The 101,221-nt window shown below is 42.1% G+C and overlaps 3 protein-coding genes and 1 pseudogene across 6 annotated transcripts; 2 read left to right on the top strand and 2 right to left on the bottom strand.

Moving 5' to 3' along the window:
- Window positions 1-6,780: 6,780 nt before the first annotated feature.
- Window positions 6,781-37,873, bottom strand: ADPRH (ADP-ribosylarginine hydrolase). Of its 3 annotated transcripts, XM_054482005.2 has the most exons (5): window positions 37,674-37,873; window positions 35,807-36,218; window positions 14,234-14,567; window positions 10,056-10,416; window positions 6,781-9,236 (listed from the first exon to the last, which is right to left on the bottom strand). In XM_054482005.2, the coding sequence occupies exons 2-5, from the start codon at window positions 35,885-35,887 to the stop codon at window positions 8,822-8,824; spliced, it is 1,191 nt and encodes a 396-aa protein (XP_054337980.1). In that variant the 5' UTR covers window positions 35,888-36,218; window positions 37,674-37,873; the 3' UTR covers window positions 6,781-8,821. The 3 variants fall into 3 exon arrangements, with proteins under 3 accessions (XP_054337980.1, XP_054337981.1, XP_063518655.1); XM_054482006.2 differs by lacking the exons at window positions 35,807-36,218; window positions 37,674-37,873 and adding an exon at window positions 16,878-17,375; XM_063662585.1 differs by lacking the exons at window positions 14,234-14,567; window positions 35,807-36,218; window positions 37,674-37,873 and adding an exon at window positions 16,878-17,225.
- Window positions 37,874-38,593: 720 nt separating this feature from the next.
- CD80 (CD80 molecule) lies at window positions 38,594-74,562 on the top strand. Of its 2 annotated transcripts, XM_054481292.2 has the most exons (7): window positions 38,598-38,991; window positions 40,506-40,805; window positions 53,974-54,291; window positions 61,422-61,703; window positions 68,923-69,018; window positions 71,026-71,134; window positions 73,066-74,562. In XM_054481292.2, exons 2-6 carry the CDS (start codon window positions 40,706-40,708, stop codon window positions 71,094-71,096), a joined length of 867 nt encoding a protein of 288 aa, XP_054337267.1. In that variant the 5' UTR covers window positions 38,598-38,991; window positions 40,506-40,705; the 3' UTR covers window positions 71,097-71,134; window positions 73,066-74,562. The 2 variants fall into 2 exon arrangements, with proteins under 2 accessions (XP_054337268.1, XP_054337267.1); XM_054481293.2 differs by lacking the exons at window positions 68,923-69,018; window positions 71,026-71,134; window positions 73,066-74,562 and adding an exon at window positions 65,846-65,929 and having other exon boundaries at window positions 38,594-38,991.
- Window positions 67,330-67,791, top strand: LOC129033187 (cysteine and glycine-rich protein 2-like; annotated as a pseudogene).
- Window positions 74,563-74,748: 186 nt separating the features above from the next.
- TIMMDC1 (translocase of inner mitochondrial membrane domain containing 1) lies at window positions 74,749-100,320 on the bottom strand. Its single transcript, XM_054481291.2, has 7 exons — window positions 99,887-100,320; window positions 97,955-98,120; window positions 95,212-95,300; window positions 94,810-94,877; window positions 85,108-85,186; window positions 81,516-81,626; window positions 74,749-75,210 (listed from the first exon to the last, which is right to left on the bottom strand). Exons 1-7 carry the CDS (start codon window positions 100,174-100,176, stop codon window positions 75,060-75,062), a joined length of 954 nt encoding a protein of 317 aa, XP_054337266.1. The 5' UTR covers window positions 100,177-100,320; the 3' UTR covers window positions 74,749-75,059.
- Window positions 100,321-101,221: the final 901 nt, after the last annotated feature.

Genomic DNA, 101,221 nt, shown 5'->3' with positions numbered 1-101,221 from the left:
CATGCTCTGAGCAATGATACTCTACAGCAACAACTCCTGAAGAGGCTCTGGGACCATGTCATCATGGCTGAACATAGGATACAATTATTTTGGAGGGGCTAGCCCTTACATCCCCTTGCGCACATGATCTCACTGCTCAAGTGCTGCTGCAACGAGGAGGGGGTGTGGCAATAAGTAGTGCACAGCAGAGGTCACTACTGAAAGCTGTCTTGATATTAGAGACCAAGCCAAGTGTATGAGTTCAGGTCCTCGGAGAAGAAGATGCCAAGGTAAGACAAGATATGCAAGAGATTTATCGGGCTAACACCTATAAAGAATAAGAGGTACTAGAGAAGGCAGGAAGAGCCTTTAGATGGTGGTGAACATCTGATAACTGTGAAAGAGAACAGGCAGGAAAGAGAGGATTACATAGGAAGAGTCTCGGCCTGCAGCACAGTTTCTAGAATATTCTGACCAGGCCAATGGGGACTCCTCAGGCCAAAGTCTTTTGTGACAGTAGATCTGTGTTTTGTAGAAATGAGCCTTCATTAGTAGCCACATCCTCCTTAGTCATTAGCTGAGGTCAGCCTCAGCACAAAGACAGAGGTAGATTCAGAAGGCAGCAGCTGGAGCCATCAGTCAATCATTTTCCCTACAGCAGGAGACCTGAGGGCTGTTTTCCTGACCACCCACACTGTGGCCAGAGATAGTTAATCCAGGGTGCCCTTGTGCATGGCATGAATACAGCTGACATTGAGAGAGCACTTTCACTTTCTTTCACATCCAACATCTAGCACAGAGCTCTCCAAGTGGGGTCAGAGTGGTCCCTTCTAGAACCACCTGCCTCACAACCATGCAATTGACTTGGGACAGATTGCTGGACCCACCCCAGACACACAGAATGAGAATCTTTGGAACTGGGCCCAGGACTCTGCAGTTCCAGCAGGCTCCTCAGGTGATCGTATGCATGCTAGAACCGCTAGTCTTCTGTTAATACTTACAATAGCCATGTCCATTTCACCAGTGGAGAAACTGAAGCTCAGATAGGCCAGGGACCTAGGGACACTGCTTGAGAGGGCCAAGGCGAAACAAGATACGCAAGAGTTTTATTGGACTAAACCTCGTCCTTCTGAAAAGTGAGATGACATATTTTAGAAGGTGAGGATGAGAATCTTTTACCTGGAGACACTGAGAGAGCCACAATTCATACTCAGTGTATGCTGTCCATCTCCCCCAAGGAGAATGTCAGCCTCAGAAGGGCAGAGTCCTGGCCTGTTTTGCTCACTGAGATATCCCAGTATGTAACACAGTACTTGCTACACAGCCAGTGGTCAATAAGTATTTGCCAGGGGAAGGCATTGTTCAACTGGTAGGGTGTGCTGGTTAGTTCCCACCCCTCTTTTAGAGAGGGGGGTCCTACTCACCCATTTTAAGGTGGAGACAGATGGTTTTATTTGCCTGGGATCTGGGTACACAAGGAGTAAGGGAACAGGGCATCAATGTTCAAAATTCTGAAATGCAGTGGTGTGATAATGGCTCACCACAGCCCCACCTCTTGAGCTCAAGCAATCCTCCTGCCTCAACCTCCTGAGTAGCTGAGACTATAGGTGCACACTACCACACCCAGCTAATTTTATTTATTTATTTATTTTTGAGACAGGGTCTTGCTCTATCACCCAGGCTGGAGTGTAGTGGTGTAATCTTGGCTCACTGCAGCCTCGACCTCCTGGCCTCAAGTGATCCTCTCACCTCAGACTCTCAAATAGCTTGGAGTACAGGCACCTGCCACCATGCCTGGCTAATTTTTTTTAAATTATTTTGTAGAGATGGAGGTCTCGCTGTATTGCCCACGCTGATCTCAAACTTCTGGTCTCAAGCAATCTTCCCATCGCAACCTCAAAGCATTGAGATTAGAGGTATGAGCCACCATATCTGGCCTAACATGTATTTTGTAATAGGTCTACACAGATATGCTTTTTTAAAATACAAAAACATGGTTAAAAATAAATCTCCATCCCCTTCACCCAAGTTTCCCAATCCTACAGAAATCAGGCATTGTCATGGTTTTGTTGCTTATCCTCCTAAAGATATTCTATCTCATGCTTTTTAGATTTTTACACGCTTCTTTTGACCTACTACTTTTTTTTTTTTTTTTTTTTTTTGACAGTGTCTTGCTCTGTCATCCAGGCTGAGGTGCAGCGGTGCAATCATGGCTCACTGCAGCCTTGGCCTCCTGGGCTCAAGTGATTCTCCCACCTTGGCCTCCCAAGTGGCTGGTACAGGCACACACCACCATGGCCATCTAATTTCTTTCTTTCTTTCTTTTCTTTTCTTTTTTTAAGAGACAGGGTTTCGCCATGTTGCCCAGGCTGGTCTTGAACTCCTGGGCTGAAGTCATCTTCCCACTTTTGCCTCCCAAAGTGCTCAGATTCTGCATGTGAGCCACCACACCCAGGCTTACGCAAACTCTTTGGAACCTTGAGTTTCACACTAAACAAAATACTTTGGAGCTGCCTCATTCTTCTTTTAAGGTTGCATAGAATTCCGTCAGATAGAATGTGTCATGAAATTTTAGTGCTCAACCCAAAATAGCTTGAAGCCCTTATCCTACCTGATTTTCAGAAAGTCCAATCTTGCCAGATTCCAATTTGAGGTGAAGAGCACAATTATGGAGTCTCTCCACTCCTGCTGTCCTATATGTCCTGCATGTGAACACGGGTACATGCACGCGTGTGCACGCACACACACATGCACCCTCTCAGAACAAGTCATAAAATATAAGTGTAGTGCAGAACAGTTTTCAAGGTCTTGGACTGGGCCCGGTTCTTTCAGCTTTCTGGCTTACAGTTCTCAAGAATAACTGTAGAATGTGCTGGGAATCCAGCATCCTGGGATCTGTTCTAGTCCCCCCACTACCCCACACCCCCCAAAACACTATATCCTTCAATGCTTTAGCTCAGTGATTCTTGTTTCCCTTGAATATAAAACCCAGGGTGGGCTGCCTTCCTGGGGGTCCTCAGCTGTGGTACAAGTGGGCATGTGCAGATGAGGCTCCCTGTGCCCCAGGCAGCTTTCCTAAGCCTTGGGGACTGGCTCACATGAATTTCAGGCTTCTGTTTTCTGCTGCCTAGCTGTAAGTAATAAGCCAGATTCCTGTAACTTATTGCATGCATAGGTGTTCTGTCTCCCAAGACTCAGACAAATCACAGTGAACCTGCTTTTCACACAGTACAATCTAAAACCTTATGGAGAAAGAGAACATTTCACGCCTCTAATATGCCAAACCACATTATTTTAACTTTCATTTAAAAACATCTATATTCTATCTCTGTTTTTCCAGAAAGAATAAGTAGAGACCAGCTTTATATTAGCCCAGACAAAAAGGTCACTTGTGGTTTTGCCAGAAGAGAGAAGCTGTGTACCCCGCAGGTGATACCAAGCCTACAAGTGTTGAGAAGGCTGAAAATTATTTGTAGTTTTAAAATGACAGTTTGATACTAAAATTCAATGGTTTAGTGTTTACTCCCTGAGATCACCTAACCTCAAAGTAAAATTGTGAACCTTAAGGGCTTATCTTTGGATGTGCATTATGGCAAGGGGGTATTGTGAGAAGGTTGAAGAGAAAGAAAACCCTGTGAGCACCCGGGGTTGTGTCAAAAGTTTCCCAAATGACAGAAGAAACTGGCTGGAGGTGGTTGTCTGGGAATTTCCCTGGGTCTCTCATTTCATGACAGCTTGGTAAGAAGAAGACACTAGATACACTTTTTAAAAGCTATCAGTAATATATAGATAGTATATGTTAATATATCTTTTTCCATTTTTTGTTTAACTGCTTATTATATGCTAGATACTATGCTGTGTAAAATGTACAACAATCCCACAAGGTAGATACTATTATTAACCCCATTTTCCACGTGTAAAAACAGGCAATGCAAGGTTTAATAACTTGCCCAAGGCTACACAAAGTGGCAGAGCATGGATTTGAATTTGAAAAACTACCACCAGCAATAGGTCCTTATCCATTCCACTGAATTTATGCTACCTACTCTCATTCTCACCATTCTCCTCAAGGTGGGCATTATTAGCCTCAACTTACATTAGTCCTGAGCAACCTGAGGCTTGGAGGCATCTGGTGGCAGAGCCGGGTTTCAATGGCAGCTCTCTGGAAAAGATCACAGAGCATGCCTTTTCTTAGTCTTAATTACATAGCAATTACCATGTTCCTGCAACAAGGAAAAAATTCACACCTTCAGAGCACCCTCCTCCTAGGTCTCCTGGATTCAGGGCTGGTGGAATAAGGGACAGTAGAGAGTCCACCTCACCCCAGAATGTCACCTCCACTAGAGCAGTCTCCAATAGAAAGTGTATTTTAGAAGGAAGATACAGTAAGAAGACACAGCCAGCCCCTGAAGTGGGCCGACAGATGGACTGTCACTTCCACCTCCTGGCATTGACAATGGGGAGGAGTGTTGTCCATATACCAGCCAAAATGATGAGAAACACTGCTTTGAAGCATGGCTCTCTATTAGTAAATACATGTTTCTATCCACAGCTCTGTAGATTGGGAGACCAAAGGATTCTTTCTTTGCTCTTATCTCCAAGTCAGACAACCCCATTTTAGACTCATGTTCTTTGGGCATTAGTATTGAAAATTCAGGGGCTCCAAGCTCAAATACCCTGAGAGGGGTCACTTGCCTGAGGCCACCAGCTGGTAGAGACAATGACTTCAAGGCCCACAAAGGTGAAGGATCTTGGCAAGTGGGGACAGATACAACCAAACGCAGTGCGAACAGATAAGTCTAGATCATGTCCGAAGCATTGGGTAGGGTCTCTACAGTGACCAACGGGCAAAATGAGTGCAGAGGTGGGGGAGCTGCCTGAGAAGGGGAAGGAGTCTGAAGGGGAGTGAATATTCTCTGCCCACTTTGCAATTTTTCCTGGGCTCACTCTGTCCCTTCCCTTCCCCTGCTGCTAAATGTGGATCTCAAACGCACACCTAGCCTTTCCTCTTGACATCACCACTTAGTTGTAGGAAGGTGAAGAGAGCACAGGCTTACACTGTCACCATATTACACCATTTTGACTCTAAGGAATGATTTTCTAATACTTAAACAGCTAACAATTAGAGTGTAGTAGAGTGCGTACAAAGAAAATGGGCTTTAAAGACTGTGGTATGATGATATAATAAGAAATATGTATTTGGTCTCTACCCCTGAGTTTCTGATGCAGAGCTCCTAAAACCCTTGTAGATAGGAGTGCTAATCTTTTATTCAAATATTTGGTCTTTGACCCTGGTTCCTGACACAGAACTCCTAAATCCCTTGATATTTCCCGGGTGAGAGGAGCATCTTTTGTTCTAGTGAGGTGGCTTTTTGGTGGGCTCCTGGATAGCCTCTGGATGGGGGCTTGTTGCCAGGGGGATCAATCATGTGATTAGAGGGTTGCAACTTTTGTCCCCACCCACCTCATGACCCGCAGGGAGGGGTGGGGGCCTAAAGACTGAGTTGATTCCAAATGGCCAATGATTTAGTCAATCATGCCAGCACAATAAGCCTCTATAAAAACCTAAAAGAACTGGATTTAGACAGCTGAACCCATGGAGCTTCCTAAAGGGTGGTGTACCTGGAGAGGTCACCGAAGCTCCACACCCCTTCCCACATGCTTTGCCCTATGCATTTCTTCCAACTGGCTAGACATTTGTAGCCTTTGTAATATCCTTTAACAAACCAGTAAACTAAGTGTTTTCCTGAGTTCTGTGAGCCACTCCATCAAATTAATCAAACCTGAGGGGGGTTTTGTGGGAACCTGACTTACAGCTAGTTGGTCAGAAGCACAGGCCACAACCTGGGACTTGTGGTCAGCATCTGAAGCAGTGGTGGGGGGGAGGAGGGGGCAGTCTTGTGCCTTAACTTGTGGAATCTGATGCTATCATCCAGAAGATAGCATCGGAATTGAATTAGAGGACACCCACTTGGTGTCTGTTAGAAACTTGCTTGGTGCATGGAGAAACAACTCTCACACCTTTGGGTGTCAGAAGTGTGAGTGCTGCATGAGACTGGGAAAAGCACCTTGGTTTGGTTCTTTTCCATCCTTTGTAGGACAAACAGACCTGGTTTTAAACCCCAGTTCCATCTCATCCTGTGTGACTTCAGACAGATGGCAACCTCTCTGAGCCCAATTTCTTCATCTATTAATGGGTTGTTGTGAATGATCTGACACACAGCAATATTCTCTTCCTCTGTTCTTTATCCTTCCCCAAATGGAAAGAGCCTCACCTACTCCCTAGGAGTTACTCTTCTCAACCCCCAAGCCCAAAGAGTAAAACAAATGATGGTAGGCTGCTCCCCAGTCCCTATCTAAATGACCTGTGGGTCCTCAGCCTGACCCCAGGCAGCCATTGTTGAGAAGCTGGCCCGGGAGGCTGGTTGGATTGTGAAGTTAGTCCCCATTCCTTGCCCTCAATGTCCTAGTAGCTCAGTGGCTGTTTTAAAAAGATGCAAGTTTACTTGCTCCAGAGAGGTACAGAAAGAAGAATAAATGGAGAATGTGGTGGTTCGAGAATCTTGAAGAAGGGTTAATGAGGTCAATGCTAATTTTGTAGATCTAAAACAAACAAACAAATAGACAAAAAACAACTATTGCCAAGACTTCTAGACAACATGTAGCAATCTTGGCTAACAAAGAAAGCAAATGAAGCAGCATCACACAGCAGGTCCAAAAAGTATCATTTGAAATGTCACATATGACCTCTTCTGTTGTTCAATATGCATAGATTAACTTGATAAGAATGGCAAATTCATACAATGTGTCAGACCATCTTTATTGATTTTCCCTAACGTTATGCATAAAGTTTATCTCTTCCCCCCATTCATTCTCATCCTCCCTTCTCTCTCTTTCTCTGACACACATACACACACATAAGGAAGCAAAGTCACCAGCTGAGAGCGAAGTTTGGGGTGGAAGTTTTGAGGTCTGAGAAAAAAGAAGTCTGAAAGTCTAACCTCTTTTTGAAATGTGCCTGTGACGAAGAGTGACAATTGGCAAAGCAAATCTAATAGGATCTCTAAAGAGCCTTTTCCTGTTGTTTACAATTGTGGCTAAAGCCCTGCACTAGAAAACAACAAATGCTAAGATCCTCCCTGCATCCCCTACCCTCCTCCACCACATTCTAAAAAGACTGGAAGGACTTGGAAAAACATTCCTATGGGATGAACTAGAAGGTGGCAGGACTGCTATCATCAAACCTCATTTCCCCACCGCTCCCAGCAGAAAACCACGGATTTCACAAAGGAAAAGTCATGAGAGTCATAGTTCTGTGGTTTTCTCAAAAGGAGAAGGAAGGGACGCTCTTCCTTCCCACCCCTGAGAACAGGCCAAATGAGAGCAAGCCCACTGGCTGGACTGACGGTGACCAAATGAATGTGATGATGGCATCTCATTTCCCAGGTGGACATGTGCTGGGCAGCATGCGTCTAGGATTGACTCAGAAGACACACAGCACCACACAACAGGATTGATGTGATGACAAAGCCAGGACAGAAGGCTGTGGGAGGAGTGAGGAGAAGGTGGCCAAGTGCCTGAACAATCAAAGCAGGTTTCACTCAGGAAGCTCCATCTATTTGAGTTGGGTCCTGAAGGACAAGTAAGAATTTATTATCAGGTAGACAAGGATTGGGAAGAGCATCAAGAAATGAAGAAAGGGTGATGTATTTATTGGAACATGATTAGACTATGATTAGTTTAGCATGGTCAATTTGTTATTTGTAAACATAACTCTGGAGGGTAATGAGGGAAGCACGAGCTAGGAGGCTAGTTCATAACACTCAATAGATACTGATTAATGCCGATTGGCTGCCCAAGCACTGTGCTAGGTTCTGTCTAGAAATAATGCAAACAAGCAAATAGACAATAACAAAATTGGTAATGTGTTAACTGCCATGATGAGGAGAGTACTGAGAGCAGCTCAGAGCAGCATCTCCCAGACTTGAGTAGCTTGGATTGCAGAAATCCAGCTGAAAAATCCTCAGTGCAAGAAGGTAATAGAGGTGATAAATTCAGAGTATATTTAGGAGGTAGACCAGCCTAGCAGATATTATTAGGACCCCACATATATCCCTCACTGTTCCCATGCCCTTTACAGCTTGCCCCTGCAAGTATCTCTGAGTCTTTACCTGAAGACACTCAGGTTTGGTTTGTACAAAGGGCAAGCCAAGAATTACCAGGGAGTCAGCATCCCTGGCAGTGGTCCTCAACCAGTGTCAGACGGAAGTCAGTGGATAAATACCCCAGGTTTGCTTGCCCTTCAAATGGGACAGTTCTGAAGAATGCTTTAGGCAGAGGACTCAGATGGCAGAGTGTCAACTGCCCACAGTGGAAACCTGCTCATTAGCATACCCCATACTAGCTCCCTTCCCTTCCTGGTTTCATTTCTCCATTTTCATATCGGTATTTCCTGGAATCATCTCCCATATAAACTGCTTGCATTCAGATCTTTGTCTCAAAGTCCACTTTGTGGGAACCCAACTTGAGACAAACAGAAAAAACTTTTAGAACAAGTAGATGATGAAAATGAAGACTCAAATATGAGGTCATGAGATTTTTTGCTTGAGAGACGCTGACCCTATCAATTGAGCTAAAAGACTCTTCAGTGTAAGAAAAGGGATAGATTCTGGAAGAACAGGATGAGCCTGAAAAAACTGAGCTTAAGGTGCCCAAGGGACTTGTTATCTCAAAATTTCCTGAGTACAAGGTTAAGACTCTTGACTTTGGAAAAACTGAAAAGAAATAGCCGAAAAGGAAATACACAAAAGAAGAATCCATCAGAAGTGAACATCACATCTCCCTAAAGGGAAATTACAGTGTCTTCTTTTGACCCGAGAGAATATAAAGCCCTAGCTGTCTCTTCCAGCCGGTTTCTGTATTCTAGTTTCTCATAGTTGGAGGGACTCACTCCTTTAAAACCGTACATAACTCCCCACCAGCAGCCAGCAATGGCAGCTGTAGAGTCACTGTCTCCACCATGGAAAAAGGCTCGGTGGGCAAGCTCCTTCCAGGAGTCTCCTGCAGCAAGAACGGCATCGTAGGCAATCATGGGGGCATCGTGCCCACTGCTGCCACCCCAGCCAGAGTAGCTCAGGGAGGTGTAGAACTGATCCCTCTCCTTCACACCAAAAGGCTCAGGGAAGGTAGGGGCTGATTCTCCATCCAAAATCCCTCTAAGTTTTAGGTAATTTTCCCATTTGGTTTGGAAGTAGGACCTGTAGAAAGGAAAAAATCTAGAGTCAACTGAAAAAAATAAAGTGAAAAGTCATAACAAAGAGCACCAGATGGATGTGTGAACAGAGAAAAATCCAACATAACTTCGGCTTCTTGCAGTAATATCATAAACTATTTAAACATCAAAATTATTTCTATATAAGTACCATTCATTCAATACATTTTTCATAAGGATCTACATAAATAAGGCATTGATCCTGTTGCTAAATAAAGAGATACATATCAAGTTAAAGGGTAAGCAATACAGGTTTGTTTTCCCTGGGAGGGTCGAGAGTAATGACCTTTTAAAGGGGAACTTCAAGACATCACAACTGTGGGTGACTTCATCAGAAAGCCTCTTTTTATTCTAAGAAAGACAATGTGAAGTGAACTCACAAGAAGGGGAAGATGTGGCCTTACCACTTATTAGTTAGCTAGTGGAAAAACCTATCTCTGGCATTTTAACCAAGGATTTCAAAATACTATTTGTGTACCAAGACAACACTGAAAAAGCAAATTCCAGGAAAGTAGGAAATAGGCATGAAAATTCATGGCAGAATAGGATAGCCACAAAAATGACAGGATCCCTGTGTAAGAGGGAAACACCACAGCTGCCCTATTCATTGAGGTATCCACTTGGCTACTTTGTAGGATCATTAATGGAAGGGAACTTGAAATCCTTAGCAGATGGGTAGAAAGGGGGCTGGGCGATGAAAACCATGAGGGTTGCTGTGATCTCTGAATACAAGACATATATGTGCAGGTGGATGTACACGCACAGATTCAACCATGTTTGAGCAGGGCGTGACTTACAGACTTACCAGTGTTGAAGATTTTCCTCTACAAAGTAGCCTGATTGGACAATGTACTTTTTAGCTTCTGGTAGCAGCTCCATCAGTCCTTTTCCCCACTGCAAGGGTGGTCTGGCATTCACAGCATAGGCTGTAAAAAGAGCAGATGCAAGGGCCCCCAGGTAGCCTGTTGGGTGGTGGTGGGTCATCCGACCACTCTCGATGCTCACTTGGATCAGTGTGTCCAGTTGGCTATGGTGTGGGAACCTGAGACCAATGCACATGGCCCGCATGGCAGCCCCACAGCCACCCTCATGGCTGTTGAAGGGAATCCTCCAGCCATTGGGCTTGCCAGGCTTCAGCTGCATGGTGTTGTGCACCGAGGCACTACCTGGGGAAGAGTCGGATAAGGGATGGGGGTTAGCATAACCAAAGCAAAGGCCCCAGCAGGAATAAATAACTAAACTCTGTCTCCAAGTATTTTTGATGGAAACGGAGAGCCAAAAAATATGATGATGCATGCCCCAAAACTCCAAACCCCACCCAACAATGTGCCTTTCTTTATGTATAACCCTTAGCAAGATAATGCTAATAAAGGCAGCAGACTCATATAGGGACCCTTGGACTCTTTACGAGTCATTACTGAGACATCACAACAAATTTAAGAAGTAAGTATATTTTTTTTTTTTTAAGTAAATAAGCCTTTTAAGCTCAGAGCTTAAGAAACTTCCTCAAAATCACATAATCAGCTAGTTAGTAGCTGGGTAAAATCCATCAGACTCCAAAGCCCAATCCCTTATGGAGTCCAATAAGAACCTTACAATTAGGCCAGGCGCAGTGGCTCATGCCTGTAATCCCAGCACTTTGGGAGGTGGAGGCAGGCAGATCACGAGGTCAGGAGATGGAGACCATCCTGGCTAACACGGTGAAACTCCGTCTCTACTAAAAATACAAAAAACTAGCCGGGCGTGATGACACGTGCCTGTAGTCCCAGCTATTTGGAAGGCTGAGGCAGGGGAATCGTTTGAACCCGGGAGGCAGAGGTTGCAGTGAGTTGAGATTGCGCCACTGCACCCCAGCCTGGGTGACAGAGCAAGACTCCGTCTCAAAACAAAAAACCAAAAAACAAAAAACAAAAACCACACAACTGGAGTTCCTGAACATCAAAAAGAGAGAAAGAGGCCAAAAATTCTAGAATGAAGCCCTGGGCTCAGATGAAGAGCAGTGGATTCAGGGAAACAATGTGTCTTTGGTGAGTCACTGAACCTCTGGGCCTCGGCTATCCCCTCGTGACAGTGATGTAAGCAGGCTTGTCCCCCGACCTGTCCTACTGGGGACCTGTGAATACGCATGCAAGCCAAGCGATGGCAGCAACGTACGATGGAGTGTGGCACTGCTGTTCCTTTACCAGTCAGTGTTTTCACAAAAATGTTCATGGATGGCACAGGTGGACAAAAAAAGTTTCCACTTGATAAACTGATGAGCTATCAGATGCTGAGAAAGAATGAACAGAGATTGGCATCTAAAGCCAATCCTTGGGGTGACAGGGGCCCCTTGGTATGGTGATGGGAAGCTTTCATCAGGAGGTGTTATGTGCTGAATTGAGTCCCCCCAAATCAAATGCTGTAGCTCTAAGTACCTCGATTTGGAGATAGGGCCTTTAAAGAGGTGGTTAAGCTAAAATGTGGCCTTTAGGGTAGGCCCTAATCTAATCTGCCTGGTGTCCTTACATGAAGAAGAATGTGAACACACAGAAACACCAGGGATGCATGCACACAGAGGAAAGACCATGTGAGGACACAGTGAGGAGGCGGCCGTCTGCAAGCCAAGGAGAGAGGCCTCAGAAGAAACCAAGCCTGTCAATACCTTGACTTGGATTTCCAGTTTCCAGAGCTGTGAGAGATAAATTTCCATTGTTTCAGCCACTCAGTCTATGACATTTTGTTATGGCAGCCCTAGCAGCCTCAAATAGGAGAGGTAGGTCAGATGGGCCAGAGAAAATCACCTGGTGGCCCAAGTGGCTCTAACAAGTTGCTGAAGTGGGCAAGAACCACTTGTGAGCAAACCCGTGGCCAGAAGTCTCTACAAAACCGTTTGCATTTTTTTTTTTTTCTTGAGACGGGGTCTCACTCTGTCACCCAGGCTGGAGTCCAATGGCGCGATCTTGGCTCACTACAACCTCTGCCTCCGGGGTTCAAGCGATTCTTGTGCCTCAGCCTCCTGGGTAGCTGGGATTACAGGCGTGCACCATCATGCCCAGCTAATTTTTAAATTTTTAGTAGAGACAGGATTTCACCATGTTGGTCAGGCTAGTCTCAAACTCCTGACCTCAGATGATCTGCCTGCCTTGGCCTCGCAAAGTGCTTGGATTACAGGCATGAGCCACTGTGCCCAGCTGCATTTTTCTTTAAAAATAAAAACTATACATTTTTCTTTTTACTTATTCATCATAGAAAACTTAGAAATACAAATAAGTAAAAATAAAAAATCATAAATACTCCCAACACCCAAATATGATTAGTAACATCTTTGTACATGTTCTTCAAGACCTTTCTCAACACAGAAATACATATCTATTTAAAAAAAAAAAATTTTTTTTTGGCCGGGCATGGTGGCTCATGCCTTTAATCCCAGCACTTTGGGAGGCTGAGGCAGGTGGATCAACTGAGGTCAGGAGTTCGAGACCAGCCTGGCCAACATGGTGAAACCCCATCTCTACTAAAAATACAAAAATTAGCCAGGCGTGGTGGTGCGTGCCTGTAATCCCAGCTACTCGGGAGGCTGGGGCAGGAGAATCACTTGAACCTGGGAGGCAGAAGTTGCAGTGAGCCGAGATCATGCCACTGCACTCCAGCTTGGGCAACAGAGTGAGACTCCATTTCAAAAAAAAAAAAAATTTTTTTTAACTGGCCACTCAAAAAAATTTTTTTAAAAGACAGGCTTTTGCTATGTTACCCAGGCTGGTCTCAAACTCCTGGACTCAAGCAATCCTCTCTCCTTGGCCTTTCACAGTGTTGGGATTACAGGTGTAAGCCACAGCACTTGGCCCCACAGATCTATTTTTTAAAGGACAGTAGGTTCATAACATACATATTATTTTATAACCTATTAGTGTATAATAATACCTTTCAATATTAGTAAATATTATTTGCAAATTTTAAATTTTTATTAATATTTTAATTGACAAATCATAATTATATACATTTATTTGGTATAATGTGATGATTTGATATATGTAAACAATGTGGGATGATCAAGCTAATTAGCATATCTATTGCCTCACTTTTTTTTGTGGTGAGACATTTGAAATTTACTCTCTTGGTTATTTTGAAATATACAATACATTGTTATTGAGTACAGTCACCCTGAATAATTTTAAATGGTTGCAAATGTGTCAGCTTAATTAATTATGAGAGATTTAGGTTCTTTCTATTTATTTCTTTATTTTTTAGAGTCAGGGTCTGCTCTGTCACTCAGGCTGGAATGCAGTGGCACAATCCTAGCTCACTGCAGCCTCAACCTCCTGGGCTCAAGCAATCATCCTACCTCAGCCTCCCAAGTAGCTGGGACTACAGGTATGTGCCACGACACCTGGCTAATGTTTTAAAAATTTTTTCTGGAGTTGTAGTCCCCAACCTTTTTGGCACCAGTGACCGGTTTTACAGAAGGTAATATTTCCATGGACGGGGTTGTTTGGGGGAGGTTTTGGGAGGAAACTGTTCCACCACAGATCATCAGACATTAGATTCTCATAAGAAGCCCACAATCTAGATCCCTCGCATGTGCAGTTCCCAAGGGTTCAGGCTCGTATGAGAATCTAATGCACCACTGATCTGATGGAGGCAGAGCTCAGGTGATGATGCTCCTTCGCCCATCGCTCACTTCCTGCTGTGTGCCCCAGTTCCTAACAGGCCTCGGACCAGTACCTGTCTCTAGAACAGGGATTGGCTACCCCATTCTAGAGACAGGGTCTCAGTATATTGCTCAGGCTTGTCTTGAACTCCTGGGCTCAAATGATTCTCTTACTTTGGCCTCCCAAAGAGCTGGAATTACAGGTATGAGCCACCACCACAGCCGTTATTTCTATTTTTATCACATTTACAAACACTATTGTCTCTGTTATTTAAATCTCCATCAACATTCTTAATGATTTCCTCAAGGCTGTTTTATTCTTTGCCCTCCTTGCACCTCCCACTGGCTGTGCTCACCTGGTGCCCGCCCATCCATGTCTTCCATGCAGTCTTGGTAATGCTTAGCAAGGAGGTAATACAGTCGAGTCAACTTAGGGGCTTTCCCAGCTTCCACAAGAGCTTCTGCTGTGGCCAAGTGCATCACTGTGTCGTCACTAACTCTCCACCTTCCCACGTCTAGGGCATCCAAGCCGCCCAGCTGGGCCAACTGCCGGTGTATCTTCTCCCCATCCTGGAGGAACTCCCACTTCCCATTGTAGTACCCCAGGGCATCTCCAGCTGCACTCAGCACCATAGCAGCCACATACTTCTCCATCAGTCCCTCACACTTGCTGGGCTCTGGAGAGGGTGTCTTTGTGGAGAAATTAAGACAAAGGAAATAGGATGAGGAGCAAGAGGAATCAGAAAAAACAACAACTCCAGCTATGTTTTATTGAGCATTCACTACTTGCAGGCATTGTATCAGTGGCATCTCATGTAATCCTCATCACTGCTCTATGAGGAATATAAAGCCCATTTTATGTATGAGCAAATGGAGGATCATGGAGATAATGCAGTTTCAGAAATGTTCAGTGACTTGTCTCAGGTCACAGAGCTAATAAGTGGCAGGACTGGGATCCCAACATAGGTCCATCTGACTCCAAAGTCTATCATCATAACTACAACTGTATCTTTTGCCTCTTGGTGAGTAGTAAGCCCACTAAATTCTGCAAGACAAACACAGCTCATCATTTTCTCTTCTTAGCTTGGATTTGGCCTTAGAAGTGCAAGGCTTTACACTTCCTATTAGTGTCACAATGCGTAGTTCACAAAGCACCTGCACATTCATTGTCTCTCTAATAGGGAGGGATCACAGTATGCATTTCACAGGTAAGAAAATGAAGGCTCAGATAAGCTAAATTCACAAAACCAGAGGAGCGGAAGTACTAGAACCCAAATCTTCTGATTCCAGCCAAGCCAAGATGCTTGGTATCACACCACTCAGCCTCAGCCCAGATCGTCTTACCTTGGGCAACCTCTTGGTGCCTCAGCCTCCACATTTATAAAATGGCACTGATTTTAAAAAGTAACAACCTCCTGGATTTGTTGTTAGGAATAAAGAAATTAAATTTCATAAAGTTGGCTGGATGCGGTGGCTCACGCTTGTAATCCCAGCACTTTGGGAGGCCGAGGTGGGTGGATCATCTGAGGTCAGGAGATCGAGACCAGCCTGGCCAACAGGGCGAAACCCCATCTCTACTAAAAATACAAAAATTAGCCGGGTATGGTGGTGCGTGCCTGTAGTCCCAGCTACTCGGGAGGCTGAGGCAGGAGAATCGCTTGAACCCAGGAGGCGAAGGTTGCAGTGAGCCGAGATTGCACCACTGCACTCCAGCCTTGGCGACAGACCGAGACTCTGTCTCAAAAAAAAAAAAAAAAAAAAAAAAAAAGTTCTTAGAGTGCTTGGCACATAGCAAGCTTGATTTTTGACATATTTGTATTATTCATATACAACCAGGGAAAATGGGTGTTTTGTTTTAGAACTAGAACATTTTCTCCCCACAACCTTTCCTTTGACAGTAATGTTTAAATATTGTTTCTCTTAGAAATGATCAGCTTCTAGAGAATTAGAATCTCGATTAATAATACACCCACCATGAATGAAATCCCTAGTAAAGCGCTGGCTTCCCTGTTGGTGCATTTCCTAAGAACCCCCCTCTTTCAGCCAATTCCTCAGGGTTCCCTACTCCCTGTGGCTTTCAGGTCAAAGCCCTCCATCCCATCCAGGCCAATACTTTTATAAGGATCTGGCAGACTAGCTCATTCTCCCCTCAGGTGAAACTTTTCCCTCCCCTCCACTTATCTAAACCCTATTTACTCAAGGTCTAGTTCAAGTCAGGAGGCTTGCAGAAGTGCTTCTGCAGCTGCACTGCTGTTGGCCGTGGAATGCAGGCTGGAGAGCCCCTGGAGAAGGAGTAAACGACGAAGATGGATGCGTTCCACTACCCAGTTACTGGTAATGCTGAGTTTCTGAGCTCACAAAGGATATTTATAAATGTTATTTACATAGTTTATTATTTACAGTGAAGCCTAGGCACTGAGGTTCTGGGCTACTAGACCTGACTCTGCCGAGATAGAATTGTGGGAGGACAGACACCCGGGACCGCGGTTTGCCCATCTGTAAATTGGAGGGGGAAGTGGCGGGGTATTGGCTCCCGGAAGTTCCGTCCTGCGCTGCGATTTTCAGACACTAGCTCTGCTTCTTGGCCTGGGAGGACTAACTTTAACCCCCCATACCCTCCCTCTCACTGTCCTCATTGTCCTTTCCGTAATTCCTTCTGGCTCCACCCTAATGTGTGTTTCTGTGAGTTGCAAGCTAGGATGGGGGAAGAAGACCGGCATCTTTTTTCGGTTGTAAATTCCCTTTAACGTTCGCTTTCAGAACGCTATAATTACTTAACTCCTCTGAACTTTCACGGGTCACATTCTCGTACCCGAACTATACATTCAGAACTAAGATCTGATCAGCTGCTTCCGGGCCATGCCAGGCTTTGGAAAGAAACGGGGCGGTTGACACGCTCCCACGATTTGCAAGACCGGGAATCCTCACGGTCCTGCCACACTCGGAGCGCACCAGGGGCCAGGGAGGGGAGCGCGGGGCCGAGGGCCGGGATCGCGGTACCTGCTCGTAGCCTGGACTGGAACGCGCGAGCGAAGGGCGCGACACGGGCTCCCGGGGCCGGGGAAGAGGCCTCGCTGCTGCCTGTGGGCGAGGGCGCGGGCTGGGGCGGGGCCGGGGAAGAGGCCTCGCTGCTGCCTGTGGGCGAGGGCGCGGGCTGGGGCGGAGCCGGGTCCCCGGGTTCCGGGACTGTCCCCAGATAAGCAGGGCGGCGGCGAGCGCCCCCGCACCTGCGCTTGGCCGCGCTGAATTTGAGCTAATCTTGGAGCCTCCAAGGCGGCTTCCCCGCACCGCCGCGCCCTTCTGCACCCAAGCGAGAGTGGACGGGACCTCCGTCGCCCGCCCCAAATGCTCTGAAGAGCCCGGAGCCTGGTGCCCGGAATGTGGCGGCACCGGAAAGCCGGCTCTCGCCTGGCTGTGGTCAGTGACTCCCGTGTGGCCCCGGCTGACGCCTTCGCCCGTGCTCACGTCCGACTTTGTAGGACTATAGTGGACCGGGTATGCCCAGATGTTTGGAAGAGCGTACTGAGTGTGCCGCCCTTGCCAGGGTTCTGGGCCCTCACGCATAAAGTGGGATAATAATATCTGCCTCTTAGAATGGTTGTTAAGGATTCAGTTAGTTAATTTCAACTAGTCATTTATTTGGCAGCAGCGTAGAATTCTTTTATCCTGATCGTAAATAAAAGCAAAGAAAAACGAAGAGTATTTTTGTCTAAATACATTAATCATGTCACTTTTAAAGCAAATCAGAATCACCATATGCAAGTATTCTATATATTTCTCCAAAGTTTTAAATTTGCTATGCCTATTTTCTTGCTTTAATGACTAGCCTTGGTCTGAGAGCTTTTTAAAAAATTGATATATAATTTATATATAATGAAATGTCCTTACACCATAATCAAGATATGAAATATTTCCATCACTTTAAAACATTCTCTTGTGGCCTTCCCAGTGAATACCCATTTCCATCTCCAACTCTAGCCTAAGTGACTTTTGAGTGTTTACAAAAATCAAGTTCACCAGTAAGGGAGGCAGAGATCACCTCCAACCCCCCACACCCTTTAGCTCTTAGTGAGCTAATCAGCTGCATCTAGAAGCCAAATTGACACTAGGCAGATTAACAAGAGAAAAGTATACAAATTTTATTAATTTTACACGTACATGGGGATGTTAAGAGACTGAATCCCGAAGAAAGTGTCCAAAGCAAGATGCTTTTATACTTTTTAGAAAAAGAGTGATAAATTTAAGAAGAAATGACAGGACAAAGAAAATCCGGCTAGGGTGGTAAAAATTTCTAGGGGCCCCTAGGAGATATATGGGGGGTGGGGTGTAAAACAGGTGGAAGATAATGGTTACTTTGCAAGAATGTTTACTCCAGTCCAAATGCCACCTCCAGTTCCAAATCTCTGGTGATGAGGGCTATTTTCTCCCTCTGGCGTGGAGAACATACCTCTCCTAGAGGAATCTTTATTCCTGGCTGCATACAGGAAGAGACAGCTCAGCTCCTGTCAGGGAACCAGGCTCATTTGTCTTTCACACAGTATGCCAGTCACTGAGGCGCACAAGTTTTGCCGTAGAGAAAGGGTGTATTCACAAGGCAGCCAAGACAGGAGACTGGAGACAGGACTCAAATCTGCCTTTCCAAAGATGGAATTTTAGGAGTGCTTATGGGATAGGGGAGGAAGGTGGTCCAAGGTTCAGGGAAAGATGAGGTAAGGAAAAGTGAGGCAATCAGTAATCTGAGCAAGCATAGTCAAGCTTCATGGCTGTTCATAGAACACATGTTCACAAAATCGTGACCGTTAGCATGATCTGAGGGTGGAGTTTTGGGCCTTCTGATGTCAAAAGGTCACCTACTGGACACTCATGCAGGCCTAGATGAAGGGCTGGTGGCTTGAACTGGACAAGAACTGACTCTATAAGTTCCTGAAAAATAACTTAAGCAATCATTTCCATGGTGTCCTATCAGAGAAGTTATCTACAAGGAGGCAAGTGGAATTTAGTTATGTATTGTCCAGCTACGTGACTTTTAGCTATGCAGCTTTTAAAATCGACTAGAAGCAAGTGACCAAAAGCAAGTGAGGCAAATTAAGTGTCAGGCCTAATCAGTTCAGCCCTCAGTTTTACCCTTTCTGAAACTATAATTTCATTAATGTTTTCAACTCAAAGTAATCAATATATTATATGGCATATTTGGGGATGGCACATCCTTCATTCTTTCAACTATCAAAGATTTTCAGCCTCTGAGGATGCAGTCAAAGCAAGTTCTGTAGTAAGAGACATTTTGAATAATAAGCATCCCGATAAAACTCAACACAGTTTCAGCTTAAGATGTCTGCTGAGGATATTGTTCATATTATATAGTGATCTTTCTGTGAGAATCCATGGGAAAGGGTGATTTTTTGTTTTCGTTTTTGGCTTAAATGTAAAGAATAACTGGGGCTGGGCACAGTGGCTCATGCCTGTAATCCCAGTACTTTGGGAGGCCGAGGGGGACAGATTGCTTGAGACGAGGAGTTCGAGACCAGCCTGGGCAACATGGTGAAACCTGTTCTCTACAAAAAATACAAAACTTATCCAGGCATGTGCCTGTGGTCTGAGCTACTCAGGAGGCCGAGGTGGGAGGACTGCTTGAGCCCAGGAGGCAGAGGTTGCAGTGAGCTGAGATTGTGCCACAGCACTCCAGCCTGGACGACAGAGCAAGACCCTGTCTCAAAACACAAACAAACAAACAAACAAAAACAAAACAGAAAAACTGGGGTTGTTAGCAATTAGTTTGCTTTGAACTTTATGGTGCCTATGAACTTTGTGACCATTAGCATAGACTCCCGACACATCCATGCTATCTGGTTTCAAACCCTTGTAACAACACTTGGGGGCCAGGCGCGGTGGCTCATGCCTGTAATCCCAGCACTTTGGGAGGCCAAGGCGGGTGGATCACGAGGTCAGGAGTTTGAGACCAGCCTGACCAACATGGTGAAACTCTGTCTCTACTAAAAATAAAAAATTAGCCGGGCATGGTGGTGGGTGCCTGTAATCCCAGCTACTCGGGAGGCCGAGGCAGGAGAATTGCTTGAACCCAGCAAGCAGAGGTTGCAGTGAGCCGAGATTGTGCCCCTGCACTCCAACCTGGGAGACAGAGTGAGACTCCATCTCAAAACGAAACAAACAAACAAAAAACACTAGCTTGAGTAAGTGAATTTAGACAAGTCACTTCATCTTGCTAAGCTTCACTTTCTGTTATAAAGTAGGAAAAATAATAGTACATATTTCATAAAGTTGGTTTGAAGATTGCATGAAATAATTAATTGAAAAATTTTAGCACAGTGCTTATCAATGTAGTAGTCATGCAAGAACAAATTACTACCAGGTCAGATATTTCTCTGTATTCCCAGTTCTCATCTCCATCACACACATGAGCCATTCTACCTTCTTTTCATATTAGTTAACACCTACTGACATCCTTTCTCTTCTGTCAAAATTAGAAAATGTTTTTGGGCATCAAGGACATTGTCATGTAAACTAAAAGGATAATTTATCAGTTAGCAGGTTTCCAGCTCCAAATAATGGCAAATAACCATCACTCTTCCCCACCCCCAAAACACCGCATACTCACTGGGCTTAAATAATAATGACACTTATTATCTTATGTAACAAAATGTCTAAAGGTAAGAAGTCCCAGGGTTAATTTAGCAACTCTATACTATCATCAAAGGCCCTGTTCTTCTTATCTTTCTGACCTACTATCTTCAGTTATTTTTATCCCCAGACTGACGTTTTTAACTGGCACAAGATCATATTTTTCCCCATTTTAATTCATTTTATCAAATGTATATAGAGGTCCTATCCTTCAGTGTGTTTTTGTTTAAACCATTTTGCTATTTTGTGTCTGCTAGCAAGCCCAAGAGGCCTTGCCTATTAACCATTTACTGTTAATTCCTTCGAAAATTTTTGTTTAGCTCTGATTATTTAACTAGGCAGTCAAGATAATGTGTATGCATAATAACACATTGCAGTTACAGTTATAGACAGTGTCCAGTGGAAAAAGAGAGTGTTTCTTCTTTCAAGATGAAGAAACTATTCTCAAAGATCCTTCAGAAGTCTAAACCAATTCCTGGCAGGCAGGTTGGATTATGATGTTTCCCTTAGATCAAGGATAGACACATCTTCCCTGAGAGGTAGAGGTAGGTTCTTTTACAAAAATTAGGGTTTGTTTGCAAAGGAAACAGTGAATGTTGCTCTGCCAAGAAGAACAAATAGTTACTTGGCATCTTACTAGGTGCTAGGCATTAGTATAGGTCCTGGAAAGACAAATATATTGCATACTTGGTTCCTTGCTCTTAGTTTTATTGAGGAAGACACATCATAGGCATCTTCATTACTCACCAATACAGAATCAATTGCTATGCTGAGGCTCTTGCTGAGAAATAAACTTGTAGGCCTTGGACCTGATCTTAAGATATTTCAGACACTTCATCTGTAAGGTCGGAACAATGACACTGTTCTTAACAAACTGGTCACTTACAAGAATGATCTTTATACATTCTTCAGACACCTGCTGTCTAAGTATATGCTAGGCCCTGACAGCCCCTGCTCTTCTAGAGCACCCAAGTGATCTCATTTTTCGGCTGCTAATATATTTTTTAAATTACCAAAAAAAGTGTTTATATGTTTTCTTAAATCACGTTATTGAGATATGACTGACATACAAAAAGCTGTACATATTTCGTGTATACAACTTGATGAGTTTGAAGATAAGTATGGTAACTTTTTATGATAAAAGTAATGTGTAATTGTAGTCAAAATGTTCTAAAAGAAATACCCACGCACATTCACAAATATAAATGTTTCTGGATGTTCTGCACAAAATGTTCCCAATGGGAGAAAGTTGGAAATATCTTCAATATCCATCTACAGGGGAGTATTCATTTCCTTCCCCTAAATTGTGACATAACTATTTGTGGAAAAACTATGGAGCTGCTTAAAACCGTGAGATAGACATAGACATGCTCACATGGGAAAAGCTTAGAGACACTTAACTGAAAAAAACAAAATTTTAGGATGGGTGTGGTGGCTCACGCCTGTAATCCCAGCACTTTGGGAGACCAAGGTGGGTGAATCACTTGAGGTCAGAAGTTCAAGACCAGCCTGGCCAACATGGCAAAACCCTGCCTCTACTAAAAATACAAAAATTAGCTGGGCATGGTGGGGCAGGCCTGTAGTCCCAGCTATTCGGGAGGCTGAGGCAGGAGAATTGCTTGAACCCTGGAGGTGGAGGCTGCAGTGAGCCAAGATCACGCCACTGCACTCCAGCGTGGGCAACAGAGCAAGACTCCATCTCAAAACAAACAAACAAACAAAAAAAAATTAAAAAGATTTAAAAAGATGAATATATATGACCTTATTTATGTTCGTGAAAAAAGCTCTGTGTTTGTGCATGTGCAGATGCAGGTATATTTGTGTAAAATGGCTAGAAGGATAAATATCAAATTGTTAATAATGATTACAGTTATCTCTGACGATGCGGATGGGAGAGTTGTCAGGGAGTAGGAAGACAGATAAAGGGAAACCTAATGTTTGCAATAAGCATTTTTGTATATTATGTGTATAAAGAAATTTTAGAAAACATAGACAAAATAGAAACCATCCACAGTCCACAGTTCATGATTCAGGTTGTATATATTTACAGTCTTTATTTTATGTACATGTTTTTTGAACAAAAATGGAATAATTTTGTGTATGCAATTTTATATCCTTTAAATAAAACTACTTACTTTTACATTATAAGCGTGTCTGTCTCATTTGCAATAGTATTATGACCATAATTGATTCTAAATGTTCAGATAAGGTCATGCTTTTAGAATAAACTCCCTTCCAGTTTGATACAAAAAAGTTTAAGGCCCTGGTGGTCAGCTCCTCTCCTACCACACAGTGGCTAAGACTGCTTCAACAGACAGCAAATGGAAGCACAGAATCAAAAAACAGGAATTAACTCTTTGCCACTTTGTGGGGCTGAAAATGTGATTATACATGCATGACTGCCTAGTTAAATAATCAGAGCTTAAAAAAAAAAGGGAAAGAAAAGGGAGTTAACAGGAAATGGTTGATAGACAGGGCCACTTGGACTTACTAGCAGACACAAAATAGCAGGAAAGTTTTAAAAAAAACATACTACAGGATAGGACCTCCAGATACATTTGTTAAAATGAATTTAAATGAAGGAAAATGAAGAAAACAGAAGAAAGCTAGTACAGGAGAAATAAGAAACCAAAAGTAGCTGCTCACATATCCTGTGTTGTCAATTCAATTCAGGAAGATTTAGTGAGCATCTGTGATGGCTAATTTTGTCAGCCTGGCTAGGCCACAGTGCCCAGGTATTTGGTCAAACATTGTTCTAGATGTTTCTGTGCAGGTATTTTTTAAGATGAGATTCACATCTAAATCAGTAGCCTTTGAGTAAAGCAGATTACTCTCCCTAATGTGGATAAGCCTCATTCCAATCAGTTGAAGGCCTTAATAGAAAAAAGATTCGCCTCCCCCAAGGAAGAGGGAATTCTGCCAGACTGCCTTTAGACTCGAGCTGCAACTCTTTCCTGGGTCTTTAGCCTGCTGGCCTACCCTGTCGAACCTGCCAGCCTCCACAATTGTATAAGCCAATTCCTTAAAGTAAACTCTCTTTCTCTGCGTGTGTGTGTGTGTCCATCCTATTGGTTCTGTTTCTCAGAAGAACCTTGACTAATACAGTATCTAAAATGTGCCAGCCAGTCTGGCGCGGTGGTTCATGCCTGTAATCCCAGCACTTTGGGAGGCCGAGGCGGGTGGATCACTTGAGGTCAGAGTTCAAGACCAGCCTGGCCAACAGGGTGAAATCCCGTCTTTACTAAAAATACAAAAATTAGCTGGGCATGGTGGCAGGTGACTGTAATCCCAGCCACTTTGGAGGCTGAGGCAGGAGAATTGCTTGAACTTGGGAGGCGGAGGTTGCAGTGAGCCAAGATTGCACCATTGCACTCCAGCTTGGGCAACAAGAGCAAAACTCTGACTGAAAAATAATAAAAATAAATAAATAAATAAATAAAATGTGCCAGCCAAGCACATGCTTGGCGCTTCTTGCACCTACAGAGGTAGGGCAAAAATCACACGAGGAGAGAAGACACTGTACAGTATAATGGCACGAGGCCGTGAGGAGTATGGAAACAGAGAATGTTTAAGGTACATGGTTGGCAACTATGAGAGAGTTAATGGTATCAGCTCAGTCAGGGTGTTCAGAGACGGCATCCAGAAGATGAGCTCATCAAGGAAAACAGGCTCAGACTCCACCGCTGATTTCAACCAACCACATAACTGCTGTCCCTTCCTTTTGCAGTTTTGACACAACTGACCATCATTCTGCCCTGATAAGAGACCACCAATCACAGATTGGTTCTGGCCAGCCTACAGAGGACCTGCAGTGAGGGTTTTTGTGTCCTCTGCTTCACCTTTTGACATCAGAGGGCCGAGAACTCCACCCTCAGATCATGCTCATGCTGTCATTTTTTGTAAAAGGGACTCTTGAAGGGGCATGAAGCTCAATTGCACATGCACATGTTTCTCCTTTCACAAATATTCATGACTCCTCCTATAGTTTATTAAATACATGTATTTTTATAATCCTAGCTACTTGGGAGGCTGAGGCACGAGAATCGCTTGAACTCGGGAGGTGGAGGTTGAAGTGAGCTGAGATTGTGCCATTGCACTCCAGCCTGGGTGACAGAGTGAGACCTTGTCTCAATAAATAAATAAATAAATAAATAAATAAATAAATATGTGTATTTGGCCGCTCTGCTCAGCATACATTCCTGTTCCCTTTGCCTTTCCCTCAAGGTGCCTCTTTTTGGCTTCTGGCTGGAAGGCTACACTTCCCAGACTGAGAATGGCCACCCTGCCGTCTGCAACCCTATATGAAAAATAAAGCTCTCTTTTCCAGATTTATAAACCTTGTCAATTTTCAGTTGACAATAAGTTTCTTTTTTTTTTTTTTGAGATGGAGTCTGGCTCTGTCACTCAGGCCTGAGGGCAGTGGTGTGATCCCAGCTCGCTGCAACCTCCACTTCCCAGGTTCAAGCAATTATCCTGGCTCAGCCTCCCAAGTAGCTGGGATTATAGGCGCTTGCCACCACGTCCGACTAACTTTTCTATTTTTAGTAGAGAGGCGGTTTCACCATGTTGGCCAGGCTGGTCTTGAACTCCTGACCTCAAGTGATCCACCTGCCTCAGCCTCCCCAAAGTGCTGGGATTATAGGCATTAGGCACCGTGCCCAGCTGACAATAACTTTCTAGGGAGGAAGCTGAGGCCAGTGAAGACAGTTACTCAGAGTTTATATAACTCAGTTTCACACATGGAGAGAAGTAGGCCTGGAGCCCCTCTGAACTCCCAGCCAGGACTTCTTCCATTCCTTCTACTGTCACTTAGAAAAAAATTGAAATGACATGATAGACTAAACATCTATTAAAGATATGAACCTCCTGAGTCTGATTTTTTAAATATTTGCTGGGAGCAGTGGCTCATGCCTATAAACCCAGTACGTTGGGGGGCAGAGGTGGGAGGATCACTTGAGCCCAGGAGTTCAAGACCAGCCTGTGCAATAAAGTGAGACCCTGTCTCTACAAAATAAATAAATAAATAAAATTATCCAGGTGTGGTGGTGCACACCTGTAGTCCTAGCTACTGAGGAGGCTGGGGCAGGAGGATTGCTTGAGCCTGAGAGTTCAAGGTTACAATAAGCTAGGGTCACACAACTGCACAGTAGCCTGGGTGACAGAGTGAGACCCTGTCTCTAAATAAATAAATAAATAAATAAATAAATATTCTATACCCTGCCCCCAAAGAGCCTTAAGCCTCTTGTTGATGACAGTGTAAAAGTGGTATTTAAAGAAAAATCTAAGATACGCACTGTAATTCTAACAAGCAGGCAGTAATCAAATATAGCAAGATGTAGAGATGGGAGACTATATGGAGAGGAGCAAAAGAGATAAGTGGATACAAACTGGTGTTTTAAAACCTAGGAGTGGCCGGGTGTGATGGCTCACACCTGTAATCCCAGGACTTTGGGAGGCTGAGGCAGGCGGATCACGAGTTCAGGAGTTCAAGACCAGCCTGGCCAACATGGTGAAACCTCCTCTCTACTAAGAATACAAAATTAGCCGGGCGTGGTGGTGCGTGCCTGTAATCCTAGCTACTCGGGAGGCTGAGGCAGGAGAATCGCTTGAACCTGGGAGGCAGAGGTTGCAGTGAGCCAAGATCGTGCCACTACACTGTAGCCTGGGTGACAGACCCAGACTCCATCTTAAAAACAAAACAAAACAAAAACCCTAGGAGCAGCTTCCACCCTTCTCTGCAGAGCAGAAAGAGACCCGAGGGAAGTCCATGTGGATGTGAATCCTGCTCCTCCCAACAATGCAGTAGCCTGCTCCTGTAGGTCAGGGCTTTCCAGCCTTTGCTCTGGAGATCCATCAGTAATTTTCAAATCTTCTTTGGTACATTTCCTAGAAGATGACCTCTGTTGCTCCCTTTCTCCTGGTTTTGCTGGGATTTCCCACAGGAAGAGAAGCTCAGCTGGCCAGCTGAGTCCCAAGTTCCGCTTCCAGGGTTTGCAATGAAACATCAATGCTCTTGCCCACGGTCCCATCCTAAGGGGACTTCACTGCCTGCTAGACTCTCGGTAGGTGAAAATACAGCTTCTAGGAAGTAAAAAGTGACTGATCCCTAAACCAAAAGTTTGGGAGGCCTTACTGAAGTTATCTTTCTTTCATGTAGTCTCTGCCCCACAATCCCTCCACTGCGGTTAACCTGGGCAAACGTACATGAATCTACTCTCATTTCTATTTCTAGAAGAGTCCTTGAGACAAAAGGTAAAGAAAAATCTAGTCAGGGGACATTTTGTTCCTCTTGTTTTTCCAGCAAGCTCCTTCTCCCTCTGATGAGGCAACAGTCCCTCATCCCTTGGTCTCTGGCATTCATTCCTAAAATTACTCTCTGGAGAGAACTCCTGAAGTTTAGGGTGGGGCATCTAAACAAAGGACACCAAAAGGTTTCAAATGGCAGCCAGTTTAGGCACATTTCCTAGTTGTGTCTGGGGCCATTGGAGGAGTCACTCAACCCCAGTGGCCACTGGAGAAATCAGTTCAAGGCTCAGGAGAGTTTCAATCTGAGAGTGCTGTCAAGGATCTTCACTCCATAAAATCCTGTTCTTCATCATGTGGTACTTGTATAAATCAGGCCCTCAGGTGGTCAAATTCCTTCTCGTATTCAAATAATAGGTAAATATACACATAAGGTTAACTTTTTTTGTTTTGTTTTGTTTTGTTTTTTTGAGTCAGAGTCTCACTCTGTTGCCCAGGCTGGAGTGCAATTGTTCAATCTCAGCTCACTGCAAACTCCACTTCCCAGGTTCAAGTGATTCTCATGCTTCAACCTCCGGAGTAGCTGGGATTACAGGCACCCATCACCATGCCCAGCTAATTTTTAAATTTTTAGTAGAGATGGGGTTTTGCCATGTTGGCCAGGCTGGTCTCGAACTCCTGACCTCAAGTGATCCACCTTCCTTGGCCTCCCAAAGTGCTGGGATTACAGGCATGAGCCACCACACCCGGCCACACGTTAAGTTTTAAATGTTGACCCTTCTAGAAAGAGTTAGTGAAGGGGAACTTCCCCTTTCCATCCAAGCCTTGCAATTTCTCTTTAATTTTAGGAACAGAATCAGATTCCTCTTCCGAAATCTGGAAACCATGACCTTTGACGTTGTGGACCAACGTAATATAAAACAAATGGCAACTGTTTGATTCACTTTTCAGAATAATACAAAAAAAGGAAGAAGTGGGGGACAGAGCTGGGGAGGAGAGAGGGAGGAGGAACAGGCTGTCTCCATGACTCTTCAGCTCTAATTCATTCACGCCATGGTGACCCACTTTGAAAGCATAGATCATGTCTGGCTTCTCCTACTGCCTAGTCCTTGGTTCCTGTTTCTCAGGGGACAGGGAAAATGAAATAGAAAACTGAAAAGGGTGACTTTTGTAACTTCGTTAGTGGTTCTGGTGGACAGTGTGGCAGGGCGGGGGAGTGGCAGCCAGTGGCAGTGACATTTAATGCCTCAGGTCCTAGAATCGTGGACTGCCTGGGATTCCACCATAGTCCCTTACTCTCAGGCAGAGAAATCTCTGTTTTCCACAAACAGGATTTGTCTCTTCTCTTCTTAAAGCATCAGGCAATAAAAATTTGCAACCTTCTTTGAAAGTCACCTTTTCCAGCTTCAACACCAAAAAAATGCTTCCTTAAACACAATCAAAATTTATCCTGCTTACATGTAGATTATTTTCTCCAGTTTGGTCGCCTACAGATGTAGAAGGCATTTACGGCCATGACTAGCTCAAAACAAAGAAACAGACACACCTCAAAGCCACAGAGGATCATTATCAAAGGCCTCAAAACCACTTGGCCCGTCTAAAACATCTTGGCTCCCCATTCCTCTGTTCTCTGAGCTGCCTGGTTTAGCATCCTTTTTGTTATTGTTTGTTACTTTCTGCCGGATCCTCTCCATGTTTAGTTTGAAATTGGACGTAATATTTCAATAAGGATCTGGGTTCATGTGGAAAGAATCCAAAAAGATAATTTCTGGCCACGGTATGTCATATTGCCACTCATATCTCACAATATTTTGTTGGCATTTTCACCGCACTGCAGACTTAAATTCAGCTAGCTGCCCTGCTCTTTTTCTGCTACTGTTTGTTTTTCTTAGGATCGGTCCACGTTGTCCTTACCTCTCCTAGTCAAGCCATTTTGCTTCCCCAATATTTGAACCCTTCCAGGCACATAGTAGGCACTCAATAAATTTGGGGGGGGTGGGGAGGGATTGGACTGATGCCAAATGAGTGGCACAGACGTAGGACCTCAGAGAAGGGAAAGAGCAGATGGAGATTTAGAAGAGTCAGGAGAGCTTCTTGGGGAAGTGGCATTTGGCCTGGTCCTTTGAGAAAGAAAGATGTTTAGATGGGCAGAGAGAATGGGGAAAGGCAGCCAAGGAAGTTGGGGGACAGTGTGTCAAGAGTCACAGGCAAGGATTATGAGGCAAGGTGGCTGAATAGGAACAGCTCCAGTCTACAGCTCCCAGCGTGAGCGACGCAGAAGACAGGTGATTTCTGCATTTCCAGCTGAGGTACTGGGTTCATCTCACTGGGGTTTGTCGGACAGTGGGGGCAGGATAATGGGTGCAGCCCACCGAGCAAGAGCCGAAGCAGGGCAAGGCATCGCCTCACCCGAGAAGGGCAAGGGGTCAGGGAATTCCCTTTCCTAGCCAAGGGAAGTGGTGACGGATGGCACCTGGAAAATCGGGTCACTCCCACCCTAATACTGCACTTTTCCAATGGTTTTAGCAAATGTCACACCAGGAGATTATATGCTGTGCCTGGCTCGGAGGGTCCCACACCCACGGACCCTTGCTGATTGCTAGCACAGCAGTCTAAGATGGAACTGCAAGGCAGCAGCAAGGTTTGGGGAGGGGCGCCCGCCATTGCTGAGGCTTGAGTAGGTAAACAAAGCAGCCAGGAAGCTCGAACTGGGTGGAGCCCACCGCAGCTCAAGGAGGCCTGCCTGCCTCGGTAGACTCCACCTCTGGGGGTAGGGCATAGCCAAACAAAAGGCAGCAGAAACCTCTGCACACTTAAATGTCCCTGTCTGACAGCCTTGAAGAGAGTAGTGGTTCTCCCAGCGCGGAGTTTGAGACCTGAGAATGGACAGACTGCCTCCTCAAGTGGGTCCCTGACCCCCGAGTAGCCTAACTGGGAGGCACCCTCCAGTAGGGACTGACTGACACCTCACACAGCTGGGTAGCCCTCTGAGACAAAACTTCCAGAGGAACCATCAGGCAGCAACATTTGCTGTTCAGCAATAATCGCTGTTCTGCAGCCTTCGCTGCTGATACCCAGGCAAACAGGGTCTAGAGTGGACCTCCAGCAAACTGCAACAGACCTGCAGCTGAGGGTCCCGACTGTTAGAAGGAAAACTAACAAACAGAAAGGACATCCACACCAAAACTCCATCTGTATGTCACCATCATCAAAGACCAAAGGTAGATAAAACCACAAAGATGGGAAAAAAACAGAGCAGAAAAGCTGAAAATTCTAAAAATCAGAGCACCTCTCCCCCTCCAAAGGTATGCAGCTCCTCACCAGCAACAGAACAAAGCTGGACGGAGAATGACTTTGATGAGTTGAGAGAAAAAGGCTTCAGATGATCAGACTTCTCCAAGCTAAAGGAGGAAGTTTGAACCCATCTCAAAGAAGCTAAAAACCTTGAAAAAAGATTAGATGAATGGCTAACTAGAATAACCAGTGTAGAGAAGTCCTTAAATGACCTGTTGGAGCTGAAAACCATGGCATGAGAACTACATGACGAATGCACAAGCCTCAGTAGCCGATTAGATCAACTGGAAGAAAGAGTATCAGTGATGGAAGATCAAATGAATGAAATGAAGCCAGAAGAGAAGTTTAGAGAAAAAAGAGTAAAAAGAAATGAACAAAGCCTCCAAGAAATATGGGACTATGTGAAAAGACCAAATCTACGTCTGATTGGTGTACCTGAAAGTGACGGAGAGAAAGGAACCAAGTTGGAAAACACTCTGCAGGATATTACCCAGGAGAACTTCCCCAACCTAGCAAGGCAGGCCAACATTCAAATTCAGGAAATACAGAGAACACTACAAAGATACTCCTCGAGAAGAGCAACTCCAAGACACATAATTGTCAGATTCACCAAAGTTGAAATGAAGGAAAAACTGTTAAGGGCAGCCAGAGAGAAAGGTCGGGTTACCCACAAAGGGAAGCCCATCAGACTAACAGCGGATCTCTCAGCAGAAACTCTATAAGCCAGAAGAGAGTGGGGACCAATATTCAACATTCTTAAAGAAAAGAATTTTCAGCCCAGAATTTCATATCCAACCAAACTAAGCTTCATAAGTGAAGGACAAATAAAATCCTTTACAGACAAGCAAATGCTGAGAGATTTTGTCACCACCAAGCCTGCCCTGAAAGAGCTCCTGAAGGAAGCACTAAACATGGAAAGGAACAACCAGTACCAGCCACTGCAAAATCATGCCAAATTGTAAAGACCATTGATGGTAGGAAGAAACTGCATCAACTGATGAGCAAAATAACCAGCTAACATCATAATGACAGGATCAAATTCACACATAAAAATAATAACCTTAAATGTAAATGGGCTAAATGCTCCAATTAAAAGACACAGACGGGCAAATTGGATAAAGAGTCAAGACCCATCAGTGTGCTGTATTCAGCAGACCCATCTCACATGCAGAGACACACATAGGCTCAAAATAAAGGGATGGAGGAAGATCTACCAAGCAAATGGAAAACAAAAAAAGGCAGGGGTTGCAATCCTAGTCTCAGATAAAACAGACTTTAAACCAACAAAGATCAAAAGAGACAAAGAAGGCCATTACATAATGGTAAAGGGATCAATTCAACAAGAAGAGCTAACTATTCTAAACATATATGCACCCAATACAGGAGCACCCAGATTCATAAAGCAAGTCCTTAGAGACCTACAAAGAGATTCAGACTCCCACACAATAATAATGGGAGACTGTAACACCCCACTGTCAACATTAGACAGATCAATGAGACAGAAAGTTAACAAGGATATCCGGGAATTGAACTCAGCTCTGCACCAAGCAGACCTAATAGACATCTACAGAACTCTCCACCCCAAATCAACAGAATATACATTCTTCTCAGCACCACATAGCACTTATTCCAAAATTGACCACATAGTTGGAAGTAAAGCACTCCTCAGCAAATGTAAAAGAACAGAAATTATAACAAACTGTCTCTCAGACCACAGTGCAATCAAACTAGAACTCAGGATTAAGAAACTCACTCAAAACCGCTCAACTACATGGAAACTGAACAACCTGCTCCTGAGTGACTACTGGGTACATAACAAAATGAAGGCAGAAATAAAGATATTCTTTGAAACCAATGAGAACAAAGACACAACATACCAGAATCTCTGGGAAACATTTAAAGCAGTGTGTAGAGGGAAATTTATAGCACTAAATGCCCACAAGAGAAAGCAGGAAAGATCTAAAATTGACACCCTAACATCACAATTAAAAGAACTAGAGAAGCAAGAGCAAACACATTCAAAAGCTAGCAGAAGGCAAGAAATAACTAAGATCAGAGAAGAACTGAAGGAGACAGAGACACAAAAACCCTCAAAAAATCAATGAATCCAGGAGCTGGTTTTTTGAAAAGATCAACTAAATTGATAGACCACTAGCAAGACTAATAAAGAAGAAAACAGAGAAGAATCAAATGGATGCAATATAAAATGATAAAGGGGATATCACCACTGATCCCACAGAAATACAAACTACCATCAGAGAATACTGTAAACACCTCTATGCAAATAAACTAGAAAATCTAGAAGAAATGGATAAATTCCTCAACACATACACCCTCCCAAGACTAAACCAGGAAGAAATTAAATCCCTAAATCCCTAAATAACAGGCTCTGAAATTTAGGCAATAATTAATAGCTTACCAACCAAAAAAAATACAGGACCAGACGGATTCACAGCCGAATTCTACCAGAGGTACAAGGAGGAGCTGGTAACATTCCTTCTGAAACTATTCCAATCAATAGAAAAAGAGGAAATCCTCCCTAACTCATTTTTTGAGGCCAGCATCATCCTGACACCAAAGCCTGGCAGAGACACAACAAAAAAAGAGAATTTTAGACCAATATCCTTGATGAACATTGATGCAAAAATCCTCAATAAAATACTGGCAAACCGAATCCAGCAGCACATCAAAAAGTTTATCCACCATGATCAAGTGGGCTTCATCCCTGGGATGCAAGGCTGGTTCAACATACGCAAATCAATAAACATAATCCAGCATACAAACAGAACCAAAGACAAAAACCACATGATTATCTCAATAGATGCAGAAAAGGCCTTTGACAAAATTCAACAACCCTTCATGCTAACAACTCTCAATAAATTAGGTATTGATGGGACGTTTCTCAAAATAATAAGAGCTATTTATGACAAACCCACAGCCAATATCATACTGAATGGGCAAAAACTGGAAGCATTCCCTTTGAAAACTGGCACAAGACAGGGATGCCCTCTCTCACCACTCCTATTCAACATAGTGTTGGAAGTTCTGGCCAGGGCAATCAGGCAGGAGAAAGAAATAAAGGGTATTCAGTTAGGAAAAGAGGAAGTCAAATTGTCCCTGTTTTCAGATGACATGATTGTATATTTAGAAAACCCCATTGTCTCAGCCCAAAATCTCCTTAAGCTGATAAGCAACTTCAGCAAAGTCTCAGGATACAAAATCAATGTGCAAAAATCACAAGCATTCTTATACACCAATAACAGACAAACAGAGAGCCAAATCATGAGTGAACTCCCATTCACAATTGCTTCAAAGAGAATAAAATATCTAGGAATCCAACTTACAAGGGACGTGAAGGACCTCTTCAAGGAGAACTACAAACCACTGCTCAACGAAATAAAAGAGGACACAAACAAATGGAAGAACATTCCATGCTCATGGATAGGAAGAATCAGTATGGTGAAAATGGCCATACTGCCCAAGGTAATTTATAGATTCAATGCCATCCCCATCAAACTACCAATGACTTTCTTCACAGAATTGGAAAAAACTACTTTAAAGTTCATATGGAACAAAAAAGGGCCCACATTGCCAAGACAATCCTAAGCCAAAAGAACAAAGCTGGAGACATCATGCTACCTGACTTCAAACTATACTACAAGGCTACAGTAACCAAAACAGCATGGTATTGGTACCAAAACAGAGATATAGACCAATGGAACAGAACAGAACCCTAAGAAATAATACCACACATCTACAACCATCTGATCTTTGACAAACCTGACAAAAACAAGACATAGGGAAAGGATTCCCTGTTTAATAAATGGTGCTGGGAAAACTGGCCAGCCATATGTAGAAAGCTGAAACTGGATCCCTTCCTTACACCTTATACAAAAATTAATTCAAGATGGATTAAAGACTTAAATGTTAGACCTAAAACCATAAAAACTCTGGAAGAAAACCTAGGCAATACCACTCAGGACATAGGCATGGGCAAGGACTTCATGTCTAAAACACCAAAAGCAACGGCAACAAAAGCCAAAATTGACAAATGGGATCTAATTAAACTAAAGAGCTTCTGCACAGCAAAACAAACTACCATCAGAGTGAACAGGCATTTTCTCCCATTTCAGAATGGGAGAAAATGTTTGCAATCTACTCATCTGACAAAGGGCTAATATCCAGAATCTACAACGAACTCAAACAAATTTACAAGAAAAAACAACCCCATCAAAAAGTGGGCAAAGGATATGAACAGACACTTCTCAAAAGAAGACATTTATGCAGCCAACAGACACATGAAAAAATGCTCATCATCATTGGCCATCAGAGAAATGCAAATGAAAACCACAATAAGATACCATCTCACACCAGTTAGAATGGCAATCATTAAAAAGTCAGGAAACAACAGGTGCTGAAGACGATGTGGAGAAATAGGAACACTTTTACACTGTTGGCGGGACTGTAAACTAGTTCAACCATTGTGGAAGACAGTGTGGCGATTCCTCAAGGATCTAGAACTAGAAATACCATTTGACCCAGCCATCCCATTACTGGGTATATACCCAAAGGATTATAAATCATGCTGCTATAAAGACACATGCACACGTATGTTTATTGTGGCACTATTTACAATACCAAAGACTTGGAACCAATCCAAATGTCCATCAATGATAGACTAGATTAAGAAAATGTGGCACATATACACCATGGAATACTATGCAGCCAGAAAAAAAAGGATGAGTTCATGTCCTTTGTAGGGACATGGATGAAGCTGGAAACCATCATTCTCAGCAAACTATAACAAGGACAAAAAACCAAACACCACATGTTCTCACTCATAGGTGGGACTTGAACAATGAGAACACATGGACACAGGAAGGGGAACATCACACACTGGGGACTGTTGTGGGGGGGGAGGGGGGAGGGATAGCATTAGGAGATATACCTAATGTAAATGAGTTAATGGGTGCAGCACACCAACATGGAGCAAGTATACATATGTAACAAACCTGTACATTGTGCACATGTACCCTAGAACTTAAAGTAGAATAATAAAAAAAATTGATAATAAAAAAATTAATTAAAAAAAAAGAGTCACAGGCAGGAAGAGTAAGATGCCAAGTATAGGAGGAAGAGTGTGTGGTGGGTTAGTAAGAAGAGGGCCCTCACTCTGAACTAGGGCTAGCTCTGAAAGTCCACTTTTCTTTTCATTTTAAGCATTTTGGTGATTTCCATCTGAAAGAACCAGAAAGAATGTGACAGCATTTTAAGAGGAAGAGGTGAACTCTCCCACTTTGATGAGTTTGCTGCCAGCTTTAGCAGACTGTGGCACTCCTGGGGAGCACCATAGCCTTAAAGCCTAGATCAGCTGCCCTATGATGGGTGCAGGCCTTATAGACATGCTGCGTTAAAGTAGGGAAAGGAGCCAGGAGCATTTCAACCCTCCACGGAGAAGCTGAAGTTCACTGTCACCATATTCTGTGACAGAAACCAGCGTGAAGACTCTAGGGAATTGTCTTGAAATGGTCAGAAGGCTTCCTGCCATCCTTCACTGCAGCCACATCTAGAAATGAACTTCTAAACTTCACGGAAGGGTCATATTAGAACATGAAAAACTCCCCTGAAAATTTTTGTCAGTGCAACAGGTTTTGTTTACTTGGCAACAGTGAGCCCACTGTGGGAAAGGGGTTTTCCCAGCAGTCAGGCTAGCACCATGGGCCCTGAGTAGGCAACATGCACATGACAGCACTTACAGGAATTCTGAGGCCACTGCCAGGAGCCAGCCCAGCCCTCCTTGTGGATGCTGAATGGAAGGGAAGGAAGGTTGAGCTCATGCCGGCTTCATCAGCATGAGGAGGTGAAGCGGCTCCAAGGTCAAGAGCGGAAAGATGGAACCTTCATTTCCACAGAGATCATCTTGTTCAGGGGTAAAGCAAAGGGCCAGGCTTCCCCTACGGTGTCGCAACAGCCTCTGCACCAACCTCTGAGTGACAAAGCTGCATCTCCCTCTCGTCATCTCTTCCTGCCGGGTCCTCTACAGTCTGTGATTGTGTTTTCATTTCATTTATGGTGTCTTTCATTGTACAAATATTTTTAATTTTTATGAACTCAAATCTGTGTATCTTTTCTTTTTTCGTGGCTTCCAAGTTTTGTGTCTTGCTCACCCTAGAATTATAAAAATATACTTTCATAAATTTATCCTTTTAATTTTTCACATAAAAATTTTTGAAAGAATTTCTTTCACTTTTATTACAGTAAAGCCAAGGATAGATTAAAAAAATAAGTGGCACTGAAGAATTTACACTGAGGAGCAGTAATTCCTGCTCTATTCTTCTCCAACCCTGGGCCTGCTCCTCAGAACAAACTCATTTAAAGTTTTTCTGTTTTTTTGTTTTGTTTTGTTTTGGTTTTGAAACAGAATCTTGCTCTGTCACCCAGGCTGGAGTGCAACGGCACAATCTTAGCTCACTGCAACCTCTGCCTCCGAAGTTCAAGCAAGTCTCATGTCTCAGCCTTCCGAGTAGCTGGGATTACAAGTGTGCACCACCATGCCCAGCATTTTTTTTTTTTTTTTTTTTTTTTGGAGAGATGGGGTTTCACCATGTGGGCCAGCTAGCCTTGAACTCCTGGCCTCAAGTGATCCGCTCACCTCAGCCTCTCAAAGTGCCGGGATTACAGGCATGAGCCACTGCACCCGGCCTCCTTTTAAATCTTTTACTTGATTTTGTTTTGTTTTGTTTTCCAGTAATATAGGTATTCGGGTTCAGCTTCCTTTGCCCTTCTTCATCCATCTCACCTCCAGTGTCCAGAAATTTACCTTAGAAATCTGTGGTCCACAGGTAATGCTCCTAGACCCATTGTAGGAAGAGGAATTAGTACATAATCTTGGAAGAGAAGCCTTCTGAATTTTACAATCAGGACTGGGGAAACCCTGTAAAGTACCTGCCTGGTGTTCCTTTCTTCCAGCCTCTTTGATTAAGTCACATCAAGATGCTAATGGCAAAGTTGTTTAATGTGTGTTTCTCCAAGGCATGTTAGGATTTCACTGGGATTCTTAAAATTTGAGGGTGTCTGTGATCGTCAAAATTTTTATTCATATAGTCCCTCATGAAATTTCTAAAACTCGGCTGGGTGCGGTGGCTCACGCCTGTAATCCCAGCACTTTGGGAGGCCGAGGTGGGCGGATCACAAGGTCAGGAGTTTGAGACCAGTCTGGCCAATATGGTGAAACCCCATCTCTACTAAAATACAAAAATTAGCCTGGCGTGGTGGCACACGCCTGTAGTCCCAGCTACTCGGGAGGCTGAGGCAGAAGAATTGCTTGAACCCAGGAGGCGGAGGTTGCAGTGAGCCAAGATTGCACCACTGCACTCCAGCCTGGGCGGTGGAGCAAGACTCCATCTAAAAAAAATAATAATAATAATAAAAATAAATTTCTAAAACTCTGTATTTCTTTGCTCTTTTAAGTTGACATCTATAACTTTCTATTACTTTAAATACCTGGAAAAAAAATCACTTCCAGTGCATTGTAATAATGTATCAAGTAGAAGTGGCAAAAATCAGTGAAAACATTTCTTTGATCTGAATAAATGTTCAAGAAAATAGAAAACATGAACTTACCTCTAATCTATGTTCCCTTTACTTGAAAATGTAATGTTGATCTACTAGAGGTAAGGCAGGAATTGTCACGTCCATATTCCTTGCAATTATTCAAAATATGCATCTGAGACCAGAACAAGACACAGGTGAAGAAGGGTGCTCACTAGGCCCCTTCTGCCAATACAGAAGGTGACAGTGCAGTGGAGTCCTTTCATAGCAAGTTCTGCCTTCGTGATTTCCAAAGCTTCAGTATTCCAAATCTAAGGTGAATAGGGTGGTATCCACTAAGCCCTGCCACAAACTTGTTGCTGAGATGAAGGAAGCTGCCGCTGCAGTCAGTATTTCTCACCCACACGGTTTGCTCTGTTTCTGGATGGTATGGGAAGGATGGCGTCTTTTTTTTTTTTTTTTTTTTTTTGAGATGGAGTCTTGCTCTGTCACCCAGGCTGGATTGTAGTGGTGTGATCTCAGCTCACTGCAACCCATGCAAGGTGCTGTCGGGTTCCACCTGTGCAAACAAGTACACTGGTCCAGCATGGGTCAGCTGCTCACTCACAGGGGCTCCAGAATCCTACAAAGGGACACACAGGGGTGGGTGGCAAGCTAGTTGGAAATGGGAGTGATGGGCATGACTAAAGTCTTCCTCACCCCACCTGAGGTGCACTCAACTGTGGCTAGGGTGACCAGAATTCATTGTCCAGCGTGGCTGGCAGGAGCCCACTCTCTGAAGATGGTGGGATGCAGAGGTGGGAGTACGGTTGGGTGGTCTTGTGAGCTGAGCACTCTCCCAAAAGTGTCCCCTACATATGAGGTCGACAGCTTATTCCTGCAGGGACTCAGGAGTAACTCTGGGTGCTAAAACAAAACTTGAGACCAGCACAGAAACAGCCAGCCCATGAAGCTCGCCTCCCATCACACAGCAAGGCTAGCCAGATGCCCCTCCCTCTTCTTGTGCACCATTCTTCTCTTCCCCTAGGCCGCCTGGTGCTCGTGGTATTTCATGTTTGTTAGTCCGCGCACAGTGGTGAGGGAGGCTGCTGTGTGATTTGCCACAGCCACAGCCTCTACAAAAGCAACCGGGAGAAGACAGCAGCAGAGGGCTCTTCCTCAAACACCCTGTCCAACTCCTGGCACTGAAGAAGTACTTCTGAGGGAACTCAAACCGTCTATCAAGTAAAGGAAGTTAGAAGAGGAAATGTCACCTCTCTGAGAGATTATCCAAAGAAAAACGGAGTGACTTATCATTGCTTTACAGACTGTAAGAAGAGAACATCTCAGAAGTGGAGTCTTATCCTGAAATCAAAGGATTTAAAGAAAAAGTGGAATTTTTCTTCAGCAAGTAAGTACATTTACTAGTATCTTACTATGGGATAGCTTGGTAGAACTAGTTACTGGCAACCTCACTGCTTTTTAAACAAACAATACCTCCGCTACCACCTCCTGGATCCATGCTTGCCCTCAAAGGAACCCTCAGGATCTCATTCCCACAGGAGGCTGTGGCTTCCCGACATATTTGGAGCATCATAGTGAGAATTGTGGCCCATTATTTTAAAATGTCCTAGATGCTAGCAAATATTGTTTTTGTGGGCTGTATTTGAATTTCTCAAGCCAGTAAAATTCTAGTGAAAGTGGGAAAATCGCTTGAGCTCGGGAGGTTGAGACTGTGGTGAGCTATGGTCACGCCACTGCACTCTAGCCTGTGCGACTGAGCAAGATTCTATCTTAAGAAAAACAAATTCTGGTGAATAAATCTCTTTTAACTAATCCTGTTTAAAATGGATGATGGCTAATAAAACAATATGGCGTGGCTGGAACTCTAGCTCTAGGGTGGTCTCCAAAGAGGACACTCAAGCATTCTCTGAGCAGCACGGGGCTGTGTCCTGGTAGCAGCCTGAAGGGGTGACAGTGGAGCACAGTGTTCATTTTCATTTCTCAATTTTGACGTATTTACTGGAAAAATTAATCCCTAGCCACCTCACATGACAGTACATAACTTTTTTTTTTTTTTTTTTTTTTTGAGATGGAGTCTCACTCTGTTACCCAGGCTAGAGTGCAGTGTTGCAATCATCTTGGCTCACTGCAGCCTCCACCTCCTGGATTCAAGCAATTCTCGTGCCTCGGCCTCCCAAGTGGCTGGGATTACAGGCACCCACCACCACACCTGGCTAATTTTTGTATTTTTGGTAGAAATGGGGTTTTGCCATGTTGGCCAGGCTGGTCTGGAACTCCTGGCCTCAAGTGATCTGCCCACCTCAGCCTCCCAAAGTGCTGGGATTACAGGCATGAGCCACCACGCCTGGCCCTGGAGTACATAATTTTAATAAGTAACGTTTGCAGTTCTTTTTTTCCCTCCCTTTTTATGGATAGACTTTTCTGGTTCTTGAGATCTCATACCCCTTTATGATATATTATTTGAGTAGAGGGTTTAAAGAATTGAGATACTTGTTTTCTTGTGTTAATATGTCAAGAAAGAAGTTGTTTCATAACTTAGGTCCTGCCTTGGACAAAATACACCCTTACTGTCTGCTCTGTGTTTCTTGGTATGTTCAGAAGAGGATTTGAACTTTTGTAGGTTGGCTAACAGATATGGAAGGTCCTTAGAGCTCTCTTATTTCTAACCAAATCTTAACCCCACCTATTAAGTAGAAAGCCTTTTCATGGAAGGGCTGTGGTTGGTTCTTGGAACTGGTCCCCTCACAGAATTTCAATTGGCTTTTTCTCAGAGTCACGCCCTGCTTTAGAGGTTGCTTAGGTTAAGCTCTCCAACTAATTTTAGCAGGCAACTTGGGAGTTTTGCAACTCACAGTAGGCACACCTTCCTTCCTGAATGACTTTTATTTGTTCCTTTTTCAGTTTGTGAAACTAAATCCACAACCTTTGGAGACCCAGGAACACCCTCCAATCTCTGTGTGTTTTGTAAACATCACTGGAGGGTCCTCTGCGTGAGCAATTGGATTGTCATCAGCCCTGCCTGTTTTGTACCTGGGAAGTGCCCTGGTCTTACTTGGGTCCAAATTGTTGGCTTTCACTTTTGACCTTAAGCATCTGAAGCCATGGGCCATACACGGAGGCAGGGAACATCACCATCCAAGTGTCCATACCTCAATTTCTTTCAGCTCTTGGTGCTGGCTAGTCTTTCTCACTTCTGTTCAGGTAAGCAACTTTCAAGAACTTAACTGAGTCAACTGCTACAGGGTTGAGAGAAAGGACATGGGGTTCTCTGAGCTGCTCCCTTCTATTATCCTATAAGCCAGAAGGAACCTTCAGGGTGTTTTCAAAACATTTTAACGATTAGAAGACTGTGGTCCAAAGAGGTTAAAGGACCTGCCTATCATCACACAGCAAGTTAGCAACCAAGTTAACTCAAGAACCCAGGCCTTCAAGGAAGCGTGGAAGGGACAGTGTTATTTTAACAAAACCATACAGCCGATTCATAATGGTCTCTTCCATGAATATCAGATGCTCATTTACATTTTGTGATGTGCCAATACTGGCCTCGGAGTCTAGTCCCAAACTATGTTTTCATGATACAGCTCAGCGAAAGTGTCCTGCTTCTAAAATTGAACAATGGTGATCTTCTTTCCAATTTGAAGGTGGGAGAGTAGTTGAGGACAATTCCTCTTAATGACATTAATCTTCTTAACCTTCTTAAGTTCCTCTTAATACATTAATCTTATTTGTTCTGCTTTGGATGCTGAGCTCTTTTTTCAACATTGGCATCTGACTTTAAGTGGTATCAGATTTAACACAAAATTATATTTTTAGTTATTTTTAATCTGCCACATAGGTATTACATATACGTCCTGAAAGTAATAATTTGACTTCTGGAGGATTTTGTTCCTGCTCAGGTGATCTTAAGAGTGCTGAGCTTTTGGGACTGTCAAGAAGGGTGAGGCTTGTCCCTGTCGGCAGGATGGTTCTGATTTTTTTTTTTAAGTCAGAAAACAAAAGATCTGTTTTCTAGTGAGCAGCATACCTCCCGGTTTCCCAAAAATAAAGAAGTCTGGGCTCCAGCATGATTTGCCAGTCTGCAAAAACCCGACTATTAAGGGTCCTTGTCTTAAAAACTTCTCACGTAAAGTACTGCCTAGAATATCAGAGGTGTGAGAGAGAGGTAGAGGGAAGGGAAGAGGAGTTGGGGGCACACAGATTACTTGACTGCAATGGTGGTCATTTAAAATTTTCTGTCCAGAGCTATTTTACATTGTTTCAGAACCAAGAGAACCATGGCCTACATTTCACAATTTACACCTCAGGTTTTGTATATATTTGACAGTTACATTACATTTCCAACAGTTACAATTTCCTTCTGGGGAGTTTGGGAAGCATTCCCAAACTAGTCTTCTGGGGAGTACAGAGGAGTTTAAAATATTTAGAAGGAAATTTGTACAGGCTTCCCAGAAATAAGGGGGGCAGGGAGGGAGAGAGACAGAAAGAGGGAGAACAATAAAAAAAGTAAAAGAAGACATAAAATAAAAATTAAAACCCAGACTTTAGAAATTGTACCAGGAAAATTAGGGTCAGAGGTAAATGGAAAGAGATCTTTGAGCTAAAGAAAGATGTTTAGGAAAGCACCTTGTTCTCCAGCTACATCCTGGTTTTACTGCTGCTGTGACTGAGTCAATGAAGCACCTACTGTGCGCCAGGTGGGCCACGAAAGTTAAGGCTAGGATTCCTGCACTCAGAGAGGTCTGCATATGTTAGTTGGGGAAATGCAAAGCTAACCCATGTAGAACAAGCAAAGAGCAATGAAATGCTTTGCCCTGATTGTAGGAGCCCAAGATCTGGGAAAGTGGGTACCAGACTGGGCTGCAGCAAGGAGGGCAGGCTTTACAGAGGCAGATGGATGATGGAGAGAGAATTCTGGTCAGGGCAACAGCCTGGACAAAGGCACAAATGTAAGGATGAGGCTGGCACAGGTGTTCATTCTTTTGTTTAATCATTTATTAATTCAACAAACATGAGCATTTCCTAAAAGCAAGAGACTTTTCTTGGTCCTGGGGACATGGCTCTTGCGTTTGTGAAATTTACTATCATTGGAAAGAGGAAAAGTAATCCAATAGCCACTCAAATGAATGTGTTAAGGTGTGGCCAACAAAGCCAAGTACTTTGAAGGCAGGGCACAGGCACTGCCTGAGGAAGTGCTGTCTTCCCCTGCCAGCAAGGAGGGGCAGTGAGCTAGGGAAGTAGCAGAGGAGGGACTGGCCCAGTGAGCAAGAACCAGACCCTGCAGCACTTGTGGGCTATAATCATGAATCCACATGTTATTCAGGCAGCTGGAAGGGCTTTACCCAGAAGAGTGGTGTAGTCTACCCCAGCTCTGTTCACTCTTTACACATACCAATAGCCTGGGGGTTTTGCTAAACTGCTGTTTCTAGTACAGGGAATTTTTTAGAGAAGTGGATCTATTTTGCATAATACCGTAATGATAGATATAAGTCATTATAAGTTTGTCCAAATCCACAGAATATGCAATACCAGGAGTGACCCCTATCGTGAACTCTAGATTTTGGGTGGTAATGATGTGTTAATGTAGGTTCATTGATTGTAACAAGTGTACTGCCCTGGCGCAGGATGTAGACAGTGGCGGAAGCTGTGAATATGTGGGGAGGGGGTATATGGAAATCCTCTGTACTTTACACTCAATTTTTCGATGACTCTAAAGCAGCTCTAAAAAATAAAGTCTATATAGTTTTTTAAATGCTGTTTCTGCTTAGGTGGGTCTGGGATGGAGCCTGAGATTCTGCATTTCTAAGAAGCACCTAGGTGATGCTGATGCTGCTCCACCATACACTTTGAGTTTCGGTAGTAAAGGTGTAAATAACTTTAAAAAGAAAAAAGTGTTACTGAAGGACAGAGTGGCTTGTAGGGCAGCCACAGTGACTGTGCAAAACCTATTAGGAGGTTATTTCAGTAACTTACAGTAACTGATGATGTCTTTGATGAAAAGAATTGGATCAGAAGGGAGTTGATGGGTTGGAGACTGTGTACCATGTAAAATTAGTGAGGACTGCTCAACGGGAGTGTAGGTGTGAGTTGTGCATGGTCTGTGGGAGGCGAGATTCCGTGAATACAGTGGAGTAGGATTATAGAGGGCTTTATTCAGGGCAGAGATTTGCCACACTAGGCCTTCCTCTCCTGCCCTAGGTCAGGAAGCCACACCATGGCAGAGGTGTTCCCCCTCTCCTCCTGCCCAGCCACTGATACCCAGGGAAAGGGACTCCTCTTTCATGCATAGGGTGGAACCAGCCAGGCTCCTCTCCCCCTCTAGGCCTGCAGGCACTGTCTATGGGGGCAGAAATGCCTGACTTTATACTCCAGCAACTGGTGGCAGTAAGGCAGAGGCTCTAACAGGGCAGCCCTCAGAGGGGCCAATGTGGGCAGCTTTTCCTTCAGAGCTGGAGTCCTTTAAGAGAGGGTCAGGTCTAAGGAGAGGGGAAAGGCCTCCTGTAGGAGGAGGCAAGAGATGTAGGAAAAGCATTGCCAATAAGTTTATAGTCTGAGAACTCAGAGCTAGGAGAAAAGAGAATGCCCCAAAGTGCCACCATTCACAGAACACATCCTCCTCTCCCCGCAACACACACCACTATGCTGCTGGCCCAGGGATCCCATGAGCAGTGATTGTTGCCATCATCACCCTGACAACAGCTGTTCAAGTCCCTGAGCATTTTAAGGATATAAATACTGATTAGAAAGAGAACAAGTAAGGATCAGATGGTACAGAGTATATGAGCAGGGTCTAAACAGGTGAAAAAGTCAGGAACAGTGTGAACACCAGGAGACACAGGTCTCAAGCCTGCGGCTGCCAGAGGCAGCTCTGCCTGTCTCCTTTGTGTGGCTAGCACCTAGCCCAGGGCTGACACCAGCCCTGTCGGTGCTAGTTCACCTAATCAGACATTTAGAGGGGGGTCACTCCTGTTGGAAGAGTGTGCACAAACCAGGAACGGTAAAATCTCCAGGTGGTGAGACAATAGGTGACTTTCACGCTTTTCTATATCTTCCATTCTTTGTAAGAATGTTTATTTCATAGTCAGGGAAAATGTTTATTTAAAAAGCACACTTGTGTTTCCAGGGAGATCATGTATATCCCGTCATTTGGTGAGTTAAAAGATGTTGTGTCAACTGCTTCTCTCCCTTCTCCACCAGCAGTGGTGATGCAGCTCCCAGACCCCTGCGAGGGCAGCCTCTCTAACAGCTGCTGAGGTTGAACTCCCTGGGAGGGGCACTGCAGACTGGCCACTGCATCCCCCAGGCCTCCAGGCTGTGTGGAGAGGGTGGGGAAGACTCAGGTCTTCCTAGTATGGATTCTTTTTTTCCCTTCATGTTTTATTTGCAATGACATAAAATTCAACGTTTTAAAGTATACAATTCAGCCAGGCACAGTGGCTCACTCCTGTAATCCCAGCATTTTGGGAGGCTGAGGTGGGTGGATCACCTGAGGTCAGGAGTTTGAGACCAGCCTGGCCAACATGGTAAAACCCTGTCTCTACTAAAAATGCAAAAATTAACCACACAAGGTGACCCGTGCCTTTAATCCTAGCTACTCAGGAGGCTGAGGCAGGAGAATCTTTTGAACCCTGGAGGCGGAGGTTGCTGTGAGCCAAGATCATGCCACTGCACTCCAGCCTGGACAACAGAGTGAGACTCTGCCTCAGTAAATAAATAAATAAATAAATAAATAAATAAATAAAGTGTACAATTCAGTGGGTTTTAGTATATTTGCAATGTTGTGAAACCACCATCACTATCGAATTCCAGAAAGAAATGTTCTGGATGATGATGGAAATCATCATCCCAGAAGGAAACCTGCGCCTATTTGCAGCTACTCCTCATTCCCCTGTACCCCATCTCCTTGTAACCACTAATTTACTCTCTGTCTCTATGAATTTGCCTGTTCTGGACATTTCTTTTCTCTTCCTTTTTTTCCAGAATCCAGGTAAGAAAGAATATTCTGGACATTTCTTACAATATGTGGTTTTTCGTGACTATTTTCTTTCACTGAGCATTATGTCTTTCAGGTTCATCCATGTTGCGTATGTCTTAGTACTCCATTTGCTTTTGCGGCCAAATAATATTCTGAAATAATATTTTGTTGTAGATTGAGATCTATTTTTTCTTTTTGTAGCAATGGGGTTTTTGCTTTGTTGCCTAGGCTGGTCTCGATCTCCCGGGCTCAAGCAATCCACCCGCCTTGGCCAGCTCCCAAAGTGCTGGGATTACGGGTGCCTGGCCTAGGTGGAGCCCGTGAGAGGTCCAATTTTTTTTTTTGGAGACAGAGTCTTGCTCTGTCGCCCAAGCTGGAGTGCAGTGGCACAATCTCTGGCTCACAGCAAGCTCCGCCTCCCGGCTTCACGCCATTCTCCTGCCTCAGCCTCCCGAGTAGCTGGGACTACAGCTCATAAAAGTCCTCCACACAAAAATCAGCCCGCCACCATGCCTGGCTAATTTATTTTTTTTGTATTTTTAGTAGAGATGGGGTTTCACCGTGTTAGCCAGGATGATCTTCGATCTCCTGATCCACCTGCCTCGGCCTCCCAAAGTGCTGGGATTACAGGCGTGAGCCACCACGCCTGGCCGAGAGGTCCATTATTTGTCTAAAATTAGTGGTCTCTACACTTGTTGGCAAATAGCTTCCTCTCCTGGGTGGCTAGCAGTCCAGAGTTGAAGTGGTCAGAGTAGGAGGGTGGCCAAGGGGTCAGGAGAGGCAGAGGCTGAGGCCAGCACTGTTGAGTGTCCCCCTTGTGCCCTACAGGTGGGAAGTTTCCACGCATTCGCCAGAAGGCGAGCAGTGTTGCTGTCCATCTCTGCCTTCTCTCCACCTCCTCTCACAGCCTCTGGCCCTTTCTGACTGCTGCTGGGTAGAGATGCAGGATGGGCTCCCCATGCCAGCTATGGGCACTGAACTCAGTTCAAGAATCAGCCAGTTACCATGGTGATGCTGGTCCTATGGGGGTGTGGTTCAGCAAAGCAGGCTGTTGTGCATGAGAAAGAACAACCCCATTAAAAATCTGTAGAGCATTCTACAGTTAAGAAAGCACTTTACATCTGGTATCCTGTGATCGCTGTGATAATTATGTGAAGCAGGGAAGATAGTTATCTCGGTCTGTTTCGTGCTGCTATAACAGAATACCTGACATTGGGTAATTTAGAAAGAACACAGGTTTATTTCTTACTGTTCTGAAGGCTGGGAAGTCCAAGGTCAAGGGGCTCACATCTGATGAGGACCTTCGTGCTGCATCATCCCATGGCAGAGGATAGAAAGGCAGGAGAACACGCCCAAGACAGAGTGGGAAGGAGGCCAAAACCATCCTTTATAAGGAAGCCACTCCTGCTGTAGTGAACCCACTCCCAAGAAAATGGCATTAATCCATCCATGATGGCAGAATCTCCATGACCTAATCACCTTTTAACAGTCCCAATTCTCAACACTGTTGCACCCGGAATTAAATTTCCAACACAAAACCTTTAGGGGACACATTCAAATCATGCAATAGTATTATGACTGTTTTACAGAGATGGAACCTTAAGCCCAGAGAGGTTACCCAGCTTGCTCAAGGTTATGATTCTAATACACAGTGGATGGAGGCAGACCTCATTTCCTCATGCCTAGACATGCATTCAGCAAGTATTTACTGAGCACCTACTATGGGCCAGGCCCTGTTCTAGACACTGCAGATATGGCAGTGAACAAAGGAGGAAGCCTCTGCTCCATAGCTCCATACGTAATTATGTATCACATATACCTGTAAATATACATCACAGTTGTAAAAATACATATCAGCTGGAGACAAGCCTGAAGAGAAACAAATCAGGCAAAGAGACTAAAGAGTAGCAGGATGGAGGGGGGCAGGGAGGATGGCACTATTCAAGGAGAGTCAGGGAAGGCCTCTTTGACAAGGGGCCACGAGAGTAGATGTGAGCAAAGTGGGACCTGAACTGTGTGGATCTCTGGGGAAGACACTGGCTCCCTCTAATGTCCTAGGTACTGTGGAGGACTTTTATGAGCAGTATCTCATTTTGAATTCTTGCACCCACTGGGTTGGGTAGGTGTTACAATGCCCATTCAAAAATGGCAAAGCAAGCTCAGAAGTTCAACCAGGTTTGAGAGAGTAATATTGAGATTTCCAGGCACTGACTTTGCCCGCCAGTCACTGAAGCAGACAAAATCGTTAGAGACATTTCCGTTTCAACTGCTTTTTGTCCGTGTGTGATGGAGTCCTTAAAACAGACAAAATTGATATAAATTTGTTGGGCAATTTTTTTTTTCTTTTTATTATTATTATTATTATTATACTTTAGGCTCTATGGTACATGTGAGCAATGTGCAGGTAAGTTACATATGTATACATGTGCCATGCTGGTGCACTGCACCCACCAACTCGTCATCTAGCATTAGGTATATCTCCCAATGCTATCCCTCCCCCCTCCCCCCCCACAACAGTCCCCAGAATGTGATGTTCCCCTTCCTGTGTCCATGTGTTCTCATTGTTCAATTCCCACCTATGAGTGAGAATATGCGGCGTTTGGTTTTTTGTTCTTGCGATAGTTTACTGAGAATGATGATTTCCAATTTCATCCATGTCCCTACAAAGGACGTGAACTCATCATTTTTTATGGCTGCATAGTATTCCATGGTGTATACGTGTGTTGGGCAAATTTATAATGACTGTTTTCTGTCTCTGTGTGGTGGAACCCCAAAAACTGGGTTTTTTTTGTGTGTGTGCATTTCCAAATTGTTCGGAAGATTTTGGGTTCCTCTTTTTAGTCCCGTTCTTCCTCACGCTTACTCTCAGAAGGCTGGAAAAAAAATCCTCAGAAGCCATCACCAAAATTACATATTTCCCTTTCAGCTATGCTTACGCTTTTGCTAACATCACCACATACCAAAATCAGTGAGAAAAAAAGATTCTTTTTTGGTAGGAATGAATAGTTCAGTGGGGAAAGACCCTATTATTGGGAGGCCCAGATAAGTGAGTTGCTGTCTGTCTGGCCCATAGCAAGACCAGAGTGCTATATATCTGACATAACCCTTGAGTGAAATGAAAGGTAAGAGTTGACAGTGGGAGGAGAGAGAAAGAAAAAATGGAAACTTACAGAAGACCTGCTATGTCCTTGGGACTTTTTATTTACATCATTTAATTGAGCTGAATTTTCCAATGATCCCAAGGGGTGGGTGTCATACCTATTTAGAGATGAAGAAACAGATGAAACAGCAAGCGGCTGAGCTGGGACTAGAATCCAAGTCAATGGAGATGGATAGCCCATGTTCCTTCTACGTCTCATTTTGCTTTCCTTGCAACACTAGGAGTGTCTGGGTAGTCATTTGATCTTTAGCTAATATAGCTTCACTTTGAAATATGCTCCCTTCAAGTACGTCTTTTTATTTCTTCCTTTCTTTCAGTTATATTCCCTAAAGCAGGGGCTGGCAACATTCCACACAATTGCTGAAGAGGTGCCTGGACCATTCCGCATTACCTCACTTTGCTATGCAAATACCCATCATCACAAAACTCTCTTGTTCAGTGCTGTGGTGGGGCCGTATCCAGTCTGACAGAGGCCTGAGAATGGCTGGTGAGATGGAAAGGTGCTAGTGCCCCATGATCCTGCTATCTAAGAAGATAGAGGGCTTGGAAATGAAGTCCCTGGACATGGGTCTCCCTAAGAGGATCTGTGTGGCTCCAGGGGCTACAGGGCCCAGAAGGCACAGTACGACAGCACTGGGCAGGGGGCACTGGAGCCTTAGAGGGATGCTGCTTTTAGGTCCTACAGCCTAGGAAGAATGACCATGCCTTCTAAACCAAAAATCAGAAAATACAGCCTGCTAAGGAATTTTGGTGCTATTGACACAGAGACTAGTTTAGATATTGATATGCCAATATTTCTTGGTTATATGGATGGAGAAGTGAACAGAATACTTTAAATAAAAACTCTTTTAGCAAATCCAGGCTGGAGGGTAACTGTATGGCATGGACTGCAGATAGCCAAAGAGATAAAGGCAGGATATAGGATCCATTTAGGGTACCTGAAGATGGTAGAAATAGTCGAAAGGTATAAGCATGGGAGTCATTTCAGCCTGGAACCATGGGATCAATCAGGCTTGGAAAGAAAGGGACTCTGTTTCTTATTTATTTATTTATTTATTTTGAGGTGGAATCTCACTCTGTCGCCCAAGCTGGAGTGCAGTGGTGTGATCTTGGCTCGCTGCAACCTCTGCCTCCCGGGTTCAAGTGATTCTCCTGCCTCAGCCTCCTAAGTAGCTGGAATTACAGGTGTGTCCCAACATGCCCGGCTAATTTTTTTGTATTTTTAGTAGAGATGGGGTTTCACCATGTTGATCAAGCTGGTCTCAAACTCCTGACCTCATGATCCGCCCACCTCAGCCTCCCAAAGTGCTGGGATTACAGGCTTGAGCCACGATACCCAGCCTGGGACTCTGTTTCTTATAGCAAGAGGGCTCAGTGGTAGGGCTGGACTGGGGTGGGTGGGGACAGTGTTGGCTTAACTTACTGACCGTGGCCTAAAACTGAAGAAATTGGTAAACAAGAAGAATGGCCCTAAAAGCCTGGGCCAGAAAGAAAAAAATGTGTAAAACTGGGGCAGTTTCTTTTCCTCAGCTCAGTTTCCTCATTTGTAAGATAAGGCCACGAGAATGAATGATCATGGAAGTCCCTTCCAGATCTCACATTCTTTACTATGACTTTCATATCCCCTGGGGCTGAGTACATTGTTTAACCCATGGTTGGCACTTATATCCAGGTCTTCTCAGGGGACCAGTGGACTTTCTCCCTCACTAGGGATCCCTGTCTCTGTCCCCAACTCCTGGCCCATAGGCATCTGGTTATATACATAAGACAAGCAGGTGCCTTTCCATATTTCTGAATGCTTACGATGTCTCGTCATGCTAGGTGTGGTGGCTCACACTTGTAATCCCAGCATTTTGGAAGGCTGAGGTGGGAGGATCACCTGAGATCAGGAGTTTGAGACCAGCCTGGCAAACATGGTGGAAACCCTGTCTCTACTAAAAATACAAAAATTAGCTGGGCATGATGGCAGCCCATAATCCCAGCTACTTGGGAGGCTGAGGCAGGAGAACTGCTTGAACCTGGGGGTGGAGGTTGCAGTGAGCTGAGATCATGCCACTTCACTCCAGCCTGGGCAAAAGAACAAGACTCCGTCTCAAAAAAAAAAAAAAAAAAAAAAAGAAAAAGAAAAAAGAAAGAAAGATGTGTCGTCTTATGGAGATGCAGGGAAGGGGAAGATTCTGGATAACTCTCGAAAGATAACGTCACTGGAAGAGCTTTACTCATTTGGTGGGGTGTTGAACTGGATGTAGCAGCAGCACACAGTGGTATGTGTAGGTGGAAAAATAAGGCAATTTGCTTGTCAGTATATCAATAGTTACATCAAAGGTGTAAGGTGGCTGCTAATATACTGAATTCAACTTTAGGCTGCAAACATAGCTTTAGGTAAAGGAAGTGACAACCCAGTTCTACTCTGAGCCAATCACACAGTGGATGTCTGGAATGTTAGATTTAGTGACTTTGCTCTCTCAAAAAAATATACACACAAATCAGACTGTATAGTGAGGAAACTGATGGTACTCACTTTCAGTACATCAATAAGGAACAGGGGCAGATGGGAACCTGCAGAACTATCTGAGAGAGGATATAAGTATCCTCAGATATCTGCAAGTCTTGTTACGTAAGAAGAATGAGATGTGTTTTGTAATGCATGTAGAAGCTAGAGGGAAACAGACTTCAACATAAAGCAAAGCAAAACTTCCTCAGTCAAATTGTCCAAAGATGAAATCAAAAGCCTTAGAAGTTAGTAAATTCCCCACCCCCTTGGAGAAAGGAGAATGGGATTCATATTTGGTGTGTGTCTAGGCACTGAATTACAGTATGTGCTTGCCGTAAATTATCTCATTTAATCCTCATAATAACCAATGTGAAGACTGGGGTTCAGAGAAGTAAAGTAAGTTGCTTAAGGTCACACAGCTACTGTGGATTTTATTGAATAAAAAAAGCCCATGTTCTTTCTACACCAACAACCAGGAGCCTCTAGGCAAGGATGTTAGCAGGGTGCACTTAGTCATGATTGCCTTTAAGGTAGGTAGGGAAGTAGGCAGTCCTGAGAGCTTTAAATCCTAAGTCACTCAAGGGAAAAGAGGAGGAATCAGGATGTGTATTAAGGTGACAGATGAAGGTTTTATTCCTGTGCCAAGCCAGTGAAGTCACATGAAATGGATTGTCTTTAGCTCACTTAATCTGGATAAAATTTATTCTTAGATTTTTCCCATGGTTAAATGCAGTTCTGCAGTTTAAATGAATGCGTGTACATGTGCATATCTGTGTGTGTGTGTGCGTGTGTGTGTGTTGTTGTTGCATCACGTGATTGTGGGGAGAGGGGCTGTAGGAGAAACGCAAGGGAAAAGGCGGTGAGCATCAGAGACTAGGTCTTTATAGTGAAATTCTTCCTTATTTCTCAAGGCAGTAGTAGCTGAAAATTACCTAATCAAGTGACCAGGAAACAGAGCCAAGAAGGAGGCCTTCTGTAAGTGAGAATTCATGAATAATGAAGATTGATTATATTCCCTACCTATTTAAAATATGGCCCTCTTTTTTCTTCTTAGTTGACCTTATCTCCCTCCCTTATTCTTCGTCATGACTGCAGAATCGTAGGCCCTTGGAATCTCAGGCTGACCTGCCCTGTCCTAGACTTCCTGAACCTCTCAATCTCTCAGTTGTCTCAGCTGCAAAATGGGGAAAATAATACATATCTTGTGGGGTTGTTGTGGGATTAAATGACATAGCACCTGTCCCCTCCATAAAGCCATCACAGAGGAAGCAAAAAAAGGAAATAGTATGAAGAGTAATTCAATATAGGCTATCTAGACAGAGGTGGGCAGCAGCACCTTGCCCTCCTCCACCACCACTGTACCCAGAACCTTAGTCAGGACTGACTTCTCTTGGGGGTGGTATTGTGTTAGGTAAACCAAATAAGTAATAGGACTAAAAATTGCCTGCTGTGAGAGAAGGTTCATATGCTCCTAAATCTTGCCTGTCATTGGAAAATTCTCAAGAAAAAGGAAGGGGATAGGTTATGTTATAATATTGGTCCATGAGTCCGATTTTAGTCATTTGTCTTCATTGTTTTCGAAACCAAATTTAGTTTTTATGCAATCACATTTAGTTTTTCTAGATAGTGACTTCCAAAACCTTTAACAAGCATTGCGGGTGCAACTGCTATAGAAAACACTATTGAGGTTCCTCAAAAAATTAAAAATAGAACTACCATATGACCCCCAAATTCCATATATCCATAAGAATTGAAAGCAGGGTCTTGAAGAGATATTTGCACACCCATGTTCATAGCAGCACAGTAGCCAGGAGGTGGGAAGCAAGCCAAATGTCCATCTACAGATGAATGGGCAAACAAAATGTGGGGGGGGGTGTGTGTGTAATATTATTCATTATCCTTATGATCATATCATTACCATTCCAAAGGAAGGAAATCCTATCATATGCTACAACGTGAATGAACCTTGAGTGCATCGAGCTAAGTGAAATAAGCCAATCATAAACAGGCTGTTACTGTATGATTCTATTTCTACGAGATATTTAAAGTAGCCAAATTCATACAAACAAACAGAATGGCAATTGCCATAGGCTGAGGGGAGAGGGGAAAAGGGGAGTTGTTTAATGGGCATAGAGTTTCAGATTTGCAAAATGAAAATTTCTAGAGATCTGTTTCACAACAATGTGAATATACTTGACATTACTGAACTGTATGTACACTTAAAAATCAATAAGATGATAAGTTCTATGTTATGTGTTTGTTTGTTTGTTTGGAGACAGAGTTTTGCTTTTGTTGCCCAGGCTGGGGTGCAATCTCAGCTTACTGCAACCTTCGCCTCCTGGGTTCAAGTGATTCTCCTGCCTCAGCCTCCCGAGTAGCTGGGATTACTACACCCGCCACCAGACCCGGCTAATTTTTTGTATTTTTAGTAGAGACAGAGTTTCACCATGTTGGCCCGGCTAGTCTCGAACTCCTGACCTCAAGTGATCTGCCTGCCTCGGCCTCCCAAAGTGCTGGGATTACAGGCGTGAGCCACCACGCCCAGCCTGTTATGTATTTTTTACCATAATTTTTAAAAAATGAAGAGAAAAAAAGCATTGAGGACCCAGAAAATCAAACTGGATTGATGCTTAGTCACTAGACACAACACCCTAAGTTCTGTTACTGCCGACTTTGGATTCTTGACTGTGCAGGAATCTATATTTAATAAATATACAATCTTGTTCTGTTTGCCTCTCCATAGGTGTTATCCACGTGACCAAGGAAGTGAAAGAAGTGGCAACGCTGTCCTGTGGTCACAATGTTTCTGTTGAAGAGCTGGCACAAACTCGCATCTACTGGCAAAAGGAGAAGAAAATGGTGCTGACTATGATGTCTGGGGACATGAATATATGGCCCGAGTACAAGAACCGGACCATCTTTGATATCACTAATAACCTCTCCATTGTGATCCTGGCTCTGCGCCCATCTGACGAGGGCACATATGAGTGTGTTGTTCTGAAGTATGAAAAAGACGCTTTCAAGCGGGAACACCTGGCTGAAGTGACGTTATCGGTCAAAGGTTGGTGGGATTTTCTGATTTTACTCTAGGCCGGCAGATTCTTAATGCCCTTAAAGACACATGGCTATTGATTTAGGTGAAAATTTTACCAAAGAGGGATGTATCTCACTTCATTTCTTGGAGTTAAGTCTCTAGTTGTATGATAAACTCTAACTGGTTTCTAAAGATGTCCTGGAAATATCTGTTAATGTGCATTTATTGTTCTTTGACAATCCAAGTTCATGATAATCATCCTGGGGCACTATAATGACCTAAAGAGCCTCTCAATCACCAAGGGGTATCTTTGATTTGATGTAGCCTTACTACTAACTGCACTTGACCCAGAAATATATGCCTGTGAAAGTATGCTGAAAAGGTAACGGGGCTGGGTATGGTGGCTTATGCCTGTAATCTCAGCACTTTGGGAGGCCAAGGCAGGCAGATCACTTGAGGTCATGAGTTTAAGACCAGCCTGGCCAACATGGCAAAACTCTGTCTCTACCAAATATACAAAAACTAGCCAGATGTAGTGGCGCATTCCTGTAATCCCAGCTACTCTGGAGGCTGAGGCAGGGAATCGCTTGAACCTGGGAGGCGGAGGTTGCAATGAGCCGAGATTGCACCACTGCACTCCAGCCTGGGCGACAAAGCAAGACTCCATGTCAAAAAAAAAAAAAGAACAATGGAGGCATAAATCTTTTTCAGGTAGTATGTGAATGTCTATTACTATGGCTATCTTACTATTATATTCTAATATTTTCAAAGTGATAATTTACTTATTGCATATTTGAAGCTCTAATCTAGCAGTCAGTCCTGAAAAGTTAGATGTTAGAGAATTGGGCCAGGTGCGGTGGCTCAAGCCTGTCATCCCAGCACTTTGGGAGGCCCAGGTGGGTGGATGGCTTGAGCTCAGGAGTTTGAGACCAGCCTGCCCAACATGGTGGAACTCCATCTCTACTAAAAATACAAAAATTAGCCAGGGACGTTGTGGCTACTCAGGAGGCTGAGGCAGGAGAATCACTTGAACCTGGGAGGCAGAGGTTGCAGTGAGCAGAGATGGTGCCACTGCATTCCAGCCTTGGTGACAGAGCAAAGACTGTTTCAAAACAAAAAGCAGACTACAGAGGAGGGTGAGCATTTCCCTAGTGGTAGAGACTCTGTTTTAAAAAAAAAAGTTAGAGAATTGGATGCATAATTAATTCCTGCCACAAGGAAAAAAACTAATTTATGAATCAAAGCCCTGTTTATGTACCTACTGTGGAAGGCAAGCATTTCTGGTCTCGGAAAGAAAGGACCCTTGCTTTTGCAATCGCCCAAGGGGTTTACCTCGCCTGCTGCCTAGATAGAGCCGATTCATCAAGACAGGGGAATTGCAACAGAGAAAGAGTAATTCACGCACAACCAGCTGTGCGGGAGACAGGAGTTTTATTATTACTCAAATCAGTCTCTCCAAGCATCTGGGGAGCAGAGTTTTTAAGGATAACTAGGTGGGTCGGGGGAAGCCAGTGAGCTGGGAGTGCTGATTTGTCAGGGATGATATCATAGGGAGTTGAAGCTGTCTTCTTGCACTGGGTGGGGGGCCACAAGATCAGATGAGTCAGTTTATTGATCTGGGTGGTGCCAGCTGATCCATCAAGTGCAGGGGCTGCAAAATAGCTCAAGCACTGATCTTAGGAGCAGTTTAGGGAGGGTCAGAATCTCATAGCATCCAGCTTTATGACTCCTAAACCATAATTTCTAATCTTGTGGCTGTTAGTCCTACAAAGGCAATCTACTCCCCAGGCAAGAAGGAGGTCTGCTTTGGGAAAGGGCTGTTACCATCTTTGTTTAAACTATAAACTATAAACTAAGTTTCTACCAAAGTTAGTTCAGCCTACACCCAGGAATGAACAAAGACAGCTTGGAGGTTAGAAGCAAGATGGAGTCAGTTAAGTTAGATCTCTTTCACTGTCTCAGTCATAATTTTGCAAAGGGGGTTTCACTTTAATCACAGTATAACACAGGATACTGAAGGAGCCAGAGCTCTTTTTGAGAAATTGTAACCCTGAGCCATTTTCTCACAGTTGAAATTTGAACATATTTCTTTTTTCCCCTGGGACTTGAGCCTATAGTGAAAACCAAATTTCTTACTTAATAAAACGTAATGATTAACCTTGATAATAGATAACTTCAGCGGATCCTTAGTGAATTCCTTACTGTTCTTCTTTGTTTTGATCATTAGCTATGAATCTTTACTTGTGACATCCAGATCACACCTGAAGTTTTGGGGAGTAAGCCAAAGTTACATGGAACTATCTTAAACTTCACTCAGTGTTTTCTCTGCTGTTGGATAGAATAAATTATTATATGGTGATGTGATTTGAGGGGTACTAAGAAGCCTACCTCTTCCACAATTTTTACCTGCATTGACTCCTGAAATTCTCATCATCATAGCCATTCGTGCTAGTTTCTCCATTTTCCTCCTAAAAGATCCCTGTTAAAATGAAAATGTGTTTCTTGGGGTGGGGGGTGGGGGTGGCACCACAAATATATTAGCCTGTATTAGTTAATTACATTAGGTACGTAGTCCTCTAATGGACTACCCAGAGAGAAGTAGACTCAGGTCAGGTGAATTTGAATAGAAAGATAAAGAAGAAAATCCAAGAGTGAGAAAAGGAAACATTTCAAGGGGGGCAGGCCCTATTAGCAGATTACTGTAAGAGACCAAGGACAGCTAAGGGGACAATGTGAGATTTCTGGGATACTCAGAACCGAGGGTGTGGGGGTGGACAAAATCCAGTAAAGGGAAGACAAAAAGGTCACTTGCTTAATTTTACTGAGAAGCATTCTGAATTTTCCAATTGAGTCAAAGCAGTGCTTCTCAAATGCTTATATGCCTATGAGTCATTTGAGGGTCTTGTTAAAAATGCAGATTTAAGTTCAGGAGGTCTGGGGTTTGGATCTGAGATTCTGCACCTCTAACAAGCTCTCAGGTGATGCCTGTGCTGCTGTGGAGGACCACAATTTGAGAAGCAAGGAATTAAGCTCTCATTTGGCTAGAGTGACCAGTTATCCTCTTTGCTCAGAACCAAAGGGTTTATTTGGAGCACAAGATTTTTGGTGCTAAAACTGGGAAAGTCTCAGGCAAATAGAACAAGTTGGTTATCCTATATTTGTCTAAGATTGCACAATGGTAATATAATATCAGCACAGCCATATGAAAACCTCCATTAACTGGCATGTTTGAGAACTAGCTACATTAGTTAACAGCTTAACTAGGTTAATGGATTTTTCCTCCTAAAACGTGTGCACCTATTCCTTTCCTCGTAAGACATTCTTACCCTTTCCTATTAAGAGTGGTAAAAATTGGGTTAACTAATTAAAATGAGATACAAAGGTCACAGTCTTACAACGTCTTTGATTGTTCACAATCTCACAAGACCTTAGGAGTAGTTACCCTAAACAGATCACCTTAGAAAAAAGGTGGGAGATGGAGTTTAGGCTGTTCTAAGCCAGGAAAGATTTTCAAACTTTTTTTTTTTGAGATGGAGTCTCTTACTCTGTCACCCAGGCTAGAATGCAGTGGTGTGATCTCAGGTCACTGCAGCCTCTGCCTCCTGGGTTCAAGCGATTCTCCTGTCTCAGCCTCCGAACTAGCTGGGACTACAGGCATGTGCCACCACGCCCGGCTAATTTTTTATTTTTAGTAGAGACAAGGTTTCACCATGTTGTCCAGGGTGGTCTCAAACTCCTGACCTCAAGCGATCCTCCTGCCTTGACCTCCCAAAGTGCTAGGATTACAGGCATGAGCCAGCACGCCTGGCCTTGAAAAGATTTTTAATACAATTCCTGGTACGAGTGGCATTCCTGTAGGTTATTTCCCAGAAAAGCAGAGCACAGAAATGAACATGAATCATATTAATAATTTAGGATATGAGTTTTTGGATTTGTTATTCCTAGTTATAACACAAAACATATTGATGTTATAAGAAACAGAGAATATTCTAGATGTCAGCTGCCTGTGTCATGAGTCGATCTTATAGGATAAATTAATAAGTGGGAAATAACAATGCCAACTAAAAATGGCTCAGGAACATATCAAACTTCATTTAGGGACAGGGTTCATTGAAAAAAAAAAAAAAGGTAACTTCACCTCCAACCAAATCCAACTTTTCCTCTTTCCTGGCAATTATAATCATTTGTCATGGCTTCCCTTTATCCTCATTATTCTAGGTGCCACAAGGCATTCCTGGAAGTGTTTGCCTGGCAACCTGATTTAAATGAGGGGGCTTACCTAAGAGAGGATAAATTCAAGACCCACTTAAATATAGCTATCATTGGCTGGGTGTGGTGGCTCACGCCTGTAATCCCAGCACTTTGGGAGGCCAAGGCTGGTGGATCACGAGGTCAGGAGATTGAGACCATCCTGGCTAACACAGTGAAACCCCATCTCTACTAAAAATACAAGAAATTAGATGGGCGTGGTGGTGTGCGCCTGTAGTCCCAGCTACTGTGGAGGCTGAGGCAGGAGAATCGTTTGAACTTAGGAGGCGGAGGTTGTAGTAAGCCAAGATGGTGCCACTGCACTCCAGCCTGGGCAACAGAGTGAGACTATTTAGTTTCCTGTGTGTCAGGCTCTGTGCTAAGTGATTTCTATGAATGATGTCATTTAATTCTTACAACCCTGGGTATTAGTGTCCCTATCTTATAGATGAGTAAACTAAGACTAAAGGTGGGTAAGTTATTGACCCAGGGTCACAAGGCAGAACTGGTTTTAAAACCTGCTCTTGATGACCATATGCTACATGACATCTCTGTGGAGCTCAGAATTCTGAAAAGAAAGCTAACTCTATGGGGAGATTGAATCCCTACATTCATGCTAAGAAGCCAAACTCTTTATGTGTAAGAATAAGTGACGAAGCGCTAGGGTATCTTTCTCCTATGTTCTCTGCATTTATTTTCCTGTACTTTGTACTTCAGTATCTTATGGGGATCAAATATATAAATGAAAGAGTGCCTCAAGTGTCTTGGAGGAATGCTAGGAAGGCCTTCCTGTCCCTTTAAGGCATATAAAAATAGTAAGAAAAACAATAAAGTGTGGTGAATGAGGTTATAGGCTCAATGTTGTAGTTTGGATATAGGTATCTCTGAGTAAAAGACTACTTTTTTTTTTTTTAAATTTCAACCAGGTATTTAATTGGTCTGGCAACTGCACAATATACAAATTTCTGAAAGGCATCTCCTGTTTGAAAGCTAGCATAGCTTCATCCCAGTAATTAATTCGGACAAATATATAGAACACCAAGAAGTCATAAATTATGCATGGAAGACTCCCAAGTCAATTAACAACTAAACTCAATCTATACAGCTTTCTATTTTTCAGGCTTCCATATGCATATTAAATAAATAAACAGCATGTCTACTATCAAAATAATTTAAAAATTCAAATGAATTCAAATAAATTTATTCAAATAAATTTCAATGATATTTTCAAATGAAAATATTACTGATGTGGTTCACAGTTTTTCTTCTCACCTAAAATAAAGAGCTTTGCCCATGGTCTCAGGACAGAATAAAGAGAGGGGAAAACCCATCCAGAAATAAGTATGCAAATTAAAAAATACTGGTCATGGGTGTTTTTTTGGGGGGATGGGGTGTTGGTGAGACTCAGGAGAAGCAAAAGCTCATGACTATAGTTCAATGCCTGCCTCCCACTCACACGCACACAATGCCCCCTCAAAAGGCAGGTCACAGGTTTGAAAATTAGGCAGCATTTTCCTTTCTCCAAGATCTCCTCTCCTTGACCAGATTTATGTTTTCTCTCTCCCCATCTAGACCCTTTCCAAATGAAAGTTCTATGTTAGGCAAAGCCTTCTCTATGTATTGAGTTTAGGTAGCCAGAGAGAAAAGGGAAACACAACTTCATGGAGCCCTTACCTGTATCAGACTTAAGAGTCAATGTTCAAAAGATAAGGCCAGAAAGGAGGACATGAGAAACCATTCTCAAGAGCAAGGGGTAGGCCCCTCATGTAAAAGACGACCTTTTAAAAAGCAAGGAAATGCTAACGACAAATTTATGATAGTGATAGTGATTACCTTAGGTAAGGGAAAGAGAGGGACAGAATAGGTGACATCATACCAGCAGATTTACCTAAGTTACTGTCAGTGTTTTGGGTCTCAAGTTGGATGGTGGGTTTTCAGGTGTTCGCTATAGTTTAGTAAATAAATAGATGACATAGAAGAAAGCCACTTGTGTACCTCAAGCATCAGGAAGAAAAGAAGAGAAGAGAAGGGAAAGGAAAGAAAGAAAGGCAAGGTCAAGAAAAGACAGGCTCTGGTGTCAGACAGATTTGAATTCCGCCATTACTGGTTAGTTATAATTTCTCTAAACCTCAGTTTGATTACTTATAAAATGGAAATTATATTAGGTTAAATCATATGAAATTACTGATCTTTGACCTTTTTAGATCTACAACCTACCTCTCTAGGGTTTCTGTGAGGACAAAATGAGATAAGGTCCAGACCTAACAAACAAGAGCTCAGTAAACATTGTCTATTATTCTTCTCTTCATCTCTTACAATTGCAAGTACTCTGGCAACATTTATTCACACGAACCTACTTCTCCTTTCTCTAATAAGTGCCCTCCTATCTCCATCAAAAGTGGCAAAGAATTGATATAACCAATTCAAATCAAAGTTAGTCTTTGGATTATATGTAACTATTAATGATTAATGGGAAGTGGCAAATTATATCTCATTTTATCATTCTTGTTTTGTTTTGTTGTTTTTGAGATGAAGTCTTGCTCTTTTGCCCAGGCTGGAGTGAAATCGTACGATCTCGGCTCACTGCAATCTCCACCCTCTGGGTTCAAGCCATTCTCTTGCCTCAGCCTCCCAAGTAGCTGGGATTACAGGCGCCTGCCACCACGCCTAGTTAATTTATGTATTTTCGGTAGAGACGGGGTTTTGCCATGTTGGCCAGGCTGGTCTCAAACTCCTGACTTCAGGTGTTCCACCTGCCTCGGCCTCCCAAAGTGCTGGGATTACAGGCGTGAGCCACTGCATCTGGCCTTTATCAATTCTTATTAAAGCTAGAAAATTATTTAAAAATAAACCTCTACACACATAGGTTTGTAACTATATGTAATTATATATTCTTGTTCTTTCTTTAGCTGACTTCCCTACACCTAGTATATCTGACTTTGAAATTCCAACTTCTAATATTAGAAGGATAATTTGCTCAACCTCTGGAGGTTTTCCAGAGCCTCACCTCTCCTGGTTGGAAAATGGAGAAGAATTAAATGCCATCAGCACAACAGTTTCCCAAGATCCTGAAACTGAGCTCTATGCTGTTAGCAGCAAACTGGATTTCAATATGACAACCAACCACAGCTTCATGTGTCTCATCAAGTATGGACATTTAAGAGTGAATCAGACCTTCAACTGGAATACACGTAAGTGACATTGTTCTGGGGAGTTTCTACTATATCAAATCTAAAAAGACAATATAGTCATGTGTCATTTAATGATGCGGATACATTTTGAGAAATGCATCATAAGGTAATTCTGTCATTGTCTGAACATCAGAGTGTATTTACATAAACCTAGATGGTACAGCCTACTGCACACCTAGGCTACATGGTACAGCCTACTGCAAACCTAGGCTACATGGTACAGCCTAGTGCTCTGAGGCTACACACCTGTACAGCATGTTACTATACTGAATACATAGGCAGTTGTAACACAGTATTTGTGTATCTAAGCATATGTAAACATAGGAAAGGTACAGTAAAAATACGGTATTATAATTTTATGGGACTACCATCATATATGCGGAATGTCATTGAAAACGTTACATGGCACATTACTGTAACTCAGCTGGATACATTTTAGAATTGTCATATTTACTTTGATAGTATTTTATAGTGTTTTTAGATACACAAATGACATGTGCTATTATGACTTATTAAAGTCACTGTGAGGCTGGGCACAGTGGCTCACGCCTGTAATCCCAGCACTTTGGGAGGCTGAAGTGGGAGGATCACTTGAGCCCAGGAGTTCAAGACCAGCCTGGGAAGCATGAGACTCTGACTCTACAAAACATTTAAAAAATTAGCCAGGCTTGGTGGCACACATGTGTAGTCCTAGGTACTTGGGAGGGTAAGGTGGGTGGCTTACTTGAGCCCAGGTGTTCAAAGTTGCAGTGAGCTATGATCATGCCACTAGGCTCCAGCCTAGGCAACAGAGTGAGACCCTGTCTCTAAAAGAAATAAATAAAATAATTAAAAAAATAAATTTAAAAAATAAAGTCACTGTGCAAGGTGTGATAATGTTACTAATTTTCTTTTTATTTTATTTTATTTTATTTTTTTTGAGACAGCGTCTCGCCCTGTTGCCCAGGCTGGAGTGCAGTGGCACGATCTCAGCTCACTGCAACCTCCACCTTCCGGGTTCAAGCAATTCTCCTGCCTCAGCCTCCTGAATAGCTGGGATTACAGGCGCCAGCCACCATCCTCGGCTAATTTTTTCTATCTTTAGTGAAGATGGGGTTTCACCATGTTGGTCAGGCTGGTCTCAAACTCCTGACCTCGTGATCCGCCCGCCTCAGCCTCCCAAAGTGCTGGGATTACAGGTGTGAGCCACTGCACCTGGCCTTATTTTCTTGTAATAAATATTCTAAAATTTATATATACTAATAACCACTATCCATCAAGCATTCATCTTAAAAAGTTTTTATAACAATAGTGTTATTGAAAGCATTAAAATGTGCCCTTTGGAACTGCCCTTAGGGATTTGGTGCTTTCTTTTAGGGCATGCCACCCACATGGTTCCATGGTGCCAAACAATTTTTTTTGTGGGTGAATGTGCTTTTTAAGAACTACTGGTTCATTCTGAATCAAGTCTGGGAAAGGTGAGTGACAAACTCCTTGAAGACAACTCCTGAAAAGAGGTCATTTTGGAGCAAATATTTTACTCTACTGGTAGTAAACTCAGAGAATTCTCTTTCCCCAAGAGGTGAAATCATTTGAAAATATAAAATGAAAACGTTGTGTTTATATGAATATATACATCTTAGGCCTATAATGGCTTAAGATGGCTTACAAGGTGAACTCAGATGCTCGAAATATTAATGCTTGTTTAAATTGTATGGCTGATCATACAGAGGACCACAGGTCTCTCTCCCTACCCCAGCCCCACTCCCAAGGATAGGTTTTGTGACTGTATAGTAAGAAACAATACACTGAGTTTGAGAATACAGTTGCACATAAGTATATAGCACAATATATACTATATGGCATGTCTTAATTCTTCATGTCTTTACTTGTAGTTTCGAAGTGGATAATTTATTTTAGATGGTCTAGTAATTCATGCTAGTGTATGATTTACTCTAGATCTTTCAGTGTTACAGCAGATTTTTTTTTTTTTTTTTTTTTGAGACGGAGTCTCGCTCTGTCACCCAGGCTAGAGTGCAGTGGTGCAATCTCAGCTCACTGCAACCTCCGCCTCCCAGGTTCAAGCAATTCTCCTGCCTCAGCCTCCTGTGTAGCTGGGACTACAGGTGCCAGCCACCACACACAGATAATTTTTGTATTTTTAGTAGAGATGGAGTTTCACCATGTTGGTCAGGCTGGTCTCGAACTCCCGACCTTAGGTGATCCGCCTGCCTCAGCCTCCCAAAGTATGGGGATTACAGGCATGAGCCACTGTGCCCGGCTACAGCAGATTCTTTATTTTCCTCAATGAGATAAAATTTCCTGGGAAAATTAGTTCAAACATAAACCAAACTTTGACATGACTATTGATACTCCAAACTTACCAGTCTCAGTCATCTTTTATGTGTTGTAAAAATTTTATTAAAATGAGGCTTCAATCATACAGTTTAGTAAGTCTCTATTTTTACTTTATTGTTATAGCATTATTTAACCAATTTTACATTATTCTGATTGAAGGCAGAAAACAGTAGAGTACTGATTATTAAATCAGTAATACTAGCTTGGATTGCATTTTGATTTGGACATTATTTATATTGGAATATGGATATATGTGACATTCTAGGACAGGGGTTGGCAAATTTTTTTCTGAATAGAGCCAGATAGTAAATATTTTAAGCTTTGCAGTCACAGTCTCTTGCAACAACTCAATTCTGCTGGTTGTAGCACAAAAGCAGCCACAGACAAGACATAAATGAATGACATGGCTATGTTCCAACAAAATTTGTTTTTCTTTTTTTTTTTTTGAGACAGAGTTTCACTCTCGTTGCCCAGGCTGGGGTGCAATGGTGTGGTCTCAGCTCACTGCAACCTCTGCCTCCCAGGTTCAAACGATTCTCCTGCCTCAGCCTCCCAAGTAGCTGGGATTACAGGTGCCTGCCACCACAACTGACTAATTTATGTATTTTCTTAGTGGAGATGGGGTTTCACCATGTTGGCCAGGCTGGTCTCGAACTCCTGACCTCAGGTGATCCATCTGCCTCAGTCTCTCAAAGTGCTGTGATTACAGGTGTGAGCTACCACACCCAGCCACAAAATTTCATTTTTAAAAACAGGTGCAGGACAGGTTTGGCCCATGTGCTATAGTTTGCTAACTTAAGATTTTTGTCTTTGTGGTTGGAGAGCTTTAGGGTACAAATGTCTCAAATCTCATTAATTGGACTGCGTGGGGATTCTTTAGAATAAGATTCAAAAGCAAATAATGCATTTATGGGAGGTCAAGGGCTGACTGCACTAACAAATATACATTAAGTGTATAGTTCATAGAAATGTTACAGGTCAATGTTGAGTAAAGCTTTGACATGAAAACGTATTAGTCCGTTTTCATGCTGCTGATAAAGACATACCCGAGGCTGGGCAACTTACAAAATAAAGAGGTTTAATTAGACTCACAGTTCCACGTGGCTGGGGAGGCCTCACAATCATGGCAGAAGGCAAGGAGGAGCAAGTCATGTCTTACATGGATGGCAGCAGCCAAAAAGAGAGCTTGTTATAAGGAAACTCCTGTTTTTAAAATTATCAGGTCTCGTGAGACTCATTAACTATCACAAGGACAGTGCAGGACTCACTCCCATAATTCAGTCACCTCCCACTGGGTTCCTCCCATGACATGTGGGAATTGTGGGAGTTATAATTCAAGATGAGATTTGGGTGGGGACACAGCCAAACCATATCAGTAAATAACTGATCTTGGAAAAAAAAAAAAGCCCAAATGTATTAATTAAGCGGATTGCGCATATGATTCTTTTTAGTGTAGTCCCACCAAATTTGTTTTCCCTTGATAAACTGGAAGGAGATAAATCCGAGAGTCATACTCATGGTATCTAATAAGCTACATGTGCAGATGCTCTCACACAGCTGTGTACCTTGGATTCTGGGTCTGCCCCTGTGGGATGTTACTAGGTTTCTAACAGGTGTCACAATAGACCTGGCTTGCTGCTACTGAGGCCTCCCTCTTTCCCTCACACACATACTCTCTCTAGGTTGAATGAGGCTTGTGGATGGGTGTGGAGTGGAAGCCAGGAATGAGCTGAAGCCTGTGAATCTTCTAGACTCCCAGGATAACAGCAATGGCTTGTTATTTTTTGTGTCATTCTAATCTGTAGAGGTCAACTCTGGTAATCACTTGATGTCTCCATTCAATCTGGTGTTTTAGAGAAAAAAGAAAAACCAACTCTCCTGTCTTTAAGTGGTAGGTACACTATGATTAAATAGGTGTTTTAGAATGATTACTGTGACAGCAATGTGCAGGAGTTATTAGAGCCTAGGAAACCTGAGGCAAAGAGACCAGTTTGCAGGCTACTAGGTGGGAGATGAGAAAAATCTCAGCTAAGGCAGTTGCTGCAAGAGATTTGGGAAAAAGCAGTAAGTTCCAGAGATATTCTGAATATAGAACAGAAAATACATGGGAGCCTACTGGCAAGTGAGCACAAAGAAAATACCACACTCTTATTTGGGTAACTAAATGGTATTGTTATTCACTGAAATGGGAGAATACAGGTGGTAGATATGATTTGGAAAGCAGGTAGTAAATTCAGTTTTAATCAGGTGGAGATACTGGCATCCATCCAATATACAAATTTAGAAATCAGATGGCACTTCTTTTTTTTTTTTCCTTTGTCTTTTTCTGAGATGGATTCTCACTCTGTCACCCAGGCTGCAGTGCAGTGGCGCAATCTTGGCTCATTGCAACCTCTGTCTCCCTGGTTCAAGCAATTCTCTTGCTTCAGCCTCCTGAGTACCTGGGATTGTAAGCATGCACCACCACGCCCCGACAATTTTTTGTACTTTTAGTAGAGACAGGGTTTCACTATGTTGGCCAGGCTGGTCTCAAACTCCTGACCTCAGGCGATCTGCCCACCTTGGCCTCCCAAAGTGCCAGAATTACAGGTGTGAGCCACTGTGCCCGGCCTCAGATGGCATTTCAAATCTCGGGTGTGGAGGATATTACCCAGGAAGACTGGGGCCAGTAAGGGCAAAATGGGACCACAAACAGAACCATGGGAACAACAATAATTAGAGGACAAGAAGAGGAAGAAAAGCCTTCAGAGAAAACTGAGTGCAACAAACAGAAACAGAAGGATGTGGTGTCACAGAAGTCCAAGAACGAGAAGATTCCAACCGGCCAAATGCTGATAAGTCCAATAAGCAAAAGAATAAAATTAAGCCGGGCGCAGTGGCTCATGCCTGTAATCCCAGCACTGTGGGAGGCCGAGACGGGAGAATCACCTGAGGTCAGGAGTTCGAGACCAGTCTGGCCAACATGGGAAAACCCCATCTCTACTGAAAATACAAAAATTAGCTGGGTGTGGTGGCACGCCCCTGTAATCCCAGCTACTCAGGAGGCTGAGGCAGGAGAATTGCTTGAATTCCAGAGGCAGAGATTGCAGTGAGCTGAGATCACGTCACTGCACTCCAGCCTGGCCTGGGAAACACAGTGAAAGTCCGTCTCAAATAAATAAATAAATAAAACTTACCACTGGGTTTGGTAATCAGAAAAGTAAAAACAGGGATCTCGGATTCCCTGGACCCTCTCTCCAGCCCAGCCTTGCTAGCTCCGCCTGTGGTGCATGCTCCTGCCTCCGACTCAATGGTTTGCAGAAAAAATTTAAATAGCACAACAGTGGCAATTCACAATGAAGAGATCTACTGCAAATCCTACTATGGAAAGAAATATGGGACAAAAGTCTATGGTTATGGCCAGGGCACTGGCACGCTTAATATGGCGAGAGGCTGGGCATCAAGCCAGAGAGTGTTCAGCCTCACAGGCCTACAACAAATCCAAATGCTTCTAAATTTGCTCAGGAATATGGAGGTGCTGAGAAGTGTTCCAGATTTGAGGATTCTGTATATGCTGCCGAGAAGATAATTGGAGCTGGAAAACCCTGGCACAAAAACTGTTTTTGATGTGCAAAGTGTGGGAAGAGTCTTGAATCAACAACTGACTGAAAAAGAAGGTGAAATCTATTGTAAAGGATGCTATGCAAAGAACTTTGGGCCCAAGGGATTTGGCTATGGCCAAGGAGCAGGGGCTCTTGTTCATGCCCAGTAAGGTGTAAACCCAGAACTAAGCATCATACATTGAGAATCTCTTCGTAATCTAGGCACAGATAATCCTTAACACTAAACTACTGTGAAATTCTACCAGCATTGAGTACTGTATATTACCCTGTACTTGGATAGGCTGGCTAACTCATAGGGAGAGAGCACTGTATCGTATCCTTTTGCTTTATTCACCAGCATTTTTGGGGAACATTTCTTTTACGTTTTAAATAAAACTTCAGCATGAAGAAAAAAAAGTAAAAACAATAAGTTAGTAAATACTCATTTATTTGTAAGCCATTTCAGAGAAACCAGAAAATGAGCTGCTATAATTTGTGTCCCTGCCGTTTTTCCAGATGTTGCTAACGATTCCTCAAAGCAGCTGAAGAATAAATACTGTAGCTGCTGCTCCTGATCTGGAGGGATGGACCCGCAGCACCATATCCACTGACACCTTTCTCCTCCCCACCCTCATTTCCTTGTGTACTTCTTGTGCTCTCTGTGGGACTGAAACTACAGCTGATAACCTTCAGAGCCCTCTTCTAGGATGGTCCCACCTAATACCAAGCCATATCCACACTTAGTTCTTTGCCAGACTTGTTCTGTATTTCCAGTAGCTAGAGGGTGAAAAACCTGTATCCAAAAGTGAATGCAAAGTGGCTCCTGTAGCTTTAGGGCAGCTACTGTGAGGTAAGGGTGTGTGTGATGTGTATGTGTTGAGAGAGAATAAGGTAGGAGAAAGGGAGAAGTCATGACAGAGCTAGAGAAGGAAAAATAAAGTATACCTAGAACACAACATCAACCAGTTAGTAGTAACACATAGTTATAATCAGCTATAAAAGTGAGATACTACAAGATGGCTTGTAAAAGATTTCCTTAGAATCTTCCTTATGTCAACTTAACTCAGTAAACGCGGACATTCAAAGTATCTTTTTCACTATTAATATGTGACATCTGAATATTAGTTGCCCACAAGTATGTGCCTGATTGAAGAATTATGCAAGAAAAATGCTAGCAGCTGCATACGGGAGAGCTGGCCAGGCAAAGAATACTCCACAGTTGCATCAATAGAAAAGGCACAGAATGAGTATCAGGCAGTAGGAAATACATTACAGCTGACATTATTCTTTTCCCTCCATAGCCAAGCAAGAGCATTTTCCTGATAACCTGCTCCCATCCTGGGCCATTACCTTAATCTCAGTAAACGGAATTTTTGTGATATGCTGCCTGACCTACTGTAAGTACTATCATACTATCATCCTGATCTCAATTCTGGAAGATCAAACTTTATTACCATGGTTCGGCATCTCTCTGAGGTTTTAGCCTATTCGCTTCTCATGTTTACAGCAAGTCTATGGAAACATGAGCATCTCCTTTACTTGTCTCAACAAGTTCTGTTCATTCACTGGACGTTTTCCAGACACCTCCCACGTGTGTGGCACTCTACTAGGCACTGGAATTACAAAGACAAGAAGTCACTGCCCTCAAGACACATTCTAGTTTAGTCTGTTTATTTTTTCCCTGACTTTATATATTTTTGGAGACTGGGGTTTGCTAACTAATTTGAAAACGTTTCTGATGCTAAATGATATTCTAATTTTTTTTTAAGGGCTAGTCAATTTGGCAGGTGAGTTGTTACACACACCTTAGTGAATTCCAACTTCCATGGCCACCGTCCTGCTGATATTCTAATTTTGATTTGGAGTTAGAGAAAAGGCAAATTGACAAATTTTGGTGCCAAGAATCATTTTCTTGGAGGAGGGCAAGATGCACTAATACAGTTGAGAAACTACATGGCTACAGGTGATCTCACCAATTCTCAATTCTTGGGCTGGGTGGGGTGGCTCACGCCTGTAATCCCAGCACTTTGGGAGGCCAAGGCAGGTGGATCACTTAAGGTCAGGAGTTCGAGACCGGCCTGGCCAACATGGTGAAACCCCGTCTCTACTAAAAATACAAAAATTAGCCAGGCATGGTGGCATGCACCTGTAGTCCTAGCTACTCAGGAGGCTGAAGCAGGAGAATTGCTTGAACCCAGGAACCCAGGAGGCGGAGACTGCAGTGAGCGAAGAGCATGCCATTGCACTCCAGCCTGGGCGACAGAGTGAGACTCCATCTCAAAAAACAAACCAATTCTTAGTTCTTTTTTTTTTTTTTTTTTGAGATGGAGTCTCACTTTGTCACCCAGGCTGGAGTGTATGGCCCGATCTCAGCTCACTGCAGCCTCTGCCTCCCAGGTTCAAGCAATTATCCGGCCTCAGCTTCCCGAGTAGCTGGGACTACAGTTGCGTGCTGCCACGCCTGGCTAATTTTTTTTTTTGTATTTTTAGGAGAGATGGGGTTTCACCATGTTGGCCAGAATGGTCTTGATCTCCTGACCTCATGATCCGCCCGCCTTGGCTTCCCAAAGTGCTGGGACTTCGTCTTTGGAATTCCAGTGCCTAGTAGAGTGCCACACACATAGGGGTCTGGAAAATGTCCATTTTCTCAGTTCTTTAGAATACATTTTTGGATGAAAGATCAGGAGTGGCTGATGAAAGAAGAGATTTCTAAGATATTTTACCCTATGAATTTACACTTTGGGTGTTAGACATATGCTGCTCTCAATCTCTATGATTAAATGAAGAGGAACTGCTAGTTCTATGGTCCGAAATAAGGCCATAATCACTATGAAGGGGCACCAACTGTTCTTTGAGTAGAAATCATGTACACTGATCAAATAAAATCGGAAGATCAACATCTGCTGATTTTCCCAGGCTTTAGCACCAAAAAAACCCAAAGCTCAGTGAATTCTTTAGAGAGTATGTGCTGTTAACAACTTATCCCAAGGGTAGGATAAAGAGGTCTGGTGGGCTCAAGGATGTTTCTAATACCAACTATCCAGTGTTACCCCTTTAATTCAGGGGTTCTCATCCTCAACATTATTGGCATTTTGGGCAAGATAATTCTTTGTTTTGGAGTGCTGTTCTGTGCACTGTAGGATGTTTAGCAGCTTCTTTAGCCTCTACTCACTACATGCCAGTAGCACCCCTTGCCCGTTGTGACAATCAAAAATATCCCCAAGCATTGCCAAATGTCCCCTTGGCAAAGAGGTGAAGAGGCAGCGTTGTAAATCACCCCTGGTGTAAGAACCACTGCTCCAGTTCTAAGCCAGTCTGAAGCCTTGCTAAAGTAAATATTAATATATGGGCACAATTCAAGGGAAACTTACTTATCATTTTTATTGTTTGTTCTTGTCTCCAAGGCTTTGCCCCAAGATGCAGAGAGAGAAGGAGCAATGAGAGACTGAGAAGGGAAAGTGTACGCCCTGTATAACAGTATCCGCAGAAGCAAGGGGCTGAAAAGATCTGAAGGTAGCCTCCGTCATCTCTTCTGGGATACATGGATCGTGGGGATCATGAGGGAGTCTTCTCTTAACAAATTTAAGCTGTTTTACCTACTACCTCACCTTCTTAAAAACATCTTTCTGATTAAGTTGAACAGTTACAAGATGGCTGGCATCCCTCTCCTTTCTCCCCATATGCAATTTGCTTAATGTAACCTCTTCTTTTGCCATGTTTCCATTCTGCCATCTTGAAATATTCCCGTCTTGTCAGCCAATTCAATGTCTTCCATTATCTATTAAACACTAATTTGAGTTCATCTTGAATATTCCTGTGGTAACTTCTTATTCTGATCATTCATTTTTCCCTCTATCTCTCAGTGTTAATGGACATGGGTTGGGGTTGCTTTGTACTAACACGGTAACATTTTCATTGGTTTCTCTGCCTCTTACTAACAGACTCATCCTACTGACCAATCATGGAGCCAAATTTCATAAAGAATTACTCTGTCATGTCATTTTCCCAATCAAAAACTCAGAAGAGACCCCACTGCCTACAGAAAAAGCTTCAAAGCTTTTTAACTTTACACATTCCAGCTGATCTCTTCAGTCTAAATACCCTGGAGTTCTGTCAATTGTTCCTCACATGGCATGGTTTCCAGTGCCTCACATGAATGGGGTAAACGGAACCCAAGACTTTAGATTTGGTCTTAATGACTCTACATGCAATGAGATAATTATTATCTGGGGTCTGGAATGTCCATCCTGTTAAGAGAGCCTAACACAGCACTAGCTTTAGTGAGTCACAAATCCCCAGGTATTTTCATGCAAGAGAAACTTACATGGGACATTAGAATCCAAGAGACTGGTATCAGGTCCAAGGCAGTTATAAGCCTCCCTAAACAGTTCAGCTTTGACTTGTGAAGGTTGGAGTAACACCAGTATAAGAATTAGTCTACAAAATTATCTTTAAAAATAAAGGGAAGCAAGAATTGTCCTGGGCAGGAGGGGGAAATATAAAGAAAAATGAAAAATAATACCTGAGACTTATACAACAGGTTGTTTTGCAAAAACACTATTTCATCTTAGTCTTATAAAAATCTCTATGAGCAAGATCTATTTCCATTTTATGGGAGAGAAACCAGAGGCTCCCAGAGGTTAAGTGATCTGCTTGAGTTAAGGTCATACAGATGAGGAATAAAACCAAGATTCAAACTGGACATCAAGTTCAGGCTCCTTTCCCTACAACCTGGCAGCCTACACATATTTTCCCCCAAGGCAGTCTCTCAACTTCCTATCCTGTTTTTTCATTTCCATTGAATGCTTGCTCACTCCTCAGAATGTCTTTTCCAGGATGTTGCTCTGGCTCAGTTCTGTCATTATCTACAATTTTCTTGACTTTCTATCTAAAAAGTCTTCTGCTCAGTCTGCTGATACTTCAAAATGAAGCCATGTACCCAATCTTCTACACAAGGCCTTCTGTGGCCATCTTGTCCAGCTCAAGCAGTTCCACCTCTATAGCACATCTCATACCACCAGCATAGGTTGATTTTCATGTACCACATCTTCCTTCTATCCTTTACCGGACTGTATGTAGGCTTATTGAGAAAAGCAACCATGCCTGAGAGCCCCACACATAGAAGAGCGCCTTGATCAAGCATTTGGTCGTTTGGTAATAGCTGGTAATAACTAAACATTTGCCTGATCGATATTTCATATGACAAAAATTGCCAGAGTAGTTTTAAGTTCTCTCATAATTCAGCTTTCCCTTCATATTCTTCAGCTATCAAGGTTACTGTGTACAAGTTGGGAATACCCTTGATCTTGAGATTAAAATGTAAATTAAGAGATTAAAATCTTAAATTTATTTATATATTAAATTATACATATATAAATAAATTTAAGATGTTTTCCGCCTTTGCCAATATAGGGTTTGATGTAATCATTTCTTTGTTTTCTCAGGTCCCACCTCCATTTGCAATTGACCTCTTCTGGGAACTTCCTCAGATGGACAAGATTACCCCACCTTGCCCTTTATGTATCTGCTCTTAGGTGCTTCTTCACTTCAGTTGCTTTGCAGGAAGTGTCTAGAGGAATATGGTGGGCACAGAAGTAGCTCTGGTGACCTTGATCAAGGGGTTTTGAAATGCAGAATTCTTGAGTTCTGGAAGGGACTTTAGAGAATACCAGTGTTATTAATGACAAAGGCACTGAGGCCCAGGGAGGTGACCAGAATTATAAAGGCCAGCGCCAGAACCCAGATTTCCTAACTCTGGTGCTCTTTCCCTTCATCAGTTTGACTGTGGCCTGTTAACTGGTATATACATATATATGTCAGGCAAAGTGCTGCTGGAAGTAGAATTTGTCCAATATCAGGTCAACTTCAGAGACTATCTGATTTCCTAATGTCAGAGTAGAAAATTTTATGCTGCTGTTTACAAAAGCCCAATGTAATGCATAGGAAGTATGGCATGAACATCTTTAGGAGGCTAATGGAAATATTATTGGTGTTTACCCAGTATTCCATTTTTTTCATTGTGTTCTCTATTGTTGCTCTCTCACTCCCCCATGAGGTACAGGAGAAAGTAGAACTATCCAAAACTAATTTCCTCTGACATGTAAGACGAATGATTTAGGTACGTCAAAGCAGTAGTCAAGGAGGAAAGGGATAGTCCAAAGACTTAACTGGTTCATATTGGACTGATAATCTCTTTAAATGGCTTTATGCTAGTTTGACCTCATTTGTGAAACATTTACGAGAAAGTTCTCATTTAAAATGAGATCGTTGTTTACAGTGTATGTACTAAGCAGTAAGCTATCTTCAAATATCTAAGGTAGTAACTTTCCATAGGGCCTCCTCAGATCCCTAAGATGGCTTTTCCTCCTTGGTATTTCTGGGTCTTTCTGACATCAGCAGAGAACTGGAAAGACAGAGCCAACTGCTGTTCATGTTACTCATGACTCCTTTCTCTAAAACTGCCTTCCACAATTCACTAGACCAGAAGTGGACGCAACTTAAGCTGGGATAATCACATTATCATCTGAAAATTTGGAGTTGGACAGCAAAAGAAGACATTTCTCAAATGCACATCTCATGGCAGCTAAGCCACATGGCTGGGATTTAAAGCCTTTAGAGCTAGCCTATGGCTTTAGCTACCTCACTATGCTGCTTCACAAACCTTGCTCCTGTGTAAAACTATATTCTCAGTGTAGGGCAGAGAGGTCTAACACCAACATAAGGTACTAGCAGTGTTTCCCGTATTGACAGAAATACTTAACTCAATAATTCTTTTCTTTTCCATTTAGTAACAGTTGTGATGACTATGTTTCTATTCTAAGTAATTCCTGTATTCTACAGCAGATACTTTGTCAGCAATACTAAGGGAAGAAACAAAGTTGAACCATTTCTTTAATAATGCTGATCTACTTTTTGTTGAATTTGTATTTTATTTCAAGTATGAAAGAAATCATTTTTGTTTATTTAGATGAAACCAAACACTACTACACATTTACACTCACAACGCTTCCAGGACCCAAGGGTTTCACAGACCATTTGCCTACGTGGTTCTTTCCTCTCCTCCTTCCAGTGATTTCTAGAATACCCTTTCAAAGGACCACATGAATATACGAACTGTAAAATTCAACTTTAATCTTTTGTGAAATGTTTTATTTACTGCTTAAAATCTAGGTGGGTGGATATATTCATGTACGTATATATTGATAGATTAATACAAACATAAATATGTATTTAAATTTAAGGGTAAGTAAAGTGAGAGTATAACAGCCCCATTCTTAGTTAAAAAGAAAAGAAAAAGACAAGAGCAAGCCACTGCCACCACAGGTAATAGCACTTACATTTGTCAGCAGGCTGACCAAAGAGTGGCCTGTTGGCATTCAACGGACATGGCAGCATAGCTCCCTTCAACTCTCCAATGAATTTCAAGTTCAGAGCACTTTCAGTCCTTGTCTTGTTTATCTATTACTGAAGGGTTTCTAGGAAGGTTTAGCAGTGCTTCAATTTTCTTAGCATCATTCTCAGGTTCATTTTCCTGTAAACTACTTTCAATTTTCTCAGGGAGGTGCTCAGTAACTTGTAGTCTGCCTTTCCTGTAATCAAATAAAAAGGATAAATCAAATACTGCTCCATTTCTTTAGTTCTTACAGATTTAAAACAAAAAGGATAGCATTTGCCTTTTCCTCCCTGCTTTGGTATACCAACTTAGAAGCAAATACTGATCCCTGAACTTCAAATACAGTAACTTTCTTCTCTCTCCTAACCTCACAAGCCAATTATGATTTCCACATTACCATAATGGATACCGTTGTGGTGACAGCTCTGATCCATAAGATATTCCTAGTATGCTGGGTTCTAGAGTTCTCACAGGAGTGATGTGTGGGAACTGACACACTTTGTGCTAAGGTGTGAAGGCTTGAAGTCTCACTGTCCTCTTGCTCCCGGGCTGGGGGAATGTAAGTACCCTGACACTCTTAAACTCTGTGACCAGACCTTGTAGGAACTGGACAAAGGCTATAACAATGGTAATCCTAGGTAGAGAAAAGTAAGATAGAACAACACTACAGATTTATATTTATGAAGAGTTAAAAACTAATTTCCAAATAATAGATCAGTTCTGTTTCTAAATCAAGTATTAGTGTCTTCCTTAAGTGATTATCAGGGTTAAAGTTTCTTCTCAACTCTTCACAGATTTGGTCATTTGTTCTTCTGTATCTCTATAGTCAGTTTTCTACATTTTCTGCTCATTGAGGCAATTTTTTTTGACTCTCAATTTGTTCGATTTTCCTGTATTATTTTCAAGCAAAGAAGTAGGCACATACAAGACACTTAAATGTTTATTAACTCTCCTTAGAAATATCTCTCACACACACACACACATATAAACACACATACGTGTAAATGCTATATAATTTTGACACTTTCATTCTGCCAAAGTATTCTTTCATTACTATGATTCAAGTTGTTTTTATCCATCCTTCTTAAAATTGATACTAATAATTGTACATATTTATGAAGTACAAAGTGATATTTTCATACATATACAATGTGTAATGATCAAATCAGGGTAATTAGCATATGCATCACCTCAAACATTTATCATTTCGTACTGCTGGGACCATTCAAATATCCTCTCTTCCAGCTACTTGAAAATATACAATAAATTATTATTAACTATAGTCATCCTACAGTGCCACAGAACACTAGAATTTATGCCTCCGATCTAGTTATAATTTTGTATCCATTAATCAATCCCTTAAATCTCCTCTTCTTACACCCTTCCCTGTCCCCTCCTCAGCCTCCAGTAACCATAATTCTACTCTTTACTTCTATGAGCCCATTTTTTAGCTCCCACATGAGCAACAGAACATGCAGTATTTATCTTTCTGTGTATGACTTATTTTACATAACAATGTCCTCCAGGCTCATCCATGTTCCCACAAATGACACGATTACATTCTTTATTATGGCTGAATAGTATTCTATGGTGGATATATACCACATTTTCTTTATCCATCCATCTGTTGATGGACACTGACGTTGATTCCATACCTTGGCTATTAATAGTGCTGCAATAAGCATGGGGGCGCAGATAACTCTTTGATATGCTGGTTTCTTTTCCTTTGGATAAATACCTAGTAGGGAAGATTGCTGGATCTTACAGTAGTTCTATTTTTAGTTTTCTGAGGAACTTCCATACTGTTTCTATAAAGGCTGTACTAATTTGCATTCCTACCAAAAGTATATGAGTTCCCTTTTCTTTCTACATCCTCGCCAAAATTTATTTTTTGTCTTTCTGATAATAGACATTCTAATTGGGATAAATATCACTCCAATTTCCCAAACTGTCCCCAAACCATATTTCATTGTGGTTTTGATTTGCATTTCCCTGATTAGTTATGTTGAATACTTTTTCATGTACTTGTTAGCACTTGTAGGTATTTTTTGAGAAATACAAGTTTCCCCCCAAGCTCCCCCGCCCACTTTTTTTTTAAAGAGACAGGGACTCACTTTGTTGCCCAGGCTGGAGTGCAGTAACACGATCATGGCTCACTGCTGCCTTGAATTACTGGGCTCAAGGGATCCTTCAGCCTCAGTCTCCCAAGTAACTGGGGCTACAGGCATGCACTACTGTGCCTGACTAATTTTCTTTTGTCTCATTCTGTCACTCAGGCTGGAGTGCAGTTGCGCCATCTTGGTTCATTGCAACCTCCACCTCCCAGGCTCAAACAATCCTCCTGCCTCAGCCTCCCACGTAGTTGGGATTACAGGTGTGTACCACCACAATTTTTGTATTTTTAGTAGAGATGGGGTTTCACCACGTTGGTCAGGCTGGTCTCGAACTCCTGACCTCAAGTGATCCGCCTGCCTCGGCCTCCCGAAGTCCTGGAATTACAAGTGTGAGCCACTGTGCCTGGCCTCCAATGCCCTTTCTTTTTCTTGCCTAACTGCTCTGGCTAGGATTTCTAATACTATGTTGAACAAGACTGGTAAGAGCGGGCATTCCTATTTCATTCCAGTTCTTTGAGGGAAAAGCTTTTCACTTTTCCCTGTTCAGTATGATATTAGCTGTGAGTTTGACATATATAGCCTTTATTGTACTGAGAAATAGGCCTTCTACCCCTAACTTTTTGGGAGGTGTTATCAAGAAGGGGTGTTGAATTTTACCAAATGCTTTTTCTCATTTATTGAGATGATCATATGGTTTTTTTCCTTCCGTTTATATGATGTAACACATTTATTGATTTGTGTATGCTGCACCATCCTTGTATCCCTAGGATAAATTCCACTTGTTCATGATGTGTAATCTTTTTGATGTACTCATGGACTTGGTTTGCTGGTATCTTGTTAAGGATTGTTTTGTAGAATACATTGGCCTGTAGGTTTTGTTGTTGTTGTTGCTTTTTAATGAGCCTTTGTCTGTTTTTTGTTGTATAAGGGTAATGTTAGCCTTGTAGAATGAGTTTGGAAGAATTCTCTCATCTTCAATATTTCGGAACCGTTTGAGAATTGGTCTTAATTCTTCTTTAACTGTTTGGCAGAATTTAGCAATGAAGCCATGTGGTCCTGGACTTTTCTTTGTTGGGAGACTTTTTATTACCAGTTCAATCTTGTTACTTGTTATTGGTCTGTTCAGGTTTTCCATTACTTCTTGGCTCAATCTCGATAGATTATAGGGGCTCAGGAATGTATCCATTTCCTGTAGCTTTTCCAATTTCTTGGCATATAGTTGTTTCCTAATAATCTCTAATGATATGAATATGTCCGTGGTATCAGTTGTAATGTCTCCTTTTTTGTTTTTTACCTTAATTGGGTCTTTTTTCTTAGTCTAACTAGTGGTTTCTTGATTTTGTTTGTTTTCAAGAAACCAACTTTTCATTTAGTTCTTCTTTCATGTTTTTTTGTTTGTTTGTTTTTAAGTCTCTACTTCACTTAGCTCTGCTCTGATCTTTTTATTTATTTCCTTCTACTGATTTTGGGTTTAGTTTGTTCTTGCTTTTCGAGTTCCCTGAGGTGCAGTGTTAGGTTGTTTATTTGAAACATTTCTACTTTTTGATGGAGGCATTTATTACTATAAACTTTCCTGTTAGTGATGCTTTTGCTGTATCCCATAGGTTTTGGTATGTTGTGTTTCTATTTTCATTTGTTTCAAGAAATTTTTTAATTTCCTTCTTAATTTTTTCATTGACCTATTGGTTGTTCCAGAGCATATTATTTAATTTCTGTGTATTTGCACAGTTTCCAAAGTCCTTCCTGCTACTGATTTCTAGTTTTATTCTGCTGTGGTCTGAAAAAATATTTGATGTTATTTTGATCTTTAAAAATTTGTTGAGACTTGTTTTGTAGCCTAACATATGATTTATCCTGAAGAACACTTCAAGATAAGAAAAATGTGTATTTTGCAGCTGTTGGATGTGATGTTCTGTAAATGTCTGCTAGATCCATTTGATCTATAGTACAGTTTAAGTCTGATATTTCTTTGTTGATTTTCTGTCTAGATGATCTGTCCAGTGCTGGGAGTGTGGTGTTGAAGTCCCCAGCTATTACATTAGGGTTTATCTCTCCCTTTAGCTCTAATATTATTTGTTTATATATATATATGGATGCTCTGGTGTTGGGTGCATATATATTTACAGTTGTTATTTCCTCTTGCTGAATTGATCTCTTTACCATTATATAATGACCTTGTCTCTTTTTATAGTTTTTTATTTAAAGCCTATTTTATCTAGCATAAGTATAGCTATTCCTGCTCATTTATGGTTTCCATTTGCATGAACATCCTTTTCTATCCCTTTATTTTCAGCCTATCTGTACCTTTACAGGTGAAGTTTCTTATAGTCAGTATATATAGTTGAGTCTTTAAACTTTTTTTATTCATTCAGCCAGTCTAAATCTTTAATTGGGGAATTTAAAGTGTTTATATTCAACATTGTTGTTGATAGGTGTGGATTTACTCCTGTCATTTTGTTAAGTGTTTCCTGGTTGTTTTGTATAATCTTTGTTCCCCTTTCTTCCCCTCTTAGTTATTTTCATGGTTGGTAGATTTTTGTAATTATAAGGTTTGATTCCTTTCTCATTCTTATTTGTGTATCTGCTCTACCAGTGAGTTTTATTCTTTCACGTTTCCATAATGGTAGTTACCGTGCTTTTGCATTCAGATATAGGAGTTCTTTAAGCATTTCTTATAAGGCAGTCTAGTGGTGATAAATTCCCTCAGTGTTTGCCTGTCTTGGGAAGACTATTTCTCCTTCATTTTGGAAAAATAGCTTTGCTAGGTATAATACTCTTCGCAGGAGTTTTTTGGGTTTTGTTTGTCTGTTTGTTTGTTCTTTCCTTTTAGCACTCGGAATGTATCATCCCATTCTCTCCTGACCTGTAACGTTTCTGCTGGCAAATCTGCTGTTAACCTGATGGGGGGAGGTAAATGGTGGCAGCGGGCCCTGGATGAGCCAGTCTTCCAGGGGTGCACGTGGCAGCTCAGCCACTAGAATTGGCAGGGTTGCCAGTGGTGGAAGACTCCAGGTGAATGACCTTAGAATGGCCTTAGCCAGCCATTCTTAAGCTTTTCCATCTCAAAATCACTGATCTCTAAATCACTGACAAGCTTCTGCAGTTTTTAATGTTTGATTTACTTTTTTAATTTTTTTTTTTTTTTTTGAGATGAAGTATTGCTCTGTGGCCCAGGCTAGAGTGCAGTGGCACAATCTCAGCTCACTGCAACCTCAATGCTTTTCTTCTCATATAGCATTTAAGTCCTTGGATGATGGACCTACAGCTCCTAAGAATTTCCGTGTGTGTGTCTGTGTGTGTGTGGTTAGCAGAAATGGAGGTTTCAAATGAAAACACTGGAAAAAAATGATTTCTCATCTATCCAATTATAATACCAAACAGCAACAGCAGCAGCAGCCAATGCTATCTTAGGCACCCAGGAAGCTGAACTAGTGAGAATCATTTGTACTCAAGAGCACTAGATGGCAGCCTGTTGTATTCATCTTACATATTGAATCTGTGCAAACAAAGTCAGCTATCAGTCTGATTGCCCTGTCCCACAAATTGCATCCCAGGAGATGATTAGATGCAACAGGTAAAAGTTTTCATGTTCCTCAGTGGCATTCAGTGCATGAACAACCACTGTCCACCTAATTCCTCTGTGTCTACAGCAAGAAATAGAATCTTTGTGGAGACTTAACATGCTGTGTCTTACATATGTATGCAAAAAAAAAAAAAAAAGTCGCTTTCTTTTTTGAGACCGACTGAGTCTTGCTCTGTGGCCCAGGCTGGAGCACAATCATGGCTCACTGAAACCTCCGCTTCCCAGGTTCAAGTGATTCTCTTGCCTCAGCCTCCTTGAGTAGCTGGGACTACAGGCACGTGCCACCATGCCCAGCTAATTTTTGTACTTTTAGTAGACATGGGGTTTTGCCATGTTGGCCAGGCTGGTCTCGAACTCCTGACCTCAGATGATCCACCTGTCTTGGCCTCCCAAAGTGCTGGGATTACAGGTGTGAGCCACCCTGCCAGGCTAAGGATGTCACTTTTTAAGTAAGCCAGGTAAAGCTCACTCCTTGGTGAATATTCCCTTTAGGTAATTTCTTATGCAGTTAAGAACATAGGAAAAGAAAAAACATGCAAGCAAGTAAGATTTACACCATTTTAACTTAAAAAGATATCCAAAGAAAGATCTTCATTAAATTAAAACTAAAATTAATGTCTTTCATTTTTCCATTCTCCTTAAATAGATTAAAAGACAATGTACAGTATGAGTTGAAGGACTCGGTAAAGATAAACTCTTCTTTGAATTGAGTGGCAGTTTAGAGTACATAAGTTTAAAAGAGCACCACTATATAAGGCCTGGGGCAAGACAGCCAAGATTCCCTGGGCTCAACATGTTCCTTACCACTCTTCCAGTTTTAGCTCATGGAGTGCCTTTTGATCCTTCTGTTTTCTCTCCTGAACAGTCTCACCAGAGTACTTCTGAAATGCCATCAGCAGGCCTCCTACAGGAGTGCTGAGAAGAAAGGAGAGGGAAAGCTTAGGAAAAAAGAGTCATTAGACCTTGCAACATGTGAGATTCTCTGCTAAGGTGTGAGCAACACCAGAGCCACTTGTTCACTATTAGGTATAGGAACATTTGAGAATTAAAGTGTCCTTGTCAAATAAAGAAAAACACTGAGTTAATCTCTTCCTTGGTCTAAACAACAGAGAAAAACAATCACTACAACCTCCTAAAGTTAACTGATATATAATAAAACAACAGATCTAGAAACTGGCTGTTTTTATGAGGAATGAGAAATAAATCAAAACAAAGAGAAAAAAAAATATATTTATGGCAAGTTCTAGTAAGTAGCCCCACACCAAAGATTTCTCAGAAATGAAATTTCTAGTTCAGAATGGCACTAGTTCCTCTAGGAGACAGGAAATGTGGAGGGCATTTTTGGTTGAGGGAGGGATGCTACTGGCTTTTGGGGGTGGGACCACCAAAATATCCTAAAGTTCAGGAGTCTGGCGTAACTGTCTCACCCACAATGCCAACAGCAACCCATTGAGAAACTGATTTAGATAATAATTATTATAGTGATGAAGAGAGTTTGGTTCTTGTGTTCTCAGACTAGAAGTATTTGACCTTCATACACCTTAAATTTCCTCCAGCTACAATTTAAGTAACCTCATACTAATAACTATTTTTGCTAAGTGGAAGCAACATAAATGTTCACTGACAGATGGTTAAAGAAAATGTAACATACACATACAATGGAGTATTATGCAACCTTTTTAAAAAGAGGGCAATCCGTCCGACAGGCTACAACATAGATAAACTTCAAGGACATTATTATGCTAAGTAAAATACGCTAGTCACAAAAGGACAAATAGTGTATGATTCCACTCATATGAAGTATCTAAAGTAGTCAAAATCTTAGAAACAGAAATTAGAAATATGTTTGCTGAGGGGTGGAGGGTATGGGGAGGGGAAATTAGTTTTTAATGGATATAGTTTCATTTCTCAAGATAAAAAAGTTCTAGAGATCTCATGCACAATGTGAATATACTTGGCATTTTTGAACTATACACTTAAAATATGATTAAGATGGTGAATGTTATGCTATGTGTTTATTATCGCAATAAAAAATATTTTTGTTGCTAACTCCTACAACTTTTCCCTTCAAACCAAACTGGCATATTAACATTACAACAAAAGCAATGGCAGCAGTAGATTATGACATGCTGATTTTATTTAATTCAAATTTTTAAAAAATCCTTAAATCTATAGCATTACCTTCTCCTTCAAAGAAGGTAGACAAAGGGGTGAACAGGTGGAGGATGAAGGTAGCACTCTTCTAGTCAGACAAATACCAACTAATAAAAACAGAAGAACTGACAGAACTAGCTTATCAACATTTACAACCACCTTTCTAGTAACCAACCGATTACAGCATGGGTCGTCAATGGATCATTAAAAACACATGATGAAAAGATAGCTGGAGAGCAGGATATTCAGTTTCGCCCTCCAGATTACTAATTAATCACATTGGGAAAAAGATATCTTTGCAATGGAGACACTGAACAGATAACACCTTAACCAAGTGTGGTAGGCAGAATTCTAAAGTGGTCCCCCCAAATATCCTGCCTAATCCCTCAACTGTGAATATATTATGCCCATGATTATATTATCTTACATGGCAAAATTGATTTGAGAAATGTAATTAAGGTTACTAATTAGTTGAATCTGAGGTAATGAAAAAGGAGATGGGTATCTGAATGAACACTCAAAAGCAGAGTTTTCCCTGGCTGGTGGCAGAGTAGAAGTTGAAGATTCGAAGTATGAGAAGGAGTTAATGTGCTGTAGCTGGTTTAAACACAAAGGGGCCCTAGGAGAAGAAATGTGGGTGGCCTCCAGGAACAGAGAATAGTCTGGCTGACAGCCCGCAAGGAAACAGGGACCTCAGACCTCAAGGCACAAGGAACTAAATTTTTTTTTTGTTTTTCCTCTTTTTTTTTTTTTTGAGATGGAGTCTCACTCTGTCACCCAGGCTGGAGTGCAATGGTGCGATCTTGGCTCACTGCAACCTCTGCCTCTGCCTAGGTGAAGGGTATATGGGGTTCAAGCAATTCTCCTGCCTCAGCCTCCTGAGTATCTGGGATTACAGGCACTTGCCACCACGCCTGACTAATTTTTGTATTTTCAGTAGAGACAGCATTTCACCATGTTGGCCAGGCTGGTCTCAAACTCCTGATCACAAGTGATCTACCTGCCTCGGCCTCCCAAAGTGCTGGTTTTACAGGTGTGAGCCACTGTGCCTGGCCACAAGGAACTAAATTCTGTCAACAACCTGAATGAGCTTGGAAACAGATTCTTCCCCAGAGCCTCCAGGTAAGAACCTAGCCCGGCCAAGACCTTGACTTTGGCCTTGTAAAATCTTGAGCAGGGAAACCCAGCCAGACTTATAATCTACAGAACTACAAGGGTGTTGTTTCACATGCAATACATGCTCAGTTTGTGGTAATTTGTTGCACAGCAGAAAACCAATATATCAAGTAATTAAAGTTAATATTACTTATAATGGGTGACAGAATATCTCCTGAAGTGATACATGAGGATACAACTTCACCTATGTTGTATTCCTGACAAAAATACATTAATCTAATCATGATGGGATGATCAAACAAAATGGAGAAACATGTGGGCATTAGTATGATAATTGAGGAGTTTTTAATATAGACCGTAACTTAGATAGTTGTGTTGAAACGATGTTTACTGTGATAATTGTATTATGATTTCATGGAAGAGTACTCTTCATCCTGGGAGATACATGCTGATATGTAAGGGGGTGAAGTATCATGAGGTCTCAAACAGTTCAGCCAAGAAACAAAGGGAAAAAGAAATATATTCACATCCCACACATATACACAGATATGGAAAACATCACCAAGGCGTTAACAATTGGTGAATCTGGGTGAAGGGTATATGGGGTTTCAATGTACTAATTCATTCAACTTTTCTGTAGGTTTGAAATCGTTCAAAGTAAAAAGTTGGGGAAGAACATTTTTTAAAAATGTATTAAGCAAAACAAACAAAATCCTACTAACAATTTTTACAGAATATGCTTGTTAACTGTTTTTTGTTCTTTTTTCCCTGCTCCCATAAATACCTGTATTCGAACTATAGTTTCAGGTGTTAGCAATATTTAAACAGTTTTACCTGGTAAAAAGGCATTTTGAATAAGGGCACCATCTTAGATAGTTGTATTGAGTCAATGTTATTTATTGTAATAACTACTAAGTAAAAGAAACTATAAATAAAAACTGTAAATAAGATAAACTATTGGGGTAGAATTAGAATGGACAGTCAAAGCTACTGCCAATGCAAGACTAGAGATCTTTTATAGATTCTAAGGATTAAATTTGTTCTTTGAAAATAAATGAGACTTTTTAATAGGCAAGGCATTAATGAAAACTGTGCCAATTTAGAACCAAACCATGTTAATGCTTACCCCAGCAAGGCTCCAATTATACCACCAGCCACCAGGCCACGCAGGCCTATGTTTATTCTAAAAAGACTTCCCGTGACAGCTATTTAAAAACAAGAAAGGCAATATTAAATCATCTTTAAAACTAGAATCCTATTTTTAAACTTTCCTTCTATAAAAAGGGCACAAATCCCTAAGTGAGCTTTCTGAATCCAATGTTAATATACTACTACAGCCTATACTTCCTGAATCTAAAATGCCAACACAGGTAGCTTCCCATCCACTCTGCAGATTCAAAGGAAGAAGCATCCCTTCTACAAAAATAAATCTCCAATATGTTCTATGGATCCATTCATTCTGCTTCATTTTTGTCCATCTCTCCTTAAAAATCTGAAAATGTTTTTCCCCTTCTCTTTCTTTCTTCAAGGAAAATAAAAAAGCAAAAAACCTTCACTAGCCCCTCCAGTTTATGCCTTCCCCTAGACTCACTCTCTCTGTACTGCTACACGGCACCACTCAGGCAGGGTGACAAGCAAGCAGCATTTGGCTTACAATGCTACCTGGTGACCAGTGCACAGAAGGACTTCTTTCCTTTCTGCTGGGACTGTACATCAATCATGCTCATTCATTTTCCTTTCACTATGCACAATGCAACTAATGCCATCTAAGGTGGTAACACTTTTTAAATAATAACATTTGAAGCCAGGTGCAGTGGCTCACACCTGTAATCCCAACACTTTGGGAGGCCAAGGCAGGCGGATCACTTGAGGTCAGGAGTTCTAAGTCAGCCCGGACAACATGGCAAAACCCTGCCTCTATTAAAGATACAAAAATTAGCTGGGTGTGGTGGTGCACACCTGTAATCCCAGCTACTCAGGAGGCGGAGGCACAAGAATTGTTTGAACCCCAGAGGCGGAGGCTGCAGTGAGCAGATATCACACCCCTGCACTCTAGCCTCAGTGGAAGAATGAGACTCTGTCTCAAAAAACAACATAAATAACAGTTGAGGTTTATATTTTTAAGTACTATATATTCATTTTTAAAATTTTTTAAATTAACAAGAATCAAAATCACCTTTAATCCCATTACCCAGAGTCAGTAATAAGTTAGTCTGATCCTCCAAACAAAATAAAAAAAACAAAAAACAAAAAACAAAAAAAAACAACTGGGGCCGGGCACAGTGTGGCTCACACCTGTAATCCCAGCACTTTGGGAGGCCGAGACGGGTGGATCACGAAGTCAGGAATTCAAGACCAGCCTGGCCAAGATGCTGAAACCCCACCTCTACTAAAAATACAAAAATTAGCTGGGCATGGTGGCACACACTTGTAATCCCAGCTACTCAGGAGGCTGAGGCATGAGAATCGCTTGAACCCGGGCGGCAGAGGTTGCAGTGAGCCGAGATCACGCCACTGCACTCCAGCCTGGACAAAAGAGCAAGACTCTGTCTAAATGAAAAAAAAAAAAAAACAAAAACACAAAAACTGGGGCCATGGTGTACATACTAAATTTTTTATTTTCACAGAACATATTATTAAATTCTGTATCACTAAGTTTTCTCCCGCCTAGTTCCATTGCATGGAGGTACCACAAATTTTTGTCTAACATTTAGATTTTCTATTTATAGATATTTTAAATAAAGGTATGATGATAATCCCTCCACAAATAATCTTTTTATACATTTGATTGTTTCCTTAGGACAAACTCACAGAAATGAAATTTCTGGGTCAAAAGGTATAAGTATAAACATTTTTAAGCCTTTTGACTTAAATTACTAAACTGCTATTCAAAAAGGAGGCATAAACTTATTTTCCAAATAAAAGTATGCAAGTAATCTAGTCTTCTGCATTCTCTTATTTTTTCCAATTTGATAGGCCAGAAGTGGTATGTAATTTTTAAGTTGCATTTCTCTGATTAGTAGAGAAAAGTTGTTTTTCCCTAGGTTTACAAGTTATTTGTGGTATGTCTGTGAATTACAAATTCATGTCCTTTGTCCAATCTTCAACTGAGCTATCCTTTCTTTTTGATATATTAGGGCTTTTATCCATTACCTGCACATACTATTATTTTGGCATTGTTTACATTTAATGTCTTCTATAGTATTTATGACACAGATAGGTTTAAAAATTTTATGTGGCCAAAACTGTGTTTCCTGTTTCCCAGTTTCCTAATTCTTATGCTTAAAAATATATACAGTTGATAAACATGAGTTTGAACTGTGCAGATTTACTTACATACAAATTTTTCTTTCTTTCTTTTTTTTTTTTTTTAAGACAGAGTCTCACTCTGCTGCTGAGGCTGCAGTGCAATGGCATGATTTTGGCTCACTGCAACCTCTTGCCTCCCAGATTCAAGCTATTCTCCCCCACCTCAGCCTCCCAAGTAGCTGGGACTACAGGTGTGCGCCACCATACCTATTTTTTTTTTATTTTTTAGTAGAGATGGGGTTTCACCATGTTGGCCAGGCTGGTCTCGAACTCCTGATCTCAAGTGATCCACCCGCCTCAGCTTCCCAAAGTGCTGGGATTACAGGCATGAGCCACCATGCCGGGCCACATGAATTTTTTTCAATAAATATACTGAAAAATGTTTTGGAAATGTGCAATAATTTGAAAAAACTCGCAGATAAACTGTCTAGCCTAGAAATATCAAAAAAAAAATTAAGAAAAATGTATGTCTTTAAGTGCATAAAATATACGTAGACACCAATCTATTTATGCGTGAAGCAACTGTTTATGTTATTGGTAAGGCCTCTGGAGAATAGCAGGCCATTAGTAGTTAAGTTTTGGGGGAGTCAAAAGTTATATGTGGATTTTTCAACTGCACAGGGCAGAGGTCAGCATTGCTATTGTGTTCAAAGCTGTTTTCAGTGTTGTTCAAAGGTCAACTTGTATATGTACACATTTACGTATCTTCCTACTCAGAAATCAGAGACACATTTACTTCTACATTTTCCTCAATCTTTTATGGACGTTTTTTACATAAGCACCATAATAAATGTTAACTAATTTTGTTGTACTGAATATAGTTATAATTTCTTTCCAAATAGGTAATAACTATTCCAGCCCATGAATGGTCTATTCTTAAACCACAAATGTGAAGGATCACCTTTACTTATTTGTGTGTGCTTGGTTTTGTTCCTGACCTTTGAATTCCATTCCACAGATCTACCAATACCTCTTTATTGTCCTCTTTATTGTAACTTTATACAGATTTTAATTTTACAGTTGCAAGAACCCCTCATTTTTTTTTCTGAAATGTCTTTGCTGTGCTCTTATAATCAGCATTTTAGATATGATTTAGACATTGTATCAAGATCTTTTTTTTAAAAAAGCCTGTAATTTTGATTTGAATTGCCTTCAATTTATAAATGAAGTAGAAAAACACTGGGTTAACTATCAACTGTTTCCCCATTTCTATTATTTATGATTTGTAATTTTCTTCAGAGAAGTTGTACATTTACTAAATTTATTCCTTATTATATTACATTCTTAGTACTATTATTAAGAAAATTTTTTACTTTTCAAGTAACCACTGAAATATAAAAAGGCTATTTGTATATTTACAATTTACTGATAGCAATCATTTTTCAAGTCATCTTTTAAAATATTACCTACAAATACAGACAATTTTGCTTCCTCCTATCTAAAAGCACTGCCTTTTTCCCCTTTTGTGTTAATATATTTTTAACAGTTTTACTGAGGTATAATTTACATAACACAAAATTCACCTAAATGTACAATTCAATAATTTTTAGTAAAAAAATTTAGTGGCCCGGCACGGTGGTTCATGCCTGAAATCTCAGCACTTAGGGAGGCCGAGGCGGGCGGATCACGAGGTCAGGAGATTGAGACCATCCTGGCTAACATGGTGAAACCCTGTCTCTGCTAAAAATACAAAAATTAGCCGGGTATGGTGGCATATGCCTGTAGTCCCAGCTACTCAGGAGGCTGAGGCAGAAGAATCGCTTGAACCTGGGAGGTGGAGGTTGCAGTGAGCCAAGATCGTGCCACTGCACTCCAGCCTGAGCGACAGAGCAAGATTCCGTCTCAAAAAAAAAAAAAAAAAATTTAGTTGCATTGCTATATAATCATCACCAAAATCCAATTTTTAAATGATTCCATCATTACAAAAAGATCCCCCATGCCCATTTGTGGTTACTCCTGGTTCCTAATCTCACCTCAATCCACTAATGTACTTTCTAACTCTACAGATTTGCTTATTCTGGACATTTCATATGAATTGAATTATACAATATGAAGTCTTTTGTGTCCAGCTTTTTCACTCATGTCCAGCAACATGAGTTTTATTCATGTTGCAGCATGTATCAGTTTTTTATTGATGAAAATATTCAAGTGAATGGACATATCATATTTTATTTACCCATTCACTAGTTGATGAATTTATGGGTTCAGTTTGAGGCTGTCGAGAATAACACCACTATAAAAATTTATATATAAGCCTTTGCGTGGACATGTTTTCATTTATCTTGGGCAGATTCTAAGACATGGAATTGCTGAGTTGCACAGTAAATTATGCTCAACTTTTTTTTTTTGAGACGGAGTCTCGCTCTGTAGCCCAGGCTGGAGTGCAGTGGCGCGATCTCAGCTCACTGCAAGCTCCGCCTCCCAGGTTCACGCCATTCTCCTGCCTCAGCCTCCCAAGTAGCTGGGATTACAGATGTGCACCACCACGCCCAGCTAATTTTTGTGTTTTTAGTAGAGGCGAGGTTTCACCATGTGGGCCAGCCTGGTCTCAAACTCCCAATCTCAAGAGATCTGCCTGCCTCGGCCTCCCAAAGTGCTGGGATTACAGGCATGAGCCACCACACCTGGCCTTCCAATGGTTTTCTTAATTCATTTGGATTTTCTACTTGCAAGATGCTGTGGTTACCCTCCAGAGACAATAAACCCCCCCACCCAAAATTTGAATCAGATATTGAGATGCCAAAGTACCAAGAGGTACTAAGAGGATACCAAAAGGTTTATTACACACATAATGAGGCTTTCCAGGGAGAGCAAGGCGAGATCCCAAGCATGTCCCAAAATGACTTGAGAACCTGAAGGGTGACTGACTGGCTTGTGGTTTTAGAAGGTGGGGCTAGAGCAAGAATTCCCTCATGTAGGCCTGAGCTTGCATGGCTGAAACTTCCTGCTGGTGTCAATCAAGGTAGCACTTGGGCTTTCTTATCAGCTTGTCAAGATGGGGGACAAAAAGGAAAGGAAGACTTCCAGTTTCTGGTATGGCATGTGAGAAGTTTAGAATTTATCACTTATTCCTAACAAGTAAAAAGCTAAACAAATGGAAAAACTGACAACTCTTCTTAGATCCATCAAACAAGTGAGATCATGGGTAAACTGCTGCCCTCAAAATAGGAGAGACAGACAAATACAGAGAATCACACCTTATTAGAGCAGAAACCCACAGGCAGATGCCTCCATGGACACCAGTACCAGAGTAGGAAACCTTGACTATAAATGATAAATTGCTGGAAGCTCAGTGTAGAAAAGTCTAAGACCTAAAAACTGTAGGGGGCCAATCATAGAGGGTCCCCACACTCCAGGAGCTCTACCAAGTTCTCCCAGTAAAGATCTGAGAAAAATCCCCTCAGGCTTCTGGCAAGGGGGAAAAAAAGTAACCATTTTGAAATATGCCAGAACATTCCGTTATTCTCACTAAGTCCTGCCCTCAAGATAAATGGTTTTGCACAGCCCAAACTATTGGAGTTTTGTCAGAGATTAACCAGCCTGGGGAATATCCAAATGCAACTGCTCTAGCCTCCCATGTGGGAGAAAGGAAATACCCATTCCAACCCACTGTAGTATCCTGTCCCACCAAAGGAGAGGAAAAAAACTGAAAAGCACTTGTGAAGTTAACAGTTCAGAAGCACAGGCTCACTAAAAGACTAAGAACCTAATCATAGGACTGCAAAACACTTCCCCTCTCCCACATCTTAATACCAAATTACTAAAGACCTATTTACCACAATTCCTTTTTTACCCAGGTACATCATGTCCAGCTATCAAGAAAAAAAATTACAAGGCATCCTAAAAGGCAAAAGCAGTTTGAAGAGACCAAGTAAGACTAACAGAGTAAGCACCAAAACCAGACTCAGATATGGTGGGGATACTGGACTTATCAGATGAAGAGTTTAAAGCAACTATGACTAATACACTAAGGGCTCTAATGGATAAAGTAGATAGCATGCAAGAACAGATGGGCAATATAAGCAGAGAGACGGAAATTCTAAGAGAGAATCAAAAAGAAATGCTAGCAGTAAAACAAATTTAAAAACCCACTGTAACAGAACTGAAGAATAGTAGACTGGACACAGCTGAGGAAAGAATCCCTGAGTTTCAAGACATATCAACAGACACTTCCCAAACCGAAAGACAAAGAGAAAAAAGATGGGAACCCCCTCCACCAAAAACAAACAAACAAACAAACACAGAATAAAATATCCAAGAACTGTGAAACAATTACAAAAGGTATAAGTGTACTAGAACACCAGAAGGAGAAGAGAAAGCTAAAGAAATCTTTGAAACAATAACTGAGAATTTATCCTAAATTAAGTCAGACAACAAACCACAGATCCAGAAAGTTCAGAAAACACCAAGCACACTAAATGTTCCTCAAAATTACACCTGGGCATATCATTTTCAAACTGCAGAAAATCAAAGATAAAGAAAAAAATAGTGAAGTATGTGAACACAGGGGAAAGACAGCTAAATAGAACTAAACATAGGAAAATGGCTAGGGAGAACTCTCTAGGGAAGCTGAGGCTGACAAATGATCTAGACTTTGAAAGGTAAGGTTAAGTAGGAGCCGAACAAAACTAATTGTGGTAGTGGGAAAGTGCATTCAAGAAGAGGGACTGATTCACAAAAGGCAAGAACAGGCTGGGAAATCCAAGGAGATTGTAAAGTGAAAGCAAAAGAGTGGTGCATGGATGCCAGATCAAGAATTGACATTAAAGTGATGGGAAACTATAGAAGAATTTCAAACAGAAAAGTGGCAAAATCATATTCATATTTCAAAAATGTAACTAGGTTACGGGTAGAGCACATCAAGATTAGAAACAGGGATGATACGACAGTAGCAGTGGGAAAAAAGAAGTGAAAGAATCCATGTATATTTAATGAGTATAATTAATAGGACAAGAAGTGGAAAGAGAATAAAGAGCAGAACCATATCATTCCTTGGTTTCCGGTTTTGACTTTTTTTTTTTTTTTTTTGAGACAGAGTCTCGCTCTGTCACCCAGGCTGGAATGAGGTGGCATGATCACACCTCACTATAGCCTCGACCTCCTGGGCTCATGCCATCCTCCCACCTCAGCCTCCTGAGTAGCTGAGACTACAGGCATGAATCACCACGCCCAGATAATTTTTTGCAGACACAGGGTCTTGCCATGTTTGTTGCCCAGGCTGTTCTCAAACTCCTATACTCAAGCGATCTGCCCACCTTGGCCTCCCAAAGTGCTGGTTACAGGCGTGAGCCACTGTGCCTGGCCTGGTTTTGACATTTAACAGATGACAGTTGAATGTAACAGCAGGAGCAAGTAAGGAAGTAAAAGTGGGAAGACAAGACTCATGTAAAAATGCTTGCAAATTTAAAAATGAAACAATCTGGCTGCTCTAACGCTATTAATGCCTATTTCTAGTTTTGTATTTTAAAAAGTTCATTAAAATGTTGAGGATCAGGAAAAACAACTAAGATACTAGGCTTAATACTTGGGTGATGAAAGAATCTGTATAGCAAACCTCCACGACATGCGTTTACCTAAGTAACAAACTTACATATCCTGCACATGTACCCCTGAAGTTAAAATAAAAGTTAAAAAAAAAGTTCAAATTGTGTATGTGTTTTCCCATGTGTGTACACATATACACAGAGAAGAGGGAGAGTGCATGCAGTAGCAAGAAGATAAAGCAAGTTGTCTGACTTAATTTAGGATAAATTCTCAGCATGAATTGTTAACAATGGCTAAATCTCTGTATGTGAAGGATACAGACTGTTCTTTGTATTATTTTTATTTTGCAATCTTTTGTAAGCTTATTTCCAAAAAAACATTTAAAAACTGTTATGTTCAAGCCGGGCGTGGTAGCTCACGCCTATAATCCCAGCACTCTGAGAGGCCGAGATGGGCGGATCACCTGAGGTTGGGAGTTCAAGACCAGCCTGACCAACATGAAGAAACCCCTTCTCTGCTAAAAATACAAAAAATTAGCTGGGCATGGCGGTGCGTGCCTGTAATCCCAGCTACTCGGGAGGCTGAGGCAGGAGAATCCCTTGAACCTGGGAGGCAAGAGGTTGCAGTGAGCCGAGATCACGCCATTGTACTCCAGCCTGGGCAACAATAGCGAAACTCCATCTCAAAAAAAAAAAACAAAAACAAACTTATGTTCAGAATACATATGTGTGTTGTACATACAAGAATGTATATGAGTCAGTGATTGAGTGTATATGGTGGTTAACTTAATTTACCTTTCTGAAATGAATGCTCATTTAAAAATTTTTTAAATCTGACAAGTAAAAATTGTACACATATGGTGTACAACATGTTTTGCAGTATGTATATATTGGGGAATGGCTAAATTAAGCTAATTAACTTACACATTACTTCACATACAGTTTTTTGTGTGAGAACACTTAAAATCTACTTTTTTTTTTTTTTGAGACAGAGTTTCACTCTTGTTGCCCAGGTTGGAGTGCAATGGCGCGAACTCAGCTCACTGCAACCTCTGCCTCCTGGGTTCAAGTGATTCTCTTGCCTCAGCCTCCCAAGTAGCTGGGATTACAGGCACCCGCCACCACACCCAGCTAATTTTTGTATTTTTAGTAGAGATGGGGTTTCACCATGTTGGCCAGGCTGGTCTCAAATCACCTCTGGTGATCCACCTGCCTTGGCCTCCCAAAGTGCTGGGATTACAGGTGTGAGCCACCACTTGGCCAAAATCTATTTTTAAAAGCAATTTTGAAGTATACAATACACTGTTATTAACCACAGTTACCATGTTTTAAATAGATCTCTTGAACTTATTCCTCCTGTCTAAATGAAATTTTGCATCCTTTGACCAACATCTTCCCAACGCCATATCCAGTCTCTGGTAATCACCATTGTAACTTCTGTTTTTAATGCTCATTAAAAAGAAAATATACATATATATACTAGAGGCAGAGAGCTTCAAAATAAAATCCAAGTTCTTACCATAAAAAATCTAGTCCCTTCCTATAGTCCTCACCAATCTCATCTCAAGCTACTCTTCCCCTCACTCACCAGATTATCCTGCTTTTAAGGAAATGTATTGCCTTAGAGCCTTCCCCCTTGATGTTCCCTCTATTTAGGACATCCTTCCTTGCAAGTCTTGTTCCTTCCTATTCTTTGGTATCAGCTCAAATGTCACTTCCTCAGAAAGGCCTTCTCTGACTACCCTGTCCATATGAGATCCCATTGTTCCACCGAATTGTTACTTTCTATCACAACAACCGTATTATCACATACATATGAGACATTAAAATTCAAAGAAAGCAAGGGCCTTGCTGTTTTGCCCATTGAGTATACCAAGGGTGAAGCACAACACTGTCCATAAATACGTTTTGCATCAATGTTGATGAGATGTGATGGGAAGCCAACCGAAGAATTCAGTAGTTCTGATGTATAAGTCCTTACACATCTTCTAAACTGTATTTGAGAAGACTGAAAAATATAAACAAAAATGTCTTACCTCCTGCAATTACAAAATGGCTTAAGGCATCTTTATTTCGGTATACATTCAGAGTAGTATTCACTGTGCTGGGAAAAACGGAGGAGAAGGAAAATATAAGATTTAAAGCATATCCCATTTACCTTCTTGAGTGTTATTTTCACTGACTTAATAGATTTAGAAAAGCCTACTATATTAATCCCTGGTCCTAGCCTAGGCCCCTTCAATGTGTTCCAGACATGGTTGTAAAACCATAACTGTACCAGTCTTTTACACAGACAAAAGTTCTTGAAAAAAAAAAAAAAGGCATTATTAATCACTTTCATGTGGGTATTCAGTTTTCATAACCCCACCTGCTCAAAAGACACACTCCTAAAACAATATCAAGAAAATTCACTATCTCACAATTCAGAGTGAACTTACTTGAATATAGTCACAAACACTGCAGTTCTCCAACCCCAGCGCCAGCCATAACGAATGAAGCCTCGTGTGGCAGCACGATGTGCAGATTGCTAAAGTTAATTAAAAAACTGTGAGGTTCTAAGACACCATCATATTTTCCTTATTCTAGAACTGCAGTACAGGAATTTTAGCTATGGATTAGTCAGGTACACCCAAACAGATAGAAATACTAGAAAATCTCTAGAAATATTATTCTTTAAGTACCGAGGCTTACGTAAAAGTTCCATGTGTAGCCTATCCTATCAGGAGATGCAAAATGGTTGAGTATCCCTTATCTGATACTTGAGACCAAATTCCTTATCTGATAATTGGATTTAGGATTTTTTCAGATTTGGAAATATGCGCTTTTAACACTTACTGGTTGAGCATCCCAAATCCAAAAAACCGAAATCTGAAATGCTCCAATGAGCAATTCCTTTGAATGACGTGTCAATGCTCAAAAAGTTTTGAATCTGAGCATTCAGGATTTCAGATTTGTGATGCTCAACCTGTAATGAATTATAAATCTACAGAATAAAATAAGAATCCATGAGTCCCTACTGATAGAAATAAATTATAAATAGATAAATAAATATGTAAATAGAGGGGGAAGGGAAAACACTTCCTTAGAGCATACTACTAACCAATAAATGTAGAAAGAATGATAGACTTTAGAAAATGCCCATTTGGCCACCACAGTAATAATTGTTACAGGCAGAATCATCATTAAATGCTAAAACTGCCTGGGTATGGTGGCTCACGCCTGTAATCTCAGCACTTTGGGAGGCAACCAGGGAGGATCACTTGAGCCGACAAGTTTAAGACCAGCCTGGGCAACATAGCGAGATCCTGCCTTTACAAAAAAAATTTAAAAATTAGCTAGGCATGGTGGTGTGTGTTTGCAGTCCTAGCTACTCGGAAGGCTGAGGCAGGAGGAAACCTTGAGTCCAGAAGTTTGAGGCTGTGGTGAGCTATGATCGCGCCACTGCACTCCAGCCTGCACTGAGGCAGCAAGACCCTGCCTCAAAAAATTTCAAAAAAAAATTAATTAATTAAAAAATAAAAATAGGCTGGGCACAGTGGCTCACACCTATAATCCCAACCCTTTGGGAGGCCAAGGAGGGTGAACTGCTTGAGCTGAGGAGTTTGAGACCAGCCTGGGCAAAACGGCAAAACCCTGTCTCTACAAAAAATACAAAAATTAGCTGGGAATGGTGGCACATGCCTATAGTCCCAGCTACTTGGGAGGCTGAGACAGGAGAATCGAGTGAGCCTGGGAAATAGGGGTTGCAGCAAGCCAAGACTGTGCCACTGTACTCCAGCCTGGGCAACAGAGTGAGACCTTGTCTCAAAAAATAAATAAATGAATAAATAATTTTTTAAAAAATTTATAAATGCTAAGAATTTAGAATAGTTTTCAGATAGTAGAAACATTATAGTTTATAATAGCATTTAAGTAGTAGAAATTTGATGAAAAGCAGGATATTTACATAGTCTCAAAGGAACTAACAAGTACGCAAAATACTTATAAATTACAAAGGAAAAACATAGTAATTTTACAGTGTATAGTTGGCAGAGGCCATCTTAACCAAGTAACTGAAGTAAACATCACCAGTAAAGGGACAGAGATATCATGGGTTTCTAATTTAATTTCAGTTCTAGGGTATTCCTGTCAAAAAACATAGCCTGAATGCAATCATGAGAAACCATCAAACAAACCCAAATTGAGGGATATTCTACAAAATAAATCACCCATAGTCAAGGCCATGAAAGATAAAAACAGAGAAACTCTTCCAGACTAAATGAGACCAAAGCAGCATGACAGGCAAATTCAACACGTGATCCAGGGTCAGATTCTGGACCAGACAAAAAAAACTTTAATTAATTAATTTTTTAATAAGAACTCAAGCCTAACTTCCGAAAAATACATATTTTTTATTTATTTTTAAAATAAATGATACTGTGGGATAACCAGCAAAATTTACAGGTCTTTAAATACGATAATAGTACTATATCAGTGTTAATTTCCTGATCTTGATATTATAATTGTGGTTGTATAAGAGAATTTCCTTGTTTTTAGGAAATACACACTGAAGTATTCATCATGTCTATAACCTACTGTCAAGTAGCTCAGAAAAAATTAGTACATATTATACAGAGGGAGAATGATAAAACAAACATGGTAAAATGTTAACAGTGGAGAATCTGGATGAAAGGTATATAGGAAATCTTTGTACTAGTTTTGCAACTTTCAAGCCTGCCATAATTTCAAAATAAAAAGTTAAAAATTCTCTGAGCTTTAATATTCTCACAGAAGAACTGATGTACAGATCTAATGATGTAACAAATGAGGTAGCACTCTATAAAGTTATAAATGTTAACTATTGCTTTAGTGTGAGCTCCTATACTCATGGAGGCTTTGTGAATGAGGTAAATATGTTACAACTGAGCCTTGACGATTTAGCAGGGGATTGGAAGAAATGTATTTGAGAAAGAAAAGCCATAGTGGTGATGCCAAACACGCCTGTTCTGAAGAAAGTAGTCTCTCAAACCACATGCAGGCACTTTAACATTAGTACTTCCACTGTTATTAAGTACAGACTTTATTTCTTTACTCTGACACCTTAAAACAACCCTCCATCCCCACAACCTAATTGAATGATTAAGTGTAAAGTGAATTGCTAAGTCAGTGTGCCCCAAATTTCTTTAGATCACCAGTACATACCACAGCATCAAACCGGTTTTGATAAATTTCTGCCTGGCTCTGCTCAATGTATTGTTGTTTAGCATGAATAAAAGCTGGTATTCCCCCATACATCCAGCCAATGATGCCTGCTATAGCTGCCGTCTTACAGATATCAGCAAGGTCCTTTGAAATTCTCTGCTGTTCACTACAACATCAAAAAGACAATGTTGTTTGGGATTAGTTTATGGACATTGCTCTCCAAGAGACTCTATAATCAGAATTATCCCAAATGCTAACATCACAACATTTTTCATCATAGGTAGAATTCTCAGATGAATTAAACAGTTCAGTTATATTAAAAGGAACTTAAGTCTCACACAAAATGAAGCTATGCTGTTAGAATTAGGATAGTGGCAACTCCTGAAAAGACAATGACCGGAAAAGGCACAAGGGGAGCTTTTGGGATGTTACAATAGTTGCCATTTCTTTCTGAGTGTTGGGTACAGCTATGTTCAGTTTGTGAAAATTCATTCATCAGTATACTTATGCACATTTTTTGAAATGCATTTCCTACTCCAATAAAGTTTTTAAAAAGGTGCTTTTATTTGATGACTATTACACCCCTAGAAATAGGAAGAATTTGTGAGTTGGATAGAGAGACCAATATTTCCGTTTAAATCTTAAGTTAACTTTTAGAAATCACACCAACTCGTGAGATTTTAGGGCAACGTATGAAAGAATAAAAACGTGGATGTAAAACAAAAAAATCTAAATTCTATTTTACTAAATAATTTCATGAAATACTCAGATAGGACTGTACTAATAAAAGCATTGGGCTGGGCACAGTGGCACACGCCTGTAGTCACAGCTAACTTAGGAGGCTGAGGTAGAACTTGAGCCCGAGTTCAAATCCAGCATAGCAACATAGCAAAGATCCTGGCTCTAAAAATAAACAAATAAATGTTTTTTAAAAAACGCACTGGGAAAGTTCACTATGCAGTGGGTGGCACATGCCAATCTAAAATAACAAGGAAAAGCTATTATTTAATTCAATTTGTTACTCTCAAATGCATAAGAAGCTAGAACTGCTAATGAGGCTTCCAAGATGTCATCCTGAAACTGCTCTAACAAATAGCTGTCTTAAGTATTAAGTTACTATAAAATAATTGCCCTTCTAGGGCGGGCGCAATCCAGCCGCGGTGGCTCAGGCCTGTAATCCCAGCACTTTGGGAAGTGGAAGCAGACAGATCACGTGAGGTCAGGAGTTCCAGACCACCCTGGCCAATGGTGAAATCCCGTCTCTACTAAAAATACAAAAATTAGCTGGGCATGGTAGTGGGCAACTGTAATCCTAGCTACTCTGGAGGCTGAGGCAGGAGAACCGCTTGAACCTGGCAGGTGGAGAGTGCAGTGAGCCAAGATCGCACCACTACACTCCAGCCTGGGCGATAGAGCGCGACTCAGTCTCAAAAAAAAAACAAAAACAAAACGAGTTTGGGCTGGCGCGATGGCTCACGCCTGTAATCCCAGGACTTTGGGAAGCCGAGGTAGGCGGATCGCCTAAGTCCAAGAGTTCAAGACCAGCCCAGGCAACATGGCAAGTACCCTATCTATAAAAAATACATTTAAAAAAAATTAGCCGGGCGTGGTAGCGCGCGCCTGTAGTCCCAATTAATCGGGAAGCTGAGGTGGGAGGATCACTTGAGTCCCAGAGGCAGAGGTTGCAGTGAGCCGAGATAGCACCACAGCACTCCAGCCTGGGCGACAGAGCAAGACCCTGTCTGGAAAAAAAAAAAAAAAAAGAAAGAAAGAAAAAAGATACAAGCTTGGGTTACAAATATCAGAACCTCAAATATAATTTAAAAATGAAGCACACCATCCCTGGTGTCCTAAGGCTGACCCAGGCTGCCAACGCTGCAGGACACCGCTTTCGCGGCCCCCTACCCCACTTCAGACCCTAGGCACTTTTACTCTTTGCCAAACAGCTCCCGGAGGCGGTCCCATCCAGATTCCGGGTAACAGAGCTCTGGGACGTAGGGAAGCCGCTTCTGACGCTCCTCAAGGGCTTCCGAATCGGCAGCCTCGGCAGCAAAGACTCGGGGAAATGGACACAATGCTCTACAGAGAAAGCTCCGCGGTGCCGGTGGCGGCACCTCCATGGCCTTCTCTCGACCGACGGACAAACTTGAGCGCTCAGGACTTGAAGTCCTCCCGGACGTGCCGCGGGAGAGCGTAACTGTACGAGGTGAGAATCCGTGCATTTGACCCAGGCTAACCCTCTGCTAGAGGGCTCGACACCCACGCCTTCAGTCCGGGGCCTCACTTTGGAGTCCTTGGAAATACGACACAGGAAGTCCCGCCCGACCGGGGCAAAGGCCAGGGGGCGGGGCGACGGCGAAGCCGGAGCCCAAAAGACTTACAGTTGAGGGCTGGTTGGGCCACTGCTGTGCTGAGTCCACCCCCGGAAGTGAGTTGGCTGCCGGTAGTGAAGCTCAGCGTGGTCCCGGGAGGCCTTCGCTCCGTGTCTCTGGTTCCTGGGTCATGCAAATGGTGTCTGTGGCTAGTTATATTCAGCTTGAGGTGGTCATAGGTTGAAGTAATTTATCGTATTTAAAATGCCAGGAATTAGCCGGGCATGGTGGCGGGCGCCTGTAATCCTAGCTACTCGGGAGGCTGAGGCAGGAGAATCGCTTGAACCCGGGAGGCGGAGGTTGCAGTGAGCCGAGATCGCACCACTGCACTGCAGCCTGGGCAACAAGAGCGAAAATCCGTCTCAAAAAAAAAAAAAAAAAAAAAGCCAGGAATCCTGCTTCAGTAAGGAAGAAAGTGCAATATTCAATGCAAGTGGAGGAGGGAAAGGCGATTTGTGCAAAAACAAGTCCAGCCTACTCTGCCAACATTAGAGAAGCCTTCCAGACTGGGCGGGGTCCGTTTGTACCTTGTCAGTTCTGCCGGAAAAAAAACGAGGCATTGGGGATGGGTGGTGGTGCCAGTTACACTAAGATTTCGAGAACACTTTTTTGAAGAATCAGCTTTTTGGCAGGTCTTCCTAAGGTGGATTTCACTCCCTTTAGTTCATATGCCTACTGCTTCTCAAAAGGCGGGAGAATTTCTGGAATTTCTATCAAGTGTTTGTATAATTTGCCGTCACTACAACCTCTGCTAACATATGCTTCGAAGTATAGTTTTCATTAAAGTGAATGCATTTAAAATATTCGCAATATTCGTGTAATTTCATTCAATCTTTGTTAACAAGCATACTCCCTTATTCATTTTGCCAATCCCTTCACCTCCTTTATTCCTTTC

Source organism: Pongo pygmaeus, chromosome 2, assembly GCF_028885625.2.
Source record: "Pongo pygmaeus isolate AG05252 chromosome 2, NHGRI_mPonPyg2-v2.0_pri, whole genome shotgun sequence".
Lineage (NCBI taxonomy): Eukaryota > Metazoa > Chordata > Mammalia > Primates > Hominidae > Pongo > Pongo pygmaeus.
The sequence above is the reverse complement of the archived record's forward strand: the minus strand, read 5'-3'. Positions and strand labels throughout refer to the sequence as shown.

Bases quoted from the DNA above. Each gene is read 5' to 3' on its own strand.
- ADPRH (XM_054482005.2), bottom strand. From the start codon at position 35,887: ATGAGCTCAACCTTCCTTCCCTTCCATTCAGCATCCACAAGGAGGGCT. The intron at 14,568-35,806 runs GTAAGTGCTGTC...TTCTCCACAAAG, and splicing joins GCAGTGGCCTCAGAATTCCT to ACACCCTCTCCAGAGCCCAG. The intron at 10,417-14,233 runs GTGAGCACAGCC...ACTCTTCCCCAG, and splicing joins CATGGATGGGCGGGCACCAG to GTAGTGCCTCGGTGCACAAC.
- CD80 (XM_054481292.2), top strand. From the start codon at position 40,706: ATGGGCCATACACGGAGGCAGGGAACATCACCATCCAAGTGTCCATAC. The intron at 40,806-53,973 runs GTAAGCAACTTT...GCCTCTCCATAG, and splicing joins TCTTTCTCACTTCTGTTCAG to GTGTTATCCACGTGACCAAG. The intron at 54,292-61,421 runs GTTGGTGGGATT...TTCTTTCTTTAG, and splicing joins AGTGACGTTATCGGTCAAAG to CTGACTTCCCTACACCTAGT.
- TIMMDC1 (XM_054481291.2), bottom strand. From the start codon at position 100,176: ATGCACGGATTCTCACCTCGTACAGTTACGCTCTCCCGCGGCACGTCC. The intron at 94,878-95,211 runs GTAAGTTCACTC...CGTTTTTCCCAG, and splicing joins GTGTTTGTGACTATATTCAA to CACAGTGAATACTACTCTGA. The intron at 85,187-94,809 runs GTAAGACATTTT...GTTTTTAAATAG, and splicing joins CCATTTTGTAATTGCAGGAG to CTGTCACGGGAAGTCTTTTT.